Here is a 144,179-nt window from a genome sequence, read left to right on the forward strand (position 1 = left end):
TCTCCAATTACGCCTTCACCTAACAGAACAAATGGACCCACAGACGATGCCCAGTGAGCTTCTGATGATGCTGGTGTAGCTGCTGATGACATCCACTTGCACAGAATGAAAAAAAAACTGATTCATACTATTGATGATTCAGTTTTAAATTATATGTGTAGCTCTAACTTATCTCCAGATCACCTGGGTTTGACTCATCTCTCCAAAGCGGTCACTGAGCCCAATTTTCTGCATCTCAGTCTTAGATTCTTCTGTTCAAACTTATCCTTCTGAAAAAAACACAAAACCCATCTGGTATATGTTCAATATATGTGGTTTATGTGGGGTTTCTATGAGTCCAGCTGAAAGGACAAAGAGTTGGTTTTAAATGTCCTTTCCTAAGAGAAGGTCTCTAACTCAAGATGAGATCAGGTCATCCTGTTAGAACTTCTCATATCATACAGTTCTTTAATGTTTTAGGTTCACTACAGCAGTATTTATATTATTAGTTATGCAATTATTTGTGTACTTATGGTAGATTGAATTACATATGCCAGTTTACACATGTTCTTAATCCAAATCCGCCTTCCCGTGGGTGTGAACCCTTTGTAAACAGGATCGCTTGAAGATGTTATTTTAGTTGTGACCAAACTGAAGGAGGCTCGGTCTTACTCCTGTGAAGGGAGAGAAACAGAAGCCAGAGTGAGAGAGAGCCACAGGGAGGAGCCAGGAGCTGGAAACCAGGAGCCGGAAGTTAACAGAACCTGGAAGAGAAAGGATAGGACATCATGTAATGTAAGGCAGGAATACAAGCCAAGGAACCCCAAGGATTGCCAGCAGCCAGCACCAGAATGTTCAGACTTGGGGAGAAAGCATCACCTTGCTGCTGCCTAGAGTTTAACTTCTGTTAGACACAAACCATGAGCCAGTAGATTTCCATTGTTTAAACTAGCCTGTAATATGGTATTTATCATATAAATCTGGCATACTAAGATAGTATATTTCTCTATAAAGAAGTATGTCTTTTAAAATCATTTCTCTATGCCTAGGGCTGAGCGAAGTGCCTAGAATATAGTAGATGCTTAAACGTGTTTTTAAAATAAATTCTTATTCTCATTATTATAATTACTAGAAGTGGCAGTATTAAATATTTACAGTTTACAAAGCACTATACATCAGCTCATTGTGGAGAGATCTTAAAAGCATAGTGCCACGTGAAAAGAAACAGAAAGGCTCTATACTACAATACCATTTATGTGAATTAAAAACACATCAATTCACAAATCAGCATCAGATAGGCTTTAGGCTTTAAGGATCCATATACACCTAAGCACATGCAATGAACACAGGAGAGCAAGAGTCTGAGGGGAGGAGAATGGCAGTGGAGTAGAGAATAAGTGGGGAAAATACAAAATTAAGCAGAACTAAAGCTCACACAGATTAAGGAATTTGGAAACTGAGAAGTATGATTATCTCAGCTCTGATCCAAAGGCAAGGAGAAAGAGAAGGGAGAGATTTGCCTAGATCAGACTTTTGAAAAATCAAAAAATATTTTGTACCATATTTTGAGTGTGTTCAATTTCTCATACATCTGATTCTTGACTCAACCATCACCCATCTCTTCAAAACCCTTGTCTTGCTCCTATTTCTCGTTTCTCTATTCTTTTCTCTCTCTCATATGCTTTCAAAACACTTAATACAAAAGAAATGATTCTCAATGTATTTAACACCACCTAATGGTATACTTCAAATTATTATTTTTAGGTTGTATATATGTTACCAGAATAGATCTGTACAGCACAAAGAATGAACCCTAAGGTAAACAATGGTCTATAGTTAATAATAATAATAAAATAATAATAATAATAATATTTCATCAGTTGTAATAAAGGTACCTTTAAGGCAAAATGTTAATAATAGGGAAAACTGTGTGTGTGTATGGGGGGTTATATGGGAACACTGTACTTTTTACTTCTTCTTTTCTGTAAATCTACAACCATTCTAATAAAACTTTGTTTAAAAAAACAGTTAAAAATAATGGCATAGATAAATGCCATTAGATAGAATTAAGATATTAGATAGAATAAAGGCCCCTCAAAGATGTTCACATCTGTCCCCAGAACCTGTGACTATGTTAAGGAACTAAGGTAACAAATGGAATTAAGTTTGCTAACCCTTAAAGGGGAGACTATCCTGGATTATTCAGGTGGGTCTAATGTAAGAGGGAGGCAGGAGAGACAGAATCAGAGTGAAGCATGTGAGAAAGACCAGCCCTTGCTGGTTTTGAAGATAGAAGGGGACCAGGAACCAAGAAATGGAGGCAGCCTCTAGAAACCAGGAAAGGCAAGGAACAGATTCTCCCCTATGGCCTCCGCAAAGGACACAGCCCAGCTGACACTTGACTTTAGCTCAGTGAGACCCATTTGGGACTTCTGATTTCCAGGATTAAGATAATAAATGTGTTGTTATAAGCCATTGTCAACAACAAAAAAGAAATGATTTTCCATGCAACAACATGGATAAATCTCAAAGCTTTATGCTAAGTGGAAAAAAATCCAGGTTCAAAAGGCTGCATCCTGTGTGATTTCATTTATATGATATTCTGGAAAGAGTAGAACTATAGGAACAGAAATTAGATCAGTGGTTTCTAGGGCCTGGGGCTGGGAGAAGAGGACTGACTACAAAAGGACAGAAGAACTTTTTGGAATGATGGAAACACTCTATTTTGATTGTTGTGATTGTTAGGTAACTGTATGAGTTTTTTAAATTATAAAACTGTGTACTTTTCAAGGGTGCATTTTACTCCATATAAATTATATATTAAGAAACAAAAAAGGAAATTATTCAATTACTTAAAAGTCATAGTGTGCATTTAAAAACAGAAAACAAATACATTTCTATGTATATCCAGAAAAATATAGTTTGTTTATTTTTATGGTCTTCATTTCTGTATTGAGACAAAAAACAAAAACATCAAAAAACAAAGCCCAAGACCCTTCAGTGACAGTATTGAATGAGTTAAATGTATCCTGAAAGTCATATTGCTTTCCTTTTTTTTCATACTGTTTTTAATTCTGTAATGTGGTCAGTTAATAGAATAATGTGGGGCAGAGAGTTCTTGCAAAGGAAGGCTGAAATGTAGGCTACATTAGGAATCCATTGGGAGATTGGTCTAGAGTAGCAGATGGGACAGGCTGCAGATATGTGTGGTAGCCAAATTGATGTTTTTCTCGGTTGGGACTAGCTTGCTTGAGGACTAGTTGAGATCAAGCTTGGAATAATTTAAGACACTTTTGGAGAAAGTATTCTGGTATTTTGGGAAGGGTATGGACTTGGATTGAACCTTGGATTTAAATGAATAGACTTGAGTTTGGATATTGCCTTCTCCATTTATTCACTTGGAACTGTTAACTTCTCTGGATTATTTCCTCATCCAGAAAAAGAGCTAATAATAGCTAGCATGTGAGGTTGTTCTGGGAATTTGAAATAAGAATGCAAAAACCCTGTATGATGCCTAGCTCTTAGAAGGCACTCCACAATTAGTAGCATTTAATATTTGTTGTGGTTTAGACAGCAGAATTCACAATGGGTTAGATTAAGGATAGAATGTTCACATCTATGGGGTCAGGGACCTCAGATGGGGTCTAGTTCCCTATGGAGCTCCTTTGGAGGGGAATTGCTCTGCCTGTGTTTGAGAAATGATGGAAGCCTCCTCCCCTCATCCCCACGAAAACCTATTTTCTGGAACATCCTGTTAAAGGGGTCTTTGTCTTAGGACAAATTTAGTACCTAAGGAGATTGGGATTTATCTTTATTCACCCAAGAGCATTTGGCTTCTGAGTCAGAAGAAAAAGGTATTTCTTCTGGCTTAACTGGGGTTTCCACAGGATAATCATAAAGTTATGGGAGTAGTTAAATATGATAGGAGAGTATTGATTAGTAAGTCCATTGGAATGTGCTCTGCACTACAAAATAACAGGCCCAGGGCCACTTTTTTTTCTTTCACAAAGTAGGTGACTTGAGATAAGTAGTTTCTTCTGTTTGGGCTTCATATTCTGACTATATGAACAGAAGATGTTGAGTTAACTTACTCTTTAAGGCCCTTTCCAGCTTGGACATTCTCATGTTCTATGTTTGAAACTGGAAAAGGACCTTAATTGATTGATTTACACAAGACCTAATGCATTTTGACTGTATATCGAGTTCTGTGGTATGTGCTAGGGATTCAGTGATGCACAAGTCCGACATAGACCTTTCCCAGCCTGAGCTTCTATCTCTTATCACAGTGCTACCTATCCAGGACCATCCCAGTCAACATTTTTCTCAGTGATGTAAAAGGCGTTGTTACTCCATTCGTGGTAGGTTTAGAAGTGGAAGTCTAGACCAAGACATTGTACGGCTGAATCAGGTTAAAACAAAAAACCAACTTCTCAAGGTAGGTTCTTCTAAATTCACAAGATAAATACATTAGATACAACTGAATACAAATAGAAGGGAAATCCACAACTCAAGTTTAAAATAAATTAAATGTACAGGTACAGGATAAGAAATATAAGGTATAGCTTTAAGCCCCCTGAACTGCTCTTCTGTCGCCTCCAGGTACAAGGATTACATAGACACAAAGTAACATCCACACAAAGTTGGAAAAGGATTGAGCCTCCCCAAGATCTCCGCACCTGACAATTTTATAATGCCAAGGATATGATTGAGAACTAGTTCCATAATCTCTTTCACTCAGAGCTTCCCCTACCCTTTCTTTCCATTGACTTCTTTGAGAAGCTTAACCAACATTGAATCCATTCCCATATCCATGTTCATAGTTCAGTGCTATGCACATGATGGGCAATTAGTAAAATAGAAGCAATACCTGACTTCATAGCAGGCCATGTGAAAATAGGAGTTTTAATGTATAGGAAGTTTACTATCATTTAAGCCATGTGATGGGGTTGCCAGGAAATACCGAGGACATCTTGGGCTACATTTACATAAAATGGGCAGTGGGCAGTAAGAGAACCCTGTATTCTGCTGGGCAGACAACATCACAAGCATTGGATTCTATTCTGGATATCATACTTAAATAGAAGCATTAAAATCGGAGATTTTCCAAAGAAGAATGAACAAATTGCTGGCAGTAGTAGAGTGGAGTCAGAGAATTATATCAGATTCAGGCTGTGCCCCTTACTATGTGACCTTAGGGCAAGTTCCTTAACTTCCCATAGCCTAAGCTTTCTACTCCATATAAAGGAAATAATTTTGTGCCTATCTCGTGGAGTTATAAGGATTATGATGATGATCATTTACATTTGATGAAATTAGAATTGTTTAACCAGAAAATTTGAAAACTTAGGTGTAGGGGTTGTGAATGGGGGATGATATCTAATTTTAGATAGCTGAACAATTGTTGCTGGAAAGAGCTAGGACTATTTTGGGTAGATTCATATGATGGTATTAGGTCAAGTTGTGGGATTTTCAGAAAAGACGATATTGCCTCAACACATGGAAGCAATTTTTGACAACCAGCATTGTTTGAAAATGGAATTGAATTATTCAATCAGGTGTTGGTTTCCAGACCATAATGAGCTTTAAATAGAGGCTGGATTTCCATATCTTTGGATGCTACAGAGGAGAGTCTGGCACTGGGTGAGTGAGTTTGGGCTATAAGAGGTTCCTAAGCTTAGCTGTACATTAGAATCATCTAGATGTAGAGCTCAGGAATCTATAATAAACACCCCAGTTGGTTTTGATACAGCTGGTCCCCTGTACTGTTTGGAACTACTGGGAAAGAGGCCAGATGCCCCTTCATCTGAAGACTATGATGGGATTCTGGTGGAAAGAGAAGTAAGGAGAAACAAAGACAGAAAGTGCCAAACATACTATGGAGTGGAGGTTTCAAATAGAGGAGTAGTGGGGACTCAGGTTGGAAGGGGAGTTTAAGGGCAGCATGTGGAGGAGAAATTATCAAACAGGGGTTCGTGATAGAAGTAGTACAAAAGCAGTCACAAATAATCTCATTCTGGGTGGGTGAGCTAAATGATAAATAAAGGCAATTCACTACACAATGTTCCTTCTCTCTTAGAGATTCCAGTCTTAGAACCCATGGCTTGCATTTGTCACCTTCCATTTTCTTCATTCTAGAACTCCCCTCAGACAATGTGCAGTGATTGACCCATGGCAATAATGCTCCTTTTCATCCACAGCATGTGTGGGAAGAGGGGGCTCTCACTAATATAATTCTACTGGGTGGTAGAGGAAGCACTCATGGGTGTGCTCAGCAGAAACGCAACAGCCTCAAGATCACAACTTTGATGACAACAGAGGGGCCAAGGGCTGAAAGTCAAAGGCTGGAGTTCTCCTCTTCAGGGGTAAGTTTCTCTGCTGAAGTCCAACCCTGGCTTACTCAAAGTAAGTGCTTTTGTTCTTATCTCAAGACAATTCGTAAGTAAATTAGTTGCAATTATTAGCTCTACTGCAGTGGAATGCAGAGTTACAGAAGGGGGAAATGAGGCCATCGGGGAGTTCCAGTGGATGTTCTGAGATAGCACATATAAAACCTGCAATTGGTAACACCAACCAATGAAGTCTTTAAAGATAGTCTTAAACCAAAACCTACTCTCGATCCCTCAGAGAGGCGAGGACAAATAGAAGTGCAAAACATGAGGCAAAAGCTGTACTTACACAATGTTCCTTCTAATAACTGCTCACATCCTGAGATAATGAAATGTCCCCAAAGATGGTTTCCTGTGGGAATAAGTCACCGCAGGCAGCTGTAGGGAGATGCAAAGAACAGTGGGGCTTGTCAGAAGCTGGAGGTTTGAATGCTTGCTTTTCTTTAGGGCTGTGGGACTTTGGGCCATTCATTTCCATCACTAGTGGAATGAGGATCAATATACCAAACCTGCAGGGTGCTGGGAGCCTTAAGTTTTGAGTTTTGAGTTTGAGAAATGCAGATTGAGTATACTTGTCTCTACTGCAACCTGGTTTTCCTGCTGGGCCAACACGCGAATTTTTGAAACAACCTTTGTGCCTTTAAGGATTTACCATTATTTCTTTGGATTCTCTCTGCTACTCCAGTATCTTTTCCAACCAATTTTTATTTCTAAATTCGTGCCTTTTCTGGAAGGCACTATCATAATGTGTTTAAGGGCTCAGGTGTCATAAAAACCTGGGTTCAAATTTGGCACAACCATTTACTAGATATGAATTTGGTCATGCATTTAATCTCTCTAACATTGGGACTACACTATTAATGACCTTATTGGGTTAGCAACTTCATGAGGAATAAAGGGGATAATCTTTGTAAAGTGCCTGGTAAGCAATAAAGGAGAGAGGTATTTTCACAAATAATTCTCTTTTTTTTTTTTTTTTAAGAGAGGAAAGCCTTTCTCAGAAGTTCCCTGGAGGAATAGATCATATTCCCATATCCTAACTACAAGGAAGATAGCTGAGAAAATGAATTCCAATATTTTCAGTATCAACAATGGAAGATGAAGCCCTGCCAGCAAAGAAGAGGGGGGTATGAGTGAAAAGTGTTCAACAGGTAGACATTTAGTTGTATTTTACCCAGGAAGCAATTATCATAATTTCATATTCTTCTTTTGTATTTCCCCAATAGAATTCAGTCTTTCTTTGTATATTTGTATACAATAGGCGCTAGGACAATGATCAGTAGTTGTAGAATTTGCTGGGGTAGCTCACACCTCAGTGTTGTGTAGGGACCCAGGTGGTAGCCTCTCTCCGTCCCTATGTGACCTGAGGTATCAAGCTTAATTGAAGAAGTATCCCTTTTCTCATAGAAGTGCTCAGTTTTTCCATCAAGGGTATCTGATGCATTTGTTCTTTTCCTATCTTAGTGAAGAGCTAAGAAAGAAACCAACCAGTGGGAAAATTAAGGGAGGAGGGTGTATTCCTCAGATTTTCTTCAGCTTCAGAGACGAGGCCTCAGATCCCCCACTATCCAGAAGGATAAAAACCGTCATTTTCAAGCATGCTCCTTGATATCAAATTCCTTCTTCAGATGAATTCTTACAAGGAAGCCCAATATATCAAACACACTGAAGTGGAGCTGCTCTCTTTGAAATGGGGTTGGTTGTGGAAGTCCAAGCCTGTAGCATTTACCCTTTTGCAGTGTCCTGTGAGGTATATCTGTGGAATTCCTTAGCCATTTTGGGAGTTCCTTGGTGAGAATGCTATTTCCAAACCAGATCCAATATGCTGCCACCTAATTTTGCATCTGAGGAAGGGGAATGGAACCTTTTGCACTAGCAGGGAGTCCACAGGTCCTATACTCCTTTGGGCAACCTCCTGCCCTCTGACTTCTTTTGAGTGCCATAGTGTTCCATCTCCCCCGGGGAGCTGGGTCTTTTCTCTCCCCACAGGGATAGCAGGAACCTCAAGTTTCTCCCAGGCATTAAGTTCTTTGCAGATTCTAACACTGACTTCAGAGGGCAGGATTTCTTGCTTTTTTTGGTGCATGAGAGAAGTTGCTTATTAGAGCTCCTACTGGATTCAGCATCCCCATAGTGCCTACAAGATATAGGGTGCTTCTCCGATAGCACTGTTTAAGCCCACAAGGCAGGCATGAGGATCCTCGTAATTCTGAATTTCTTAATTCAGATCTGGTTATATGCCAATGGAGCCAAGTGGCTGGGAATCAGACTTTGCATCTGCTATGCTGGCTTTGAATCCAGCATTGCTTCTTTCTAGCTATCCAAACATGGTCAATTTACTTCTCAGCCTAGTTTCACATATGTATAATATAGGGATAATAACATTTTCATCCTAGGGCATTGCGAGTACTAAAAATGAGAAGATGCATGCAAAGCAATTGGCAGACAAAGCATGTGGTCTACTCTCAGTAAGGACCTCATGGATGACAGCTCTTGCTGCTGTTGAAGAATATGGCAGGTGTGCTTTCAACTACGCAGAGCATTTTTATTTCCTAGCTGGAGCACCATCTTCTTTTTACTATTAACATTATCTTCAGTTATTTGCCCCCATTTTCAGAAAAATCATCATTGCTGAAAAGAGCCTCAACCCTCCCAAGGAGGCAGGGCCAGGTTAGTTAGAATGCCCTGTAGTAACCTGAGACTACTTCCAGTTGAGCACCATGAGCAGAACAGAAATAAACCAGGTAGGGTCGCAGGCGTGCTACATACCCTGTTATTTAGGCACAGACGTGGGTGACAGGCCAAGTACACAGAGAACGGAACGGGAAAGGCAGAGGTGGGAAGGGCAGGCTCTGAGAAAAAGCAATGACATCTGACCCTTCTAAAGCCCCAGGCCTGAACACTAAATGGTTGGGAACACAAAAGCAATTTGGGTTTCTCATAAAATCAAACGTGGGTAGAATAATGGGTATTTTAAGTATAATGGAGGTGAATGCCTAAATAATTAGACTCTCCCAAATTTCTGATCCTAATCCCAAATCCGTTAAAGTAGTTCTTTGGTAAGTGGCCTGAGTTATGCTATCACAAATACCACAAACATGTTTGGCTTAAACAACAAACATTTATTGGCTCATGGTTTTGAGGCTAGAAGAAGTCCTAAATCAAGATTTTGACTGTTTGCTTTCTTCCTGAAAACGTTCAATCCTTGGGGTTCCATTTCTGCCTCACATCATATGGCAATGTTCTCTCCTTTCTGGCTTCTGTGACTTCCAGATTCATTTTATAAAGCCTCCAGTAATCCAGGTTAAGGCCTACCTGCTTCCATCATCCACACCTTAACTGATAACATCTTCAAAAGATCCTATTTGTAATGGGTTCACAACCACAGAAATATGGATTAAGATTAATTACATGTGTTTGCAGAGGTACATAATTCAACCTACTACAGAGTCTAGGCATCTACAGTTTTAACAAGCTCTCCAGGTGATTCTATTTAACACACTCACTGGTAGATTTGGGGGATGCCCTGATTTACTCTAAATCCACATTCCTTTTGATTAAATGCCATTCCAGCGTGGCGCAGAAGTGCAGGTATGCAGGATTTCTTTTGCTTTCTAATAACGATTATTACGTGGGTAGCATTTCTTAGTAGTAGAAAGAACTCTGGTTTGGGGATCAGGAAACCTCAAGTTTAATCATCATTTTCTTCCAATTTCCCCAGAAGAACTTGGTCTAATCATGTAACTGATGTTTCTCCTAGATTATTGGTTCTTCCTTACACTGCATTATAATTATCATAGAATTTATACAGCATCGGGGCAACCATGATTATCTCTTACATGCAATGTTACAAAATTTCTTATCTTAGATTTTTCTATGCTTCTGCATTTCTCTAGGCAAATTATAAATTATCACATTTTACTAACCTTGAATTTAGCTGTCACATATTCCTATGATAAAGAACCAGAAGGGTAGGCACAGTTACATGCACACATGCATACACACATACATTCTCTCTCTGTCACGCATATACGTGTACCCTAACACATAACACATACACGAACATGTACACACAAACATGCACACATACACAAACACCTTTAATTAATTAACAGCCAAATTAAATGGCACTAAGCCTCAAGATACTTTACACCTAGGCAATCCTCCTACACCCTTTACTCAGAGCTCATTTACTCTTAGTTTACATGTAATTCTATTAGAATTTGGCTATCTGACTTCCATGCCTGAAGAAGAATAGAAACAGCAAATGGATAGAGCAAAAATGACATGTGATAGGTAGATACGCTGCTAGCATCAACAACTGAGAGCTGAATGTCCAACAACAAAGCAAAAGAGAAACCACAAAAATAAAAAAATTACTCTATAACAATTAGAATAATCTGGAGCCACCGGTTTAGGGACAGTCTCTGTGTCTCCATGAATCCTAGCAATGCTGTGATACAGCACAATATGAACCCTTCTGCTTTTAAGCATGATTCTGAATCATCAAAAAGGCTAAATTAAGTTCTGTATTTTTTTATTAAGAAGCATGGGCATAGGTCCTGCAGCTAAGAAAAGTTTATAATTAAAATATCAAAAACACTTTCAGACAAAATTTGACTTCTGAGATCATAGAGTTTTAGAGTTGGAGAGCTTCATAATCATAATAAGATTGTAACTTATTAAGTGGGTATTTGACAATAGCCCCCTCTTCTGAGCTAATCCTCTAGCTAAGATCATCTGCTATCCAATCAGTTGAAGCTGGTGAGCTAGCTGAAGGAAGCCTTTCTACCATTCCAGTATTTGACGAGTCTTAACCTCCTTTCTAAAATAGTAGAGAAAGAAGTTAGAGGTAAAAGAGAGAATTCACTGCCACAAAGAACACATGCCCAAACTTCCTCCCTACTTCTTCCCTTCAAGTATTTTATTTTTCGAACCATACCCACATCACTCTCCCCACCCCCCACGAAGTTCCATCCTGCCCCACCCATCCCAACCTCACAGATCCAAATCCACTCCCTTCTTCAATCTAGCTTCAATGCCATGTCTTCCAAGAGGCTGTTTGGAATCTCCCATTGAAACTCATCCCTATTCTGAACCTTCATGGCACGTGATTTCTTTCAATCACTGCACTATACTGTAGGTTTTCTTTTTAAATTATGGCTTTTTCTTCTTAATAGCCTGCAATTTGCATGAGGACATTTTGCTTGATTCACTTTTGTGTCTCTGGTAGCACCTGGCATGGTGTATCACATATAATGGGTATTCTATAAATGTGTGTTAAACAAATGAATGAATTAATTAATGAATTAAGCCAGCCAGTTATTTAGCCTTTGTATCTGTCATTGGTACATTGTTGATGAGGCAAATAAGGACTCTATGGGGAAAAATGAATCTACTGATAGAGGCATTTGTATGGAAAATTAGTATTCTGATTCCTTTTTCCTTTAGAGGAGACATTTGGACATTATAAGGTAGTATCGCTCTTATGGCGATAGCTTCAAAGTGTATTTGCTTGACACTGTGGTTTATTGCTTCTTAACAAAAAGTAGTCTAATATCACCTTATATTTGTATAATAAGTAGAGCTTTCAAAATGTTTTAACATACATAATCTCTTGGTTGTCATATCAAATGTAATGGTAGGCAAGACAAATGCTGTTTTCTTTATTTTTTTAATAGAGTCTGAGGCTCAGTGAATTAACATGAGTTGCTCAAGTTAGCATAGGAAGTGGCAAGGCCAGGGTCATTTTTGCCAACTCTTAGTCTAGTGGCCAAGCCAGCAAAACTCACAGAAATTACTAATTCTAAACTTTCTTGATCAATTCAAGCCTGAGTGATCTCTTCCATCTTTGAATATCTAAACTAAACATTGATTCTCTCATTTTACATTTCCTATTCTATAATACTAGGCTTTTTTTTTAAAACCATAGAGACTATTCCTAATTAATGAAGATTTGTTTTATAAATTTATTTAAATTTTGAACATATTCATGAATCTACAATGATACCACTTTAAAAAAAGAAAGGAAGAAAAATAGAAATGTCCCCCAAGACAAAAAAAAAAAAAAAAAGCAAAAATGAACTAGACACCATGGGAAAGTAACTGGGTTTCAACTCTATACTCTGAAAATTGATAATTACAAGGAAAGAGTTAAATATTTATTTGTCCTTTCTGTATAAACCACACAGGAGAGTACCCAAGCCTTAATTGAAGATAGAAAGTTCTTCTTCACAAAATAATTCCAGTTAATAAATGTGAAAGGAATGATAGAGCTATTTTGGACTATGTATCTATCATATTTAGGACAATATTCAGGTAGCAGTCATTAATGGATGAAACTAAGAAATGAAAGGCTGATTTAAAACTTTATAATAGTGTGATCATGCCGAAAACACCTAAATCCACTCATCAATTTGAGTATCACTAAAATGGACAGTCAGACATTGTGTACCTCCTGACATGATGCAACAAGCAGCAAACAGAGTTATCTATGATGCATCTTGCCCCCCAAAATGAACTGAATCAAGCCTCTAATTAACTCCTAGGTACAGTAAATATGGCATATAGAAGAAAAAATTAAAGCAACAATGGAACCAACAGATACACCCAAAATGGATAGGATTACCAAGAGTGAAAGGGATGCTATTAAAAATTATGCTGCAAATAAAGGCATAAAACAGGACTGTACAGTGTAAAAAATGTACTGTCATCCTAAGAATGTGGTACATTCTTAAAGACAATGGACCTGTTTCCTTCACTAAGTCTATGGAATAAAAAAGGAAAGAGGTACTGTTATAGATTAAAAGAATTTTGTTTGGATTCTGATTTAAACTTTTTGGTTACATGACATTGTCTGGGTCTTAGATGATACCAAGGAACCATTGTTAACTGGTAGACATAGTAAGGACACTGATGTAATGTAAGAAAGTTTCCATAATTTTAGAGATGCATACTGAAATGTAGGGTTAAAAAGACATGATATGGGTGGTGTGATGGTGGCTCAGTGGCAGAATTCTTGTTTGACATGCTAGAGAGCCGGGTTCGTTTCCCAGTGCCTGCCAATGTAAAAAAAAAAAAAAAAAGAAGACATGATATATGGAATTTGTTTTAAAGTATTCCAGCAATGAAACAAATGTAAAAGGATAAATTAGGCAAATATGGCAAAATCCTGATAATTATTCATCTGGGTGATAATATTATGGCAATGTCATCTACTACTGTTTTCTCTACTTTTGAGTATATTTGAGAATGTTCATAATAAAAATTTTAAAAAGGAAAAATAAAAAAATATATTAAAAATCATCTTCCAAAGACATAGCGTATTCCATGATTGGTATATCTAAGGGCACAATTACCTACTATCTATAATTTATAGAATAATGTTAATTTCTAATACATATAGTACTTGTTATACTTTACTATATGTAAAGTATATATACCATTTATACTTGATATATATGTATCATGTACTTTACATATAATAGTTCATTTAATCCCCAAAACCCTAGAGAGTAGGAGAATATTATCCCCATTTTACATATGAGGAAACTGAGGCACAGAGAGGTTAAATAACTGCCCAAGGCCACACATCAAATAGAAAAGCTGGAGTTTGAACCTGTCAATATGGCTCTCAATTCCACAATCTTATCCATTCTCCTATTTTATACATAATGTTAAATCCCCAGAGTAGAATAATACTAATTTCCCATATGGTATAGGGTGAAGAATTAGGATGAAGAAAAGGAAGAGCAAGACCTTTCTTTAGTTGTAGTCTTAGATAAATTTTAGAACAGATGTGGTGTGTCTTGGCAGGTTTCTCTGTCCATCTCTTCATATTCCTACTTTCATCTAAATCTCTTCTCATGACCCAAAATGTCTAATGACTTTAGGCCTTTATAGGCCCTCTGGTCAGAATTGGCTGGGGGACCTTACTAAAATGGAGATCCAAATGCCCATGTTTATAGACTCTGGAGTACCTCTAGGTTAAGATCCTGGAAGCTGCATTTTTTTTTTTTTTTTGTATGCCGTGTAGCAGGGGTCACATTTCATTCTTTTTCCATGTATCACCTTATTGCAGCACCATTCATTGACTTTTTTTGTTTGGTTTGGTTTTTCATTTGTTTGTTTTGGGAAGTGCGTGGGCCAGGTAAGAATTCTACCACTGAACCACCCTCACACCCTCTGGAAGCTGCATTTTTAATGAATACTCCAGTAACTGTGATAAGGTTTGTCCTGGGCCACACTCTCAGAAACATAGGGCTGGGGTTTCAAACCCTCAATCCTGTTATTCTGCCCAGGTGTACTTTTCTCTATCGTTATCTCCAAGTCAAAATTTCAATTCCCTCCCCCTTACTTTAGCATTAAATGGAAAGCAATCCAGTAGAATGAATTCACTAAAGTGAGAAAAATTGATAGCTATTTCAATATTCCCAGAATTGTTCGCATTTTTCAAGATGATAATTTGCAACCAATTTAAACATTGATTGAAGAATGTATTCATTCACTTATTTAATTGAGAGATGTATTGAGTACCTACCTACACTGTCCGGACACTAAGAATTCAAAGCCCACTGTCTTCAAGGAACTACATTAGAGGTAGGGAAGAGACATGAGAACACATAATTATAACATGGTGGAAAAGTGTTCCTAAGGAGTTAAGCACAGGGTGCCTGGATGTCATAGAACAGGGTCCCTAACCCAGAGTGGTGGAGAAGGAGAGAAGTCGGGAAAGATTACATTGAGAGGGTCAACTCAGAGGAGCCTTGGAGTATGTGAAAATTCTCAGAGGCTGAAAAAGAACAATGTTTATATGAGAAACTGCAAATCAAGAAAGGCTGGAATAGAGGGTTCTCCATTGGGGTGGGTTGGAGGTTTGGGTGAATGGGAAGTTCAACTCACTGAGGACTCACCCATAGGAGCCTAGAAAAAGTTTCAGAAAGGAGAGATCCATTTAAGGTAATTGTTCAATACTTTTCTTCCTTGAGAAATTGGGAGATGCAAGGCTGAGGCCTAGAGGAATGCTGAAAGCATTTGCCTTTTTGTGGCAAAATGGCTGGAGGAAACCTAGATTGGTCCTGGATTCTGGACCACTCTTAAACAAGGCAACTGAGATAAGGCTGCTAGAAACCTCTAAAAGTCCCAGTAAGAGGTAAGGTGAGTAGCTCTCCTTGTTTCCTCCATACTCTTATCCTTCCTTTGGGAATTGAAGCTTTTTGGGGTTGGTTGATTGCAATGAAATGGGCCAATTTTGTTCACCTATTTCCTTCTTTTGCTCTTCAACCAACATCCAAAAATGTCTCCTGGGTCAAGCCAGGACATTAGTCCCAAGTCTGCTGAATCTGTGGTAGAGACTGAAAAAGCTTGCCCTATGGATCCCTGGAGGGTGGAAGCACTTGCATCTCCTCTGGCTCCCAGGCAGAGGTATCCTAACACCTGTTCGTTGTCATGGCAGCTGTATTATGAAAGGCTCCCCCAAAGGCCCTTCTCTTTTAAATAAGGACATGAGTAACAGATACTCATTTTAGAAAAACTGGAAACTACACCTAAGTATAAAGAAGAACACTTTCACAATTGCCCAGGGTTGCATATTGTTAATATCTTAGTGCATGTGTTTCTGGACATACATATGTATACTATATATATATATATATATATATTTGTATGCTGTATAGTGGGTTCACATTTCATTATTTTTCCATGCAAGTATCCTGTTGTTGCAGCACCATTTGTTGAATTTTTGTTTGTTTGGTTGTTTTTTTGTGGGGGGAAGTGCATGGACCAGGAATTGAACCCAAGTCTCCCACATATATTTTATTTTATTTATTTATTTTTTGGCACAGGCAGGCTCTAGGAATCGAACTGGGGTCTCCAGCATGGCAGGCAAGAATTCTGCCACTTGAGCCACCATTTGCCCACCCTCCATTATGTATTATATATATATTTTTACCATCATGGGATCATTTTGTATAGTTATTAAGAAATTTTCTTTTTTCACTTAACATTGTACCATTAACATATCACCTTATGGATAAATCCACTTATACAGCCTCAATCTTTTTACAAAGGAATACTTACTATATTAATATATTAAGTAATACTTAATACTTAATATAATACTTAATATTCCATTGTAAAAATGGGTCATAACTTATTAAAGTATTCCTAGTTTTGAACATGTAGCTTGTTGGCAACATTTTATTCTCCGTTCATCTTTGTATATACTTCTTATATACTTACTGAATTTTCCCATAGGATAAATTCTGCAGGTGGGACTGCTGGATCGAAATGTTTTAAAACTTTAAGGGCTTTTAGCATGAATATAAGGTCAAATTGTTTATAAATAACTTTATATGAATATATACTCTCAGCAACAATGTGCAAAATAACCCATCCTCCATCACTGTCATCATAATTATAGTGATAATAATAGCTAATATTTATTGCGCTCTTACTATGTGTCAGGCATAGTTCTCTTCATTACAATTCATTCAATTGTCACAACTTTGTGGGAGATCTTATGATTATGTAGAATGTATGATGGGAGGCAGCATTGTATGATTATATTTTTAAAAAAGAAGTATGTAATTTTTAAAAAAGAAGTATGGGGAAACCGCCAATACTGTGTCAAACATTAGGTACACCAAGATCAATAGGCCAAGCCCTTGATATTGAGGCTTGCTCTTGTGAAGCTTCTGTATGTAACAGAGAAGCTTAGCCTACCTATAGGTATGCCTAAGAATTACTTCTGGAGGACCTCTTTTGTTGCTCTGATGTGGTCTCACTCTCCCTAAGCCCAACTCTGCAGGTGAAATCATTGCCCTCCCCCCAACATGGGACATGACATCCAGGGGTGAATGTCCTCCTGGCAGCATGGGAGATGACCCCCAAGAATGAGTCTGGCCCTGGAACCATGGGATCAACAATGCCATCCTAACCAAAAGGAGGAAAAGAAGTATAACAAATAAGGTATTGGTGGCTAAGAGAGTTCAAATAGAGTTCAGAGGTCACTCTTATGCAAGCTTCAATTAGACATTGCTACCTATCATAACTTGCCAAACCCCAACCAAAACCATTCCAGCCAATCCTAAAGAACACCTAGGGCAACATATAAGATTCTACAAAGGTTCCATGCACTAGGGTAACTTTCCATAAACCTACAACCTCCAGACGGGTCCCTGGACAAGATAAGTCCTGAAACCTAGAGAGGCTAACCTCTCCAGAACATCAGCTAGGTCCATCTCCCTACCCCATATTATTGACAGCCCCTTCCAACATGAAAAAGTTAGGATGGGCATAGCCCAAATACCCCTAAGGAGTGGGAGAAAGATCAAAGGTGATGGTGGAGTTATACAGAGAACATAGGGTTTAACAAACGAGTAGGACTGCTGAATCATTATATTGATATTTCTTTTAGTCTCCAGTATCTTAGACCAGCTAGAAATAAAAACCAAAAATTGTAGAATTGCAACCCATACCAAACTCTGAAATCTATTACTACAACTAATTGTTGCAATGTGCATTGAAATTTGTGGCTTTTTTGTATATATGTTATTTTTCACACACAAAAAAAGTCGATTTTGATGATAAAAAATATTTATTCCTTCTAGCCTCCAATGTTCTGGAGCAGCTAGAAGCAAATATCTGAGAGGATGGTGTGGTAGCCCATGACAAACTCTGGAATCTGTCCTCTAACTACTTATTGAAGAGTGCTTTGAAAAATACTGCTTTTTTCTTCCTTTGCTTTGTATATATGTTATATTACACAATAAAAAAGTTTTAAAAAAGTATATAAGTGAAAAAAGTAAAAAAAGAAAGTTAATTCTTTCCATCTTCAAATCCTATTCTTTACTGAGTAGCCACCGTTAAAAGTTCTGTGCATATTCATTCAGATATTTTCTCTGCATAATGAAACATGTATGAATGTACTTTTTAAAAATGCAGGAGAGATCATACCACACACACCATCACACTCCTCTGCACCTGCATTTTTGTTCAAATGATAGATCATGGCCATCTTTTCATGGCAGTTCCTACAGATTTGCTTCATTCCCTTTCAAAGTTGCATGACATTCCATTATATGGATGCACCATTTTGACCTATGAGTCTTATCTCCCTGTGCTGGTTTGAAAGGATGTATGTCCCCTAGAAAAGCCATGTTTTAATCCTAATCCCATTTGGTAAAGGCAGCTGTTTCTTCTAATCTCTATTCAGCATTGTATGTTTGAAACTGTAATTAGGTCATCTCTCTGGAGATGTGATGTAATCGAGAGTGGTTGTTAAACTGGATTAGGTGATAATATGTCTCCCACCATTTGGGTGGGTCTTGAGTAGTTTCTGAAGTCCTATAAAAGAGGAAACATTTTGAGGAATAGGAGATTCGGAGAGAGCAGAGAACGCTGCAGCACCACAAAGCAGAGAGTCCACGAGCCAGCGACCTTTGGAGATGAAGAAGGAAAATGCCTCCCAGGGAGCTTCATGAAACCAGAAACCAGGAGAGAAAGCTAGCAGATGACACCGTGTTCACCATGTGCCCCTCCAGCTGAGAGAGAAGTCCTGACTGAGCTCGCCATGTGCCTTCTCACTTGAGAGAGAGACCCTGAACTTCATCGGTCTTCTTAAAACAAGGTATCTTTCCCTGGATGCCTTTGATAGGATGTTTCTATAGACTTGTTTTAATTGGGACATTTTCTTGGCCTTAGAGCTGTAAACTAGCATCTGATTAAATTCCCCTTTTAAAAAGCCATTCCATTTCTGGTATATTGCATTCCAGCAGCTAGCAGACAAGAACACTCCCCAATCAGGATGTAAGTTTATGTATTTATAGCAGAACTCTATGGCACTTAGGAAGGTCTGAGTTCATAGAAACTGAACAGTAAATAAAGTTGTATTCTAGGGAGTGTATATTTTCTCTGAAAATCCAGGTGTATATTTTCTCTGAAAATAAATGGAATTGCCAATTTGAGAAATGGGACATTGAACAAGCTATAAATCTGTAGCTCTTTGGAACTGGCTGTAGTTGTGTTGGGGATCATGGGAAGTTTTGTTGATGTGTATTATAGTTTGCTAGCTGCTGGAATGCAGCATACCAGAGACAGATTGGCTTTAATAAGAGGGGATTTATTTTGTTAGTTCTTCAGAGGAAAGGCTGCTAACTTTCCACTGAGGTTCTTTCTTATGTGAGAAGACACAAAGCGATCTCTGCTGGCTTCTCTCCAGGCCTCTGGGTTCCAATGTCTTTCCCCGGGGTGGTTCCTTTCTGCAGCTCCAAAGGCTTGGGCTGAGCTGCGAGTGCTGAGGTGAGGTATGCCAAGCTGCTTGGGCTATGTTACATTGCAGTCTCTCATTTAAGCACCAGCCAGTTAAGTCAAACGTCATTCATTGCAGCAGGCACGCCTCCTAGCCGACTGCAGATGTAATCAGCAACAGATGAGGTTCATGTACCATTGGCTCATGTCCACAGCAACGGAACTAGGTGCCTTCACCTGGCCAAGTTGACAACTGAATCTAACTACCAAAATGTGTAATTTGGAGGAGTTGTAATAATCTGGAATTTACAAATTAGTTACACCATCAAAAGTCTCTCAGGAATAGAGGAAAACAACTAGAAAGACACACCAGAGGCTCAAGTTCTAGCACTGACCATGCTAGGGTGTGACCCTGAGCATCCTCCTTTCTGCTTTCCTTTCCTGTTGCTTGAGGAATTTGGACTGGCAGGCCATGAGACCCCTATTACCTCTGACATCCTATGAATATATAGGCAAGGGCAAAATCTATCTCTGTGAGCCATGCAGTAAGATTGGGTATGATAATTATATTTTCTGAAGAAACATTTAAACTCTTGGCATGTACACTTGACATTTTTTTTGTGATGGAAAAATACAGAAAGGAGAGCCTAGGATACGATTTCTGAATGAGTGTGAGAAGTGAGCCAAATCTGCTATATGTTCTCCTAGAATTAGTACAGGAGAAAACCAGCCTATGCTATTCATCCTTCCATAATTCAAGCACCTTCTAAACAGCGTTGCAACTGCAATTTGAATGTATTGTTATAATGACCCAGGTGTGCACTTAACAGGGTCATATTTATTCAACATATTTTATTTAGAAAGTAAAAAAAAAAAGGTACCAACTTGTACATATACTGACTATAAATACATAAAATACACATAAAGAACAGCAGAAAATGCAAGAAAATATTATACTAATTATCTCTAAGTACTGAGATCATGTGTAATTTCTATTTTCTTCTCTATGTTTTACTGTATTTTCTCCAAGTTTCCCCAATGAAAAGGCATTACTTTTATCATCAGAAAAATGCTTACAAATACTATTTAAAAAATTATACACAAAGCTGTTGGAGTAGATAACTACTCAAAGTAGTTAAGATCATCACTGTGTTTTCATGTTTGCCTTCTTTTTCTTTTTTTTGTATTTGTCCAGTTTATCTTAATAAACAGGTATTGATTTTAGAAGGAAAAATAACTCTGCTAGGGCAGTTGCCAACACCAAACCCATTCTTTCTTATCCTTTCTAATGGAACTCTGATTTTGTTGGGAATGTCAATGTACCCAGCAAAACTTTGCATCTTCCAGTCTTCCTTGCAATGGGCATATACATTTGATTAAGTTCTAACCAACGAAGTGTAAGCAGAAATTACTGGGTGAAACAAGTTAGTGCTAGGCTGTAATTAGAGCCCAGGGTATGGTAGCCCTAGGCTGCTGCTCAAAGGTGTAATCTGCAGAATAAGGAATATGGATGAGAAGTAAGCTGTGGGTGAACCAGCCTGGAGATGTTAGTGGTACCAATTCAAGGGGAGAGTGGCAGCCATTTTCTTAGTGGTTCAGTAAAGGCACTGACACAGAGGAAAAGGCAGAGAAGAAACAGAGCAAGTTAAGGTGATTTAGGTGTTAGTGGGGCTGGAATGGATAGAGGCAGAAGGACTAGTCTGTATTTTTCCAGTTTCTCAGCTCCCCCATCACTGTGCCTGTGGAGGTAGCTAAGTAACAGCCTAGCATTGTTCCAACTGCCTCATATATTACCAGACTATGCTGCATTTCCCCAGCCCTCCAGGCTTAGGGATAGAAAACCAGCTAGCTTCTTACCTACCTGGGGGCAGTTTGTTTCAATGGGCTCATAATTCTTATTCTACAAATGAAGTAAAAAGTCTCCTTTTATTTTCCAACGGAAACAAAGCTCTCACCCAAGGATGGAGAATTCCTGACAGTTCATTCCTTTACTAATTGCTGTGGGGAGTTGAAAGAGATATATAAGAGACTCATTTTCTTCATCTCAGGTACCTAAGATCAAGCAAGGAAAGAGATAAAACACACTCTCAGGAAATAAGTAGGATTTACAAACAAACAAAAGAACTTCCCTCTGCTTATTAAAAAAAGAAAACAAAATTCTTCAAGGGATTTTGCAAAATATCCTTAGCAATACAAAGATCTAGTCCAAACTTGGAAATTACTACTTAAAAAAAAAATCTTGGCTCAAGTTCTTAGACCTGGTTCCCTTGCCACCCATCCAGAGCAAAACCTGGGGTTAAGTGGAGAGCAATTGGTGTATTATTCCCATTATATACAGACAAAATCAGGGTGCAATATAGTAGAGTGGTTTAGGGAGGTAGTCTCCAAAGTGAAGTGTACAAGAAGATCCACATGATGTGAATATGATTTATAAGTGTACACATATGCATGCATATATAATGTATAAGTTTCTTCAAATACACACTTATTTAAGTACACACACACACAGGGATGAGTAGAAAATTTTCTTCATTGATAGGAATGCATGCTTACAAGTATTTGCAGTCATCTGATTTAGAGAATGGACTTTAGAGTCCTACCTGTTTAAAGTGTGTATAATTGGAAAAATGGTAGTACCTCCCAGGGTTGTAGTCAAGATTCAGACAACACATGCAAGGTGCTTGGTGTAGTTTTTCCTGCTACTCGGTAAGCTTCGTGTGCTTCTACACTGAAGTATCACCTTTGCCTGGCATAGGTTCTGCCAAAATAGGTGCTTTATAAATATCTGTCAGACAGATGAACAGCTTATCTGTTATAAATATAAATATTTGTCACACAAATGAGTAGCTTATCTGTTATAATCTGGAGGTCTATGCAGTTACTTCCACATGAGTTGTAAGCACCTGTGCCTGGGCTATACCAACAACACAACTGGAATAATATGAGTAAGAATGATATTATGATTGAAATAACTTTGAATTACCCTCTGTATAAAGAGGGAAATCATTCACAAATGTAGGTGATTTATTAGTAGTAACAAATTATTTGCAAAAGACTTCACAGCTAATGGTGATTCACCAATATGCTATGACCTCCTTTGAACAACTGTCACATTCCTTCACAAGACATGTTTATACAAATCACTACATCAACAATGTCATATATATGCAGTAAGGGTTACATGCATATATATATTTATGCAGTAAAGGATAAGTGAGAGAAAAGGAACATAAAGTTCTAGAACAGAAGGAAAACATCTTGATGGTGTGCGTTGTCCATTTCAGACTCATTTTTCTATTTAAAGAACCAATTGTTTCCTTGTTTGTACCTTCTAATTTGTAGCCCATGAATGTAAGTTTTCTCCAAAATTCTATCATATTAGTTTTTCTCTTTACTCCAATGGCAAACAGCTTGCCACTGATTAACTGCACCTATTAACTGTCCCTAGTATTATCTCCTTTTATCAGTTCAGACAAACACTCCAGACTCCAAATTCCACTGCCACGTTTGCACTGAGCCATTCTTGGGCAATTTTAAACCTTCCTCTGGAGCAGGATGCTTTTTCTCCCTCTGTGACCTTCATCCTTGAAATCAAGACCCTGTGTTTTCTAAAATCTCTGGAGCCTTGTGTGCCAGTCCAATTCAAATAGCAGCTGAGGCACTGGAGATGAGTCAAACAGGGAATTGTCAGATACCAGAATTCAGTTGATGTTTAATTAAATAATGGCTGAGTACAGAGAAGCCTTGAACAAAAAATAAATATGTGCAGACAACTGCCCAGTATCTTGGGAAGATGTGAAATAGCTAAGATTTTTCTTAATCCTGACATCACAAAGCCCTTATCTGGATGGAACACAGCCCAAGAAGCTCAAAGTCAACACAAACTTTTAACAATAGAGGTAGATAATAAATGCTTTCTTATAATCTCTATATCCCAAATACTAGCGTTCCCTGAGAAAATGACATAATGAGAAGGAAGCTGTCCTTGAGACTCTTGGGCAATACTCAACTGTGTCTACCTTCCAGTTTTCAGTGACTTTTGCCCTAATCAAGAGGATTGTGTCATTTGGCACTCCCCAAAGTAAAGGCAGTGAGAGGCAAATCACAAAAGTGTGGCCTTTCTACATCTAGCTTACTAAATTACTCAGTTCGCCACATAGATTCTGGGCAGCTATGGAATTATAGTAAAACTCATGACTACAAATTAGGATCCCTGGTTTCTACAAAACCTGTCTGCCAACCTCAAGATTTAACAAAAACAATAAGAATAGTTCCTCTGCTACAAGTTTTCAGGAAGATTAAATGCAGTGCAAGATGCTACGTTTTGAGGTATGTTCCGGATATCTGGAGAGACCCTGGGTACTTTAGGGCTAGTTCTGAGCTTTTTCGCTTTAATCAAATAATTTCACACTTGAACTCTTTGATGCTTGTCCCTTGTCCACCTTTATAGAACTGAGTTTCTCACTCCTATTCCTCTACAATCCAGCTAGCAAAACCAAAAACACTTTTTCCTCCCATACATATTTTCCTGCATTCCACCTTCCTTAAAAAATACAACGAGGGTTACTCTCTGTGAGTACGGCCTAGTTCCTAGGTAACCCTTATGGAACTTGGCCTTCTGGCTTCTGCCCCAAGCCCCCAACTCAGCAAAGTGCCACATCCAAAAGAATCACTAAACTGACCCTAAAGAGGCTTGAAATGTTAAGCATCCCATCACACTTCCTAATCAGCCTCTATAAACTTCTTCTCCTCTGCTCAAATTTCTACTGCATGTGACAGTAAACCTCAAACTCATTCTTCTTGACACTCCCACAAGTGAGCCTGGGCAGACCTGAGTAATCTCTGGCTTTTGAGTGACCTACTTAATCTCTCCTTATCTTTTGGTATAATTACAGTGGCTTTCATTTTGCTAAAATCCTCTCATACTGTATGCCAGATACTTTACATATTACCTCTAAAAACTCACTTGCATTAACATTATACCCACTTTTAAGTTGAGGAATCAGGCTTGGGGAATTAAGTGATGCACGAAAAGCCAAAGAGCAGATAAGTGACAGAGGCGGGATGGACCTAGGCTTTTATGGTGCAAAACCCAATCTCAGGCCACCATTCTTATGTCTTCTGGAAAAACGGAAGATAGGGTTCTGGCCAAATTATACTAATTTATTTTTCCTCAGATGGAAATCATGGTCATTTTATGCAGAAAGAAAATCTGTAAGTCAGTGAGCTAATTTAATAGATATTTATTGAGCAGCTTCCTAGGTATGTGATGCCTAGGGGAGAGATGGAATGGAATAAACATGGCTTTGCTACTGTTCTCGGACAGCTGTGATAACAATAGAGAGTAGAAGACACGCAACCAGAACTGAGTTCAAATCCTGCCTCCTACAGCTGGGTGGCCTTGCACAAGCTGTAGCACTTCTCTAAGCTTGTTTCCTTATCTCTAGTTTTAATTGTGTCTGTCTCATAGAGGAGTGTGAGGGTTGTATGAGATCAAGAAAGAAAAGTATCTGGCATGTAGCAGACTCCTGGTAAATCTCCATTCTGTCCCTACCTTCCTTTCCCTTGGAAGTGATTTTCTATGCCTTTCCACATCTATTGTCCAAATTAAGCCAAAACATTATATTTGATTTAATAAGAAGTATGAACGTGATGGGAGAGCAATGAATTAAAAGAAGGTGGAATGGGGGAATCCTAATTCCATAAGACAACAAAAACAAGGCAGTATTTCAATGCCAGAGGAAGTTCTTGGTTCTAGCTAGCAATCCATTCCGTTTGGTTTGTTTGTTTCTCATTAAACTTTGTTTTAATGGGTCTCAAAATTCTGTGACAGATTTCTGGTTGTTTTTCCATTTAAAAAGTACAGATTTTAAGGACTAATACCTTAAAGCTGCCACACAAAAATAAATGGTCCACAAGACATTCCTTCCTTCTGAGGGTTTTACAATGCATTGTTATCATTAACTGGTCTCTTACTATTTAACCTAAATGGCGAATTGAGACAAACTGTTCTGAGACTGTTCATCCACCACTGATTAAAGACTGGGTTGGCAGGTGTTATGGGTAGTAGTCATTCAGCTTTCTGAGCTTTCAGAACAGACTTGGTGATCTTGCCAGCTCCAGCAAGCTTCTTGTTCAAATGCCTTGATGACACCTGCAACAACTGCTGTCTCATACCACAAGCAGCAAAACAACCCAGAGGAGGATAGTCAGAGAAACTCACAACACACAGGGGCTTGCCAAGAACCATATCAACAATGACAGCATCACCAGATTTCAGGAACTTGGGATCATCTTTCAGCTTCTTGGCAGAAGAGCTATCAATCATCTTCAGTTCAGCACACTTGCAAGCAATGTGAGCACAGGTGCATAGCCAGCACTGATTTGTCCAGGTGGTTCAGGATAATCACATGAGCAATGAAGTCAGCTGCTTCCATGGGTGGGTCATTTTTGTTGTCACCAGCCACGTTACCATGACGAACATCTTTTACAGATACTTTCTTGACACGGAAGCCCACATTGTCCCTAAGAAGATCTTCACTCAAAGTTTCACGGTGCATTTCAACAGACTTGATGTCAGGTGTAACGTTGACTGTAGCAAATGTTTGAGGAAACCAGTCTCCACTCGGCCCATAGCTACAGCACCAATACCACCAACATTTTTTTCTTTTAATTTTAAACTGAGAAATAGCTACACACATACACACATACGTTGCAACCATCTTATACAATCAACAGCTCACAGTATCATCACATAGCTGTGTATTCTTCACCTTGATCATTTTTAGATCATTTGCATCACTCCAGTAAGAGAAAAAGAACAAAAAAGAGCTCATACATCCCATACCCCTCACCCTTCCCTCCCTTTCATTGACCCACAGTATTTCAATCTACCCAGTTTTTACCCTTTATCTCCCCCTTATTATTTATTTTTTTATCCTCACTCTTATTTTTTTTACTCATCTGTCCATACCCTGGATAAAAGGAGCATCAAACACAAGGTTTTCACAATCACACAGTCACATGTAAAAGCTATATAGTTATACGGTCTTCTTCAAGAATTAAGGCTACCGGAACACTGTTTAACAGTTTCAGGTACTTCCCTCTAGCCACTCCGATATACCATAAACTAAAAAGGGATATCTATATAATGCATAAGAATAACCTCTGGGATAACTTCTCGACTCAGTTTGAAATCTCTCAGCCACTGAGACTCTATTTTGTTTTATTTCTCTCTTCCCCTTTTGGTCCAGAAGGCCTTCTCATTCCCAAGATGCTGGGTCCCGGGAGTCAGGTCCCACGTTGCCAGGGAGATTTACACCTCTGGGAGTCATGTCCCATATAGGTGGGACAGCAGTGAGTTCAGAGTTCACCTGCCAAGTTGGCTTAGAGAGAGAGGCCACATCTGAGCGACAAAAGAGGTTCTCTGGGGTTGACTCTTAGGGATAATTATCAATAGGCTTAGCTTCTCCTTTGCAAGAATAAGCTTCCTAGGGGCAAGCCCCAAGATTGAGGCTCAGCCTATTGCATTGGTTGTCTCCACTGCTTGCAAGAATATCAGGAATTCTTGATATTCCCCATCTGGGGAAGTTGAATATTTCTTCCTTTCTCCCCAGTCCCCAACAGGACCTTGCAAATACTTTTTTGTTTCCTGCCCAAATTACTCTGGGATATATCGGGGCCTCACACTAATGTGTACAAACCAACAACCTCTCATGCACTATTCAAAATTCCATGTAATTATGGTGTTCAAGTAAACTGACCATACAAGTTAAATTAGATAATGTGCTACCTGAAATATCAACTTTGCACCAAATAAATATCAGTCCCTTTGAAAACCACCAATTTTGTAGACATCTTGAAGAGGCTGGTATAAGAGCTTGTCAGTTGGATGAGGAGGTGGCAGGATGCAACCCAGAGCTCCAAGCAGTGTGGCTCCACTGGCATTGCCATCCTTACGGGTGACTTGAACCAAGCATATTAGACTTGGCTCCAGCATGTTGTCACCATTCCTATAGAAATTGGCAAAAATGCTATTGTGCCAGGGTTGTAGACAATTTTCTTAATGTAGGTGCTGACATCCTTAATGATTTCCTCCTATCTCTTCTGGCTGTACGGTGGCTCAGTGGAATCCATTTCGTTAACACCAACTATTAGTTGTTTCACACCCAGTGTGTAAGCCAGAAGGGCATGCTCTTGGTTATGACCATTCTTGGATATATCGGCTTCAAATTCACCATATAATTTTCAAACCTTATATTTAAGAGAAAATAAGGTTTTCTGATAAAATACGAACAAAATTGAAATTAGCAGCAACAATCAGGGCAGCACGGTCAGTCTGAGATGTGCCTGTAATCATGTTTTTAATTAAGTTTCTGTGTCCTGGGGCATCAATGATGGTCACATAATACTTGCTGGTTTATCAATGGTGATACCACACTCATGTTCAGCTTTCAGTTTATCCAAGATCCAGGCATACTTGAAGGATCTCTTTCCCATCTCAGCAGCCTCCTCCTCAAATTTTTCAATCATTCTTTTGTAGATTCCACATTTGTAGATCAGGTGGCCAGTAGTGGTGGAATGTGCCCAAATCTACGTGTCCAAATAATGACAATATTGATATGAGTCTTTTCCTTTCCCAATTTGGCTTAAGATATGGTGATAGTTTTCAAGACAACTTGTTCTGGTGGCAAATCAGTTGCGAAAACAATCTTCACTAGGCTTGAACAGCTAACTTCTAAAAAAAAATTAGTTAGAACTTCACGGCTTAGCAAACAATAATTCTATTGGGAACTAAAACTTTATTAAAATAAGAAATAAATTAGGAGGTGCTTAAATACAAGCAGCTAAGAGAAAGAGCTTTGGAGTGAGCCTTAGAGGGGCAGATAGGAAAACAGGATCTCAGTCCCAGCTCTGAGGCCAAATACTCTTGGAAAAATCACTCTTCCTTCAGGGTTTTCCCCTCATCTGTAGATCCTTTAAGACAGTCGTAGTGCTTATAAGATTCTAAGCATATTTGCTATACAGATTAGATTAAACGCTGAGCCACTTGCCACTTTCCACATTAAAAGTGTAGGCGGTTTCACTGAGGTTCCCACAAATCAAATGAAGCAGAGGCTTGGGACCATCCAACATCTTCTATTTCAACTAGAGTCTTATTAGTTTCCTTCTTTCTTTTCTCTTTCCCTTGATTTTATTTATGTTCCCCTTATATGTTGTTATTATTGCTATTATTTTCATCATTATTATTTGTCTTCTTATACTTCTCCTCCCTTTTCTTTCAGAATTTCTTTTTCTACACTTTTAAACTTTCCTTGTTAATTGGCCCCAATATGGAATTGAAAGGTGATTTAAAACATTTTCATTTTCAAAGATTTTAATGAATGTTTACTTTATATTTGTTACTTTAAAATTAGATGAGTTGTGCATTTTACATTTCTCCCTCTCAAAAAACTAAATAAATTATTATTATCATTACTTTTCTGTGGTCCACTGGTATGTATCTTTTCTCCACTGATAAGTTTGCCTACACTGACATTTTTTTTCCTCTTAGAGATTAGTGGGCTATGACAGGGGAAAGAAATAAGGTTAGTCAAGTCAAGCTCATAATAAAGGGCAGGTTTTTAGAAGCTATCTGAGAATTTACTGCAGTTCCCATTCATTTTATATTTTCATTATAAAAGGGGGAAGCCTTCTTGACCATAAAAAATATCCCTCTGAAAGATTTTCAATATAATTTTCAAACCTTATATTTAAGAGAAAATATGGTTTTCTCATGAAATATGAACAAAATTGAAAATAACAGTCAAAATGTGAAAACAAAGTAACTGGATTATCTTCATAGTTGCTACAGCCATTGAATGATCCAAAGGCAAAACAATACCCATTGCTGACCTGGCAGGGGTCAGCCCTTACTATATTGGCTCTCCTCTACAGTGTTTTACCTCAGAAGAAATCGAAATTGAATTACTCACAGTTCTGGAAGCCATCAGACTATCACAATCAGTGTACTATACAATATCTGCTTCCAGGCTTTGTTTATGCTACTCCTTCTGCCTAAAACGTTATCTTCCATCCTACTGCTCTATCCCCCAACACACTTGTCCTTCTGGAAATAACTATTTTTTTATTTTTTTTAAGAAAAAATTCTTGTTTTGCATGAAGATACCTTTGATAAGAAAACTATTAAAGATCTTATAAAACTATAAAATCTTAGCCAACCTTAACCACAACCAATAAAATTCACTTCCAACATGACTTCTACAACTTTCTATATCCATTCATTTTGTCCCACACGTTCCTGTTTCTCATTCTGCAATGATCAGTTATTTTACTGTAGGGGAAAAAGTACTCCTTTTCCCTTAACAAAAACACTTCCTGCATACTTTACATTTTTAAATTACAAAAAAAGATCTTGAAATCAATCTTCAAGCAACACCCTACAAAACAATTCTTATTTTTTCTTTTTTTGTGAAAAATAACATATATACAAAAAAGCAATAAATTTCAAAGCACATCACAATAATTAGTTGTAGAATAGATTTCAGAGTTTGATAAGGGTTGCACTCCCACAGTTTTAGGTTTTGACTTCTATAACTATTTATCTTTTAAGACAATGAATCATATATCTGATACCTGAGTCTAAGATGGAATTGGCCATTGACTTACTCAACATCATCCAAATGTTTCTTGAGCCCCTTCTGTGTGCTGGCCCTTGCCCCTCTATGCACTCCTGCATCCTGTGCAGATTCTAGCAGAGCTCCTGTGATGCTTTCTTGTCCTTCATTATATACACACCTGACTCTTCCTCCTGCTGGTCAGCAAAGACCCAAGGGCAGTGGTCATGGCACACTCATTTATTTGTATTTCCACCCAGGGCCTGATGGGCAGAAGGGGTTCAGCAAATCTCTGAGTGACTTTATGAGTCATAGCAGTTATTCTGTCGTCTGGAAAGGGGAGATTAATAAACACAAACAATGGAGATAATAATTCAGAAATACAGAGATAGATGAATGAGCAGGGAGACAAATTTATTAGTCAACAACAACAATAAAGAAAGCAAGAAGAGAGTAATCCGTGCTTACACCAAGCTTTGAGATATCAAAATTCTGCAAACAATCAAGTACTTTGCTTTGGATCAGATCAGAATTGAGGACTGAAGGTTAAACTTTCTGATGAGTATTTTGAAAGCGAATAATATTAATGATTTTCATAATAGGTAATCCTTTGTGTTAAGCACAATCTCAAATACGTTCAGTGAATTAATTCAATATCCAAAAATTATCCTGAGGTTCCATCACTCACTCACCTTGAGGCACAAAGGGGTGACCTGACAGCTGCAGTCACAGAGCTAGTAGACGGAAGAGGCTGAGTTTAAAACCAGATTCCAAGATCCATTGTCTAACTACTATGTTCTACATCTACTGCTTTCCTTATATTAGTTCAAAACGGGGAATGGAATGTAAAGAGCTGGTATGTATATAAGTAACAATAATCTGAAGACATTAATGAAGTTACCTTGAAAAGTGAGGATTTGCTAAGTATAGGCGAGATTTGTACTTGTCTCCTTTCTCATCTCACACACACACACATGCACATGCAATCCTACTCTCTTCTTTTAACCTTTACTGAAATATCAGCCTTTCCTAGAAATTGCAATACGAAGATCATCAGAGTTGATATTTTGCATTTGGAGGACATGACCAAAGGCTACCCTTAGGTGTCTTACCTTAAGTAGTTGTTTTAACCACAAAGAGGGTGATGAGAAAGCTGAAAAGCAAGAGAGAACTCTTACTTGGCCAAGCAGGAGCTGTATGCTTAGAAAATCATAGCCATCATAGAGAACTACTGTTGAGAAAATTCAGTGTTCTCGCCCCAGAGTTCCAGAGCCAACCTTACACCACGGTGCTTTTCTTCCCTGGAAGAGCAGGATCCCCACAATGAAGGCCAGGTCTCCTTGCCCAGTGGGCCCCAGGAGCACTTTGCTGCATCACCACCAAGTGGATGGAGGGCTGGGCATCGAGCGTGGCCTCGGGAGCGTACTCCTTACTGGGGTCCTTGCCCCGGCAGTCATACAGTATACAGGAGATGAGGAAAACCAGGAGCAAGATGGCATAGCTTGCAACCAGGATGATCAAGTTCAAGGTGACAGGGTCGAACTCCAAATATAATGCCATCACATCTCTCACGGTTGGGAAGTGGGTCTAGAGAAAGGCGATTCAGACCTGGTTGGAGATTACAGGGATCAAATTGTAGCTCATTGGAATAGCTCCATTGGCTCTGGGGTAAAAATACATTAATCCTCGGTGCTCCAGGAGACCTCACAGATTAAAGCTGCTCGGTGTAATAACTTAAGCTCTTGCGGTTAATACTGATAGCCACAAAAACACAAGAGCTGCCTCTCACCAATTCACCTATGCAGAGAAAAATAGTTTTCAAGTGTTGTTAAAACATGATTTATAAGTAGGGTGATCATATAATTTGTTATCCAAACAGGCAGTTTTGTGAGCAAAAGTAAATGCTGTTAATATGCACACCGAGATGAAAGTCATAAAATCAGATTGTCCTGGACACCGAGTATTAATGTATTATTGTATTATGTAGAAGGGAGATTTAATGCTAAGTATAGAGTGATTCTGGTGAACAGTTGAGTGGACTTTGGAAGTGGATGTGTGTTTTGTTTTATTTTAACAAGAGGGACACAACAGTACCTGCATTTTCCTTCTTTCATGCATTTGCTGGTTTGTTCACTCATTAATTAAATATTTTTCGAGCTTCTATTATGTACCAGGCACAGTGCTAAGTGATCTGGCTAAAGCAATGATAAGACAGAGAAACAATGAGTTTAGTAGGGGAGACAGACGTTAAAGAATTGCACACGTCACCATTTAGGTACATTGGCGATAAGTTTATAAACGACAAAGAGTGATGAGAGAGTGTGTGTCCGTTAAGGGTCAAAAAAAGCTTCCATGAGGAAGAGACATTTAACCTATGACCTGAGGGATGAGCAGATTTGGCTGGGTGAGGACAGGTAGAGAGGAATCCTCTAGTCACAGAGAGAAGCCTATGTGAATGTTCTAAACAGGAAGAAGCCTCCCAAATTGGAGGTGTTGAAATAAGGTCACCATGACTGAAGCATAGCGAGAGAACAGAACATAGAGTGAGAAAGGTAGTGTATACTACCTAGTATATAGGTTTGTTAATGCTGTCAGAATGCAATATACCAGAAATGGGTTGACTTTTAAGTTTACAGTTCTAAGGTTGTAAAAGCATCCAAACTATGGCATCCAAGGCAAGATACCATGACACAAAAAGACCCATCTGGTAAAGCACATGGCTGGTATCTGCTGGTCCTTTGGCTTCTACTTTCAGTTTCAAACACCTTCCCTGGGGGCATTTTCCTTCTGCATTTCCAAACATCTGGGTCTCATGTTGGCTCTGTTGCCTTTTTCCAAAATGATTTCCTTTTAAAGGACCCCAGTAAGCAGCCCCACTTTGAACGGGTGGAGATGCATCTGCATGGAAACCACCTAATCAAAAAGGTCCCACCCAGCAACACTGAATCAGGATTAAAGAACATGGCTTTTCTGGTGTACAGAACAATTTCAAACTAGCACAGGCAGTCAGGAGTCAGATGGCAGAGGGACTTGTGAATTACATGAAGGAGTCTAGGCTTGTCCTAGAACATAGGATGTCACCGGATAGTTCTGTACAGGGGAGTGATATGCTTACATTTGCATTTTTTGAAAGATCATGTTGCCTACTGTGTGGAGAATGGAATGACAGGGATAGGAGTGGACATAGGCAGACAATGAAATTGAAAAAAAAGATCAGATAATAAATCATCATGCCTATCTCAGTTGTAGCCTCATCCCAATAGTTGTGTACAGGGCTAACTCCATGGACATTTAACCTATCCAATCACACAAGACCTCATTCAGAACCATTCTATGCTTCGCTTAATATTCTGCTGCTGCCATTTGAAATTCTCAATCATTTTAAAACAAAGGACACTGCATTTTTGTTTTGCACTGAGCTCTACAAATTATGTATCTAGTTTCGGTCTTATATATGCACGTTTGTCCAGATACAGCATCAGTAGCCGTTTCTCCAAAAGCTAATGGGTCACATCTAATACACTTAGTTAATGCCAAAGCTCGTGAGGGCAACTCATTTCTTAGTGTTTTTAAGCTTTATTGGGCTAGCAGCTTCTTGTCCGTTTCCTTTATGCCCAGCTTCCATAGAAACTGAAAATCCAGGAATGCTGTAGAAAGTAGTTCTTATTGATCTGGAAGTCTTTTTAAAATAAAAAGTATTTTATGATTCTGTGGTCTTGGCCTAACCTATGGAATTACACTCAAGAAGATTAATAGTTCTCAAATGCCGCAGGCTAAGGGCCAGGCTCGTTTGAATCAATTGGGCTTCTTATGAATATTGATTCCTGGATCAACCCCAGATTTACTGAATTAGAGTCTTTGGGGCTGGCGTCTGGGAATCTGTATTAATTGAAGTTTTCATGGATAATTTCGATATGCAGCCATGATGGGGAATCGGTTGTGCAATCGTGAAATAGGAGTGTGCAGTGTGTCACCAAAGCCGTGGCTTGCCGCCAAGAGGTGTCACAGAGGCTCTCCACACAGAGTTCAGTTTTGTGTAGGGTTCCAAGTCCAACAGGCTCAGATAGTCATGTTTGTCAAGAAGTCCTTTTTCACATCTCCCAAGTCATTTGTTCTAGTTTGTTAATGCTGTCAGAATGCAGTATACCAGAAATGGGCTGATTTTTATAAAGGAATTTATTAAGTTAGAAGTTTACTGTTCTCAGGCCATAAAAATGTCCAAACAAAGGCATCTAGAGAAAGATACCTTGACTCAAGTAGTGGCTGATGACATTCAGGGTTTCTCCGTCAGCTGGGAAGACACGTGATGCTGTCTGCTAGTTTTCTTTCCCAGCTTCTCCTTTCAAATGGCTTCCCTGGGGTGTTTTCTTTCTGCATCTCCAAATGTCTCTGTTTGTGTTGGTTCTGAAGGTTTTCCAATAATGCTTCCCTCTTAAAGGACTCCAGTAAACGAATGATACATCTCCATGGAAACCGTCTAGTCAAAAAGGTGTCACCCAACAATATTGATTAGAGAACAATTTTTCCGGGGTACAAAACAGTTTCAACATGGTACATCACTGGAGGCTGATGTTTAAAGCAGAATACCTGTTTATCGAGTTACAGTGAAAGTTATAGCTGTCACAAGATTGTGAGTGCTTGTGCCAGAATGGCCATAGCATTTTCTCCCTGGAGTCAGGTCTTGATAAGAAAGTCCATTTACAATCAGAAGGCTGCTTGGTTGAGCAGGGGGTCATAGCAAATGGAGGTGTCTGGTGCATCTGTAAGATACACGCAACACACCAAGACAGGAACAAGGCTTTAAAAGGAGGCATTATGTACCAGTTGATCCCTTTCTTTCGCCCACTCTGAACTCTAGGTTTTTGACTTCTATAGTAAACTGATGTCCAGCAGAAATATTTAGGATTGTTCTTTGGCAACTTCAATAGATGACAAAAGGATTTGTTCAAATCATTTCTGATATGTGAACTACATACATTTTAGTTCACATTAAATTAAACTGAAAAATATGCAGCAACTGTTCTACTAAGTGGCTTTTCACGTCCGCTCGGGGTTTCTCTGTGCAATGGCGAAACCCTTAATCATGGTGGTTGGTCCGGTCTGGCCTCCTCTCTTCTCGTCTGGCCCCAGTTCTGCTTATCTTCTCCAGGGCTGCTTTATTCACATCGCAGCCAATCCCTTTCCTTCTGCGTTGAAGTTACTTTCCTCTTATGCCATCTAGTGGCCGAAGCAGAGGCTGCTGAATAAATGTAAAACTTGCACATAGGCAAACCGGGAACGCTCTTACTATTCACAGCTCGCAGGAGACGGTGACACAGTCAATAATAATAGCAAGCAGCATTTCAGAACAACTCCTTGAGGCTGTCAGGGCACTGTCATCACATCACTCACTTGCAAACATGCATTATACTCTTACCAAAAGCTGGCAGGGTGCTAGGCACTTTGGAGCTTGACTATTTGATAAATATCAAAACTGCACTATGTGGCTGATGTCAGAAAGCACAGATTAAAACAGGGATAATCAACTGTGTTTTAGGAGTTGGGAAATTGAAGCTCAGAGAGGTACTGGAACTCAAATCAGCTCATTCTCATTCCGCCCCCACACACACTCCCATTTTTCCATCGGTCTTTTCTTTCTTTCTGGAATATAAATTAAATATCTACATGGAATACCTTGTATTATGTGCTGTGGGGCAATCGAAACCCAATCCAAGAGGTATTCCAGGGTCCTCAGTCATATACACACTTATTTGAAGCAGTCTATTTTAATCTGCTGACCTGAAACATGACTTAATAATGACATATATGTGAGTTTCATATTATGTATTTCACGGCAACTAGGGCTTATTTCTCAAAACATCAAATGTTTTCGTATCTGAACTATTCTGCATAGGAATTTCTCTCTGATATTACACAGTGCCTTGCTTTGTCATTAAAACAGGGTATCCCAAAAGTCTCAGTGCAGCTTTAAGGTTTTATAACTTTGGTGGGGGGTATAAATGACATTAAAAGTTTGATTATTTTATAGTTGGGAACAGTGAGGCCCAGGGAAATGACTGCTTTGGACTAAACAGTTGATCAGCAATAGAAGCAAGACCGTAAGTCAAGTCTTCAGAATTCCAGTCTAGTGCTTTTTTCACTGGAGCTGTTGACTAGATAGAGTGCAAAATTAAAGAGGGTTAGGTACCAATGCTGGGAAGGTATACAATGACAATAGAAACAAAAATCAAATGCAAGCCACCCGTATTTTCAAAAGTCTGTCATTTTGAACAAACATGTTCAAAAGAATATAATCCTAGCCATTTGCCTTTCCTAACTTCCCAGGGTGTGTGTGTGTGATTTAATGAGTGAGTAGTTCATCTGGGAGCTTCTAGAGAAATGCATGTTTTATCACAGAACAACTTCAAGCTCGCTCTTTCCCTGCCTGTTCTAGTTTGCTAGCTGCTGGAATGCAACACATCAGAGATGGATTGGCTTTCAATAAAAGGGGATTTATTTAGTTAACGTATAGTTCTTCAGAGGAAAGGCAGCTAACTTTCAACTGAGCTTCTTTCTTACATGGGAAGGCACAGGGTGATCTCTTCTGGCCTTCTCTCCAGGCCTCTAGGTGCCAACATCTTTCCCCAGGGTGATTCTTTTCTGCATCTCCAAAAGCCTTGGCTGAGCTCCGAGTGCTGAGATGAGGTATGGTGAGCTGCTTGGGCTGTGCTACATTAAACTCTCTCATTTAAGCTTCAGCCAGTTAAATCAAACGTCATTCATTGCAGCAGGCACGCCTCCTAGCTGACTGCAGATGTAATCAACAACAGAGGAGGTTCACATGCCATTGGTTCACGTCCACAGCAATAGAACTAACCTTCACCTAGCCAAGTTGACACCTGAATCTAACTACCACACTGCCTATTTAATGCTTAGATAAAACTAGGTATGGCTTGGGGCAAATAATGAGGTGTACAAAGCTCTTTCAGAAGCCCCTCTATTCTCATTTGGCACTTGCTCCTTCTAGCCCTGGGCTTGCTCCCTGGATCCTTCTGCTAAGGTATAGCTCCTGGAAAAGTTGTCTTTGATTAAAAAAAAATTCTTCTATGTGAAATTTACTTCCATAACAGCAGACACAAGACCTTCAATAGAAAATAGCAACTGGCTGTCAGCCCCCTAATGTAGCCTCTTATACCTTCCCTGTAAAATTCCTGTGCGATGCTTTCTTGTCTTTCATTACTTACGTGTCTGAATCTTGGGACAGCAAAGAGCAAGGGCGGGGCTCACAGCACACTCATTTCTTTGTATTTGCACCCCAGGGTCTGATGTGCAGAAGGGGGTCAGCAAATCTCTGAGTGACTTCATGATCATGAAGTTGCTCTAAGTTCTGGGAAGAGCAGATTAATAAAGAAACACACACAACGGAGATAATAATTCAGAAATGTGAACGTAGATAAATGAGCAACGCAATAAGCTTATTAGTAGACAACAACGATAAAGAGAATGAGTAGTAAGTAAGCAGTGCATATACCAAATTGTGGTACCTTGGAGAAAACCCAGGAAGCCATCTTCAGGACCTTGTGTTAGGCAGTGGTTTCTTAGGCTTTACACCAAAAGTGCAATCGATAAAACAAAGTATAGATAAATGGGTCGTCATGAAAATTAAAAATATTTGTGAATCAAAGGACTTCAGCATGAAAGCAAAAAGACAACCTCCAGAATGGGAGAAAATATTTGGAAACCACATGTCCGACAAGGGTTTTATTTCCATAATATATAAAGAAATCATAGAACCCAACAACCCAATTTTAAAGTGGGAATAGACTCCAATAGACATTTCTCCAAAGAAGATGTACAAATGGCCAAAAAGCACACGAAAAGATGGGCAACTTCATTAGCCATTTGGGATATGCAAATCAAAACCACAATGAGATACAACTTCATACCTACTAGAATGGCTACTATTAAAAAAAAAGGAAAGAAAAATAAAGTGTTGGGGAGAATGTAAATTTTCCACAGCCACTATGGAAAACAGTTTTGTGGTCCCTCAAAAAGCTAAGAACAGAATTACCATATGAATGGCCCTACAATCATGCTTCTAGGTATACATCCAAAATAATTGAAAGCAAGGACTTGAACAGATATTTGCACACTGATATTCATAGTAGCATTATTCACAATTGCCAAAAGATAGGGGCAACCCTAGTGTCCATCAAAAGATGAATGGAGGGCGGGCCACAGTGGCTCAGCAGGTAAGAGTGCTTGCCTGCCATGCCTGAGGACCTGGGTTCGATTCCCGGTGCCTGCCCATGTTAAAAAAAAAAAAAAAGATGAATGGATAACAAAATGTGCTATATGTGTAGAATGGAATATTATTTAGCCATGAAAAGGAATGATGTTCTGATGCATGTGACAACATGAATGAACCTTAAAGAAACCACGTTGAGTGAAACAAGCGAGATATTAAAGGGGACACATGTTGTATGATCTCACTGCTGTGAAATAATTAGAATAGCCAAATTCATAGAGTTGGGAACTAGAATACAGGTTTCCAGGGGCTGGGGTGGGGTTGGAGAATGGGACGTTAATGCTTAATTAGTGCAGAGCGTCTATTTGGGGTGATGGAAAAGTCGTGGTAGTAGGTGGCGGTGATGACAGCACAACATTATGAATGTAGTTAATCCCACTGAATTACATATTTTAAGGTGGCTAAAACAGGAAATTTTATGTTCTCTTTTTATGTTACTAGAAATCAGATTTTACTAGAATAACCATTTTAAAAAATCATGAACTTTTACCACACAAACAGTGAACCCTAATGTAAACTAGGGACTACAGCTAATAGTATAATGATAATGCTAATGTTTTATCTTTCATCAATGGTGACAAAGATACCGTACTAATGCCAAATGTTAATAATAGAGAAAATGATTTGTATGTGGGAGGGCATGTGGGAGCTCTTATTTTCGGCATGCTTTTTCTGCAAATCTACAACTTCTCTAGTAAAAATAAATTTAAAGAACACAAGGGAAAAAAAATTCCCTAAGACACAGAAGAACATAAAACCTACGAAAACAATTCAGCAGGGAATAATATTTTAAGATCCTAAGGCATTGCTTTTAGCCTCACCCCCTTCCAATAACTGTGCAAACCCGTTTCTTTTCTCCTTCATCATCCAGGATTTCAAAAGGCAGGGACTCTCGGGGGAGATACATAAAATAAGAAGATATCTTATGATATATAAGATACATGAGATAAGAAGAATCAAATTCATGGTTTTTCAACTCCTAAGTGGACGTCTATAGATTTATACCAAAATCAATAGACTTAGAGCCAGGCTTTGTTGGGTGATCAAAAGGCCATTTTTAGAATTTTAAAATATCAGCTTTGTGTATCAAGATCCCAATCAAAAAGACCAAGAGCACGGAGTCGAAACCACAGCCAGAATGTAGGAAAGAGTAAGTGAAGAATGTAAACAGCTTTCCTGTCCTTAATGCAATGAGAGTTGAAAAGATTCCTAGGAGAGGTGACAAAAGCTCAGATGTTAGTATGCTCCTGAAAATGCGTTTTAGTTTCCTTGGCTGTTCAAGCAAATACCATGCAGTGGATCCATTTCAACAAGGAGGACTTAGCTTGTGGCTCTGAGGTTAGGAAAAAGTCCAAATCAAGACCCTGAGTAGGCAATGCTTTCTCCCCAAAGACCGTAGTGGTCTGGGGCTGGCTGCTGGCCACCTGTTCCTGAGCATCTCTCTCACATGGCAATATACACGGTGGCCTCCCCTGGCCTTTCCCTTCTCTTCCAGGGTCCACTGATGTTTGGCTTCTATCTGCTCCCTCTGTAGCTTTCTCTCTTATCTGTCTGAATTTCAATCTGCTTATAAAGGACTCCGGTAATAGGATTAAGATCCATTCTGACTGAAGTGGGCCACAACTTAACTGAAGTAACCCCATCAAAAATTCCTACTTACAATAGAGCCACAGCCACAGAAACTGATGAAGTTTAAGAACATGTTCTTCTGGGGGTATTTACAGCTCCAAACCAGCACAGAAGGCTTCCCTTCTCCCCAAAGATTCCATTAGCATGTTCCTGGGAGATTGTTCAGTTCTACATGAACATACATACTCTACGTGACACTGACCAGTAATGTGCTGGGAGAGAGAACAATGTCCAAGACAGGAACTAACTGGATAAACTGGGACTACTTCACAAGTGAAGAATACACCAAGAGGGAAAATAGTTGCAAGTTTGTAAGACTTCAAGATAGAACTGAGGTGGAAGATGTCCAATTGTTGGGATGTCCCATTGAAAAGGGGCTCATGATTCTACCAAGGGCATGGAGTAAGCAGATATGATGATGATGGTGGGACTGGAAACCTTGGATACGAGCATTTATGTATCTTGTACAGAGTCTGATGCTCAAGATCATGTTGTGACAAGCCACATCTCAGTAGAGTCATTGAGGACAAAGGATAATATACAGACCACCTATTCTTTCCCCAAAGTTGGGACAATACTTAAGCCCTTGGGAATTTAGATAACTCCCAGAAACAGGAAAGCAGAGAGAAGGGGAAAGGGGAGAATCCAGAACTTAAATAAATATTTACTTTCCAAAAGATAAAGCCTTATACAAGCAGTAGAGTCACTTTGTATTGGAAAGATTGAATTTTCACCATTGGCAGAAATGGGGCCTTTTGAACCATTTTAGTTATAGAGAAAGAAAGAAGAGTAGCATTTGTACATCTAAATGGTGCCTGTAAATTATGCATGCATTAGAAAGACAACATAATGCCAGAATCTGAGAAGATTTTTGACTAATTATAAGGTAGATGGAGTGAGACTGAGAAATACTTAAAGAGGCTTCACCACAGGGCATAATCAAGCCTTGCATTATAAAATAGGGACTGTTTAAGAAGAGTTGGTTATTTCTCCAATTAACCCCACCATCCGCCCCTACACCAGAGACCCAGGTTCCATATAATCTCATTACTGTAAGCAGAGAAGGGGGTGGGGTGGGGGTGACTGGTGGTGTGGTGATTACATAACGGGAAATTATTACTCACAAATAAAAGACAAAGGGAGCACAAAATCAGGAGGAACTATGAAGAAGTATTGATTGATAATTATGAATTAGGATGTATTCTATGTGTTCAGATATCAGAAACCAGGCACAATGGGCAGGAGAAAATTCCATCTTGATAACAAAGCCGTACAAGATGAATGCATAGTAGAAACTTGGAATTTATGGCTACTTTATAACTGTGGTAGAATAGGCCAATAGCCATATACGTGTGTCTACTGACAAAATACGAGTTTGGATAGATGTTGCCTTGTTTTGCGTGTGTGTGTGTGTGCTGCCTTGTGTGACAGGAGAAAAATGAGCCAAAAAAAAAAAAAAAAAGACTACAAAGCAAGAGAAAGGAGTATTATCCTTAGGACTCAGAGGAAAAAGCATATCTCTGAAAATGACCCATTTGTAATATCTTTTAAAAATCCATCTTACATGGAACATGAAATAACATAATTCAAAGAAGAGAAAAATAAGGTCACAAAGAGAGATAGGCCATAGGGTGTGAGATGAAAGAATCAAAGGGAGATGAAAAAGGAAGTGGCTGAGATAAGTAAAAACTGTACGGAAATATATAATACAATTGCATAATTAAAAGACACTTTAGAGGCCATAAATAGGGGGCAAATTTGGTAGGTTTGAAGGGATTAGAACACTGTAACTGAAGGGAGGTGTGGAAGAAATGCTTGGAGAGATAGGCAGGGTCAGATCACATAGGGCTTAGTAAACTACACTAGAGTTTGCATTTTATTCTAATTGCCGTAGAAGGCGATCCGGGAATTTAAATAGAATTTAAATTTAAATGATGACACTCACTATGGCTGCTCTACAGAGAATGAATTACAGACACAAGGGTGGGAGCAGAGAGGTCAGCGAGGAGGCTGCTGCAGTGCTGTAGGTGAGAGCGGGCAGTGGCATGGACCAGGGCGTTGATGGAGATGCTGGGAAGTGGTGTGGACCTGTTGAAGGTTGGATGCAAGAGAAGGAAAGAGGATTTTAGCCCTAGAAACCATGTATTTCGGGATGCTAGTTAGTGACATGTGGATGGCTGGGGGTGAGCAAATTTAGGGGTGGATCAAGAGTTCTCCTTAGAATGAAATAAAGTTAAGGTACTGAGGAGGTAGCTAAAGATCTGAGTATGGATCTTAGTGGGAAGGTCAGGTTGCAGATACAGATTTTGTAGTTATTAGTACATATTAATATATATTTACAGTCATGGAGTCATAAGAGGTGACTGCGGAAGAAAGTACAGAAAGCAAACAATGAGAGATTATTCAGTTGTAAAAAAGAATGAAGTACTGATACATGCCATAACATGGATGAGCCTTGAAAATATTATGCCAAGTGAAAGAAGCCAGTCACAGAAGGTCACCTACTGTATGATTCCAGTTATATAAAGTATCCAGTCTAGGCAAAGGCACAGAGGCAGAAAGTAGATTAGTGCTTGCCAGGGACTGGGGGTGGGGGGAGGATGAGGATGTCAGGGATGGGAAGTAGCTGCTTAATGGATGTGGGTTTCCTTTTGGGGTGATAGAAAAAAATTAGCACTTTGCGGTTGTATAATATTCTGGATATACTTAATGCTCCTGAATGTACACTTTAAAATAGTTAATATGGTAGATATTATGTTATTATACCACAATTAAAACAACTAAAAAGTGTAGGTAGAGAAGAAGAGGGTCAAGGACTGTGCTAAGGTTTCCAATATTTAACGGGGGAGCAGAGATGGAAAAGCCAACAAATGAGAGAGAGCAGGAAGGAGCAATGAGGTAACAGGAAAATGAGGAGAGTGTGGCGTCATGGAAATCAAGCCAAAAAAAAAAAAAAAGGTTTTGAAAAAGGAAGAGTTCACCTGGATTAAAAGTTGCTAAGTAATGGGATAATACCAAACAGAGAATTGACCATGAGGGCAATGGAAACCCCAACAAAATAGAAGGAGGAAAGGATTGAAGCTAAGAAAGTGGAGACAGTTAATATAGCCATTTTTTGAGAAATGGCCTGTGAAAAGTTGCAGAGAAATGGGAGATGGCTATAGAGCAATGCAGGAGTGAAAGTTTTTTTTTTCAAATGAGTGGTAATAAAGAAGGTATGGGGCGGGCCACGGTGGCTCAGCAGGTAAGAATGCTTGCCTGCCATGCCCAAGGACCCGGGTTCGATTCCCGGTGCCTGCCCATGTAGAAAAAAAGAGAAGGTATGTTAGCTGATGGTGAAAGAGCAGTTGATAATACAAAAGAAAGAAAATTATAGGTGCATGGTCCTTGAGCAGGCATGAGATCCAGAGTAAACACGGAAGATGGGGGCAAGGGTAATTCTTCCATTGTGTCCAGGGGGAAAAAAAATGTAAGTGGGCTCAGATGCAGGTATCTTGACAGCTGTAAGGGTAGGAGGATGAAGTGCATCTCCTCTGACACATGAGTTTTTTTTTATTTCCCCTCAGGAATAAGTCCAGGTCATTGACATGGACTGAAGGAGGGAAATGTGCAGTACATTTGAAAAGAGACATTTTGACATAGTTATTTGGGGAAAGGGAAAACAAATATTCTGAAGTAGTAGGATTGCTGGACACTTGAGCTCCCATTTAGGATGTGATATTAGGCCTTTAAGTGAGATGAGAGAGTATGATTTTCTTCAGACATTCTCAATTGTTTGGGTCAAGGTAGGCAGATAGTTTGATTAAGCAGGCTGGAGGTTTAAGCAGCAAAACGGCAAGAAGGGTCTTACGAGAGAAGTGTTTCTAATACAAGGAGAGAGTATCTAAGCTGCGTAAGGAAGGAAATGATGCATGTGTTGGTGGTGGGGTGAGATAGAGATAAATGGTTGTGTCAATGCACTGGGTCCCTGTGTGCTCACTGGAGGTAGGAATAGAAGAGTAAATGCACTAGGAGGATAGGATGATGATTGCAGGGGGGCATGCTTGAAACTGAGATTTTGGAGGTGGTATAGTTATCGGTGATGACAATATTAAAGGAAAAGCATGAGAGTGTATGGCTGAAGTAAAATGAAGGGGGCATCTTTGGAGTCGAAGTAGTCAAAAATTTGCAAGAGCAGAGTATTGCCGAAATTTCCAAGAAGGATGAAAGAGCAAGGAGTGGAGGGAACAAAGTAAGCTGAGGGCTAAAGGCGTTGATGAGAAGGAAGAGTCATGTGTGGGCTAGATCCCAGAAGAAGGAAGTGGTGTCTGGTGGTTAAGTCTGATGACATGCCCTTCCCCAGTGTCGGCACAACAGCTCAGAATTTTGATTGAGAAAGAGGAAAAAATATCTGGAAGTTGCTATGGGACAATATATCATCTACGTAAACTGCCATTTCGGAAGCATAGGGAATATGGAAGAAAGATCAACTTCCATTTGAGAGGGCTGGCGGGGAGCAGTGTCTTTCTTCAGAGATTGCCAGGTTTTGATAAAAAATAATTCCAATAGTAATAATTCAAGGTAATTTGTATTTACCAAGCATTATCTTGCTCTAAAATGTCAGAATATACGAACAAAAATCAGGGAAGGGAAAGATGAGCAGAACTATGCCAAATTCTTTATCTTAAATAAGGAAAACTCAAAAGATACCACTTCCTCTTAACCTTAGCAATTAAAAAGAAGGCAATTTTGTAGTATGCTTTTGAAAACATTGAGGAGAAACATTAAGATAATTATGCCATGCCACTCATCCAATTTCAGGGGTTAAAATTTTATCACTCCTTTGGCTTGCCTTCCTTTCTTCTGTTCTCTTTCCCTTTTCTGTTCAGATATGTCTGACACCCATGGTGGTATTTGTATTTCCTCATTTGAAAATCTTACCATCTGGAGGCATTCCGCATTCCCTTCGGTTTTGGGATTTTTAGAACCTGTGATTGTGGTATAGATGGTCAAAAATGTCTCCTTTAACTTTACCCAGCTTCCTATGTGGGATCTTTGTCGTTTTAACGTCCATTTATTTTGGTGTGTAGGTTGGACTTGGAAGGACATGCACGGATAGGAGATGTGTACATGTTCCCAAGATATAGGGAATTCTCAGATGCAAGTGAAACTCTGGCAGTGTCAAAAGCAACTCAGAGGAGATATGAGCCCATAAGGGATTAAAAACACTCCTGGTGATTCTACATTCAAAATAATCAAGAATCCAAACTTTCTACTACCTCCATTGTTTCTATTTTATGGCAAGTTCATTGTTAACCCTTGACCTGACTGTGACAATGGGTCTTCCTGCTTCAGATTTTATCATTGTCCACTCTTTTTGTTTTGTTTTGTTTTGCTTTTTTTACAAAAATAAAACAATTTACTGATCCCTAATAACATCCATGGCTTAGCACCCAGACAAAGCCTCTGCCCCCCAAAAGAGACTTTCTACATTGGCTTAAGCTTCCTGAAATCAGGTGCGACCTTTCATTTTCAGGACATGTCTTTTCTTGCAAGGTCTTTAGAGTCGGAAGTTCCACTTGGATTCTAATATGCATACCTGTGTGAGCTCAGCTTTCTGAAAACATACACCTGCTGGGTTCTAAGTTATCCTTTCCAGTGACTAGATTCACTAGTTCACAGTCACCAGAATCGCACATGCACTATTAACATGATGAAAAATATGGCTACTGCTGCAAGTTTGGCAAAAGTGAAACGCATGTTCAAGTACTGCACATCCTGGCAGTATTTCTTGGACAGACTGGATGAATTGTCAGCCTTTGAATCCAATGCTGAGAGTGCTTCTCCCCGTTGTAACACTTCTTCAGTATTGGCCACCGTGGTTCTCTGCACATCTTGCAGTTCAGTGTTGATGGAGCCTAGGTTTCTCCCAGTGCGACTATCAATGTAAAGCTTTTTGGTTTTTTGAATGTAGGTATCAAACTCAATAAAAGAATAAGGTCTAGACACAGTGGGCACCTTCTTTCCATGCTTCTCCTCAAACTCCGAGTGCAAATCTTCTAGGTAGGCAAAACCCAACTTCTTAGGGAAGGCAGCTTCACAAAAACCAAGCAATACCCCCCTGCTCAATAATGTAGTGAAAAGTCATGGCTCCTGCTTCCAAGGGACACCTGGTGGGGGGCTGTTCATTCAATTTTCGAAAGAGTGGCTTAGCCTGACTCTGGTACTGTTGACGGTCTCGGCCAGACTGTTGGTCCTCCTACATCCAGGCGGCCAGCGGGAGCCCATCCAACACGTGGGCGATCATCGCTAGTAGCCCCATCCTCACTGGCTGCGCGGAACCTACAAGGGCCGAGACAGCCGCAGGCGTCGTCCCCGCCTTCTCCGCCTGGGGAACAGCTACGCTAGGTCCCCAGGACACGGCTGCTCGCGTCTCCGCTTCCCGCTGAGGTGGCCGGAAACAGTCAGGGTTCTCCCACTCCCGGTCCCCCGCCCCGGTCCCGGCCAGAAACCCACGGCCCACCCTTGACCCGAGTCTATTCTCAACAGAATAACCAGACTGAGCCTTTTAAAACCTAAGGCAGACCATGCCATTCCTTTGCTGAAAACGTTCTAATGGCTTCCCACTGGATTCTAGTAAAAGCCAACATTCTAATAACAAGCAGCAGGCACTGCACGAGCTGGCCTAACTTTCTCCTCTCATTTCCAAGTACCTTCTGCCTCCCCTGTTCAATTCTAGTTACACTGGGCTCTTTGGTGTTCCTTGAACCCTCCAAACCAGCCCCAATTTCAGGATCTTAGCACCTGCTGTTCTGTCTGCCTGGACGATTCTTCCTCCAATTGTCTGCATAGCTTCTCCCTGGCTTCCTTCAGCTCATGGCTCAAGTGTGACCTTAGGAGAAAGACTTTCCACGACTACTCCACATAAAATGCCCAGGGCACTCCCTTTCTCCCTTATTATGCTTTATTATTTCCCACAGCACTTATCTTCACCTGACATACTATATGTGTTCTCATTAATTTTGTTTATTTTATGACATCTCTCACTAGAATGTAAGCTCCATGAGGGCAGGGATTTTATTTTATCACTGCACTTTCCTTGCACACTGCACAGAGCATGGCACATTGTAGAGATTGGATAAATCTTTGAGGAATGGACGAATGAATGAGCCATCTACAAATAACACCTCTTGCCTTTCTTGCTAAAATCTAAATACTTTCTTATGAGATAACTGTGATGCAAAGGGCCTCCTAACAGGATTAGAGATGTTATGAGGAAAAAGGGCCTGATGAAGCTTCAAGGAAAAATTTGAATAGGGTTTCAAAGTGCCTTGATCTATGTATATGAAGCAAAAGAGGCAACATTAGAAGATAAAAGGTTTCTGTGAGTACAGTGGTTCCAGGAGTTCATTATCACTAAGAGCGAAAGCTATTTCATTACTAGCAGCAATTGCATAAATGTAGATGGACTTCATCAGTGAAATAATGCAGGTTCACTACCGTGTAGCCAGGCAGGAACATCTTCCCTTTCATCCTCTACAGCAGCCTAGGTCATCTTTTCATACACTGAGCCCTTAATCCTCACAACAGCCCTTTGAAAGTAAGTGTGATTATCACGACCCCTTTTTACAGATGAGGAAACTGAGGCACAGGGAGGTTAAGTAGCCCAAGGTCATAAGTTTTTAAGAGGCAGAGCCAAAATTTAATCCAGACAGTGACTCTGGAGCCTGCGCTTTTAACTTCTCAAATTTCACACCCTCCTATATAATTTTGTCAGTCCACAGAATATTCTTTTCTGCACAGGTTCGCTAGCCACAGAACTACAAGTACAAGTTCCTAGCTTAGATTTCAATTAGCACAATTTGTTTCCAATTTCACGATCTCCTTATATCTAGAAAAACAGTACTGTCCTGTGCCTGCCAATTCTTCCTTATTTCCCTACTTTCTTAATCTGCCAGGCTGCTATGGCAAATACCATACAATGGGTTGGTTTAAACAATAGGAAATCTATTGGTTTACAGTTTCCAAGGCTAGAAGGCTCACTTCTTCCTGGGGTCGGGAACATTCTGGCTGGCTGGCCATCCTTGGGTTCCTTTGCTTTCCTGCCACGTAGCAATGTCCTCTCTTGTCTCTTCTGGTTTCTCACTGGCTTCTGGCTCTTCCCCATGTCCTTCTCTTTTTAGGGCCTCCAATAATAAGATCAAGACCAATACTGATTAAATTAGCCACATCTTAACTAAAAATAGTGCCTTCAAAAAGTCCTAGTGACAATGGGTTCACACCCACAGAAGTAGGATTAAGATTAGAACAGGGTTTGTTTCCTGGGCTACGTAACTCAATCTACCAGAACTCTCCTTCCACATTCTTGCTTTTTAAGGACATTCTACTTTTCTATAGTTCCTTCTTGCTCATCCTTATTTATCAAACTTACCTAGTTTCCATACTTCAAAATCCTTTCCAAGTCCTACCTTCCCCATAAGGTTTAATCTTAATTCTCTCCTCTGAAAATTTCATTATATGTACAATTACTTTGGAATTTTTCATGCATTCCCTACTAATGCTCTCCTACTGATGCCCCAATATTTTATAAACTTCTTAGGGCTTAATTTTTCACAGATTTAGGTTTTATCTCCAATGAGCAGTTACATTCATTGAGAGTAGGATTAAAATATCTATTACATATGGTACTTTGACTATAATAAAAATGCAGTACACACTTATCGATCTTATTTGATTTGAAAAAAAAAAGCAGTTAAGGTAGAAGAAGGAAATAACAATAGTGACCATTCTAATTAATAGCTAGCACCAGGCTGAATGCATTATATACATTAGCTCACTTAATCTTTGCAACACCACCATAAGATAAGCCCCATTATTATCTTCAGTTAGTAGATAAGAGACGTGAAATTTAGAGGTACTATGTAATTGTCCAAAGTGACACAACTTATAAATGTTAGGGCCAGAAGTATAAGCATTGTGAACAGGGATAAATTATCAGAAGAGATAGCAAATATTTACCTTTAAAGTTGTGATAGTTGTGAACTAGAATTTGTGAGGATCCAGAAAAATTTTTTTTTTAAAAAAAGAGGATTACCCTTATTCTCTTGATTTGAAGATGTTCATACCCAAATACAGATTCCTCTTTCTGGGCACTTAGCCAGACCACATTTCCCAGCATCCTTGCAGATGGTGTGGTCTCATGACTGAATTTCACCAATGGAATGTGAGCAGCAGTGAAGGGTGCCGTTCTGGGATAAAGGTTTTAAGAGATGGATGTGCCCCCTCCATCCTCCATGTTTCCTGCTACACTAGCTGCATGAAGGTGATGATGAGGTTTTATGGGATGGCAGAGTCACAATATGAATGAAACCTGGGCCACTGAATCACTGCCTAGAGAACTGCCTATGGAGCAGAACATCTCCTTAAGTCTGTTACATGAGCAAGGAAAAAAAGAAAAGAAAAGAAAAGAATTGAAGGGGTCTATTTGTTACCGCAGTGTAGCTTTCCTGATTGTTTCACTCTACCAATTGTCATGACATCTGCCAAAGGGGGTCAGAACACTCTCAGCCCTGCCAGTACTCAATCAAGCTTATTTATTGTGGAGTATCAATTTAAAGCATCTCTCACTCACCAATTAACAGCCACTAAGCAGCTACTCTATCATATATGGTAGCATAATGCTATAGTGTTTGTTCCATCAATCTTGACTTACCAACTATTGTGCCACAAAATTTATTTTAAGTAAAATGAAAGAAAATGGAGAACAGTACTTTTTATAGTTTTGGGGAATAGAGATATCCCATCTTCCCTAAACTGAAAACTCCCTGATCCAGGCAGACCACGTTCTAAGGCTTCTGAATTTAGATTGTGCAAACAGCTACGAAAACTTTATCTTTACAGAACAATTTAGAATCCATAAGGCACTGAAAGAGTCAAGATACAGTATTTCTTGTTACTTTACTCAGTGGCTCAAACATCCATCCAAATCTTTGAAAATATCTGGAGGATGACAGTTTCAGACATTCCTTAGGCTGGAGGGAAACACAATTCTGGCCAGTGAAAGGATCTCTTTCTCTTGCCTTCCCCTCTCTTTTCCCTTTTTCATTCATTCTTCAAACATTGTTTGTGCAGCACCTATTTGATACCAATAGCTGCAGCCCATTAGGCATTTCTGTGCATGTCACCCCATTTAATCTTCTACCTTTGCAGTACTCAAAAGTAGCAGTCTTTTCTAAGTCCGGGTCCCTGGTTACAGGCAGGTAAGAAACTTGGGAAGGAGGGCTGGCTTCCTGTCTCCCTCTCGTTCTCCTTCCTTCCTTTCTTCTTTTCACCTGGCAATTAGTTTTCTGGCTGGGAGACAAATTCTGGCTTGACTTATATTCTTTCCTGGCCCAGCCAGCTGCAGTCAGCCTCCCCAGCAGTAGAGGGCATCAGGAGACCACAACCTGTGTAAGGCTAAGGCTTATGGTCCAATTTTCCTTCCCATCAGAAGCAGAAAATGGACCAGTGGTTTTTTGGATGATAATAGAGTTTCTCATTTTCCATTTCTTTATATTATCAGTGACATTCTTTTGACAATAACTGAAAAAATAAACTATTTTTTTCCCATATGACCACTCACAGTTTGTACCTATCTCATTTCTCTCCCCTCTTCACATTCTCAATCTCCTTCTCCATTTCCAGGAACTGTTTTTCCCTATAATGCACTTGCTGGAATTATGTGTGGGAAATGTCAAAATCCACACATAGCAATACACTGTAGGGGCCATCTCTCTACTCACCTCAACTGGCTGGCCCTCAGCACACTTACGTGGATTTTATTGAAAGCCTGAAAAGAAAACATTTAGGAAGAAAATATTTCCTGAATCTCATAGTGAACCCAAAAACTATCTTTTGCATGATTTTTAGTGTAAAGTCAAGAAGTTGACAATCCAGTACCTCCTTGCCCCAGTGACCAAAGCATGTGGCATCTACTAATGCTACTTCCAATGTCATGAAACACTGGGAGGCTAGCATCACATGGGAAAAAATACACAAACATCTCGGTGAGTGAGAGGGTGCCTCTCTGTGAGGAGTACAACACTATTCTTATCTTACTTTGGTCTCATAAATGATGGACTAGAGTTTGACCAGATATTAGTCCCATTTGTAATCACAACTTAATTGTTTTTATTTATTTGTTGGGAGCAATATAAGCTACTGATTTTGGAAAACCTTGGAATTGACAATGGAAATGGTTATTCATTGTGGGGTATATTCAAAAGGGTCAGGCTTAAAGTGAGAAGAAAGCCTCAGGTCTGCCACTTAAACCCTTCTACCTTAGACCACTTGGATAATCTCTCTGTGCCTCGGGTTACTCATTTATAAAATGAGGTGATCATTTGTGCCCTAGAGAAAGAGATATAGTCAGGAATAAATTGGTTTTAGTCGGTTATTCTGGTTTTAATTGGTTATTCAAATGTAGGCTATGTAATCATAATCATAGTTACAACAGCTAGATGTTTTACTTTTGTGGTTGGGGTGTCTTTGAAATGAATGTTTTCATTAGTTGTTCCCCGGATGCTTCAGGCTCCCAGGGAAGAAGATATTTATCTTATCAAGGACATGCCACAGCTATGGAATATTTCACACATTACCCCTCTGTTTCCGGTGAGAAAATCCCATGCACACGTAAATTAGGGGCAGTGGTGGGGTTTTGCAGGAGTGGACTGTGATCCCACTGTATTTACTTACATTATTTAGGCTTTTTTACTGCTAAGAACATGAGAGGAAGAGAAAGGGAAAACTGTGTGTGTTGATTACCTGGGGCTGCTATGGAAAATTCAGAGCTCAAAGCTGCTAGAGCCAGAAATAACATTTTTCTCTTGGTGGAGATTCTGAGGTTTACTCAGAATCATTGACCCCTGTGCACATGGTGTAATTACCAAGTGTTTTATATTTAGTCAAGATACAATGTTTCCTAAAAGTCAGAGAATATTACAGAAACCAAGATCATCTTGTGCAATTCACTAAGTATACAAACAGGCCCAGAGCCCAAGGACAGGCGAGCCCTTTGGATCTTGTTTTTCTCCATTTCTGGCTCTTTCCCCCCACAGCTACTCTATCCTCCACAGCTACTCTATTGTCTACTGGAGTAAGCGGTCAGGAAAGTAGTATTTTCTTTCTAAGTTTAGTGTGAAGAGGAAGGTAGGCAATTCGAATAAAGAATACATGCTTTTTTTCTTCTTGAAGAGAAATGCCTTATATGACATTTTACCAAGAGAGGGCGCCCTCTGAGCAGGAATTTTCCCTTCTAGATCATTCGACACTTAGAAACAAATAGGCCAGCCCTAAGTAAGTCACTGGAAATGGGAGATACCAACATAGGTTTGAAAACCTTGTGGCTAGTCTCAGATAGCATTTGATTAGTAGGAGTAGCAGAGACCATGCTCTACCCGCCTTGTCCCAGAAGAAAAATAACTGTTCCCTCACAATTCTGCATCTCCACATGTGTGTGCTTCATGTGTGTGCCCCTGCTAGCCTCTCTCTGAAATGCCTTTTCCTTTCTTCTTTCTCCAGAAAACTCCTAGCCATTGGCCAGATACCTGAATACTTGAGTACTTGTATACTACTTGAATGCTCCACATACTTCCTGTGTGACCTTGGGCAAGTTGGATAGCCTCTCTGGGTTTTAATCGCCTCATTTGTACTTGGAGGGAATACCTCTGTATGTTTGCTCTGGGTCTTTCTAGCACTATTGAAAATTTAAAATTGTATGAAGAACTCAAAAATGTTGATATTTTTTCTGAGGGGGGAAAAAGGAAGCATTGGACTAAACTATCTTTTTCAGGTTCCATTGACTATGCCACAGAAGAGATGGCCATGCACAAATGTTGAAAAGCAGAATATCATTTTAAAAACAGGAAAAGTTGGCTGGTTTTGAAAATAATCAGCTGAATTTTGCCCAACAACTCATAACTAATTCGTTGTTTGATAAAATATTTAAACCCAACTTTTCTTCTGGAATAAGTTGCCCATGTAGACACAGTCCAGCAATAGCAGATAAGTCTTCCACTGGATATGATGTTGGCAGGGTTGCTGAGCCATCTGAGACTGTTTCAAACGTCACTTGTAAAAGATGCCTAGAGCTGAGCCCTCCCCCAATACCCAAGCAAGGGAAGGGAAACAAAATGAGAAAGTTTGAGCTAAAAACAACAAAGCTTTACAAATCCACCACAAGGATCTCTAAACACCGCTGAGATCTGGCAAAAGGTCATCTGGAAGGACTGCATGTAATGATGATAGGAACATGCAACTTGGCTTTTTCAGAGATTGCTTAAGGCAGTAAAGGGCAGGGCAGGGAGGCAATGAGGATTGCCAAATTGATTCATCTCAGGACTTTGAAAACAGAGCTGTTCTACAAACTCAGAAGGAGTCCCTGGAGTCAGCTTTACCCCTCTCTTTGTCATTTACAGACCAGGCCCTAGGATCCTCTTTTGGCAACCACACTCTCCGAGGAGGCAGAAGGTTTTCTGTTTAGCAATTGGGATGGGCATCTCAGAGGTTGTAGAGCTAATTAATGCAGATGGCTCCAGGAGGCAGTTAAAAATGCAGGAAAGCAGAAAGAATTGCTTAGACTAAAACTCCCCAATTAGGAATTGTCCAAGAATTCTTTTTAAAGTGAAATCCCTTCACCCCACACCTTAGGAAAATTTAACATCAGATTCTGGCTGTCAGGCAGAGGGAATAAAACAAAGGTATCCTAATTGCGCCTGGCCAGTAATAATGATAGAATTTCCCTGCTCCTTCCCTGGTCATAACCACAGATTAGACTTTCTGATTTTCAGATTCCATGCTCATTTCCTTCTAACCCACCCTTCTAAAGCAATGTGTCCTTTAAATCACTCCTGTCTTTCAAAAACCTTATTGGATCTCTGTAGCTTATAAAGTCGGAAATCTCAATTTTACAAGGACCTTCACATTCCCACACTGCCTGCCCCTTCCTTTTCTCCTGCTGATTTCCCTCCATGTCCAAGCTTCTTATTGTACCCAGTTCATGTGATGTTTGATCACAGGTTTGAGCCCTTGCCTTCCAGTTCCTTCTGCTTTGGAATGCCCTTTCTGTCCTGTTGCTTTGGGGAATTCCCACAAATTACCTCCACAAAGTCTTCAAACCTCTGTTGAAATGATCACCTTCTTTTGAAGTCCTTGCACTTCTCCACCCCAGGGTTCTTTGATAACCCCTTATATTGTCTTAGCTTTGTGTATACATAAACCTCTCATTTCTCTTTGCCTAGCTTTAAAGTGTGACCATTTATTATTCATCTCTGTATCAGTCATAGGACTGATGAACAATAAATGTTTGTGGAATACATAAATTCCTCGGTTCTTAAGTTTTGGCCTTAATGTTATTATATATTGACTGGCATACTGAGACAAATGCCAAAGCACACAAAAAAATTAAATTACTTGTTTTTCCTTTGAAATTCAACTCTTACCTTCTTTACTTTGAATGGACTACTTTTTCCTGACTGCACACTATCAGTCACCCTTTTAAGTAAACATGGAGTTGTAATAGACACAATTGTTTAAGAAATGGAATGTAACCATAATAATAAACTCCGAGGACACAATAGTCTGGAAGGGATCAAGCAGTAGCTAAACAAACTAGACAATGGCTAGATAAAGTTAGAGAGGATGAGATAACATTCATAGGGATATTTACCATCATTTGGAAGAGGTATTTCTCCATTATGTAGGAATAGATCATTCATACGTAAAGCAAGCATCAATCAGCTGCATTGGTTCTCCAAGTTCCCTTATTTACTGGGGTCAACCTCGATTTAAAACCTAACTGCTGTGGGAAATCTCCTCACAAGGGTTTTGGTGAAGTTGCACGTCTTTGTCAGTCCATGCTGCAGCATGCTTATAAATGCACTTAGTGTCAGCTCTTATTTTCTATTTCTTCTTTAATGAAGCTTTGCAGTAACTGAAGGGAACACAGCATAGCACTAGACAGGCAGCAACTGGGAAATGAATGCTAGACATCATTGCCCTAAAATTTCCTGCCACGGGGAGTATCTTACTGGTTACCTGCAGGGTTGGACTTCTTTCTTGTAGCCCATTTCTTCTGCTTATATCTTATCTTCTTGCATGGGTTGCCCACCAAAACTCAAAGTTCTTTGCACTTAAATGTGCAGAGCATTCACTTCTCTTTTACTTTTCCATATCCTTCCAGGCTATGCCCTAGGAGGGGATGAAGTGTGTTTTCACAATGAGTTTTGTCAAAGGGTGTTTTTTGTAAATGAAAAGCATTTCCTCAGATCTGATGTTACTCTGCAAATGTGCAGAATAGACCACCGTCTGCTCTTGACCTGAATAGCCATTTTCTTCAAGTTAGCCATGGAAACAAGGGAAAAATCTCAAAGCCCAGAGTGTCTCACCTGGAAGTGATTTTAGAACTCAAATATACAGGATGCACCTATATGTTTTCCTTTTTCTTTTCCTTCCGTCTATGCATTTTCAACAGTGTACCCTCCAGATATATACTTCAGATGCGTAAACACTCTCTGGTAAGCTATGTTTTAAGTATAAACGTTGGCCATGATCCCAAAAGGAGACAGGCACAACCCATAGGCTTAATTTTAGCCTTATTCTTCCTTACTCAAAATTGTTTTAAATCATCCCAGTTTGAGAATTTACTTTTAGTGGAATTGAACTTGACTTTCTCGAAGTGCTGAGGCAGGCTAGACCAGGGACCTGAGAGGGGAGAGAAGATACCATGAAGAAGCCCTTGAGCTAGGTCAGGAGAGCCTGTCTTGCACAGACAACCTGCCTGGGGCCACCCATTTCTGCAAAACACGGGGCAGCAGCCAACCTGCCCAAGTATACCATGTACCACCAGGCTCCACCCTGGAGAGAAGGGAGGGCGGGAGAAGGAGCCCTAAACAAGGAGGGGGCAGGGGGAATAAGGAAAGCTAAACACTAAAGGCAGATTGCCCCACGGTGCCGGGGCTCCTCACCCCTCTTTTTTTTGAGAAAGTGCCCCATGTCCTTCTCAAATGCATACTAAGTAAACTTTCTACCTGTTTACTCGATCTCTTGCTGTGCCCTTGAATTCTTTCTTGCAGCATGGCCAAGACCCTAGGAACCCAGTCTGGCAAGAGTACCCTTACTAATTATATTCAGCTGTGATTACAATTTCAAATTTGGCCAACAAACCTCTGGGAATTTATATTTGGCAGCAGTCAGATGTAATAGCAACTAGCTAGCCTATTTTAAAAAAATCTCAGGAATAATAAAAACAACAAAAGTAGTTGTCATCTATTGCATATTCCTGTGTGCCAGGCACTCTTCTAAGCACTTTAGGGATGATAACTGCCCTACAACAACCCTATGAGGTAAGAATAATTAGCATTCCCATTGTACAGATGAAGAAACAGAGGCACTAATGATTTGTCCAGGGAAGGGAGGCCTTAGCACATGGTCTATTAGGCTACATTCAGCCTACAGGACTCATGACGAATTTTCTTTATTACTCATTGTCAAATGAAATGGAGAAACTAGGATCCACAGAAGCAAAGAGAGTTGGAGAGTCATGACTGGGACTCACTTCAGCTGACCCCCATTCTGGTGTTCTTGGTATTCTAGTACCTGCTTCTCATCTTAAGGGCTCTGGAGTTGTTTTTACTCTTTTGCAGAAGGACATGTGTGTTTTGTGGCAATCTGGAGTGAGTCAGTCAATGAATGGCAGCCACAGTAGTCTAGTGAATTTTGATTTGTCTGTTATTAGGAATATTTTGTCATCATTTTCAGAAAATAATTAATATATTTTAACCTGTGCATGATTCAGGAATGCAGCTGGACATTATAATAAAAACTTCTGTTGCTGTAACCATGTGTTTAGTCTTTCAAGTAAAATATTTAATTCTAATTATAAAATCAAGTTTAAGCTGAATAGAATAGAGACTGGCACAGAAAATAAGATAAAAATTTACCATCTTTTAGTTGTCTGCGGCTCTCTGATGCCAAGCCATTTCACTGTCTGGTCAAACTACAATTAATTCAGAAAAAAAAAGGAGAAAAAAACCTAAAAAAATTGTCTCATTATGGTTTTAAATTCAGTTAAAAAAAGGTCAATTTAACAGCAGCAAACTTTTTTTTGTTGTCAAGAACAGAAATCAGTTTGAGTTCATCTAAGCAAGAACAGATAATTTAAATTAATTAATAATAAATTAATATAAATTAAATTATAATTTAATATAACATAGGAGGGTGACCAGGGAGTCAATGGCAGGAATGCAGCTGAAACATAAAAGGGACTAGAAATGGAAAGTCATCAGAAGCCCAGAAGACAACCTTTCTCTATATTTTGTCTTCACTTCTCTCTGCAAATCCTTTTCATTTTGCTCTCTTTGCAAATCAGCTATCTCTGCTGCTAATCTGTTTGGAAGACAATGGATATATAAGGGTTCCCAAGTTTATATGGCTTCCATATATGTGAACCCAAATGGGGATTTCAATCTCTCAGTCCCAAATGTAAATTCCCACAGAGGGACTCTCATTGGCCCAATATGGGTTCGATGCTCGACCACCGTTTAATCAGCTGAGTGTGAGGTAGCAATGTCATGTAAGTAAAACATGGCTTCCAGAGTTCTGTCCCTGGGACCCAGGAGATCAGAATAGCAAGTTATTTTCGGAGGGAATTGTCAGCTAGGCAGACACCACAAAGGCCTCTTCTATTACCATGTAAAGTAGTTCTCTGTGTGAATTAGGCCTTAGAAATTCAAAGGCTTTGTCGACTCCAAGGACAGTGTCTCTTCTATCCTGTAAGGCACATTTTTAGACTAGGTTGTTTGAGTATGTAATTAGGGCAACCAATTTAAAAATAAAAATGCTAATTTGAGCCTGCTGTAAGCCAAATAATATAATGGATCCCAAAGCAAAATGGAAGTGTTTTGGGTCATTCTTGACATCACACCCTTAATTTGTCCGGGTAATTGAGATCCATCCAAGCTTTTCATCTTGCTGAATATGTTTAAGAGTCAGTTTAAATTAGACTACCACATTTCCTGCTGTTAATGGATTATCAGATCCTTAAAGACTGTATGGTTTTCAAATGTCGGCATATAATTATGTATATCAATCTGCGGGAGCCAAGTGTAGAGAAAGAGGCAATTCTTGTAGTGTTCCCAATGTATCTTTGGCATTCTCTCAAGACCTGAAAGGTACTGAGAAACCAGTCACTCCCGTGCCCTTGTTTCACAAATGGGGAATGAAGCACGGATGGGGCAATGACTACTCCATAGTTAAATGAACGACAGACCCAGGACTAAAATCCTCAATTCTAATTTTCTTTTTATTATGTTATTATGTACCACCATTAGTAGTAGGATTCAGAAAACAGGACAGCACTGCTAGATAGATATATTTTCAATCACAATTATTTCTAGATTACCTTTCCCCCCAAATCTTGATTTTACTTATTCAGTATAATTTTTTTTTGGGGGGGGCGCACGTGCGGGGGGACTTGAATATAAATGTTTTGGTTAATTTTCTGGCTAATTCAACTCACCTGGAGCAATAACTCATCAGTACAGATGCTAAAATAGTAGAGAGAAATGTTTTTTGCTGTTTTTATTATTTTAGTAGAGAACTAGGTTTAAAATTTCTTAATTGCAAAAGAAAATTAAATTTTCTTAATTACAAACCACATGCTTTGTAATTTGGAGTACATTTGCTCTCCACCGTAAATTGTTAACAAATCTGTAAGAACAAACTTCCATAATTCTAACTTTTTTGTTAGAACTATGAACATACATGCTCTGCAATGCCTTTTATCTTTGTTTTCTTGACTCTAGGAAGGAGAACTCCAGGAAGATCTGGACTTACAAGTTAAAATCTGGTAATAGATTTATAGATTCATGGTATTCTTTAAATCTCTCTTCTTTTATTGTTCACAATAAACAAAGAAGAAAAATGACTAAAAAGATTTTACTGACCCTAAGATGGCTGTGCTAAAATCCAATATACCTTCTCGGTTCCAAATAATTTGGGAAATGAAGCATGATGATAAACAGGAAATTGGAAAATAAAAGTCAGTGAAATGTACCAACCCTTTGGTCAGTTAGTTTGGAATTAAAGTTCTGAATTTCTGGATTGCAATTTGCCAGAGTTTTTAATATATATTGTATTAATTTGCTTTTTCAATTTGACAAGATAACTTATTTTATTCTCTTATGGACCTTTATTTTAAATTTTGAGATCAACTTCCAAAAAAATAAAAGGAAGGGCTTGTTGGGCACAGTAAACTCTTAGGTGACTATAATTATTTAAAATTTTAATTAAAACTATTGTTTCAGTTTGCTAAAGCTGCCAAATGTAATATGCCATAATGGATTGGCTTTTAAAAAAGGGATTTATTTAAGTTACAAGTTACAATTCAAAGGCTGCGAAAATGTCCAAATTAAGGCACCAAAAAAGAGGATAGGAATGCAGTGGCATATAGGTTCTTCTGTCATATGGGAAGGCACATGGCAAGATCTGCTGTCCTCTCCCAGCTTCTGATTTCAAATGGCTCTCTCAGCTTCTGGCATCTCCTGGGGGTGGGGCGGGGGGGGGCATGGATGAGTGGGATCTTTCTGCATCTCCAAACATCTGTGTCCTGGTTCCATCTCTCTGCTCTCTGTGTAGGCTCTTCAACCATCAATGCTTTCTCCAAAATGTCTCCCTCTTAAAGAACTCCAGTAAGCCGGTTAAGACCCACCTTGAATGGGCGGGGTCATATCCATGGAAACAACCTAATTAAAAGTTCCCACCCAACAACAGCTCTGCCCCCACAAGATTGGATTAGAAGAATAGGGCTTTTCTGGGGTTCATAACAGTATCAAATCAGCACAACTACTGTTTTCAATATTATCAAAGAAAAAGAGACATAATTGTAAAAAATCAAAATGACTACAGGACTTTTGCTCCCCAACATTGAATTCTGATTCCTAGAAGCAGAAACTTACAACTCTTGGATAATTCTCCTTTCTCTCCATATTTCTAAATATGCTAAAACTATTGATTTTTTCAGTTTTTGACATTATTTTGTCTATTTTGACTTTCTGCAAAAGCTTTTTCCAGCCCCATCCTTTTGAGCTGCAGACATGGCAATATTTGCATGGATATAATATTAACACTGAAAATTGGTTTATCAAAAAATCGTGATGTTGGGAAAGTGAGAATAGCAGAAATGTGTGTTTGTATGTAAGTGAGGAATATTAGCATACATAGATCTAGATCCTTTTCTTGCATGGTCAATGGATAAGATAATATCCAAAATTTAAAAAATTGGTAAAGATCCAGTGTCTAAAAAAAAGAAAAGAATAGGGCTGGTGGGCAGACTGTTCCTTGGTGAATATTTTTTAATTACTTTTTTTTATTAAAGAAATACATAGTCTTATGCTTCTTTTTTGAAAAACCTTTTGTTTATCCCACGATTAATATTGCCTAAATGTTTTATGTGCCTATTTTTCTACTAATTCCTCCCAATACTCTCTGCTGGATTTGTGTATCTCCTCTCAGTACAGTCAAGCATTTTAGATAATCTGCGTGTTCTATTTTTTTCTTGGAGTCACCCATTTTGGAACTTTCTATCTTCTTGTTCCAGTCTTGATAAGTCTTTGGGCTTGATAATGAGCTAGCATCCTGGAATGCCCCTTTACCATCATCCTGGCAATTTCCTTCTTCATCTTGTATAGAATTCTGTTTTCCTGGGTCATCTTTCTTGGGCTACATTCTCATTTTGTAGGGTACATGTACTCTAGTCACTTAAGAAAGTACGCTTGACAAATTTTTTTTTTTTAACCTGGGCAGACACCGGGAATCGAACCCCGGTCCTCTGGCATGGCAGGCGAGCATTCTTGCCTGCTGAGCCACCGTGGCCCGCCTGACAAAATTCTTGAAACAATATTTTGGATTTCTGAAAACTTTTTTCCTTTTTCCTACTCTCCTACATGATTAACAGGGTTTGTGTGTGTGTGTTTAGAATTCTATGTAGCAACTGGTTATTCCTCTGAAGTTTGAAGATATGGCTTCCTTGTCTTAGGGTTTCAGGTATCCCTACAGAGAAGCCTAAATTTACTATAATTTACAATCTTTTACATACAATCTATTTTCCTTCTAAATTTGAATTTTACAATTATATGTGTTAATGGGGGTCTTTTTAAATTCACTGTCCTAGATACTCAGTGCAATATTTTCCCCTGGAGACTTATATCCTGAGCGGCAGAACATTTTTCTTGAGTTATTTTTCCGATCAACTTTTATCCTCCAAGATAATTTGAACTTCTTCAGGTGGAGAAGGGTTGTTGACTTCATTTTGGGAGATAGGGATGGACCTGGCTGATTTTCTGGGAGAATTCCCAAAGTCCTGGGCTCTCGGTTTCTCCAAGAAGAATCTTCTGATCTCCTGCCTGGGCATTATGAGTCTAGCTGCAGATGTTAGGGAGTCAAGTGAAAGAAGAGTGCCCAAAACAGAAACTCACTTAAATTTCTCCAGACAATGAACTTCCTGCTTTTGCTGAAGTGAAGGTCAGTTAGTGAATTGGTTCATCCTGTCCTTTTAAGAAATCTGGTATCACAATTTTCTGAACCTCTCTAGGGTTCTGTAGAATGAGTTGCTGACATCTGGTTGGCTTTCCTTTCTGCAGCCTAGATTTTATCAGATCTGTTAAATCAATCACAATGTATCCTCTTTTCAAGTTCCAATATTTTGTCAACATTTTTTATATATATCTTCTCTTTATTCTTGCGTGTTTATATAATTTTAATATATATCGATTCAATTTAATTCCCTTCCTTTTTGGAATTTTTTTGTTTGGAGGGAACAGAGATAAATGTATATATGTTCCTGCACCATGTTTACTTGGAGGTTGGCAAATATCCTTTGGGAGAATCAGGATTTGACCCTCATACACTCACTACTTAACTCAACTCTTTTGCTTTTGACTTAAAAAATTATTTCACACGCAGGGGACCCGAATTCAATTGCCGGCCCATGCACTTCCCCTAAGCCCCGCCCCCCCCAAATCAACATATCGTGCTGCAATAATGGGACAGTCACATGGAAAAACAATGAAATGTGATGCACACACACACACCCATACACCACACACACACAAAATTATTTCATCAGGCTAGTCTCTGATGTTAAACTCCCAACGTAATATCAAAATTGATAAAAGCACTGTACTAATCCTATTTCTGATTAGAATTATGATTTCTTTTTCTTTTCCTTAAATAGGTCATAATCACAAAAGATGCAAAATCAGAAGAAAGAGATAATGCATTGGAAGAGAGAATCAAGAATTAAAATAAAAATAATAAAATTAAGTAAAAATTAAATTAAAGGTCTGCACATTTAAGAAAACAATCTTATTAAATACAAAATTCTAAATTGGTGTTCAAGAAGTCTATATGAGCATAGGATGGTGTTGACTTACCTTTGATAGCTGTATGTATTAGTCCTATCTTGCTAGCTGTTAATGTAGAAACAAATTAAGAGCTTAAAAGCTAAATATGAGACACATTTTGTCAGTGATGCTAAGAAAGCAAATATGTTTATAGGTTACATCCTATAAATATTTAACTTAAATTAAAAGAGATAAGGCTATACCTAAAAGTTCTGTATTTATTTCTGAACACTCTATTTTTAAAGGGAGATTGATAAACTGAAATGTGTCCAAGTAAGAGTGGTCCGGATGGCGAGACTTTCCGGAAGCATGTTCCATGAGGCATGGATTAATGTCCTACAGACAATTAGCCTAGAGAAGAGATAATATGATAGTCCTAAAATATTTGAAGGGCTGTCAAGTCAAAGGGAGAGCAGATTAGTTCTCTCTCATTCTGAAGGTCAAAACTATGACTCACCTAACAATTAGTTTTAACAGGAGAGCTCCCTGTTAGTGAGAGGAACTAGAAGACCAAAAATTCTTGGGAATACTCTTGAAGAGATTGCTATTTGAGGTGGGACTTTGAATTAGACACTTAAGTCAACTGTCAGCAACCTTTCAATGACTAGCTTGTTGGCAAAGTGCCTTTGAAATTACTTTTGGCTTCATGTGACTTGGCTCAAACTGTAAAACATATAATTGCTCTATCCCCAACAGACTCCTTGCAATCACCTTGAATACATGAATGATATGGATGACTTTAGATCTGTCGACCTACCTGGATTTCTAAAATGAGTCCTGCCATACAGACCTCCCTCATCACATTCTTGATTCTCAGCCTCTTCCTCCTTTTACTTTATGCCATTCTACCGAATTTTTTGCTTTTCCACCTTTATTAAGTTAAAATTAACATACAATAAACCACATATATAATGCATAATGTGACAAATTTTGATATATATGTATACATGTAGTGGGTTATTTTTTTTATCAAATTTAACAATCTCTGATTTTTAATTGGGATGTTTAGACCATTTATATTTAATGGGATTATTGTTTATGTTGGGTTCAAATCTACCATCTTGCTAATTGTTTTGTATCTGTACCATCCATACTTTGTTACTTTTTCACATTTTTCCTCTTTCTTTTGGATTAATTATGTATTTTTAAAATTCCATTTTGCTTGTTAGCTATGTCCTTTTCTTTGTGATTGTTTTAGTGCTTATAGTATACATCTTTAAGTTATCACAGTCTACTTTCAAGTAATATTATGTTACCTCATTTATAGTATAAGAACATAATGATAATATAATTCTATTCTCCCTCTCCTGAATTTTATGATATTTTTGCCATATATTTTATTCTATCTATGTTAAAAATCCCACACTGCATTTTTATGATTTTTGTTTAAAATTGTCTTTTGGTAATTAATATGATATTTTTCTAAGAATGAAAAAATCTTTATTTCATATTTGTTTCTGAAAAGCATTTTCTCTGAGTAAAAAATTCTAAGTTGACTGCTTTTTTTCTTTCAGTATTTTAAAAGTGTTGCTTCAGTGTATTCTAGTTTACAATGTTCCTGAAGAAAAGTCTGCTGTTATTTTTATTTATTCCATTGTATATAATTGTCCTTTTTTCTTCTGGTTGCTTTTAAGATTTTCTCATTGTCACTGGATGTAATTATTTTTATTCTGATGTACTATGGTGTACTTTTGAATCTTTTATTATTATTTTTTTAATGGTTCACTATATTATCGTATAGCTGTGATTTATCATCACAATTGACTTTGTTTTCTTTTTTGTGAAAAACAAATATATACAAAATATGGTGTACTTTTTCATTGGTTGAAGTTTGTTGAGATTCTTGGATCTGTGGGTTTGCATCTTTGATCATATTTGGAAATTTCTCCAATTATTTTTCCATTTATTCTTCTCTTTCCTCTATCCTGTCTTTCAGAAACTCCTAATGCTCTGTTTTTAATCTGTCTTGTGTGCGTGTGCACTTTATTTTGGATAGTTTCTATTGCAAAGCCTTCAAGTTCACTAATATTTTATTTTGGAGAGTCTAATCTGTTATTAATCCCATCCAATATATTTTTTAATCTCAGACATTATAGCTTTCATCCTTACAAGATCAATTTGGATCTTTTGAAAAATACCTCCCACATATCACTTTAATGTGGTTAGTCTTTCCTCTACTTTCTTGGACATATGGTATATAGTAATAACAATAACTTCTAATGTCCTTGTCTACTAATTTTATCATCTTTGCCTTTTCTGGCTCTATTTATACTGATTACTTTTTCTTCTTAGTATGAGTTGTATTTTCCTGTTTCTTTGCATGTCTGTTAATTTTGATTCAATGCCAGACATTGCAAAATTATTAGATGGAGGATATTTTTATATTCCAATAAATATTCCATTAGTTCTGAGATGCAGTTATATTACTTGCAAATAATTTGATTTTTTTGAGGCTTGTTTTAAGCTTTTTTAAAAAGCAGGACTGGAGCAGCCTTTGATCTAGGGCTAAATTTTCCCCACTACTGAGGTAATACATTTCTAAATACCTAATGGACCATGAATTACAAGATTTTCCACTCTGACTGGTGGAAACAAAAACTATTCTTGAATATGTGAGGGCCAGCAATTGCTGCCTCTGCTCGTTTTGGGTAGTCTTTCCACATCCCTTTGTAGTTTTCTCATATGCATGTGCTGGTCAATTTTCAGGTGAAAAATTGAGAGGGAATCCAAACATTTCTGGAGTTCTCTCTTGGCAGATATCTTCTCTCCAGTGATCTGTTCTGCAAATTCTACCCAACTTCCCCTGTCCAGATACCCAGGCCTGTCTCCTTGTGTTGTTGGCTGGAAATTCTGAGTAATCTGGGGAAATTTTTGGATTCACCTTGTCTGTTTTTCAGTGATCTCAGTCCTGAATTGCCCATTGTCCAGTGACTAAAAAACATTATTTTTTCACATATATATAAAAATATATATATTTGACTCATTTCTGTTGTTTAGTGTGGGAGAGTAAATCCAGCCTTGCTATTCCATCTTGGTCAGAAGTAAAATTCTGCTACTTCAGCTTTATGATAAAGCTTAAGTTTCTTGGCTTTAAAGCACTCAGTTCTGCTTTGGAATGTTCTCATAGGTTGCTCTACATGGCAGCATTATGCACCACTTCATCATTCCTAGTCTTATAAAAATCCTAATAGGGTTCTTATATTGAGCAATTGTAAAGTAGCCCTATTCCTTAAAAACAAATGTTTCTATTGGCTTCCTTCCTTCTACCCTTCCTTCTCTCCCACCTCCATTACCACACTGAATAAATATCTTAACAGTCAAACCTACTCAGCCAGACTGAGAACTTATTTGGGAATTGTACTACTCAGCGAGAACACAGTCCTCAACTACTGAAACAACAAATCAAGTCCATATTTATAACTCGTGAATGGAGAAACCCCACTTACATATGTCATGACTATCTATGTATATCAATATTAAGCCATTATCTACTGTAGACATTAAACACATCTTTTTCATTTTGGTGCACACATATTAACTTTATGGTGTCTTACGTCATTCTAACATTTTCTTTTGTGATATGGTCAAATATATCAAACTTTCACTTTATGCGTTTTGATTTTTATGCCTTCCCCTCCTGATGTCACAAAGATATTTTCCTTATTTTAGAATATTTTCTAAAAGTTTGAAAATGTTGCTTTTCAGCTTAAGCATTTTAATCCACATGGAATTCCTTTTGGTGTATGGACTGATGTAGGGATCTAGCCACTTTTATTTCTGAATGGGTAGCCAAGTGTACCGATACGTGGATCTATCCTTTTCCCACTGATTTATAATGCTGCCAACTCTCCATCTAAGTGTAAGCTGTAGATGTTGATTCATTGGTCTGTTTCTCTGACTCTATACAGCAGTGGTCTAATTGCCATGATTTAAAATGTCTCCGTACTTAGTAAGGCAAAATCCCCCTCCTTGCTCGTCTCCTTCACAACGTCCGTAGCTATTCTTGGCCCTTTATTTTTCTACATGAATTTCAGGACTATCCAGTCAAGCTCCATGAAAAGATCTTTGGATTAACATTTATGTGATATGTGTAATTTTCAATCCCTTCGTTGCAAACTTTCTGCGTCCTGTGTCTAGGTATGTCTCTCGTAAACAGCATCTGTTGGGACTTTTTAAAAACAGCACGAAGAGTTTCTATTTTCATTGGAAATTTGAATCTATTTACATTTATTTGATATAGTTGAACTTAAAAAATCATTTTACTTTGCACTTTCTATTTCTTTTCCTTTCCCTCCTTTTTTTCTTCTTTCCTTTTACTTTCCATTGAATCATGTGTGCTTTACTTCTTTCTTCTCCCCTCCGTAGAAGTTCTACGTTCCATTTCTATTCTTTTAGTAGTTACAGTTACACTTTTAACATGTAGACCTCAAAAAGTCAAAAACGTATCAATATCTTTAACATCTTCCTAAACAATACAAGAGTCTCAGTTTTCCTCCAATTTCTATTCTCTTTTTCATATTTTTGTTCATTATTTGAATTTATTTTTAATCTCTCCTCTCAAAATTGGTCAATATTCTTTTTATTTTTTTTATAACTAATGCTTTAGCCTTACTAACATGTTTGCCAATTCTTTTCTAATGTTTGTATCCTTATCTCCCTCTGAGTTTAAAATTCTTTTTTGCTAAACTAGATTCCTTAGAGGTAGTTTGAGTGAAGGTCTGTGAATAAGAAGTACTCAGTCTTCTGAATCTGAATCTGAAGATAAATGTCTATTTACTTGGCCATCATCCTTGAATGAGGGCATTAGCCATGTTTAGAAACCCTAGGTTGGCAAATATTTTTCCTTAGCTCCTTGAAGATATTGTTCTATTGCTTTCTGGCTATACTGTGGCTATCGTGAGTCTTCTCTAAATAATGGTCATTCCTTTGTGAGTAATCTGTCTTTTCTTTCTGGGAACTTTTGATGTTTTCTCTTTACCTTTAATCTTTTGCTACTTCATTACAATGTATCTAGGAGAAAGTTTATTTTTATTCATTCTTTTCAGTACTAAGAATGTTCCTTTAATTTGAAGATTTATATCATTCTTAAATACCGGCAAAACTATGATTCACCTTCTGTTTGAATATTGTGTTTCCTCTCATTTGCTCTGTTCTCTTAGAATTCCTGTTAGGTGGTTCTGTCTCAGTCTACTCTCTATTCTCTTAACTTTACCTTCATATTTTCAGTGCTGATGTCTTGGGATGTATTTCAGGTGTCTTCATTAACTTAATTTCTAATTCTTCAGGTCCGTTTCCAAATTCATCATTTAGTTCCTCAGCTGTGGATACTGTACTTTTGACCCACCCATTATTTATTTACTTATAAGCTTGTTTATTTCAATGGCTATGTTTTCATTTTGAGGTTTTTAAGTTTGGTTCAATAAGAAATCTAACTTTACTTTTAAAAAGTTTTAATAATGCCTCGTATTTTTTGTTTCATTCTCTCTTTGAATATTGAAAACATACTTATTTAAACATATTTTTTCATATTGCTCTGTTATCTTTGTTGCAAATTCCTTTCATTTGTCACATCTTCTGACTTTCCCTCATGTGGCTTGCTAATATTTCTTGAGCATCTACTGCATAATATGCTAAGCACTTCAGGGAAGAATAATCTTAACCAGACACAATACCTGCTCTTGAAGACTTTATAGTTTACTAAGAAAAAACAAATCTCTTATGATGTGGAAAGGTAGAAAATGAGAAGAAAACAGTGATATGTGTTTAGAAATGGAGAACTCACTTTTCATAAGATGCCTTGAAAAATACAGCAGTTGAAAAAGGGTAAGATGTGGCCATGTTGACTCAAGAGACTAGCAATACAGAAGAAAGAAGCAAGAATTTTAGGTGGCAGCCAGGGCAGGAGCAAAACAAGTGGAGGTTGGAAAGGCAAGGAACTTTTTGGAAAAGTTAAGTAGTCACTTTGGGCAGAGTATATGTGTGGAAGTACAGAGAGATAACAATGAGAAAATACAGTGGAAATTAAACTAGTATGAGTAATAATTATATCTAATCTTTGCTAGGCACTTATGTGTTCATTAGATCCCTGAAAATTTATCATCAACCTGTTATGACTGATATCATCACTTTCATGTTGCAAATGGAGAAACTAAAGTTAGAGAAATACCTTGTCTAAGGTCACCCGGAGAGTAAGTCTCAAACTGGTGAACTTGAGACTCTAGCACAAGTTTATCTAATAATACTAAAGCCAGTGTTCATATTAATGGAACTATCTTGTTACCCAGCAAAGACAACTATTGGTGCCAAATGGGCTCTGCTTCAGAGCTACAGTTTTGAACTGCTGGTGACATTTTCTTTCTCCACTGATTTATACTGGACTGATTTATGCTATTTCCCTGCAAACTTTCAGAGGACTATAGGGAAAGAGCCCTGATCTCAACTCAATAGAGAAAGAAAAGAGAAATGGAAGGTAAATCATGTAACTCTACTGAAAAGTTGTCTCATCTCCTCAAACTTAACTGTGTGAAGGTTGGGACTTCATATACTGCTACTAAAAGAATGGACTCATCCACTACTAGACTCCCATTGGGAGAGGGACAGGTGGGTCATTCCCTGAGACTCTGGACAATATATCAATTGGGCGCCTTCCAAGGGGTAACACTGTGCTGGGTTTTATACTGGGTTACTGATTTAGGGTAACTATGGAACCTGGTTTTCCTGGGAAGTTTTTTATTTATGCTTATTGACCTGGCATCGTTTTTGCTAGTATCTTTTTCACTCTGAAGTTGTAAGAGTCTGGATGATAAATTATATGGTTTTTCTCCTGAAGGTCAGAGCAACAAAAGGTGCAATTTTCAGTACCGTCACCTGGGATAAGATTTCCGCCTTAGAGGGAGCTGCAGTCAGGAGTCCAGAAAATTGGACATTTCCATCTCTGCTCCTTGAAAGCCTGAAAGAATAAATGATGCCTTAGGGAAGTGGCCTCTATCCATTAAATCAAAAGGCTGTAGGTGGCTCCAGAGACAATGACATCAGATGCTCTTCTTGGCATTGGAGGGGGTAGAAACTTAGGGTGGTAGAAGAGGAGAGGATGTCCTCATCTATGAAGTTAGCAATTTGGGGAATGGGAGGATATTGACTCAGAAGTTCAGTCTCAAGAGATCCTGTTGAAATAGAAGAGTGATGTCATGAGTCATGTGAAGAGAGACCCTCATTGTGCCCAGTAGATGGAAGGTTCTTTTCAGGAAATTTTTATGAAGTTCCCCTTCTTCTAGGAAAGAATGGACTCATGTTGAAAGAGTTATTTTTAACCAGTGAGGTTTCTTAGACCCCCCAAAATGTATATAAAACATCACTAGTGTCAACTTACCTTTTAACTTGGCATACTTCAATTGTAGATTATTTGGAGGACTTTATTTTCTCATGCAATTCATTCAGAAGGTATTTGTGGAGTACCCACAATATGCTGAGCCACTCTGCTCAGGGAGGAGGTGGTGAGATCCTAGACACTAGTGTAAGATAAAATGTTCTTTTTGTTCACAAAGTTTATTCTTACCATTCTTGAGGGCAAAACACAACAGACAACAACTTCAAATATAATGCGATGTGTTATTTAACAGAGTAATTCCCTAGGTATCAAGGTCCCGGGTATGTGATATTGGACTTTCCCTGTGAGATGGTGAGTGTTCTTGTGCCTTCACAATTCAGATTTCCAGCTGTCATGCATGTGGCCATTTCCTCTTCTCTCACCTCTGCCTTTGCTGCGTGGCTCCTTTGGCCCCGCGGCTCCTCTGAAATCCTGAGCTGTTTCTGAGTCACTGCCCAGAGCAGGACCATCTTGGTCATAGTTCTGTTTCCAGCATGCTTCATGCTCAAAGTTGTACACTGTGTGCTCAGCCTGGGCATTGTACATGGTCAACCAATAATTGCTGAAAGAGTAAATGAACATTTGTTTCCTAATTATGTCTTTTGTTATTGCTTCTCTGTTTGTTTTCCAGAAGCCACCATCCTGACCAGAGATGATGCTCTTCGACCCCGAACTGGGTAATAAATTGTCTGACCAGAGCTCCCTCTTGTTTTGTGAGCATCCAGCCAGGCAGCTCTTTATTTTACTCCCCCTTGTCAATAATAGTACATATGAGCTGTACCCCTAATCGCTTCTACCTTCAACCAACTCACTGTCCTCGGCTCAAGCTTATGTACCTTAACTCTCCTCCCTTAGGGGAATACCTTCTCATCTAAGAAAGAGAGAGACAATTCAGTAGAAGAGAGGGCAAAGGATGCTTTCCAGAAATTCATAAAAGAAAGACGAATACCATATTTGTAGAGGAATGTAAATTAAATAATATTGAGGCAAAAGCTAACATCATTAGTGACAGCACTATGATTGATGAAGAGATGGAGAAATAGTGCTTTTATACGTCACTTGCAGCATCTAATCTTGTACAACCATGTTGGAAAGCAGTTTAACAATATTTAGTAGAAATGAAGATGTGTATGTCCTGCAATCCCTTCACCCTTCACCCTAGAGAAGCCTCCAGGATGTGAGAAGGAGGCTCATTGCAGCTGTGTTCATAATGGTGAAAGACTAGAAACATCCCAATTGGCCATCAGCAAGGAAAGGACAGATAAACTGCTTATTCATATAATGGACAATTACTATACAGGAGTGAAAATGAATAAACCACATCTATATGAAGAGATATAAAAAGCATAATGTTAAGTGAAAGAAAAAAAAGAAACGCCAAGTGCCAAAAGCTGTTCAGTACAATACACTATTTGAGCAAATATTTTTAAACACCCCAAAAAATACCATACATTGTTTGTGGGAACATTTATATGTAATAAAAGTGCAAAACCATGCATGATATACAGTAGCTCTTGGATACTGGTTAATACTAGGGAGAGAGGGAGAGAGGGCAGAAAAGGGATGGATCTGGGCTTTAGCTGTCCTGAAAGCATTTTATTTCTCTGAGGGGGGGGGGGGGGGCGGGCAGCATGAAAGACCTGAGGCAAAAATGGCAACATGTTGACACCATTTATATCTTATTTAATTCTGTTAAATCTTGAAATGAGATCAGTGATATTGGTTTCTGTAGTTTTCTTAGTGCTTGCATTACATCATAACAAACATAAAACAAAATTCCTACCACTGCCTTCTAAGGAAGGTGGGTCTGTTAAAATGAGTGATCCATTGGGTGGTGTAACGGTGGCTTAGTGGCAGAGTTCTCACCTGCCATGCCAGCCCCGGGTTCGATTCCCAGTGCCTGCCCATGCAAAAAAAAAAAAGAGTGATCCATTTGGAGTTACAAAGACTGACCCAAAAAAGGGCAGGGTGAAGAAGAGAGATGGAAGGGAAAAGAGGAGTCACTGGGAAGACACGAGGCTGGGCTCTCCTTGGCTCATGAAGTCCATGAAAAATCTCTAACTATGGCTTGCCTATTTCAACAAAAAGGGATATTTATATATAATTTGAAGTTACGTTTGTTACTGTAATATGGACTCCTCCATCTAATCACACATGCATGCCTGGTAATGGCTATTTTGTTTAAAATAGAGGGAGATGCTAGCTTCTTATTCTACATGAATCCGGCATAGAAAGAAATAGTATGGCATGCACAGGATCCACAAACCACACCACTGGCTAGCGAGTAGAAGCAGGAGTTGAACGCCAGAGTTGCTTAAAAGGATCTATCGCTAGAAATTCACAGACAATTTGAGGAGGACTTTGGATTTCCACATTGCAGAGCGTAAGAACAAATAGAGTTAAGGCAATCTATAAATCTTGAGGGCAGGCAGACTTCAGCTGACAGTGGATGAATTTCTTTCTTTTTTTTTTTATCAGTGGTAGGCTCTGGGAATCAAACCTGGGTCTCTGGCATGGCAGGCAAGAATTCTGCTGCTAAGCCACTGTTGCACTGCCCTGAATATCCTTTTTAAGTTAATTTTTTATTAGAGAAGGTATAGACTTATAGAAAAATCATGTAGAAAATGCAGAGTTCTGTACAACCCCCTCCCACTGTTTTCCCTATTATTGACATTTATGAATGAGACTACAGGAAAATATTTGGAAAATAGGAAGAGGGGAGGGGAGAGGAGTGAAAATGTGAAGAAGACAGAAAAAAGGAGAAACTAAAAAATTGAATGATCGGAACTTGTAGCATGGCACTTGAGGTTACCTGAGTTTTCACTGAAGGGCACTGTTCTAGTTTGTAAGCTGCCAGAGTGCAGTATACCAGAAATGGAGTGGCTTTTAAAAAGGGGAATTTATTAAGTTGCTAGTCTACTGTTCTAAGACAATGAAAATGTCCAAATGAAAGTAAGACTATAGAAATGTCCAATCTAAGGCATCAGGGAAAGATACCTTGCTTCAAGAAGGCTGATGACGTTCAGGGTGTCTGTCTCAGCAGGAAAGGTACATGGAGAACATGGTGACGTCTGCTAGCTTTCTCTCCAGGCTGCTTTCATGAAGCTCCCCTGGAGGCATATTCTTTCCTCATCTCCCAAGGTCTCTGGCTGCCTGGGCTCTTGTGGTTCTTGTAGCTCTCTTGCTTTCTCCAAAATATTTCCTCTTTGAAAGGATTCCAGTAAGCCCTTAGGTTAGGGTGAGATGGTGAGGTGGGGGAAGAAGAGGTAAGGGCCCGAAAGACTGCAAGGGGGAGGAGAAGCCAAACATCTTTCTTGAAAATGAAGCGGCTTCCACAAAAGAACAACGTCATGTGATAAAAGCAAAATAATTTAAAAAAACAACTCACATTTTCCCAGAAGTGGAAAGCCAAACAGCAACTGGATTTTGGCTGTTCCTAGGTCATTGTATCAGCCAAGCCTTTCCCCAGGCCGTGCGGGCGTGGGAAAAGGGTGCGAGAATCTTCCTTCCAAAGCTCCCCAGTGAGGCAATGGCAATGACCTTTGAGTGTTGGAAACGGCAAGCCCTCCTTCCTCCACCTCCCCACGAATATTGCTCCTACCAGAACTACAAACGCAGACGTGGGGAGTTTTTGCTCTCTCAGTCCACTGGCTCCTTCTTCCAAATCCATCTCCCCACGCCCGGCACTTCCACAGCTGCCTCATGAAATCATCTTGCTCAGAAAGAACTGTCCACATACTTGCCACACATCTTCCTGCTAAATGGAGGGTTTGTTTAATTTTAAGAGGCAGAAACCTCCAATTTCACACAGCTGCCTGTGAAAAGGCTTCATTTGATAGCCCTTTTTCAAAGGAATCGGTGGTGGGATTTGCTGTTGGATCAAACAGCGTCCCACTCCCATTCCCTTCTTACACTATGTTTGGGCCAATTTCCTCATAGGCAGGATCCCCAGAGCTTTCTGCAGCTTGTGTCAAAACACAGTCTGACTTCTTGCACCATCAAAAGACTGCAGTTTCTAAAACCTGGCAGGAGCAGTCTATTTCACTGCCAGCTGGAAGCGGGAAAAGGCAGGCCTATAAGAAGAGGTGAGACCTTAACTCCACGCTGGGAGATCGATGGACCTGGAAGTGGAGACCCTGTTAACCCAGGGTCCTCATTTACTCCTGAGAACAGCAGTAGGGGCAATGCCAAAGCAGAGACGGCTATGCAAAGACATGGATGAAGGTATGACACTTCAGCTGAAAGCCTAGTTAGAGAGATCAAAAGAATCAGACATGACAGTTACCTAATGTTCCCACATACTAGCTGGAGAGTGAGTCGTGGCACCGGTCCCTCCAGAGTTTTCTCTTTTTTGCTTCAAATGGGCTCTGGGTTGCCTGGTCCTGGATCTAATGTGGTGGTGACACCCAATCTCTCTTTTTCTTTTAATTGTCGTGGAGTCTAGCACATTAACATTGAATGAGTTCAGGTTGTGTGTGGGGTCCTAAGATGAGCTAAGTGCTGTGGCAGCTGCCAAAAGAATTGATGACGTGCCTTGGGGTGTAACGGGAGACGGAGAGCATGCAGAATGATACGTAAAGGATTTGCCTTAATAGCAAAAGCCCAGTATAATACTTTTAATCTGACACTTCTGAGAAATTTTATAGAAGATTCTAATCCATGAAAGGTTGACCTCTACTAGGCCAGGGGTTTTGATCTGCTTTATTTCCTGCTGCATCCCCAAACCTTGTATATATTTGATACTCAACACAATTCTGTGAAAGAATACATCCATTCTAGTATCAAATCTTCTTTTATCTTAAGTATTTGTTAGCAATCTCTCCTAAATTTCTTCTGGAAAGAAGAGACTGAACTTAATTGAAATTTGTGCTTGATGACTCAGGGCCTCATTCCAACCTAATGACGTTACATGAGGCTAGATCGCACGAGACATTATTGAGATATGGGTCTGTGTGCTCCTCTAATAAATGGCCCCAGACCATTTGAGTTCTTTTGTATTTGCATTATTTTCCTGAATCCTCTTTCAAGGTTAATTTATAGTTTTAAAATCTTGTTATTTTTTGAGTGTCTACCTATAGCTTCCTGGTTTCTAATTTGCTTCTTTGAATCTGTGACCTGGCATGGCCTAGCCTAGTGGGCGAGAGCCAGGCCTGGTAGATCTGGTTGGATTTTACTTGGCCACTTTTTCTAGGTGTGACTGGATCAGCTAATGAATCTCTCTAGACCTCAGTGGCCTCGTCTTTAAAACAGGAATAAAAATACCTCACTGGTTGTCATGAGGACTCCTCAAGGTAACTGATGTGCAAATCTTATCCTAACACACCTACAAACCAGTGAGGAAAAAATGTAACTTTAATGACCAAATGTCTCCCATGTCCTGCCCCAGGACTCAGTACCTCTTAACTCATTTCCCAGGTTGTCTTGGAGTTCCCAAAGGGGTATAACACACACACTGGGTTTTCTTTGGCTCTGCCTCTCACTTGCCATGAGTGCTGCTTTCAAATGACACCTCCACACTAGTTAGAGGAGGCGAACCGTGGAGCCGTCCCAGGTGACCCTGTGCTCTGGGTGGGTGGGAGCACTGCTAGGTCCTGGTGGGAGCACCTCTGGGTCCTGGCTGTCCCAGGTGACCCTGCACTCTGGGTGGGTGAGAGCACCACTGGGTCCTGGCTGTCCCAGCTGACCCCGCGCTCTGGGTGGGTGAGAGCACCACTGGGTCCTGGCTGTCCCAGGTGACCCTGCACTCTGGGTGGGTGAGAGCACCACTGGGTCCTGGCTGTCCCAGCTGACCCCGCTCTCTGGGTGGGTGGGAGCACAGCTGGGTCCTGGGCAGAGGGAGGAAGGAGGCTCCTCCTCTTTAAACAGCAGCCTAGCACCTGGCACCACAGAGGTCCTGCCTGGGCTCTGTCTCACAAAGCCTGAATAATTCTGTCAGCTTCTGTGCCCAGAATCTCACTGTCATGAAATAACAGCTCTATCACTTTCTGGACTTTTCTCTTCCAACCCTGGCAGCACACTCCCAGACAATGGCCTCTGTGGGAACAGGCACCTTCCTATCTGCTGTATACATATCCCCTCTCTCCTTGGCCCTTCCTGTCCGAAATAAACATTCTCTTTTTATCTGTGGTACAAACACTCAGGGTGGAAGGAGAGTACTGTGAACGAGACAAGAACAGTCAGTTCCAATAGAAAATATTTCCAAACTGAAAAGTATTCCAAAGAGGTACAAAGATAACAACAGTGGAAAACTGCACATAAAGTAAAGATAGGGATCAGACAGGAGGCCAGGAACCGTTGCGCTAAGTTTCATTCTAAGTCATCACTGCATCATGCACCATGTAAGACCAGACTGTTGCCAGGTGCATCCAAGTAAGGGAGTATTATAGGACAAAAGATCCGGCACACAAGAATAGGCTGAATAAATCCCTGCATTCAACTAACATTAGTTGAGCTGTAAATGGGAGCCAGGCACTCTGCTCTGTTGGAAACACACAGGTGAACCAAACCCTCATTGTTGGCTGTTTTCAAATGGAAATTTCAGTCTGGTGGAAGTTCGTGGCATTAATTAATTAAATAGATTAATGTATAAATAATGTTTAAAAGTTAAGATGATGGTGGTGGTAGTTAACATTTACTGAGCACATAACTGCACACTTGGGATTGCACTAAGCATTTTACATTTTATTCTTAAAACTCTATTGAAGTATGGACCATCATTACTCCCATGCTACATACAATAAAACTGACGTTCAATGAGGTTTGTAATTTGCCTGAGGTCACGCAGCTACTAAGGAGAAAATCTGGGACTTCAATTAGGCAGCCAGACTTTACAGCCTCCACTTTTAACTGCCTGCTGTACTGTGGTGATTGCCATGTAAGAAGATTTCAGGGAGCCGTAACACTTTATAATAGTGGGCCCCGACCTAGTAGGAAATGGGGGTGGGGTGGAGGATGTGCCAAAGAACACGTCCCTGATGAAATGATGGTTAAGCTGAGATGCAAAGAGACAGAAGGAGTTAACTGGGTAAATGGCTTGGGAACTGGGAAGGGTTTTCATGCAGAGGGACAGTGTGTGGGTTGGGCCCGAGTTGGAAATGAGCATGATGTACTTGAACAAGGGAAGGATGGTTCATAGCACGGGCTGTTTATTTTATGGTTATGAGGTTGGACCAGATGGGACCTGTGAGTATCAGGGGAAGCAGGGTCTTGGAGAGAGCCATTTAAACTGCTCTGGCTCAGTGGATTTCTGTTCTGACTGCACCAGGGTGGGCCATCATGGCAGCAGAGGCATTATTTTTCTACTAAATTTCTTTCAACCTGAGCTCAAGGTCATTAGAAAATTGTCTTCTCTCATCCCCTCCACTTAAAAAATCTGTGAATGTCTTCTTATTCTTTGGATGAAGACAAAATTCCTTCATAGCCCTCCAAGCCCTGTATGGTTTGGCTCCTTCTTGCTTTCCAACTGTACTTTTCACCCTGCTTCCTGCCACTGTTTGTGCTCCAATCTTCCCACGATGCTGAATATTTTTTTTTCTGGCTCCAACCATCCCATGGTGGTGAATTTTTTTTTTCCAGCACTTCATACTCCTTCTATCACCGTCTGTCTGAACATCATCCCTGCCCTCTTTGCCTTGTTCAGATATTCAACATTTTTCTAGTGTTTACCGCAAGTTGGGCACTATTTTAAGCACTGCAGCTACAATTAAAATCCAAGATATGTATGTAGAGTTTACACAGGAAAAGCAGACAATAAATAAAGAAGTAAACATAAAACAATACCAGCTCATCATAAGAGCCACGCAGTGAACTAAAAGTCAAGGGATCTCATAGAGTTTAGATTAGAAGTTGAACGTACTTTACGTCAGGGTGGTTAGGGAAGACCTTTCTAAAGGCATGATATATTTAAACTGAAATCTGAATGATGAGAAGAAGCCAGGCACATAACAACAATGGGGAAGAATATCATAGGCAGAGCGAACGACCAGTGCAAAGGCCCTAAGTTGGGAATGAACAAGGAATGTCTGCAGAACTAAAAGAAGGTCCACATAGCTGTGGCTTAGTTTACCAGAGCTGCTGCAACAAATGCCACAGACTGGTTGGCATAAAAAACAGAAATGTATTGTCTTGCAGTTTAGGAGTCTAGGAATCCAAAATCAGGGTGTCAGCAGGTTCCCACTTTCTCCAAATTCTGTGGTGTTGTGGGGGTGGCTGGCTGACAGTTCGTAACGCAATGTGTGGGTTGGTGATCTGTCTCCTTCTGCTTCTATTGCTCCCATCTCCAAATTAACTCTGCCTAAAAGGACCCCAGTGATATTGGATTAGGCCCACCCGGATTGAGTTTGGCCTCATCCTAATAGGATCTTCAAAGATCCTACTTACAAATAAGTTCACATCCACAGGACTTGAACATGACTCTGTGGGGGACACGATTCAACCCCAAACAGGCTGGAGACGAGTTGAGATGGGGCTGGAGGTAGACGTGGAAATAGTAACAGATGAGGTAGGAAAGTAGCCCATGTCAGGTCTTGCAGGGATATGTAAGTCAGTGGTAGGAGATTGGATTTTATTCTAATTGCCACTGGAGGGTTTTGTATAAGATGTCTGACATTTATGAAAGAGCATTATGGCTGTTGTGTGGAGGATGGACTGTGAGGGGAAAGAGTGAAAAACACATGAAAGAGAGAGAGGACGGTGTCCAAACCTGAGTCATAGTTCTAAAATGGTAAAATGTGGTGGGTTTGGCACAGTATGAGGGCAGAGCTGGAAATATTAACTGATGCACTGTTTGGGTTCAGGGATGAGAGAAAGATAGGAATCAAGAATAATTCCTAAACCTTTGGCTTAATCAATTGGACAGATAGTGGCCCCACTTACTGATCTGGGGAAGCAGGGGAGGAGTAGATGGCTGGGCTTTGTTACAGGTTGAATTGCGTCCCCCTGAAAGATCTGTTCAAGCCCTAACCTCCAGTCCTGTGAATGTGACCCAATCTGAAAATGTGATCTTTGAAAGTGTCATTAGTTAAGATAAGGTCAAACTGAGTTAGGGTGGGCTCTAATCCAGTATGCCTGGTGTCCTCATAATATGGGGCAATAGAAGAGAAATTGTCAGACACAGAGGAGAGGTCCTTGTGAAAACAGAGGCAGATGCATTTACAAACCAAGAAATGCCATGGATTACCAGCAAACCCCAGAGGCTGAAAGAAACAAGGAAGGGTTCTCTCCCCAGGTTTTAGAGGGAGAACTTGGACCTGCTGACACCTTGATTTTAGACATTTAGCTTCCAGAACAGGGAGACAATAATTTTGTGTTGTATTAAGTTATCTGATTTGTAGTACTTTGTAATGGCAGCCCTAGCAAACTAGGATGGGGAGATTAAGAATTCTCCTTTGGATGTATAAATGTGAGAGCCTACATGACATGCAAGTAAGGTCTAGATTTTTGAAGATAAGAAGGGCTGGATATCACATTTGGGAGAAATGGGCACATATGTGGTGTTCAAAGCCATAGAGAGGGGTGTGGAGAGGAAAGAGAAAGTGGTCCAATGGTTAGCCGCTGTTCATCATTCATATTTCCCCCCAGCATCTCTCCTTCCTCATGGATGCCTTCCCTGACCTCCGGATTAGATAAACCCCTGTTGGAAACTCACATAGCTGTCATTTACCTTTCCATAGCAATCATCACAGTTGAAATCTACATTTATTTGTCCTATTAGTTGATAATGTGATGACCGTGTAACTAGGTACTAGCTCCCTGAGGGTAGAGACTATGTCTGCTTTTGTTCACTATAATAAAAAGATCATCCCAAACTTGGAAATAAGGCAGAAAAAGATGACTGTGTATCTTTCAATGTCATAGTGCAATTTGTAATGAGCCTGTCCATGGGACAGCTGATTATCATTTGGTGTTTCTATTTACTGTTGGCTAGAAGCCAGACTTTAAAGTTAGGGGTGAAGTTGTAGAGAAAATACAAATGAGCTGTATGCAGTAGATAGGATTCTTATCACAAAAGTTATGATTTGATTATACTGTTTTTTTAATCTGATATAGCAGTCTTATTATAGCGCTTTATCTTTATCTTCTATTCCTATCTTTATTTTGTTTCTTAGATCTTTCCTTGAACTTGCTTTGTCCTCTTGATGGATTTCTCATTAATGAATCAAATAAAACTTTCCAATGTGCTTACTATGTATTTTTATGAGAATTATGTTTTTAACCTTTTGAAAATTATACATATCAACCACCATTCACATAGTCTCCCAATACTGCAGACAGTTCCTGGGTTTTCAGTGAAGATGGTGGGAGGAGGTCTGCTGGTGAAAAAATAAAGAGACATTTAAAAGAATCACAGACTAGCAAAGACACAAAGAAAACATGCCTTCATTTTTTTTGTTTATGTGTTCAACAAATATTTATTGACCACTTATTTACTACATGCTTGGTATCTGATCAAGGTAATGGGGAAAAAGATCAATAAAGCACTATTCTTTTTTATAAGAGGTCACTGTCTAATGGAGAGAATCGCTCTATAAAGACATTTTACAAAAGGACAAAGGTATGATAACTTGATGGTTGAGAGAATATTTCAGGAATCATATTGCTTCGGTTGAATCCCTGCTACATGTCATCAGCCCAGCAATCTTAATTAATTTGCTTAACATCTCTGAGCTCCAGTTTACTTATCAATAAACCAGGTCCAATATTATTACACACTTCATTAAACTGTTGTTAGAATTCAGTGATATAATCTGTGTATATCTATGAAAACACGGTAAGAGTGCGGTACATTTTAGATTAAACTATTATAGTGCAATTATAGTGAATATGCATGTTCTAGTTTGCTAGCTGCCGGAATGCAACACACCAGAGACAGACTAGCTTTTAATAAAAGGGGATTTATTTTGTTGGTTCTTCAGAGGAAAGGCAGCTAACTTTCCACTGAGGTTCTTTCTTATGTGGAAGGCACAGGATGGTCTCTGCTGGTCTTCTCTCCAGGCCCCTGGGTTCCAACAGCTTTCCCCGGGGTGACTTCTTTCTGCATCTCCAAAGGCCTGGGCTGAGCTGCGAGTGCTGAGATGAGGAATGCCGAGCTGCTGAGGCTGTGCTACATTGCTTCTCTCATTTAAGCACCAGCCAGTTAAGTCAAACGTCACTCATTGCAGCAGACACGCCTCCTAGCCGACTGCAGATGTAATTAGCAACAGACGAGGTTCACGTACCATTTGCTTGTGTCCGCAGCAACAGAACTAGGTATGCTCACCTGGCCAAGTTGACAACTGAATCCAACTAACACAATACATAAAGTAAATAATCACTTTACATATGGAGGTGGGAGTTCCAAGGTAATAGCAGTCCAAATGACAGTCACTGGCACACAAAACCAACCATAACGTCATCAATTAATAATCCTGATATATCTGAGAAAATTAAAATGGTACATTCATTATTCTCAAAATTAAATTATGAATAATCTACTATAAAAAGAGGAAAGAAATCTCTTCAACACAAGTACGAGCTAAAGTATTTTGATTATAAAGTCACTTAAATATCTACAAATATAAACCAAGTATTTTAATTTTGATGAGTTCCCATTTATCTCCTTTTTCTTCTGTGGTTTTTTTTGGGGGGGTATAAATTCTATGAAACTACTGCCTAACACAAGGCCCTGAAGATGCTTCTCTACATTTTCTTCTAGGAGTTTGATAGTTCTGATTCTTATTGTTAGGTCTATCCATTTTGAGTTGACTATGTTGTCAGGTCTGGGCCCACCTTCCTTCTTTTGCATATGGATATCCAGTTTTCTCAGGACCACTTGTTGAAGAGACTATTCATTCCCAATTGAGAGGACTTGGCACCCAAGTCAAAAAGTTGGATGCAAAAGTAGGGGGTGATTTCGGAATTCACAATTTGATTTCCTTGGCTCATATGTCTGTTGTTGTGCCAATACCATGCTGTTTTGATTACTGGGGCTTTGTAATGCATTTTAAGATCAGGAAGTATGAATCCTTCACCTTCATTTTTCTTTTTCAGGATGGCTTTGGTTATTTGGGCTCCTTACATTCCATATAAATTTGATGATTGGCTTTTCCATTTCCACAAAGAGGGCTGTTGGGTTTTTGATCAGGATTGCATTAAATCTGTAAATTGCTGTGAAAAGAACTGACATCTTGATAATATTTAGTTTTCCAATCCATGAACACAAAATGTCCTTCCATTTATTTGATTTCTTTTAGCAGTGTTTAAATTTTAGTTTTCGGTTTACAAATCCTTTGCATTTTTTGGTTAAATTTATTCCGAGATATTTGTTTCTTTTAGTTGCTGTTGAAACTGGATTTTTTTCTTGATTTCTTCTTCTGATCGTTCATTACTAGTGTATAGAAACACCACTGATTTTTGTGTGTTCATCTTGTATCCTACCACTTTGCTGAATTCATTTATTAATTCCAGTAGTTTTGTTGCAGATTTTTAAGGATTTTTGTATTTTTATATCCATAAGGGATATTAGGCTGTAATTTTCTTCTCTTGTAATGTCTTTATCTGGCTTTGCTATGAGAGTAAAATTAGTTTCATAGAATGAGTCAAGGAGTGTTCCCTCCTCTTCAAAGTTTTAGAGCAGGATAGGTGTAAATTCTTCTTGGAATGTTTGGTGAAATTCACCAGTGAATCCATGTGGTCCTAGGCTTTTCTTTTGTTGGGAGGTTTTTTTAATTACTTCGATCTCTTTACTAGTTATTGGTTTATTGAGATTTATTTCATTCTGAGTCAGTTTAGGCAGTGCGTATTTCTAAGATTTTGTACATTTCATATCTAATTTGTATCCTCTTATAGTCCTTTTTTATTCCTGGGGAGTTGGTGGTAGGGTCCATCTTTTCATTTCTGATTTAAGTTATTTGCGTCCTCTTTCTTTTCTTCCTTATAGTCAAGCCAAAGATTCATTAATTATTTTCATCTTTTCAAAGAACCAACTTTTGGCTTATTGATTCCACTGTTTTTAATTCTTGATTCCATCCTAACTTCATTTTTAACTTTTGTTATTTCCTTCCTTCTGCTCACTTTGGTTTTAGAGAGGCAGCTAAAGTTTTTGTGCATTAGAAATGCAAGTAATTTGGGGATGGAAGAAGAGTAAAGAGAAGAGAGGAAAGAAGAAAAATGAGTAACATGCTGTGTTTTAGTTACTTGCATTGTTACCGTGTGACCTACATTTGTTACAGTCTGTTTCACATAAAAAGACCTTGTGTTCTAGCTTGCTAGCTGCCAGAATCCAACACACCAGAGACAGATTGGCTTTCAATAAAAGGGTATTTATTTAGTTAATGTATAGTTCATCAGAAGAAAGGCAGCTAACTTTCAACTGGGGTTCTTTCTTACGTGGGAAGGCACAGGGCGATCTCTGCTGGCTTCTCTCCAGGCCTCCGGATTCTAACAACTTTCCTCAGGGTGATTCCTTTCTGCATCTCCAAAGGCCTGGGCTGAGCTGCAGTGCTGAGATGAAGTATGCTGAGCTGTTTGGGCTGTGCTACATTGACTCTCTCATTGAAGCACCAGCCAATTAAGTCAAACATCATTCATTGCAGCAGGCACACCTCCTAGCCAACTGTAGATGTAATCAGCAACAGATGAGGTTCACATGCCATTGGTTCATGTCCACAGCACTATAACTAGGCACCTTCACCTAGTCAAGTTGACACCTGAATCTAACTACCACATGTCCACCCCTTGTCAACTTGGCAACTACATGCACCACCTTAAACAATATTAAAGTGCAAAAATTCTCTCTAACTGTGGACCTATGAATCTCAAAACAAGTTATCTGATGCCAATATACAAAGGAGGATATTCACAGGATAGAGGTTTCCATTTCCATAGAGAGAAATTGGAAGGAACACAGGAGTCATAAGGACAATGCAGTTCTGAAAACCTGCAGGCAAACAACATGGGATTTCAAAGTCTGAAAGTCATTTATCCTTCAGCTTTAGAAAGTGGCAGCCCCACCTTTTCCAAGGGCCTCTGCCTGGAAGGTGTGGCCTGCCTCTTTCTGAATCAACCTCGGGGGATGCTGAGGAGACCACCCTTTTCTCAGCTCAACCCTCTCAAGGCATTGTGGCCACACCTGGGCTCTCTGCCATTTCTGGGGCACATGCTCAATCCCTCCATGTGGTGGCAGCCAGGCTCTCCCCAGTCCCCAAGGAGTGTGTTGTACCTTTTCTAAGACCTGAGGCAGCATAACTCTTCCACTGCAATGAGATGGGAGACTTGTCCTCTCCATGTATATGGGTGGGTCCACTCTCCTGGCTGAGGTTTCTTGCCTTCAGACCCAAGGTTCCAAGGTTCTTACTCTGCAAATTCCAATTTGAACCTTTTGTGATCCCCTTTGTCCAGACTGGCAGTGGTTTCATTTACACCAACATTCTCTTCAAGCACTCAAGGACTTCTCCATCATTCTCTTTACAGTTCCTCCAAAATCTTCCCCTTATCCAACCAAAAAACTGGTCCAACATGCCTGGTGTTTGCAAAATTTGGTACCCACTCCTGGTACCAAATCTGTTCCAGTTTGCTAGCTGCCAGAATGCAACACACCAGAGACAGATTGGTTTTCAATAAAAGGGATTTATTTAATTAACATATAGTTCTTCAGAGGAAAGGCAACTAACTTTCAACTGAGGTTCTTTCTTATGTGGGAAGGCACAAGGTGATCTCTGCTGGCCTTCTCTCCAGGCCTCTGGATTCCAACAACTTTCTTTGGGGTGATTCCTTTCTGCATTTCCAAAGGCCTGGGCTGAGCTGTGAGTGCTAAGATGAAGTATGCTGAGCTGCTTGGGCTATGCTATGTTGAGCTCTCTCATTTAAGCACCAGCCAATTAAATCAAACATCATTCATTGCAGCAGGCATGCCTCCTAGCCAACTATAGATGTAATCAGCAACAGATGAGGTTCACATGCCCTTGGCTTATGTCCACAGCAATAGAACTAGGCACCTTCACCTAGCCAAGTTGACACCTGGTTCTAAATACCACACCTTGTGTGAGAGCAACATTACTGGTTGTTCCATTTAGATCAATACCAGGTGGGAGTTAGAGGTATAGCTGTAAGACACAGAAGAGAACCAAAATTCTGGGGAGGTAGAAAGTCTAAGCCAATGAGGATTATGTATGTGTGGGCACTATGGTATTTCATAGGACTCATGGGAAAGGAATGGGTTCTCCCACAAGACAAAGTGAAGGGTTCATAGCAATCTTTTTACAATCTTAAAAAGTGGAGAAGATCCCAGCTGATTTCTGGTTTGTGTATATGTGTGATTTTTTTCCTCATAGACAGGTGACTTAAAATTTACTAAAATGTCTACAATTGTCATTTCTGGGTGATGGACTCTGAAATGGCCTTTACTTTCTTCATTATACTTTTCTGTATTTAAATTTTCTTCATTAAACATTTGTTATTTTTATAATCTTATGAATTAAAAATTCATTTTTATTTCTAAAAATTATTCCCCAATATTGGTCCACTCAGGCATGCTTTTGGTAGGTATTTGGCCACAATGTGCTCCCCAAGATTGTTTAACCCAAATTATAGACCCAAGAAGTGCCTGGAATGCAGTTATTTCAGGTTGCCTATTAGAAATCTACATGGCCTAATGGCAGTCTAGCTGGGATAGGGAGAACATTCTTAGGAAGTTGATAAGTGGTCTGGAGAAGGCCATTCCACCTCTATGTGGGGACCCATGGGAGTTCTCTTGGTCAGGATCTCATAGTAGTTGATGCATTGAGTTAGTTTTAGAACATTCTTCAGTTTATTATGCCCTTCTCCTATTTGGGAGAACTAAGTAGCTGATTATTCCTTTTATTCCAATTTTTAAGCTCATTATCCTTTCTTGAAAATTTATTCACACACTTTCAGTTCCATTTTCAACTACTGTGATCCCTGGAAAAGTGGGCTTTTCCTGCTTGGTCTTTATCACTTAGTTTTAAGTCGTGACCCCAGGCACACAGATTTAACCTCTATGTCACAGAAATTGGAACAGCTGCTTAGGATTACTCAGAAAGAAACGAAGGAGATCCTGAAGACACTGGTGAAGCATAAAGAAGAGGCAGATATGGCTCAACCAAATGACCAAATTAAATTATCTGAGGGGTCTCAGAATTCAGGGCAACTAATTATGGTTGTTCATACTGAGATGAAAGATATCAAGAGGTTATTAGAGGAGCATTAAAATAATTGGAAAAGATAAATAGAAAATATCAGACATCATAGAGACAAAAGATACTGTCGATGAAATTAAAAACATATTAGGGACTCACAATAGTAGATTTCAAGAGACAGAAAAAGGAGTAAGCAAGTTTGGAGATAAGATAAATGAACTTGAATGTTTAAAAGAATAAATAGCAAGAAAGAAATAATGCAATTTTATTTCAGGGAAATGAGAGACAATATGAAGCATACAATTATAAGAATTATTGGAGTCTCAGAGAGAGAAGAGAAGAGTAAAGGGATAGAAAGGCTAATTGAAGATATAATCAGGGAAAACATCTCAACCCTTATAAAAGACATAAACATCCAAACCAAACAGACCCAATGGATCCCAAATAGAATAAATCCAAATAGGCTTACTCCAAGACATATACTTATCAGAATGTCAAATCTTAAAGAGAAGAAAAAAATCATGAAAGCAGCAAGAGAAAAGAGATTTATTACATACAAGGGAAACTATATAAGACTGAGCTCAGACTACTCAATAGGCACAATGGAGGTGAGAAGGCAGTGATATGATATATTTAAGATTCTGAATGAGGAAGGCTTCCAGCCAAGAATTTCTTATCCTGCCAAGTTGTCCTGCAAGATTGAGGGAGAGATTAAAATCTTCACCGATAAAACAATTGCTGCAAGGATTTGCCAACAAGAGAACTGCTCTACAAGAAATATTAAAGGACGCTCTGTTGACTGAAAAAAGACTACAGAAGGAGGTCTGGAGAAGGGTATAGAATTGTAAAGTATTAGTAAGGATAACTTAAAGGATAAAAAGTGAGAATAGGAAAAGACTATATAGATTTGGTAAATAAGAACTATAGGATAAGACGCTAGACCCAAGAATTGCTTTTACAGTAGTAAATTTGAATGTTAATGGACTAAATTCACTAATTAAAAGATACAGATTGACAGAATGGGTTGAATAATTTGACCTGTCTACATGCTGCTCGTGAGAGATTTGTCTTAGATCCAAGGACACAAACAGATTGAAAGTGTAAGGATGGAAATAGATGGTCCGTGTAAGTTGTAACCAAAAGAAAGCACAAGTAGCTATAGTAATATCAGATAAAATAGTTTTTAAATTTTATGATGAGACAATATTTTCATATGCTAATTGTAAAAAACCATTGTATCTTTGTATTTTCCTGAAATCAAAAACTTGCAAATGTTCAAAAACACAGGTCATTACTATAGCAAAAGTAATGTTTCTAATAACTTTCTACTTGATTTTTTGAGAATTTATACAGGTTTGGTAGATAATCTAATGGTATTTAAGTTAATGTTTGGTATTTAGAATTTAAGAAATGCTAATATCTGTATCTGTGGATTTTTTCCTTGCTTTTAAATTGGTGTGTGTAACTTATTGTACAAACACAAGCTTTACAATGATTATGTGTTGTTAGGAATGCCAAAAAAGAAAGTGTACAAGAATGAAAAAAATAAGTGATTCAGAAGAGTAGACCAGACAAATTGTAGTATATTCGTAAAATGGAATATTATACATTAATTAAAAGAACAAACTACAGTTTGTCAAATCTAACAAAGTAGAAAATCTCACAAGCTTATATTAGACAAGAAGTCGGACACAGAAGTGTATATGTGTTTTATATTCAATTTTATATGACGAGGAAGACAGTCAAAATTATGGCGATAGAAGCAAGAATATCACTTATATCTGGGGAGCAAGTACTGACAGGGAGGGACGGGAAAAGACCTTCTAGGTGAGGGAAATGGCCTATATCTTGATCTAGGTGATGACTATATACAAATATCTATATCTATGTGTAAAAAAAGTGTATATTAAAAATACTTTTAGGGCGGGCCACGGTGGCTTAGCAGGCAGAGTTCTCACCTGCCATGCCAAAGACCTGGGTTCAATTCCTGGTGCCTGCTCATGCAAAAAAACACAAAAAAAACAAAAAAACTTTTCAATAATAATTGATTTTTCAAACAAGTTTTTAAATTTAAATAAATTTTTAATGAAAACTTTATTTTAAATATTATTGTTTAAAAAAATCTTGACTTTTTGGCCCTTCTTTTCCTCCCTCAAAGTGTCAAGCTTCCTAGTATTACTTATGGGGACAGGAGGTGGATCAGTAGGAGTAAGGGAAGGGGGCTAAGCAATGCCGGGAGGTTTGGACATAGAATGTTTTGTCAGTAAGTCAGTAACTCTTAAAGCAGAGAATTTGGCTGTGGATAATTGCCCATTCTCGGCAGCTGTGGTCATTTTTCTCTGGAGTTGGCAGTGGAGTGTTGGGGTGTGTCTCACTGGCTCAGAATTAAATGGAAGAGCTGTAGTAATAAACAGGTCTCTGGTACTTCAAGTTATTATTTTGGGTGGAAGATAATGGCCTTGGAAGTGTTGGGGAGAGGGCGGGGGGGTAAGAAGAAAGGGCTTTTCTACATGCAGCTGATGGTACCTGCCAACCCTTTTCTTCAGATCTGATCAACCCCTGGGGGGAAGGGACAGTGGTGGCTCAGCTTCCTGCCTCCCTGGGATTTGGCATTGGGTGCCTATGCAGAGCGCAAGGTGCTCTGTGAAGTTTGAGAGACAGGACAGTTGATAGTCAAAACACTCACTGTGTTGTATGTGACTAATGAACTCTGAAAGTTCACTTCCCGGCTGGGCCTGCAGCTATGGAGGGGAAAGGGAAAGAGAGAGAGAGAGAGAGAGAGAGAGAGAGAGAGAGCAACAGAGAGATCTGTAATGTAGACAGAGAGAGTTAGACTCAGAAAAGGCATAGAAGTAAATATATTTCTTATTTTTAAAGAGAAGATGAGAGAGAGAAGTTGGATTGGTACAAAAGAGAAAAAGTGGGAAATGAATGGGCCGGGGGAGGGAAAGACAGAAACCAACTACTGAAGACCAGTTACTCGACAACCTCCAAATCATAATTAGGAGAAACTTCCTTGCCTCACATTTTCCACATAAACACTCAGGCGCTGGGCAGAGTTAATGGGTCTCCGACTGCTGTGCAAAAGAGCAGCCTCTGTCCAAGGCCAGCAGCGATTGACGTCAAACATGAAGTGTCTCAGGGCCATGTGCTCCGTTCCCCTCATTTATATGTTCGACCCTAACCTTTCCCAGATGTGCAACTGTTCTTCCTTCCAAAAAGGGAGTTTCAACATTGGGCATTATGTGCTCTCTGAATCCCGTCCTGCAGCAAAAACAGAAGTCCAACTTACTGAGTTTTAGAACTGGACGCCTGCACTGAGTTTCCGTAGGCTGGTGGCCCCGCTGGAGCCTTAGTCAATGGGGTTTCTGTCTTTACACGCTTGTTATCTCACACCTCAAGCTGCTCCTTAGCATCTGGCTGGCCACCTCTCTGGCTGCAGAGAGGAGGGAGTAGACACGGCAAACAAGTCCCCCTGTGACCCTGCTGCAGCCTCATCCTCCACTCATGCCTTCATTCCCGACTTTCCCTGGCTCCAGGCACACACACAGTTTGCAGTTGTACTGACAATTATTGGTGACTCATGGCCCTGTGCCTTTGTCTACTCTCTAGGCTGCTGAGATGTCCGCTCACCTTTTTCACTTTTTGATTTGGTGGATGCTGGCTGCCATCCAATTCTCAAGGCAGTGCAAGCTTTCCCTCCTCAGGAAGCCTTTCCTGACTCCCTCCCCCACTACCTCCCAGCTCAAATCGACCTCTCCCTCTGTAGACCCCTACTCAGCCTTTCTTGGGCTCCTTATTTACTTTGTGCTTCATCACACTGGTGTTTTACTTTTCTCTCTCTGTTTTTTGTTTGAATTCCTTATTCATGTGTTTATTTCTCTAATTAGTGTTTGTAAGCCCTTTAAGAACAGGGGCAATATCTGACCCAGCTCTGAACCTCCAGCATTTAGTTCTTGGCCCAATGCAAAGTGGTTATTCAATGAGTGTCTCTTGAGTGAATTAATAAATATGGCCAAAAAATGAGAAGGATGATGTAATGCATCCTGTCATATATCTTGATGACTTTGGTAGAATTAGGATTGACAAAAGAGCAAGGCCTTGTTACTCCTAATGAAGAATGCATAAGAAAGTAAACATGAAATTTACACAATAGGCACAATTATTGTTGCTGTTACAAGTCCTTAATGTAACCCTGTTACTTCCTAAGTGCTTCACTGATATTATCTCATTTTCTTCTTACCACATCCCTTTTCCAAGTGGCATGGGGAGTCTATAATCATTGTTGATATTATTTCAAGTTTCTATACAACTTGGTTCTGTAGCCTGCAATGGAGACATGTTCCAAGACCTCTTAACCCTTTGGAAAGCTCTAAATCTCTTTGCTGCAAAATAAGTGTACTACCCATTACAAAGTGCTAAACAAAGGACCGTGGCTTTAAAATTCCCTCTGTGCTTATTACATGAAAACCAAATTTCCCCTTCACCTCTGCTCTCAGAGTCACCAGTCCTCTCTTCTCCAAACCTAAGACCTCTGATCTAAGGCCAGATTCATGAAAGGGTAACAGGGGTCACAGGCTAGCCTTCACTGGTATGCTTCTTCCTCGGAAGATAAGAATGTGTACTTGAAAAGAGCTACTCATATCTTGAGAAATCTGCACTCCATGCTAGGCTTCCATTTAAATGAAAGGGAATCAGAGTTGTAGCAAAATTTGCAAATAAGGAAGAAATGAAAGGAGGGCTGAGAAAGCATTTGTAATAATTTGCTGTTTTCATTTCCTAGCTGCTTAAACAAATGCCATACAATGGGTGGACTTAACAACAGGAATTTATTGGCTCAGTTTTAGAGGCCAGAAGGCTTTCTCCCTAGGGGCCCAGGGGAGGGGTAGGGAGGTGGGGAGGGGTGAAAGTATCTTCTCTCTGACTGGTGATCTTTGGGGTTTCTTGGCTTTTTCCATCACGTGGCAAGGCACAGGGTGACATCTTCTCCTTTCTCTTCCCGGTTCCTTTGACATCCAGCTTCTGGTTGCTCCCAGAGTGAGATTTTCATTCTGCTTTAGAAAGGACTTCAGTAATGTGGATTAAAGCCCAACCAGATTCAGCCGGGCCACATCTTAACTCAAGTAACGTCTTGAAGAACTCTTACTTACAATGGATCCACACCTGCCACAATGCTGATCAAGACCAAAAACATGTCCAAACTGGATTCACTCCACTCGCCTTCCTACTGTTTGGGCTTGGGTCCATCAACTCATCACATATCCTTCTCTTGATCAAGGAACCTGACCAATTGTACAGAGCTCAAAGGAAGCAAAGGAAAATGCGGCCACCGTGCTTTTGCTTCGAACAGCATTTTCTCTAAGTCAGGAGGCAAATATCACTTTCTCTGGGGTATATAATAATACAGATGGTTTCAAGATTTATAGTAGGCAGAGGAGTAGAGAGCACAAGGTATCTGCTTATTCACATTTTGATAAGTGGAATTGGGATGGCAAAAGGAGGAATGCTGGGAGGGAGGAAAAGAGAAAGCTTTTCTTATCTGACAGTTCTCTAGGAAGGGAACCAGACGTGGTGATATCTTCCTATGGTGAAACAAAATCCTTCTGGCTTCCCACTTGGAACAGATTCCCAAAGGGACATACAGGGAGTTTTCAATTTGATACCTCTGTCTAAGGGTAGGTAGACCTCCATTTTGGCGGAGATAAAGGCTAAATGGATTAGGTCCCTCAGAATTGCTCAAGATTCATTAGCTATGTAGGATATTACTTCGAATCTGTGTGTGTGACTGTGTTTGTCTCTTTCAAGACCAGAATCTCTTCAGCTGCCCCTGCAGAATCACAGAATTATAAAAATCTAGGAAAAAACCTCATCGAAAACATATGCCTAATAGGTTAAAAAAAAAAAAAAGAAGCTCAGAGAGGTCTAAGGGATGTTTGAAGGTCACACAGTTAAGAGGCAGCAGAGCTGGGGCTCAAAACCAGACCTTAAATATTCTGTTGTTTCCATTATTCTATGTAGCGTCCTTAAGAACTACTTTCACTGAAAGAGGATAAAGTGGCTTCTCAGAATTATGGGGACTTTCCCAAGGAAGTTGTAATTTTATGAAGCTGGGAGCACTGTAGGAAATTATTATTTTGGATCCAATACAAAAGAAGTGTATTTTTCCAGTTACGGTGGATGGGGATGTTAGGATTACTTTCTCTCTTTTAATTTCAAATCTTTATTATTTTTCTTTAATTCGAACATCAATTTTGACACAGAATTTTAGCCTACAAACATTTTCAAATCATGGAATAAGCCTTGTATTCATTTAAACTTTCATTAATGATATTTCCAAGGAGATAAATTCAAGAGAATGATAGGAAAACATAAAAATACCACCCAGCCAAATCAGATACTGGACAAGAGGAGGAGGAGAAAGAAAAGAAAAAAACACACAAAACTAACACACCAAAAAAGGAGGGAGGAAACCTGGGAAAGTAAAGCTATCCGATTACTTCCCCAGTCAGGAAATTATCGCTAAGTTAATTTAACGGGTACAGGGAAGAGTAAAGTCAACACAGCATGGTTCTGATGAGAGATTTAGTTCTCACTTGCAAAAAAACATTCCACTGCAATGAAAAGGGAGTGCGGAAGAATAATAAAGTTTATTAGTGCTGGTTTAGGGATTGTGGTCCCCTGAATTACTGTCTCTAGCAGACATTTATAGTGTGGCTTACTATTTACAAAGTGTGGGTAAGGCATTTGTAGATAGCAAGATGAATAGGTGACTTGACGCTCCGTAAAAGTGCTCCAGAGTTCTTCGATGAATGGTATGAACCAGAGAGAAGAAACAGTAAGCAAGAAAAACTGAGTGCTGTCTGAGGATGGGGCAACACGTTTCAAGATTCACAACTGAAAACCCGGCATTCTGAACCGTGCTTCTGTCCTGTCCTTCTGTGCAGCAGGCTAAATGATAGTCACCCAAAGATGTTCTGCTCTTAATCCTTCACCTGTGAATGCATTACCTTACCTGTCAGAAGGGACTTTGACAATGTGATTCATTTCAAGATCTTGAGATAGGGAGCTTCTCATGAATTATTTGAGTGGGCCCAACATAATCACAAGCATCCTCATAAGAGAGGCAGGGGAGTCCGGGTCAGAGAGAATGATTTGAAGATGTAGTGCTGTAGTACTGGCTTTTAAAGTGGAGGATGGAGCTGCAAAACAGGAATGCAGGTGGCTTCCAGAAGCTGGAAATGGCAATGAAATGGAGTCTTCTCCAGAGCCTCTGGAAGGAATACAGTCCTGCCTGACCTGTTTTAGGACTTCCGACCTCCAAAACTGTAAGAGAATAAGTTTGTGTTGCTTCAAACCACCAAATATGTGGTAATTTGTTACAGCAGATATTGGAAGTGATTATATCCTCGAATGGATGGAAATAAATCTTAAACAGAGCTGGAGAAGTCCCATGGAAGTCATAGCTTAGATTAAGAATGCCTATTCGAATTTTTGCACTTTTTTTTTTAATTCCTTAATGGGTTATTTGCCTTTTATTTTTAAAGGAATCTTTAAATATTCTGGATATGAGTCCTTTTGGTTATATAGGTTGCAAGTATCTTCTGCTCTGTATCTTGCTTTTTCAGTCTCTTAATGGTATCTTTTAATGAACAGAAATTCTTAGTTTAGTCTCAATATATGAATCTTACCTTTATGGTTAGTGCTTTTTTGTGGCCTGTTTAATAATATTTTCATTGAACCAAGACCAACAAGATATTCTCCTATGTTCACTTCTAGAACAGGAATTGGCAAACTTTCTGTAAAGGAATAGCAAATATATATTTTTAAAATTTATTTATTAATTAAAAAAATTAACAAACCAAATAAAACATCAACACATATAATCAGTAATTCACAATATCACCACTTAGTTGCATATTCATCATTTCTTAGAACATTTGCATTAATTCAGAAAAAGAAATAAAGGGCGGGCCACGGTGGCTCAGCAGGTAAGAGTGCTTGCCTGCCATGCTTGAGGACTTGGGTTCAATTCCCAGTGCCTGCCCATGTAAAAAAAAAAAAGAAAGAAAGAAAACGAACACAGAAAAGAAAAAAAGGATTATACCTACCATAGCCCTTACCCCTAGCTTTCATTGATCACTAGCATTTCAAACTAAATTTATTTTAGCATTTGTTTCCCCTATTATTTATTTTTATTCCATATGTTCTACTCGTCAGTTGACAAGGTAGATAAAAGGAGCATCAGACACAAGGTTTTCACAATCACACAGTCACATTGTGAAAGTTATATCATTATTCAATCATTCTCAAGAAACATGACTACTGGAACACAGCTCTACATTTTCAGGCAGTTCCCTCCAGCCTCTCCATTACATCTTGAATAACAAGATGATATCTAGGTAATGCATAAGAATAACCTCCAGGATAACCTCTGGACTCTGTTTGGAATCTCTCAGCCATTGACACTTTGTCTCATTTCACTCTTCCCACTTTTGGTCGAGAAGGTTTTCGCTAGCAAATATTTTAAACTTGTAGGCCATACAGTCTCTGTTGCAATTACTCACCTCTGAGGCTGTAGCACGAAAGCAAACACAGACAATATTTAAAGGATGGGTGTGGTTGTGTTTCAATAAAACTTTATCTACAAAAACAGTGTTCTGGATTGGCTTGAAGATTGTAGTTTGCTGACCTCTATTCTAGAATCTTTGTTTTATCTTTCATACAGCCTGGAATTGATTTTGTATATGATGTGTATTAGGGTCAATTTTCATTTTTTCCCCAAATGGATATACAGTTGATATAAAATCATTTACTGTTAAGATCATCCTTCCCCAATGCTTTGTGGGGCCATTTTTGTCATCAAGTGTGTGTGTGCACGTCCTAGTTATTGTGGCTTTAGGGTATATCTTGATAACTGGTAAAAAAAAAAAATCCTCCCACTTTCATGTTCTTTAAGATTGTCTTGTCTCTTGTTGGCTTTTGCAAATTTCTGTTTATTTCTTAAATTAGCAAGTCAATTTCTACAAAAACAGACCTTGTAAAATTCTTGGGATTGTTTCTTCTCTTTCTCTCTCTCTCTGTATAGACTTGGGAGTTAGATAGAGAGGGAGAAAGAGAGAGAGAGAAATAGAGAGACATCTGATTTGACTTTAAATTGATCTACAGATCAATTTGTACAGAATTAATAACTTTACACTCTCAAGTGTTTCAATTTGTGAACATATGACCCTCCATTTACTTAGGTCTTTTTTATTTTCTCTCAATAAAATTGTGTGGCTTTTCTATCAAGAGGGCTTGAGCATTTTTGCTAGATTTTTTTCTAGGCATATGAAATTTTTAGATACTATTGTAAATTGTATTTTAAAAATATTTCTCTATTTCCATAGAAATGCTATTAGTTTATATATGCAGGCTTTCTATACTGCAGCCTTTCCAAACTTTTTTCTTAATTTTAATACTTTGCCTATGGCTTCTTTTGTTTTGTTTTTTTCTAAGAACACAAACATGTTGATATTTTTATTTCTTCAGCTTTATTTCTTATCACTTTAATTTATTTTTCTTATCTTATTGCGCTGGTTAGGAGCTCTAACACAATTTTGCTGCTCATCAAGTTCAGAGAAAAAACAAACTTTCAATATTTTTCCATTAAGTATTATGCTGGCTGTAGGACAATGTTAATACAGACACACCAGCTTTCTTTTGGTTAACCTTTGGTGTGTCTTTTCCCATTCTTGTACTTTCATCATTAGCATGTTCTTACTGAGCCTCTTGTAAAAAGTGTGTATTTGGACTACTTTGTGTATTCAGTCTGTCAGTCTTTATCTTTTACTTGGAATACTAAGTCCATTTGATGTAATTATTAATACACTTGGTCCTGATTTTACCATTAAATCTTTTATTTCAGTTTATTCCACTCTGTAAAAGTTTCTTTTAAATTCTTTTTTATCTTTTTGTTTGAATTGCTATCATTATCTAGCTCTATCTAAAGCTGTGATCTTAGGAAACTTACTTATATCTCCCAAGCCTCAGTGTTCTTATGCATAAAATAAAACTAATATCTAACATCATGAACTGCATAAGGATTAGAAATAATATTATGACTGGCATAAAGCAGACACCATAATAAACTATAGCCGCTATTATAATTAATGCTGTTTCTACTGTTACACCTGCCTTTCGAGTCTGCAGTGGGTCGCTCTGGATAGTGAGGTGCAATATGGCAGTGCCCAATAATATAAAAGGTTATCTTTATTGTTTGGAGAATCACATCACTGAGATTATGTTTCCTTTCCCTTTGGGGTCATGTGTATGGTTATTCAGAGGATTTGGGAGCCTGGGTTCCAAGAAAGGGAGCTGAGGTACATGGCAGTCCCATTAAGGGGAAATATGCAGGCCCTGCAACATAAGAAAGAGCCAAAAGGGAAGAGACAGATGATCATATGGACACTGGGAATGGCTCTACCCATGTTCTAATATCTACTTTCCTTCTTGCTTGTTGCAATTTCCTTCTGTTAGAGTCTGAAGCCTTTAATAAAGAGACATTATGTATTACACATGTTCTTGTTTGTGCTTGGGTAACTAAGGGATGAACTGTGTCACCTCTTGCCGTGATGAGTCTTCTGAAGCTGACCATGAGGTGTTCAGAAGAGTCTTTTACAAAAAGCAAGGCCAGTGTCAGATGGTTGATTGACGTGACGAGGGATAACAAGATAGCCCAATGGGACATAGCAACATGCCTACCTGGGGTAAGGAACCTCATAAAAGACCAGGCTTCATAGAGCAGTGGGATAGGAAGCAGAAAAAGTATGATTTGACATTACAGGGAGACGTAACTCACCATGGAGTGGAGAAAAAGGAAAATTGCATTACATTATCAGTTCTGAACAACATATTTTAATATTGCCACATGCCCAGCTCTCTGCATATCCACTAGTCTGTAACAAATGTCTGTTGCTACCTCTCCTACTTGGAGGGTAATTGAGGGCAGGTTTCTTGAGCTTGAGAGACATCATTTGTTAGAACCCCTCCCTGGGCATTTGGCCACCACATCAGTCAGCAATATTGACTTCTAAGTGGGCCCAGCCACTCAGCTGCACCCCAGCAACATATATCCTCTATTTACCTATTCTCAGAGTGGGTGTGGGGTGGAAAGCAGAAAAACATATGCTTGCTGATTTCTTAAACTCACACAGATTTACTCTTGCAATCTATTCTGTGTTTTATTCTCTCTCTCAGGGCTAAGGAAAGCTGTTTCAACTTCAGTTTTCACATCTACATGCTGTGGCTAAGGTCTCATCCTCCTCCAAAGAATGGCCAATGGCTGGTGGGTTGGAGAATTCCCAGAGGAATAAAATAGCAGCTGATGTTACTGTGAAAAGTCAGTAAGTCTTCCACCGTCTAAATATGGCCACGGGAGACTTGGGTTCTTTTAATTACCTTCTCCTAATTTCAATTGTTATTTAGAGAATCTTTGGGGAGTGAAGGATAGCAGAGCAATTCACAGGGGCTTTTAGTGCTCTGTGAGTCACCTCCATAAACTCTATTCTGCAGACTTCATAGATTCCATCAGGGCTGAACAAGGCAGGCATCCCTTCTTTGGAACTGGCCGTTTTCATCCACCCTACGCAGTGAGTCTCATAGTCTTTTAATGTCTCCTCGGATCTCTGTACTTAGAAACCAGGGAATGAAGTGGATGGGCCATTCCCACTAAATATGATGCCACCAAGCTGTTACTGTCAGTTACTGCCATTAAAATTACAGCTGTTAGTCAACCCTCAATGGAAAGAAGCAACTTCCTCTGTCTTCTTGCTTCTCAAAAATAACAAGCAGGGTGGGCCACGGTGGCTCAACAGGCAAGAATGCTCGTTTGCCATGCCAGAGGACCCCGGGTTCGATTCCCGGTGCCTGCCTGTGCTGGTTTGAAAGGAAGCATGCCCCCTAAGAAAAGCCATGTTTTAATATAAATCCCATTTCATAAAGGTAGAATAATATCTGTTCAATACTTTATGTTTGAAAACTGTAATGAGATCATCTCCCTGGTTGATGTGATTTAGTCAAGAATGGTTGTTAAACTGGATTAGGGGATGACATGTCTCCATCCATTTGAGTGGGTCTTGATTAGTTTCTGAAGTCCTATAAAAGAGGAAACATTTTGGAGAGAGAGATTCAAAGAGAGCAGAGATTCAAAGAGAGCAGTACCATGAAGCAGAGAGTCTACGAACCAGTGACCTTTGGAGATGAAGAAGGAAAATGCCTCCTGGGGAGCTTCATGAAACCGGAAGCCAGGAGAGAAAGCTAGCAGATGATGCTTTGTTCATCATGTGCCCTTCCAGCTGAGAGAGAAACCCCAAACTTCATCAGCTTTCTTGAACCAAGGTATCTTTCCCTGGATGCCTTTGATTGGACATTTCTATAGACTTGTTTTAATTGGGGCATTTTCTCGGCCTTAGAACTGTAAACTAGCAACTCATTAAATTCCCCTTATTAAAGCCATTCCATTTCTGGTATATTGCATTCCAGCAGCTAGCAAACTAGAACACTGCCCATGTGAAAAAAAACAAAACAAAACAAGATTTTCACTCTATTGTGACTAAAAACTGCACATACCGACCCAGAGAGGTTTAAGCTTAGACTTTTCCCAGGCAGGATGCACCCAACAGGCTCAGAGTTCTGAACCTGAGGACATAAACTTGCCAGGCTCCTAGGGCCTTGACTTGAGCCTCCACCCTCCCACCTTCCCACCTTCCCTTTGCAGCTATCCCAACTTTCAGTAGCTGAGAGGATTGGTTTGGCTCTGAGACAAGAACTGTTTCTTCCTTCAAAAAGCAAACTTCATCAGCGAAAAGACAAAAACAAAAAAACGCAAGCCAGGGGATTGCCATGGAAAGAGACAGCTGTATGTGTGTGTGCACATGTGTGCGTGCATGGGGTTCTTATATGTACATGTAATTGGCATATGTGAGTTTTTGGTGCATGCGTGTCTTGTGTATACTTTGTGCTGACCACTAGAAAGCCTCAATCTCTTCTCTCTTTTCCCTATCCACAGCTCTGTTTTTCCTTATCCCAAAGTAACCTCTACATGATTTATTTTATTTTATCTATCTCTCTGTGTGTATAGCAAAAAACTGATCAGGCTTTTGGCAAAGAACGTTATTTGCAGGTGTGAACTGTTCCTCTTGACTTGGTGGCTATCTTTTTCTTGGAACAAAGTTCCCAGGACTCATGTTGGGGAGGATCCTGTCCCCTGCTGATGTCATAAGCACTGACCCCTCCCTACCTGCCCACCCTTGTTTATAAGGCTGTGTCCTCTGAGTCAGGTAGAATGACTTGAGGCAAGCTGTTAATACTACTTGGTAAACATAGAACAGTGAGTGTGAAATGATAGTGGCTGATGGCTGCCTTTTTTTTTTTTTTTTTAAATAAAACCCAAGTGCCTGAATTTGCTCCTAATCTTCATTTATTAACTTGTCTTGAAAACATCTCGCAGTCTTAACATGTGATGGTTATTCTTCATAGACTCATTGATACAGCCATATTAACCCAGTTACTACCTGTTCCAGGGATTTTAGGGTATAGCATGAGATTTGCAGTCAGACTCCAGTCTCGGATTGGTTTACTAGACAGTTAACCTTGGACAAGTTAATCAATTGTCAATTACCTCATTTAGTCAAAGGGGATAATAATGACACCCATCTAATAGGGTTATTGTATAGATTAAATGAAACAAACCCTGTAAAGTTTTTAATGCAACATATCACAAACAGTAAGTGTTCTCCTTGCTCTTTTTATTTTCCTCTTCCTGCTCCCTATCTATTGCCTTTATCAATGCTTCACTCCTATTCTTCCCTCTTGCTTCCCTACCAGACCCAGATCCTTTCTTCATTCAAATAATCTCAAAAATTTGTATATTCTGGAGAATTCACTTCTATTCCATTTGGACTTTGCTTACTTTTCTCGTCCTCACTGCCATGGCCTTACTTCAGCTCCATAGGGACTATTACCTGGGCTACTCAAACTACCTATGGAGTGATCTTTTATTTTTTTAATTTGAAATTTAAAAATATATATATATAACATCATACAAACATGAACATTTTATCATATGATCATTCCATTCTTGGTACACAATAAAAAACTCATAATATCATCACCATGATCATTTCTTAGAACATTTGCATCAATTCAGAAAAAGGAATGCAAAGAAAAAAGAAAAAAACTGATACATACCATACCCCTCATCCCTCCCTCTAATTGACTGCTAGTACTTCCATCTATCCAATATATTTTAGCTTTTGTTTCCCCTATTTTTTCTATACCCCTTACCACTCCCTTTCATTGATCACTAGCATTTCAATCTACTAAATTTATTTTAACATTTGTCCCCCCTGTAATGTATTTATTCTAAATCCATATGTTTTACTCATCTGTCCATACCATAGATAAAAGGAGCATCAGACACAAGGTTTTCACAATCACACAGTCACATTGTGAAAGCTATATCATTATACAATTATCTTCAAGAAACACGGCTACTGGAATACAGCTCTACATCTTCAGGCACCTCCCTCCAGCCTCTCCATTATACCCTAACTAAAAAGGTGATATCTGTATAATGCGTAAGAATAGCCTCCAGGACAACCTCCTGACTCTATTTGAAATCTCTCAGCCACTGACACTCTGTCTCATGTCTCTCTTTCCCCTTTTGGTCTAGAAGGTTTCCTCATCCCTAGATGCTGAGTCCCAGCTCATTCTAAGATTTCTGTCCCGTGTTGCCAGGAAGGTTCACACCACTGGGAGTCATGTCCCATGCAGAGAAAGGGGGACAGTGAGTCCACTTGTCATGTTTGCTGAGAGAGAGAGAGGCCACATCTGAGCAAAAAAGAGGTTCTTTGGGGGTGACCCTTAGGCCTAATTTTAAGTAGGATTAGCCTATCCCTTGCGGGGATATGTTTCATATGAACAAACCCCAAGATTGAGGGCTCGGTCTATTGATTTGGTTGTTCAATAGAGAGAATATTGTTTGTGAGAATATCAGAAATTCCTATTACGCGATCTTGCTTTTCTTCTGATCTCACTCATATTCATTACCCACAAGCCTCCCACAAAGGCTTTTATAAGTTTAGACAAATCTGACCAATATTTCTTTATTCTCAAAGACCTCTAATAGCTCCTAGTTATCTTTAGGATAATATTTCAAAATCTTAGCATTCAGAGCCCTTCAAAAGTTGGTCCCAGATTGCTTTTCTAGCTTTATAACCCAACACACTCTGCACTATTTGGCCTTAGCTGCCCTAGTCCACTCTTGAAGAGGTCCCTTACTAGTGCTGCAGCTGTGGCAGACTTGTTCCAGGGTAGCATCTTGGAGACCAGGCTCAATCAAGTAGAAGCTTTATGCAAAGTGTCTTCCAACAGGCATTAATTCAGGTGCAGGTGTGAGGAGGTAGGTTGGAGGCCAGTTCTAGAGAACCTGGGCCAAGAGACTAGCCTGAGGAATAAGTCTCATGTCTGTGATATATTAAACGGTGGCTCCCAAAAGAGTTATGTCCATGTCCTAGCCCCCAGATCCTGTAAATATGACCTTTTTCAGAAACAGTTCTTTGCAGATGTAACTAAGCTAAGGATCTTGAGTTGAGATCATCCTGGATTATCTGGATGGACTCTAAAGCTAATCAAAAGTCTCCTTTTAAGAAACAGAATACACAGACATAGAGAAAGGAGGAGAAGACCATGTGAAAATAGAGGCAGAGAGTGGAGTTATGTAGCCACAAGCCAATGAAAACTTGGAGCCACCAGAAGCTGGAAGACACAAGGAACAATTCTCCTCTGGAGGTTTTGGAAGGAGTGTGATACCTTGATTTTGAACTTTTGACCTCCAGAACTATGAAACAATAAATTTCTGTTGTTTTAAGCCACTACCTTTGGGCTAATTTGCTATAGCAGCTCAAGAAAAGTAATACTGCACCATAAATAGAGATGAGAACTTTGGCACCAAGGAGATTAGGAACAAGATTGGAAGGAGACGACAGTTGGTGAAATGGTTCAGACTCTAGTCCTTGAACCCAGTGAGTGTGATGAATCCATTCACATATTAGGGTCTAGCCTACTTGTTGGGGTTAGGCTGGCCGACTCAACGGTATTGGGCAGGATGGAAAGTGCACTCTACAGCCAGTCTCCACAATTCTCCCTGGTCAGCAGGAAGGGATGCATCGACCAGAGAACCCAGTGACCCAATTCTTGTGATTCTTTCCTCTTTTTTTCTGTGTTTATTGTATGGTACCTAAGGAAGTAACAATTCCAGGTCATAATTGTGTTTGTAGCTGTTTGCTGTTGTAGTTTCCTGAATAGCTGGGCTGATAGAAGAACTGATCATTCCCTGTTTTTGAAAATGTCAAACGCTGCTGTTTTCAACTCTTACTCTATTGCAAGGATTGAACAGTTCTGGTTTCTGAGTCAGTTTGGACCCAGTTTGAGCATAAATCACAAGACCCATCTCTACTGGATATGGGTCTAAGGAGTTCCAGCTCTGTAGCTCGACCTCTCTGGTCTGAGCAAATTAGCTGAATGAAGTTGCATTTTCTCTTCATCCCAGTCTTGGTCAATATTCTCATTAGATGATTCTTGCTGAAGAGCCGACACCCTGTGATCCTTTGGCATGGCTGCAGTGTAAGGAAGCAGTGGGTGATGTAAGCTGCTTCAGAAGAGATTTACAAGGCTCACAGGATATAACCACCTCTCAACTCCATGTCATAGGTTACTTCAAGAGCTTCTTTCTTTATTATTTTTTGAAATAGCAATACTTTCCTTGAACCTAGGTCATTTCACTAGTAGACTCAGAGGCTTTTAGTGTTGAATTGGGCCTTGGGATTGACTGGGTCTAACATCTTCATTTGACAGAAGGGAAAATTGAGGTACAGCACCATGAAGTCCCCTGCAAGGGTCCCTGAGCCAGTGAGCAGCAGAATCCCTGGTCTCTGATGTAAGGCCTTTTCCTCCTGCATCATGATCATGATTCTTCCTGGTTATTTAAAGGCTTTAATTTCATTCTCTCAGCTTCTCCCTTGATTATTTTTTCCTTCCTTTCACTTAAAAATAGGAATAAGGCCATTTTTAAGAACACAGATGTACATGGATTCTGGATCATGGCCACTTAACTACAGCTTTCCTCTCCTTGATTCCCAACTCCTCCTTCTCCTGAGCTGCATGGTAAAGAGATGAGGCTGAGTACAGAAGGATATAACCAGCCCAGGGCTTTCTTCTCAAGAGCAGAGTCAGAAGCTGAAAAGGAAATTTGCCCCAAGGTAAGGAAAAGGTATGTTGAAGAAGGATGAGAGGGTTCTGGTTCTGAGATCTACGGACCTAAGGGAAAAGGTGAAATCAGCTTTGAGTGTGTCTGGTTTCTCTGACCCCTAAAAACCCAAGCAGGAGCTCAGTTTGGGGACTGACTCCTCCTTGACTCTGAGCTGGCAGAGGATGAGGATCATGGTGGTACCTCCTGGTGGCTGAGCAGGCCATGCTGGTTTCTAATCTGCCACTCCTCTGAAGGTAGAAAACATTTTCCCACACTATTTGTGTAACTGACACCAGTTAGGAGACTCTGACAACCAGGCCTAAGCATAAATGAGTGGACAGAATGAAACTGGGACAAAAATCTAAGTGGTCTTGAGAACCAGAGAAAAGGGAGAATGAATAGAACTCACTCCATGAATAAGAGCTGCTAGAAGATAACAGGTGACAATCTGAACAAAAATGACAAGTGTACTGAAGGAGATTCAAGTGCACCACAAACATGGAGCTAAAGACATGATTTACCAATGAAATAAATTAGCAGATTAACTAGAGGAGAGGAGAGTTATAGTGGAGGCAAGTGGATGATACATCTCAAAGCCCAAAGCAAAAATATAAAGAAGGAAGCTATAAAGGGAAAGAAGAGATTTGAGAGAGGCACCCAAAGGCCTAACAAGTGAAAAGCAGAAGTTCCAGTCATTAAAAGTGGGATGGAAAAAAGAGAGTTAATTCTCTAACAAATAATAGGAGTATGGGTTGTGGGATGCGGTGGTGGTTTTTCTTTGGCCGAAGGCAAACTTGAACTTGCAGAGTTTGTCAAGTTCGAGGAAGGATTGATAACAAGTAAAATTCCTAAGTGCCTAAGGTGATGTGAATATGTTACAATTTTATCTACAATGTAAAAAAATAAATAAATAAATAAGAAAGATTCTTTTTAGATTTTTATAAAGTCTTCATAGATTTCTTATCTGTAGTACTAGAAGCTACACAACAAACAAACATCTATGAGTCATAGACTGCCAAGTGAAATCCTATATAAATCACTATAAACCATATTACTTGCCAAGGCACAATAAAAATATTTCCTGAAATTCAAGAATTCAGAGTCTCTCACATTCCCAATTTGAAGAAGATTTTCAGAGAATGAAATCTAACCAAACAGCAATGAACCAGAGGAAGAGACTTCAAGTCAGGGACAGTGAAGAGAAGAGGGAGAGTAAGCAATGAAATCTGATAGACACATAAAGATAAAGACAAATTGCAGATCACTGGAAAATGTAATAAGCAAAGTAAGGAACATACACAATACATTAAAGGAAATGCTAATGAAAATTTGGGTCTAAGATCTCTAAACAAATGCAGCAAGATGTAGAAGTTGGGAGCAGAGCAGAACAAAAAGGGAGAGAAAGTGTGTTGTAAAGCATCCATCTTTGAATGAGGTAGGGTGGGATGGAGAGAAAGGTAAGAGGAAATAAGGTTATTCTAAAGGTCTCATTTCATTTGAGTATGCATAATAGTGTTACTGGACAATGGCTGCAGTTTCTTTTGCATGATGTGCTTCAATGACCAAGCCCTGAGACACCAGGGTTTCAAAGAAAGAAATATTTATTGCTAGACGTGAAGCAGTAATCAGATGGCCTACTGGCCTAAAGTCTGTCTCACGAAGCTGCAGTAATTCTGACAGTTTTATAGTATGAAAAGATGGGCAGACCTTAGGATAATGAGCATGATGTTTCCAGATGTGAGCTCATTATTGAGCATGTACAGATTGGTTACATGCTTAGTCATAGAATGTATGTCAGAAAATGGTGGCCTTGATATGATTGTCATGGTCAGGCTCAATGTGTCAACTTGGCCAGGTGGTGGTGCCTGTTTGTCTGGTTGGACAAGTGTTAGCCTGTCTGTTGCTATGAGGACATCTCATAGAATTAAATCATGATCACATCAGCTGCATCCACAGCTGATTGCATTTGTAATCAGTCAAGTGAAGTGTCTTCTGCAATGAGTGACATTTAATCTAATCACTGGAAGACTTTTAAAGAGGATTCATAAGAGACACATTCTCTCTCTGCTTTGGCTGGCAAGCCTCTCCTGTGGAGTTCATCCAGACCTTTCATCGGAGCGGTCAGCTTCACAGGCTGCCCTAAAGATTTTGGACTCTTATGTTCCCATGGTTATGGAGACACTTCTATAAATTTTATATCTACAGATATTTTCTGTTGATTCTGTTTCTCTAGAGAACCCTAATCTAAAACAATGATGATGGGCATGATATTTAGTATTATAATGAGGTAAACATGACTTATAGGTTAAAGTCTAAGCTACTGCACATGCCAGGTAGGCCCATTTTGGTTAGATCCAGTTTCGGTTATCAAGATAATTTTGGACTTGGGGTGGTAAATCTGGACTGACCCAAGACCTTTCATTAATAAATATTAGGGGCTGTCTTTAGTGATCACACAACTCTAAAATTGAAAAAACTGATGTTCTAGTTTGCTAGCTGCTGGAATACAACACCCCAGAGATGGATTGGCTTTCAATAAAAGGGGATTTATTTAGTTAAAAGTATATAGTTATTCAGAGGAAAGGCAGCTAACTTTGAACTGAGGTTCTTTCTTACATGGGAAGGGACAGGGCAATCTCTGCTGGCCTTCTTTCCAGGCCCCTGGGTTCCAGCGACTTTCCCTGGGGTGATTCCCTTCTGCATCTGGGATGAGCTGTGAGTGCTGAGATAAGGTATGCTGAGCTGCTTGGGCTGTGCTACATTGCGCTCTCTCATTCATGCTTTCAACCAATTAAATCAAACATCATTCATTGCAGCAGGCACGCTTCCTAGCGAACTGCAGATGTGATCAGCAACAGATGAGGTTCACATGCCATTGACTCCTGTCCACAGCAATAGAATTAGGCACCTTCACCTGGCTAAGTTGACAGCTGAACCTAACTACCACACTGGATAAACGGGAACAAGTGAAGGTGAATCACAAGATTTTTATAATCACAAGGGCAAAAGATAAAGGTTATACAATCATCAAAGATCAAGGCAACTAGAGTACAGTTTGACAATTTTAGGTATTTCCTTCTGGCTATTTTAATACACTTAGAAAGTAAAAGGAAATATTCATATGATGATTTAATAATTATAATTATCTGTTAATTCCTAACTCTAGGTTACAATAGGAGAAAAGGGGAAACTACAGCTTCATGGTGGGGGAAATGTTTTGAATTTTATTTGCAAACAAAGACAGAAAAGTCAATTTGATTGATTATAAGTGCAGAGAAGGACCATAATCATTAATGGAATGGCCAAGTGCATTAACACTCCCAAATTAATATGGGAAGTATGGAATTTCTAGCAATCTATTTAAATCAGAAAGAACAAAGGAAAAAGAGGGAATGATAATTTAAAATAAACATAATGAGCAGTAATATGGCAGATACAAAGTGAATTAAAAATGAATAGACATAATTATCCATTAAAATATAGTCTAACAAGTTGACATTTAGAAAATGAGTCATGCTGTTTACAAGAAGCACATTTAACTGATGAAGGTTGAAAATAAAAGAGATGGTCAATTACAAGGCAAAGACAAACAAAAGTTAATCAGAAGCATCAACAGTACTATCAGAAAAGGTAGACTGCATACTTAAAAGCAGAGAAAAGAATCATAAGCTAACACGATAAACAGCATAATACATGACTGAGATTTACATTCTCGCATACCCTTATGGATCTTGAAGCTGCAGCACCATCTGAAATTTTTCATTTTGAAATGGGTCCTAGAGGTCCAAATGTTTCGAATATGCTTGAATCCAGTTTGGGCAGCGGCAGAACAAAAACACAAAAATCCTCTGACTCTGGCATTTTTAGAGGGCCCAGCTGACTGAAGGAGCAAAGTCTATGACCACGTGAAGGGTCCTGACCCTGGTCATATATCAGGAGGAGGCTATTCTAGCTGCCCCTCAGTGCCATTTTCCTCTTCTGAAAGTATAATTTTTTTACTAGGTTTGAAATGTGGAATAGCTCTATATTTCATTGATATGGTGGTTTGAAGCTGTACATACTTCAGGGAAAGGACGTGGGATTGCACAGGACATTTCCATCAACCAGGCAGGGAAGCAGTTCTCGTCACTTCCTCCAATGTTCCATTGGCTAAAGTTCAGTCATGTGACTCCATCTGTACAAGGGAAACATGGCTCCAGGCTTGGCAGCTGCTTCCCGGCCACAACACTGATCTGGTGGGCAGACGGCTGACTTTGGCTATAAAACAAGGGAGTGCTAAAGAGAGAACAGAGGTAAAGGCTTTTCTGTTTGTTTTTTTTCACCCAGTTCTTATGATGAAATAAGTCAGATTCATGATTCGGCCGATTAAATCTATGTGCCTTTCACTCATTTAATAGTTCTTGTGATTCTACTTTTTGCCAGTGCCTGATATGCAGTACAGTCTAAGACAGAGAAAGATGCTTGTCTTCATGGGCCTGGTATACTGAGGCACATTGCAATACTGAAGAAATTGAGGCAGGCGCCTGGTAATGTTTATAGGCTTGAAGACCTTGGAGACAGACCTCAAATGAAATTCAGATCTTGGCCATTGTGAAGCCAATCTGTGAGCTTAGAGAAGTTATTTATATTATGAAAGCAATCAAAAAAATATGTGATTTGTATCACATTGCATTTATAGATTAATTTAAGGAAAAAGATTTATTTTCAATACAAGGTCATCCAGTTGAGGAATATTCAAGTCTTCTGTACCCATGTAATAAACTTTAATATTTATTACATGTATATTTCTTATAAAGTATATTCCTGAATATTATAATCTTTCATTTTCCCAGGGTAAATTAGATTTGACATTTTTTCCATTATATGTTTCTATTGATTTTGTTGTTGTTAAATTGTTATTCATCACTTATTCAATTCTTTTACTTTTAAAAATGTTTTTCAATTGAGTCTCTTAGGTAAAAAATCACATCACCTGTAAATAATGATTATTTCTCTGTCTTCATTTAAAATTATTTTACTTCCAAATTACCTTTCTTATCAAGCTGTATTGGCAAATATTTCTAGAAAAATGTTTTAAAAAATGGCGATGGTAATGGTCTTCCCAGCTTATTTGTTCCTTTAATGGGAATATTTAAAATGGTTTATTATTAAGCATGTAACATAATTTGAGACATTTATATTCCTCATGTTAAAGAATTATTTCTTTGCGGCATCTATTGAAAATGAATTTAGCCTTTTTGGTTCTTTCACATATCAATGCAGTGATTTGTAAGAACTTATTTCTTAACATTGAACAATCCTTGCATTTCTGAACAAGCTCCAGCTGATCCTGAGATTTTATTACATAATGTACTGCTAAATTCGTTTTCTAATATTTATAATTTCTGCCTTGAGACTTAAGTTAGTTAAATTGGGCCTTAAGTGCTATCTTTGTCAGATATTTATGTTAATATTTTGCTAGCTCTCTAGTAATTTGGAAACTTTACTTTAAAAAAAAAAAACTTTTTACTTTGAAATACTTTCAAACTTTACAAAACCCCAAAGATAGACCTCCAACATATCCCTACCCCTACCCTGTTAAAACAGATTCACCAGTTTTAACGTTTTGCACATTTGCCATATCGTTCTGTCTATATCTTTATCTATATCTATTTATCAATATATCTATATCTATTTATTTATCTACCTATCAAGCCATTCTTTGAACACTTGAGTGTAAGTTATATACATCATGCTCCTTGAACACAATATTGCCATGTACATTTCCTAAGAACAAAGCTATTCACTTATGTAAACACAAAGTGAAGTTAAGTTCAAAAAATGCAACATTGATGTAAAACTTGCAGTCTATATTCTATATTTTTTTCATATTCCTAATAACGTCCCTTAGAGCCTTTTCTCCTCCTTGCTAGAGCCCATCCAGGATACTGGTGTGCATTTAATTGTCACTGTCTCTTCAGTTGCTCTTTTTTTTTTAAGTTGTGGGAACATATATACAACATAAATTCTCCCATCTCAACCACTTCCAAACATACCATTGAATGGGATTAACCACATTCACAGTATTGCTGTTCTCTCACCACCTTCTGTTACTAAGACTTTTCCATCTTCCCAAACTGAAACCGTACACCCATTATGCACTGACTTTCCATTCTCTGTAACCCCCGACTCCTTGGCTACATGTGCTCTTATGTCTGTCTCTATAAGCTTGCATATTTTCCAATATTTTCTTTGTACTTAACATGTGGCTTAAATTTAACATCACTAATCTGCAATAATCATGCTTGTTTTGATATCAACTTAAGTTCAACTGTATGCACGAACTACATTCCCGAGTCCCTCTGTACCCTACCTTTATGTAGTTCTTGTCGCCAACTATATATTTATACATTATGAGTCCAAAACAACTTATTTATCATAACATTTTATACATTTGCCATTTAGACCCTGCGGGAAGCAAAAAGTGGAGTTTCAAACCAAAAATATAATAACACTGGCATTTTATATTTACCCATGTTTTTACCCTCAGCAAATATCTTTATTTCTTCATGTGGCTTCATCCTATTGTCTCTCAACCTACAAAACTCTCCTTAGCATCTTTGATAGGGCCAGTCTACTGGTGACAAATTCTCTCAGCTCCTGTTTATCTGGCAATAGCTTTATCTTTTCCTACTTTTTGAAAAACAGTTTTGCCAAATATAGAATTCTTGGGTGGCAATTTTTTGCCTTCAGCACTTTATATATGCTTTCTTGCCTCCATGGCTTCTGATGAAAAACCAGCACCTGATTTTATTGAGGCTCTATTGTATGAGGCACACTGCTTCTTTCTTAAAGCTTTCGGAATTCTGTCTTTATCTTTGGCACTCAAGAGTTTGATAAAAATACAACACAGTGTGGGTCTATTTGGGTTTATCCTGTTTGGAGTTTATTGAACATCTTGGATGTATGTGTTCATGTCTTTTATTAAATTGGGAGGATTTCAGCCATTATCTACTTGAGTATTCTCTCTGCCCTTTTCTCTCTTCTTGCTCTGTGACTCCCACAATGTGTCTGTTTGTATATGCATGATGGTGTCCCACAGGTTCCTTGGGCTCTGTTCACTTTTCTTCATTCTTTCCTCTTTTTGTTTCTCACACTGGGCGATTTCAATTGTCTTATATTCAAGTTCACTGTTTTTTCTTCTGCCACCTCCAATCTGCCGTTGACTCCCCTCTCAGAACCAAACTCTGTTTGGTTCCGTTTCATAAGTTCCATCTCTCTATTGATATTCTCTTTGTGCTCATTTATCCTTTTCCTGATTTCTTTTGCTTCTTTGTGCATGTTTTCCTTTAGCTCTTTGGGCGTATTTAAGGCCATTTTTAAAAAGTCTTTGGTATATCCCAGGTCTGTTCCTCCTCGTTGATGGTTTCTAGTGCTTTAATGTTCTCCTTTACCGGAGCCATTACTTCCTGTTTCTTTGTATGTTTTGTAACCTTTTGTTGAAACTTGAGCATTTTGATATTTTACTGTGTTATCAGTGAAATTTAATCTGTGAGGTATTTGGTCCTTAAGCTTGCATCCAGCCAGTGTTATGACAGAGCTTTCCTCGACTATCAGGAATTAATAAAAAAATTTAAAAGGCAGAAGAATGAAAAAACAAAAAACAAAAAACACCTTTCCCAGTCTTTGCAGATTAACCTGTGTAAATCCTCTCCTTCAAGGTTTATCCACACAATGAGTTTAGATAATAGTTCCAGGCCAAAGCATAGGGGCCTCCCTGTTCCTTTCTGTACATACATTTTGTCTTGGACATGTACATGTGATCTGATAAATTCCCCTGTTTACACAGTTCCCAGTATTCTCTCTTCCACAGAAAACAGTTTTCCCATGGTCCTTGGCACTGCAGTGTATGCCATACAACCAGCAATCCCTTGTCCCGGGCAGCACAACTTGATTGCTCTCCCACAGTTTTCTGTAGGAGAGCTCTATGAGTTGCTTTCTATATGCAGGGCAAGTTCTGAGTCAACAAGTCCCTCAGGCCACCTCTAGATAGATGTGCCGGACATACATGCTCCTAGTATGTGCACAAGAGTTACTCTGTTCCTTCTGGAACCAGGACCAGGGCCCCATAGTGCTAACCACTCCCTGCTCAGCCAAAGAGGGGAGGATGTGGGGCAGCCAGAGCACCACAAGGTCCTACCACTTTTAAATAACCTCTTCTTGATTTGATGCTCACCCTGTTACTACAGTCCTTTGTTTCCTACTGGTTGTTCTTATGGGGAGTCAGGGTGGGAGTGGGTATGGAATCCTGGAATGCATCTCTCTGTCATCTTGAATGGGGCAGGACCCTCAAAAGTCTACTTCTTTTTCTAAACTCTGGAATGGTTTAAAAAGCATTCATGTTCTTTGACAACTTTCACCACTGGTCTTTTCACATTTTCCTCTCTGGAGTCAATTTTGGCAGTTTCTATTTTCCTTGAAAAGCGTTCACTTCTTCCAGATTTTAAGATATGTTGATATAGACTTTTGCAAATATTTCTTATTATTTTCATTTCTCCTTTCTCTATGGCTATTCTCCTGTTTTTCTCTTCATTTTTTCTTTTGATTAGTCTAGGTTGTAACTCACCTATTTAATTGTTTATTTTAGTTACTATTTATGGTAGTTAGATTCAGTTGTCAACTTGGCCAGGTGAAGGCACCTACTTCTGTTGCTGTGGACATGAGCCAATGGCACATGAACCTCATCTGTTGCTCATTTACATCTGCAGTCGGCTAGGAGGCGTGCCTGCTGCAATGAGTGACGTTTGTCTTAATTGGCTGGTGCTTAAATGAGAGACTGCAACATAGCAGCCCAAGCAGCTCGGCATTCCTCATCTCAGCACTCACAGCTCAGCCCAGGCCTTTGGAGATGCAGAAAGAAGTTACCTGGGAAAAGTTGTTGGAACCCAGGGGCTTGGAGAGAAGTCTGGCAGAGACCATCCTGTGCCTTCCCATGTAAGGAAGAACCTCAGTGGGAAGTTAACTGCCTTTCCTCTGAAGAACTAACAAAATAAATCCCCTTTTATTAAAGCCAATCCGCTTCTGGTGTGTTGCATTCCGGCAGTTAGCAAACTAGCACACTATTCTTTTTCAAAGAAAATAGATCATACATGTATCCATCCTACTATTTTTTGTTTTATAATTAATTTCTTCCTTTACTTCTATTTTTCTTTGTTTCCTATATTTTGTTTTCTTTATGCCTTTTTCAGCTGTTTTTTCTACTTCTTTGTATCAAATGCTGAATTAACGTATTTATTATTATTTCTATAGTCATTAATTTTGCTCTAAACACAGCTTCAACTATATCATAGAATTTTTTGTTTCATGTTTGATTTGTAAAATTGTATCAAAATTATGCAGTCATATGGCTTATAGGGTCATGTAATTATTTACGGCCTTAATAATGAAACAGAAACTCCCTCTTCTGCCATGCAGCTGGAGATCTATCTATACCTTGAACCACTCATTGTCTACTTGATCTCCCACTGCCTCAGGGGATGCTCAGTGGGTCTTTGTCTATTGGTGGGGGGATGGGGGAAGGGAGATAGTCCCTTCATTTCTACCTCAACCACCACAGTGTGCTTTATTTCTTTTGTATGTACTCCTTCATCTAATCATTTCATAAGAAGACACATTTCAACAACTTATAATATTTTAAACTCGTACACATATAGTGTTTACATGGAAAACCTGTGGTAAAAGCTCAATACATTATTTTGACTCCAAGAAGCCATTGATAATAAGACATATTATTATTTTATATAATGCCAAGAAAGGTAAACAAATAAACCAGCATGACCCATTAAACTATGTCTTACTGTCGATTATAAGAGGCATACTCAGTGTGCTTTGAAATTTATTGCTTTTTTGTATATGTTATTTTTCGCAATAAAAGAAGAGGTGTACTGACTTCAGAGATGTTAAAATGTGAGAAAAGAGTATCTTCAAGAATAAATTTGGTATAAGCTTGTTAAATGTGAATTGGAATTAGAGTCCTAGATTTTTTTGAAATTTTTGCAACTTTGTTCATAGGTTAAGCCACAAGTGAAATATAAATTGAGGTAAAACTCTGGCAGGGAATGTCCTAAGAAATGATCGTGATGAGATAAGTGATGATATTGTGTCATTGATTACATTCCAAGAATGGAATGTTCATATGTTAAGAGTGTTCATGTTTGTATGTTATGTTTTGCCAATAAAAATATATATATTAAAAAAAAAAACCCTGGCAGAAGATCATTTTCTAACTAGCCAGCTTGGAAGGTGACATTTCAAACGGTTCTTAATGTTCTCATTCGGGATGATTCAGATGCCACTGGCTTTGCTCAGTGTCCTTTGTAAGACGGCACATCCTGGAGCTGGAGTCTGCTGCTCAGTTGGGAAGGGGAGATGCCCTGGGCTCAGGGGGTAGGAATGTCTTCTTGGGGAAGTTTAAGCTGCTAAGCTCCCAGTTGAGTGCCTGCTGTTTTGTTTCTCTTCTTGCACCACGTGCTTCACAGCTGGAGCCTCTTCTGCAGTGATCCCACAGCCTGGAGATTGAGGGTGTCATCAGCTTCCTTCTCACCCTTGGCATGCCTATGATCATTTCTTGACAGTAATCCAGTGCTTCTCAAAATTTCCATAAAGTGGCTGTGATATGAGTGTGTGGTATGTAGAACCAGGAAGCCTGAGGGGCCAGCCCAAAGCAGCCAGTCCTAAATCTGAAAATTTTTTTTTCTCTCTTATCCTAAATATTTCTACAAATTATGTATTTAAATGAGTGGGTATTGATATGAATAGAATATCGCCCCCCACAAATTAAGTAAAATGGTCCCGGGGAGATGTGCCATATATACACTCTGTTGCTTTGTGCAATCCATGTACCACTTAACCCGGGGATTTCTCATGCCCCACTTGGAAGAATATGGGTGAAAGACCCAGGGGAATCTGAGTTCAAATCCTGTTTTTGTCACTTAGCTATAATGTGATCTTGGAAAGTTAATTAAGTTCTCCAATCTTTAGTCTCTCCATATGTGAAAGGTGATTAAAAACAAAAAGCTAACATGATTATTGTGAAGAAGACTAGTATTTTTAGATTGGCTGTCACAGTTCCAGGGATATGGTTAGTGCTTAACAAAGTTACATTCCTTTAACTCTGTTTCCTTGCTTTCTAAAGAAATTGTTCCCTCTTGTAGCTCCAGGCCTAGAGAAAGAGGACCAGATAGGATGTCTCTAGTCAGCTCACAGAACTTGTTCTCATATCCATTTGTCTATTCACAATAAGCATTTATTGGACCTCTGTTATGCCAGGCACTGTGCTAGGTCTCAGAAACATAAATATATTTGACATAATTGCTTTTCTTAAAATGCTCACAATATCATAGGAAAAAATCTGCAAATAAAGAATTGCAATGCCACGTAATTGGTATTATGGTAAAAATATCTACAGGCCCCTATAGATCACATAGGATGGGCATCTTCTAGGATGTTGGTGAGATGGATGGACAGAAGGAAGACTGGAGATACTTCTCAAAGGAGGGGATTACTTACCAGAGATCTGACAAGCAGAGGTAAGCAGAGGATTTGAGGGTTCATTTTAGGTAAAATCTCAGAGGTAGAGAGCATGATTCAGGAAAGTGAAAGTTGTTAAACAGGACTCAGCACAGATGCGATGAGCAGCGGCGAAGAGAATGAGAAGGTAGACAATAGACATATGAAACTGTGCCCAACTCGACTCTTGCAAACATGAAATAATTAAATCCAAAGGCAGAGGAAACAGAAAGGCTGCTGTAGTAATCCAAGGAAGTCTTGCTGAAATTCCAGTTAATGGCGGGGGTATAATGAGAAAAAGAAAGGTGAAAGGGACATCAAAGAGTAGAACTGTCAAAGCAGAGGTGTATAATTTACTGGTCACCTAGAATCTGTCACCCTCATTCTTTTTTATTTTATTTTTTTGTCACCCTCATTCTTAAATTTCACTTTCCATACAATGTTCAGAGCAGTTGCTATTACATCATTTTAGAGTTAAGAAAAGAAAAGGCAATAAAAAATTGGTTGGAAGATTTGATATTTTAAATCTGAGAATGATATGAATAATAGCAATTATATTTATCATTGTTTTTTAGCATATAAGGCATATACTGTGTGGGCAATGATGGTGCAGTGGCAGAGTTCTCGCCTGCCATGCCAGAGACTCAGGTTCAATTTCTGGTGCCTGCCCATGCCAAAAAAGAAACATATACTATCTATTGCTGAGTTAAATGACTGAAAATTGAAATTCCCATCACCTATTTGTTCAATTGTTCATGCATACATTCATTCATTCTATGACATTGTGCTGGTTTGAAAGGATGTATGTCCCCTAGAAAAGCCATGTTTTAATCCTAATCCCGTTTTGTAAAGGCAGCTGTTTCTTCTAATCCCTATTCAGCATTGTATGTTTGAAACTGTAATTAGATCATCTCCCTGGAGATGTGATGTAATCGAGAATGGTTGTTAAACTGGATTAGGTGACGACTTGTCTCCACCCATGTTGGCGGATCTTGATAAGTTTCTGGAGTCCTATAAAACAAGAAACATTTTGGAGAATAGGAGATTCAGAGAGAGAAGAGAATGCTGCAGCACCACGAAGCAGAGAGTCCATCAGCCAGCGCTTTGGAGATGAAGAAGGAAAACGCCTCCCGGCGAGCTTCATGAAACAGGAAGCCAGGAGAAGAAGCTAGCAGATGACGCAGTGTTTGCCATGTGCCCTTCCAGATGAGAGAGAAGCCCTGACTGTGTTCGCCATGTGCCTTCTCACTTGAGAGAGAAACCCTGAACTTCATCAGCCTTCTTGAACCAAGGTATCTTTTCCTGGATACCTCTGATTGGACATTTCTATACACTTATTTTAATTGGACATTTTCTTGGCCTTAGAACTATAAACTTGCAACTTATTAAAATCCCCTTTTTAAAAGCTATTCTATTTCTGGTATATTGCATTCTGGCAGCTAGCAAACTAGAACAGAAGTCAATATGATATCTTCAGGTTGACTGGGATAAATATGCATAACAATATGTTAAAGTGCATTATAAACCATAGGGTACTTTAATATGCATTTTCTTATTTGATTCTCTCAATGTCCTGTGAGGTAAACATTTACCCTCATTTCACAAGCAAGAAAACTGAGGCACAGATTTGCTTGAGGTCACCCAAAAGTTAAACCAGGAATTGGTCCCAGGTTGGCTGATTCCAAAGCCACATTACTTCTTGATATGATGCCTATAGTAAAGTCAAGATTCCTTCTCTTTTTGGGAAGCTGTCAGGGACTCTGGATTATAGCTGGAACCTGCGAGAAGGGCCAGACTACATCTTGGTTCTTGTAACTCTCCCCCTGACCACTTTTAGACTAATCACTTGTCATACTATTGCAGAGGTGGGGGCTTATGTAGTTTTCCTGGATGTTTCTTTAAGGATGCTAAGAGGAACCAGCCAATACTAATGTCAAACAGGATATCCTTTAGGGAAAACACTCCACACTAAATACAAACAAGATATTTCAAACTGAAGGATCACAGATACTGAAGAATCCCTTTAATTTAGTGTGTGTGTGTGTGGGTGTGGGTGCGTGCGTACGTGTGCACGTGCGTGGTTTCAGAGCACCCCTTGGAGTTTTGGTGGACCACCCACTCAGGATGTATGTGAATATTTATGCTGCTCTGGTGCATCTTGGGGGATGTTTCTCCAGGATTCTCCCTCCTTCCACATATGCTTATTTGTGCACATATGCATTTCTTTATGAGCTGATGTCTCTGTGTCTTTTTTATTAATTTCTAATTTTTTTGCCAAGGACCTTGCTCCTGGAGTTGTCAAGTCCAAGTCATTTAAAAACAAGAAGGATCAATGGGTGAATTTCCGCTAAATTCAGCTGAGACCACCCACAGTGAATCGTGTGGCTCTAGAATGAATTTTCACCTGGGGACAAACCTTCAGCAAATTGATTTCCTGCTGGCTTCAGTGTTTGCTCTCCACCATCTCTTGATACACAGAAAACAGGAACCTATATCTGTATTCTTCTTACTGAGGTTCAACAAGTGTAACTGCAAGAAGAGGGAATGACACTTCAGTCCCTAAGCAATGGCCCCTGTTGTATTTGTGTTTGAAAATCCCTTTCCTGCCCACCAAGTGTTCTTCTGAATACGCCATTGTTATACTAAGACTCACCACCCTTTTGAGGGATTTAATGGCTAAATCAGACCTTTTTTTTCATGGCACGTCTCAAGGGGGACCCCAACCCTTATCTCAGCAACTGATCTTTCCCACTGAAAACCTGGTGCCAGTGTGTCCCAGAATCCTCTCAGCTTCTGAGAGCACACTTCAGAGTAAACAAATTGAAATACCAAGAGGATATTTACAGCCACTGACCAAGCTTCCAGTTTCCTTGACTGGCCCTGTGGACAATGCACTTCTGCATCAGCCTTCAATTGTACTGTCAGAAATTGATACAGAACCAAGATTGAGAAAATATTATGCTAAGCCAGTCAATAGGCAAACAAAGCAATGTCTACCGTTTCTTTAGAGGATCTTAGGTTAAATGATGGTTTGTTTTCACAATGATATCCTCAGTCATCACAAATCTGGGCCTCTCCTCCTTAAACTTCCTGATCCATTTCCCAGGGACTCATGGGAACCTGGATTTGGAATGAGGAGAGGTCCCTGGCACCTAAAAGCTTACATTCCTTATGACAGGGGACAAAGTTCTTCTCTGCAGGCTCCTGGCCCCAGGGCTCCACTGTGCAAATTCATACAACTCATATTAAAGATTCTGATACAGCAATTCTGAGCACAAGCATCTTCTCTGCTAGCATTTCATCCTTAATGCCAAGTCCCTCAAACCCACCCCCCCTCCATGGGCCAATATTACCAACCAGTGGATGGTGACAAACTGAAACCTCTAGAGCTTGTTTTGAGGCCCTGGAGGAAAAGGCAAGCAGTTGTAGCATGTTCTTAAATTATTATTTTTCTGCTTTAAAAGCAAATTCTTTGTCAAGAATCTAACCACGTCTTAAGAATATAACCTAGCATTTTAGCATCTACGATCATGAATAAGACCCCATTAAATTCTGCTTGTCTCCTCTCCTTCACCCAATCATGTTCATTGTCCCCACCCCACACAGGTGTTCACTCTTTTATGCCTTTACTTTTCTCTTGTCTGCAGTGCAAAAGCTTACTCATCGGTTCAGACTCGATTGAAATGTCATCTGTTCAATCCATCTCTTGGGATGTCATGCAAAGCCCTGAGCCTTCCCTCTTTATGCTTTTTCATCATCTTTTCTACAGTTTCTCCCCTCTACCACCATCCTTATGATAACCAGTATTCTCCCCCAGAATGAGACAAGTCGAGTGAGGTGCCTAGGGACTGGACTGGAAGGTGGCACTCTCTCTCAGGGCTGTGTACTTGAGTCTTGAGCCCCAGACACCTCACTTGCCTCACCCTGGTCCTGACTCTGCTCTCCCTGAACCAATTCTCCCTCAAGAAAGAGTTAGCAGTCACTTATACCCAAGTGTAAATTTAAAGTTTCATCCCCAAATAATATGCTTAGACTGCTTTCTCTTAATTTTTAAATTTGAGATATTAGCTAATGATTTATTACTATGGAGGAAGACAATTCGGCTCTCAAAGTGACATTGTCCCCCTTCCCCAACTCTGCAAACCAGCACATAACGATTTCACAGTTTTTGGTTAAATAGTCTAAATTTCCATTATGACCATGTAGACATGAACATAGTTGAGCCTGTAGAAGATAGTGTTTATAATTCTTTTCTCTATAATTTTTTGCCTTTTGTGGAAGTAATGGTTTCTTTAATAATTTGTTTGCTTAATTATCCATGTACCTATCACTAATTGAAGAAGAGGTCACTGCCAGAACTGCAAAACTTTTAATGCGGTCAAAACTCCAAAACCTGCTAACCTACTGGTTCCGTATGGGTTTCCCTACCCCAGACTCCTTCATTCTCCAAACTGGATTGCTTGCTTTCTGTGCCTACCGGCAAGCTGTCACAGTGGGATTTCTCCTTATCGTCTTCCTAGAAATTCCTTCACCTCTCTCCAATGCTAGATCCCTGTGTTGGTGCCAGAACTTCTTTATTCTTGGCTTACTCTGTCTTTTGGCAGAAAAAATCTTTGAGCCCTTGCATGTAAAAAAAAAAAAAATGTCTTTTAATCTCTCTTCACATTTGATTAATAGTTTGACTGGGAATAGAATTCTGGGTTCAAAATACTTTTTTGCCCATAACACTGAAGCATTATTTTATTGTCTCCTAGCTTCTGGCACTACTATTAAGAACACTGATGCTAGTTTGATTCCTGATACTTGCATGTGGTTTTTCCCCCCAATTTTTCTCCCTGTTAGAGCTTTTAGGAGCCTCTCTTTATCCCCAATATTCTGAAATTTTATGCCAACATATAATGGGATAGGTCATCATTTTTAAATGCATTACATTGAACACTCAATATTTTGTTTTTCCTTTTGTAAAATCTGGAGATACAGTTCTGGGAAATTTTCTCGTAATTGTTATTTTGAAAGTTTCCATCCTTCTATTGTTTTCTTTTTTTTCCTCATGTCTCTTTCTAAAATTCTTATCGGTCTAATATTGGCCCTTGTTCCAGTTATCTAATGCTATATAACAAAGTATCTCAAAGCTAAGTCACATAAAACCACAGCAGTTATTTATTTTGCACACATCTCTGCATTTTTGACAGGGTTCAGTGGGATGGATTCATCTTTGCTTTACGTGGCATCACTGAGTCATGTCCAATGGGACTAGAGGATTCACTTCCACAATGGCTTAGTCACAGGGCTGTCAAGTTGGTGTTGGTTGTTGATTGCAGGTCTTGGTAGCTTCTACGTGGACCTCTCCATGGGGCTACTTGAGCTTCCTCATAGTATGGTGACTGCATTCTAGAGTAGTATTCCAAGGAAGTTGCAAGGCTCCTTATGACCTAGCCTTGGTATCCTAGAACATCATGTCTACCAAATTCTATTGGTCAGGAAAGTCACTAAGACCAGCTCAGGTTCAAGGAAAGAGGATTTTGATTCTACTTCTAGTAAAAAATGTGTGGTCATCTTTAATCTATGGCTACACCCCTCTAATTTTTATATCTTTATCTCTTATTTTTTCATTTCTGAATTTTTTCCTAGATTTTGTATTTCCTCACCTTTATTACCAGCCCACCAAAACAGATTTTATTTCCACTGTTTAACCAGGTGTGCACACAGACATGACACAGGTTTGGCTTCATTCCCTCATGCAGAATTATATTCTTCGCAGTAAAGAAACCAGTTCCATTCAGGTCATCAATCGACCTTTGGCAATTTCAAAAAGTAACCATACTGGTTTATTTCCATGGGCTCTTTCCTTGGAATTCTTCAGTTCTTGTTCTATAGATACAATAATTCTTCTTGTTCTTTTAAGGATAGAAATTATGGTTTGCTAGTTTTAGTTTTCTTCTCTCCATGCAAGTCCCCCTTTTTAACCCATTCTTTTTCAATTTCTTTGTTTTGAGACTTTCCTCAAGCATTTAGTATCCTTTGGCTAACCATTTGTACCGCAGAGTGAATCACCTACACACTGATTGGGAACTCTGCGTACACGGAGGCAGTGTGCCAAGTGATAGGCATCATTTTAGAGTGAGCATGCCTGAGCTAAACTTCTCCTCAGATGAAATGTTAGTGTTTATAGATGTTTTCTGTCAAGCCAGCATGCTTCAGTGGAGGCTACACAGATTTTACATAGAGATAATAATGTGTCTGTCAGAAATCTGGGAGTGAAGCAGTAAAAGGGAACTGAGAGTCTTATCATTCAGAATGCAGACATTCATCTAATAGCCCTCTTTTTTATCTGATGCTTCACCTAGCTCCTGGCTACCTCTGGTATCCCCATATTCAGAGCCCCCAAGGTTCGCTTCTCAGAGACTAAGTCTCCAATTTTCAGCCTGTGTTGTGGAGGAAAAATGGTTACTCAGAAAGGGGGGCTGTGCTGCTCTGAATCTGTGGTCGACCCCAGAAAAGCCATGCCCTTTGATCCTCGTTCAATATTTCTGGGTGGGAGCATTTGATTGTTCCCATGAAGATGTGACCCACCCAATTGTGGGTGGTAACTTTTGATTAGATGATTTCCATGGAGGTGTGTCTCTACCTACTGAAGGTGGAGTTGCTTGCTGGAACCCTTTAAAAGAGGAAACATTTGGGAGAGAGCCCTTTTTGGTAGAGCCACGAGAAAGCCAGCAGACACTGCCATGTTTACCATGTGCCCTTCCAGCTGAGAGAGAAACGTTAAACGTCATCGGCCTTCTTGAACCAAGGTATCTTTCCCCAAATGCCTTAAATTGGACATTTCTATAGACTTGTTTTAATTGGGACATTTTCTTGGCCTTAGAACTATAAACTAGCAAACTTATTAAATTCCCCTTGTTAAAAGCCATTCCGTTTCTGGTATGTTGCATTCCTGCAGCTAGCAAACTAGAACAGGGGCTAAGAAACCAAAATTTGCATACATACATCATCAAACCATCCTGTTTTCAGTCTTACCCCTCAACTCTGCCCTTGAAAGGTGTCTTAAAATCCTGAACTTTGTAGAACTTCGTGAACTCAAATCAGGTGCTTCACTTTGGTTTCCCCTTTTGGTTTCTATAGTTTCAGGTTTTTCTTCTCTAGTAAGTCAACAACCACGTAGTTATCCTTTTACACCTTCAAAAATGTTGTTGACATTTTTATCTATTATTGATTTTTTTTCTGTCCTCTTTGTCTCGTAGGTTTCCACTTTTCTCCTTTATCATTTTATTGGGATTTTGAAAGGGAGTAGAGGTAAACATGTGTTGAGTCTGACATATTCAACCAGAAATCTGCTTGTATTTCCCTCCCTCCATCACGGGGGGTTATTCGAGGGTTTCTTTTGAGATAAGAACCCCTTCTTTCAGATGCTGCAAAAAGACCAAGGGGTAAACTGAAGACTCTGCCTTTTGACCTACAGGACAACAGCATCCATGATAGGGCTAATCCAGAAAGTCAGGAAGCAACTAGCAGCCATGGTTACTGCAGAGTCCCTGCCTCCCTCACATTTCACATGGAGACAGGCAGAGCCAACTATTGCCCAAGTCCTCTGCCTGCTTCCAAATCAGAAACCAAAGACAAACCACACACCCAGAATTTATTGGATGCTTCCTCTGTGTCAGTCACAAGCCTAAGAACTTACATGAAGTGTGTCTCGTTTAGTTCTTAAAACAACCTTATGAGGTGCATATTGCTATTATCTTCATTTTAGAAGCAAAGCATCTGAGCCACATAGAGTTTAAGGTCCATTCCAATACCACACAGATGGTAGATGGCAGAGCTAACCCAGGATGTCTGCTCCAGGAGACTTTGCTCTTGCTTTACATTGCCTTCCAATTCCCCATCATCTGCGTAATGTGGGGGATCAGATTTCACCTATTTCTGGAGACCGTCACATTTGGACCATGGATTTTCATCCTTGACCTAAGTAATGAAGGAAGGGGGGACTTACTAACTTGTTGAATAAAAAGCCAAGATATCAGGGAAGATGTTATGTTGGGCCTTTGCAAGTTGGGTGAGGAGGCTGGAGGATAGGAGCAGATAAGAAATGTAACTCAATAAATGTATAAACTATATGTTAGTATTTCATGAATAACCGCCTTTACATACCATTATTCCTATCCATTATGATAGGAATATGCAGAGTTTTTTTTTTTTGTATAATCTTTAAAACTATCTTAAGAGGTGAGTGATGCTTTTCCTACTTTTTGGATGATGTAGCTCATGATTAGAATGGTTAAGGGACTTGGCCAAGGTTACATAGAAAAAGTCAGAGCTAGGGCCCAAACCCAGATGTTCTAAAACTAGTGAAGCCTAGTTCCAGTATAAGAGAAGATTTTATTGTTTTCCAGGAAAGATATCTACTGTGACAACCCTTTGTCATTTCGTTTTGTGTGTTCCAGGCTATAGAATGGTCTAAGAGGAAAATTAATATGACCAGGCTTCTAGTAAATGTCAGCATTAGCTATATCTATCTGAAGGAAGTGACTTCACCTCAGGCTTCTCACCTGTTAAATGTAAATAATAACAAATATAAAAAATCCCCATGATGGCAAATGCCTTATGATTTTCAATAAATGATAAATACTATTATAACAGCCCTGTGGTCAGGCTGTATCTTTGGGCTAATAAATGCATCTACCTTTAAACAAGTACCTGGAGATGGGTCTGGGCTTCTACCTTATATATATAACCTAGTAGTCTGCTGTTTTGACCAGAGGTCTTTGGGGAAAAGAAAGAAGATAAATGAGAAGAACCATTTTGCAAAATTGTTTTAGCTCATCTGGACATCATGACCTAGCCAGCTCTAGGGAGATGTGTCCTCTCTTCTAATCCAATTTCATATACCTGTAGGGATGATACCACACAGTGATTTGCAGAATCTGGCTAGGGTCTAACTACTGATGAGTCCGGGGAGAGGTGCTTTGGGCTCTGAGATATCACTGGGTTCCTGGAGCTGGGACTGGGTACAGATGGAAGCTAGATGCTTCACCCTACAAGAAAATGAACAAAGCTTTGGTGTCTTGGATTGTAATCAGACTGAAGCATCATAGCTTAAAACAGCTTCTCAATCTTTCATGTGCACACACATCTCTTAGGGATCACATTAAAATGTAGTTTTTGGTTCATTAGGTCTGGAGTAGAACCTAAGATCCTTCCTTTCTAATAAGGTACTGGTCTATGGACCATAGACTGAGTAGTCAGTGTTCAGGAACAGCCAGAAGGTGAGTCCCAGCTACCTGTTGTGGCATACTGGGCAGTCCGCTTATCTCTCTGATCATCAGATTCCTTATCTCTAAAAGGGGGAAACATAGCTCTGAAGCAGAGATGCAAAGCTACACAACGCTTTAAATGCTTTTTAAAGGTGTTTGAGTAATTTCGTAGTAATGTTAACGTACTACTAAAAGTTAAGGGGCCATTCTTATTGTGTTTGTTTAATAAGCAATTTATTCTGAAGCCAACTCAACATATGGCTTCTAACAAAAATTCAGGTATGTAAGACTTTAAAGGAACATGTTAATACATGATAGGTAAATTTTGTTTTGTTTAAAGCAAAAGCACTCCCTATCTCTTTCTTTTTAAGAGTTTATTGTTACAGTTATCTGTGATACATTACTTCTTCTTAATTTCAAATCCTTCTGATTTTACATAAAATGGAAGTCAATTGATTAAAATCCCTTGGAGTCAGCAGTGGCAAAACCCATAGAGTCCTCTAATAGGCCCAAATAATTCCAATTTAAGGTTGCTTGAAGATGGAGATGAGGAAAAATGCTGTGAGAAGAATTTAAGAAAAAACTACAATTACCAAACATTCTCAGGGAGAAAATGAGCAAACCCTCAATAAATGATATAATTTACTGTATTATTAAAGAATGCTGAATATCAACAAAACCAATTAGAAAAGAGAAATTGAAAATAATAGACTCAAAGCCTTATTTTTTAGAGGAGAAAACAGTCAAGATAGGCATGTCGTGTGTCCTCCAACGTTTGAAGGAATTACCTTTATTTTGTTTGGCCACTAAGGATAATCATAGGTAGACTCCAGGGAGGCAGTCTTGGGCCCAAGCCCAGCATTGCCAGTCACCTGGGCTCACTGGTTCTTTGGTCAGACCTTCTCCAAATTTAATGTGCTTGTCAATCACCTGGGGATCTTGTTATACTGCAGATTATAATTCAGCAGGTCTGCAATGGGGTCTGAGATTCTGCATTTCTCTCATGCGATGCTACTGCTGCTGCTGGATCATGGACCACAGTTAGAGTGCAAGACCTCAGGCATGCATTCTCAGAGCATGACAGCCTCCCTAAGAGGGTGAAAGTTGGTGGGGGTGAGGGCACAAAAACCTTACTTTTTTATATGTAAAACACAGGTATTTATACAGTATATAATGGGTATATGGCATATCTGAGGTATTACAATTTCAGAAGGGGAAGCAATTGGAGAAAATTGTCAAAAAAAAGCCCCTGCAGGCTTTTTTTGGGTGGAATTTGTGGAATTTGTGGCACCTGGGATTTACTGAGTGGTCCCCATCCTAAGCAGAAGAAACTTGACACTTAAATTCTGCTTCCCTCAGTTGTGATACTCATGACCTGGGTAAACTTTCTGAATCTCAATTTCCTAATCTATAAAACAATAGGTTCTAATTGTAGAGTTGTAGTAAATGTTGAATGAGATAAGTCAGCACCAGACACATGTTTGCCCCACGTTAGTTGCTGCTGTTCTTATGGACCTATAATAGAAAACGAAGGTTGAAAATCACTGCTTTCCAAGGTAGTGTGGGCAGAGGAATCGGGGACTCAGCGTGGCCCCTGTCGGTGGTCAACACCAAGCCATACTCTTCCCACTCCGGAGATTACACAGAGCTCCCAGATGAGGGCATCCCGAGGTTCCTTTAAAACCCCTGTCCAATGGGGAGAGTGTTTTAGAGCCTCCACAAGCAGCCCCTCTCTGTCTTATAAAGAGCCCCACTCAATACTTGGGAGAGAAGTAGACAATTCCTCAAGGGCCAGAGGTGGTGTAATTTACCACTAGACCTCAGAGTCCCAGGTGCCTTCTGTGGTTTTTTAGGTCAAAAGAAGCACCGATGCACAAATAAGGACTGAAACTCTCAGGTGTCTTCCTCAGCAAGTAGTGAACGTCGGACTGTTTTCACTGGGACTTGCTGAGAGGTCAATAAACCCAGCTATGGTGCAGTTGATCTGTTTAGGAACTCCTTGACTCTCCTCTATCCTGTTGGCCCTGCTGGGATTCACTGAATGGTCCCCATCCTAAGCAGAAGAAATTTGACACTTCTTCTTCCCTCAGTTGTGATATTCATGACCTGGGTAAACTTTCTAAATCTCAATTTCCTAATCTATAAAACAATAGCTTCTAATTGCAGAATTGTAGTAAGGGTTAAATGAGATAAATCAGTACCAGACACATGTTTGCCCCAAGTTAGTTGCTGCTGTTCTTACTGCTGCCCCTGCTGTTATTGCCAAAAAGATGGTTGGGTGTGGGCCATAAACATTGGTTTGATTATGGAATGGCTGGGTACAGCCTGTTTACCTCTGTCTCTCTGTATAATTTACATTGTACTTTTCTGAAGTTTGCATGTGTTTCCTTAGGAAGGTACTGCAGACCACATGGTCATGAAGGGCTAGGGAGCCACCTTGAGTGCTTCCTGCACCCTCCCCACCCCTCTGCATTCCCAGCATTGCTGGAGCTGGAGTTGGACATCCCAATACTGTCTGGCCAGCACTTGCTTGTCTGATCTTACACAGACCATCATGGCTTTTTTGAGTAAAGGTCTTTTCTGATCCCAGCATGATGCATTTCCTTGCTTTCTTCCTTTAGCACACCCTTGATTTCCTATAAAGATTGAGAAGTCACCTCGTCTGTCATCCGTTGACACATTCTTGCTTAATGCACGATGTGGCCTGCACTTCAAACCAGACACAGCAGCAGGATTCCTGTAAACTGTCTTTAATAAGCATACCCAGGGGCTAACAAACTTTTCTTAAAGGGCCAGAGAGTAAATATTTTAGACTTGCATGCTACATGATTTTTGTTGGAACTACTTAGCTCTAGGGCCTGGTTTTCAAGTCTCTCACCACTGAGGGGAGGAAACAAGTTCTAGGGAATTCCAGGCAAAGGATTGGTGGAGGATTGGTGGAGGCCTGTTTCTACCAAGCTGGAAGCAAGTGAAAACTTTCAAATGATGCTCCTTCTCTGCGGCTGTTGGTTCTGCCTCCCTGTCCCCCTTTCCCTTCCAAAGCTTGGGTCTCAGGCCTGCGTCCCTGAGGAGACTGGGAATGAGGGTCTATAGCTCATAAAGGCATTTGGACTTATCCAGAGCCCAAGGGCAAGAGAGGACTCCCAGTTGTCCCCCCAACCTACCCAAGTTCTGCACTAGATTTCTATAATTGAAAAGACCTAAATTACCCTTGTCAAGGTCTCTGTAGGTTATTACATATGTCCTTAGGCCCAGAAGTGGAAACATGTTCTATTTTGCCAAATCCCCCATGTTATGGATACAAATGTCATCCATCTTTCAAAGCTTGCATACTCTCAGTACCCTGAAGGTCCATGCTCAAGCCTCCAAGCCTAATGATTTGCAAATCCCTGCAGGTATGACTCAAATCAATGTTTTCTTTTTCTGTTCTCAATTGAATGGAGATCAGCTCTTCAATCCACATTTAATTTTCAATTCAAGGAACCAAGTTCCATTTTGTTAAGAATAAATAACCAGTCATTGAATTTTGAAAAGCATTCTGAAAACTTTTCATGGACAGAAAATCATTATGATGTGAATCGTCAATGCCATAACTCTTTAAATGGCTTTGATTCTGGTACTGGGCATCCTAATGGAGGTACTTTTGAAGGAAAGAAAAAAATGCATGGCATATGCATGGAAGAAATGGTACTGAGAACATAAATCAATGAGGGAGATATTATGGTGGAAGTTTCCATTCTTGTGGCAATATTTTCCATTTTGGAAAGAGCAGAGGACTGCATGAAAATAGCATATCTGACTATGAAGCTGGAAGGAAAGAAGAAAAAAAGGGAATGCAAAGATTTTGAGGCTGAGGATTGTCCATCTTTAAATCCTGAATATGAAAGAGAATCAAAACATAGTAAATCTTTAGTTGCAGATTTACGGGACCTACACACCCAGTAACACACATACCTAACCATAACAAATCTCTCAACCTCCTCTCTTAGGCTATCCTCTGAATCCTAAATCTAGAGCTCCAAGAATGCTGGCCATTAAAGTAAGGTAACACAAAAGATTTATGGCTATCTGGATTCCCAGTAGTAGAAATCTTCAGTCATAACTTGTTAAGAATGGGACTGATCCAAATGTTTATAAAGGCTTAGTCCCTAAACCTGCTCCACCTACAAAACCTATACAATGGAAAAGCCAAACGAAAGAAAATAAAATTGAGACTTCTTTTCCTCATGAGCCTACATATGGTGTTGGCAACTTTAGGCTTTCAAATCAACTGCCAAGAATTTTAGTTCTTCAACAAATTCAGTGAAAGAGTGTAAGGCTCAAATTCGTCTTCACCTGTTGGCAAACTTAATCAGCAGCCTCTTCTAACCAAAGCTACATGAATGTAGACTGATAAGAAGAATGGAGTTTTGAAAGCTTTGAAAAGGAACAGAGTAGAAGAAGAACAAGAAAACAAAAAGCCATGCTGGCTCAGAGAAGGATGATGACTCATGTAATTTGTGTAACAGCAATAGAACTCGTCAAAAGAGGGATATAAACCGAAACTTTGATGAAAGTGAAGTTCCACAAGAGAATGGTAATGCTTTGGTGATTTCCCAACAGATCACTGGGTCTTCAACCTTTTCACAAACTGATGTTCTTTTCACATTCACTTGAGGCAGAATACAGGTTGTTAAAGGCGATGGGTTGTCAGGAAGACAGTGAAAATGATAAAACATGTGCTCCCTTAACTAAGGATGAAATGAGAATTCCCAGTTAATAGTAAACAGTTAGAGAAGAATGGTCTGAGAAAATAATGGTGGTTGAATAATGACGTGATCTGTGACTTTGCGTTTGGACCCTGGAACAATAGCACTTTCCAATGCCCTATTGAGAATAATGACACAGAGACAACCAGCAGTGACATCAGATGATGACAATGTGTGACAGATTTCTTAACAGCTTAAAAAATTTTAGTGTGATCCATCTCTCATACGTTTGGGACTGAATTGTAAAAATGAATAACTATATGTAGTAATCCCCATTAGGAGATGATTTTCTTGGTGGGGGGGACTTCAGTATGAAGAAAACGAAGAATATTTGGTTGGACTGTGCTGAACATCATTTATTTGTAAGTGAATGTTGTAGAAATGAGGACTTTGATTGATCCAATGTTGACTTTCTTCATCACTGCAGCATTTCTCTGACTAGCAGCAATGTGGCGATGTAACAGGTGACATTTTCTCATTTAATAATAAAAAATTGTGTAATGTTATGCAAAGCTTTGTCTTAAAATGTCCAGGTCTTAAGAAAAAAAGCAGCTTATACTGTTTTGCTTGCAGAGTCATATCTTTTTCATATAGTGGAAACCCTCAAGTCCATTTGTGTCCCCCCCCCCCCCCAAAACAAAGGACAACGTAGCATGTTGGCTAAAACTGGAGCCCAGTGCACTAAAACATTAACTTCCTGATCTCAACTGTGGTGCTGGTGACCTTCAAAACATAAATTGCTCTTTAGCCATTTGTAGTGCAGTAATGTTATAAGAAAGACTTGCACACTTTCTTCTAAATTTAAGAGTTGATTTTCGAGAGGTTTATTTGGGTATGTTGTCAGAGCAGGATTTTCAGAATTGATGAAAAAGAGTCTTATAGGAAAACTTATTTTGATAAATTACACATGCAGAAAAACTGATCACACTGACTGGATCTGTCCACAACATGGAAATAAACTGGATTTTCAGAAAAAGAATCAATAGCCAATGGCAACAATACCAGTGCCATTCATTGCTTTGTTCCCTGGAGAGAGAAAGCGGAATGGCAGTCGTTTCTGCAGGCCTCTCTAGTGTGGTAGAAGGAGTGGCAGGCTTGGGGTTGAAAGATTAAAATCCTCACTTTGAGTGACCCCTGAATTCAGACCTCTGAATCACTCACTTTGACTTTGGGATCATGTTAAGAAATTAGATAAGATTGAATTATAAAGGTATTTTGTACCCTACAATTGTCTATGCCTAAGGAAGGGAATGTTTTTACTTCATTTTCAAAGATAGGGTAATAATTCAAATCTTCGTCCACTGATAATGAACAGTTAGAGTTTCTGTTACCATAACTCATGTCTCAGATTACCTATAGTTAGGGGGAAATGGAGAGAGTTCCTAAATTTAGGTTACAATGTTTCCTCAAGAGAATCCAATTACAGCCAGTTAATAAAGTCTTTTCATAAACAGATGCTTCTGTGGAACTGATGATAGATAAATGGGGGTGGGGTGATGAGCTTGCTATGGTGTTCCTACTTAAAACGAAGGGCAGCTTTATGAGTTTTGGCTAAGCAAGAGGTGAGTCATCTCTAAAGAATAGTGTTCAGGGTCTTCCAATTTGTTGCTCTTCCTCTAAATTTGGATTGCCCTTTGTTGTTTTTATTTTTGAAGGATCAGTCCCTCAGGAAGACACCTCAATAAATTCAGTCCCTGTCAATGGAAGCAATTTCAACTGCCCTGCATTAAATGCAAAGGAAAAGTGAGTTTGGTCTTGCTCATGAAATAAACATATTTATTCATTCATTTTATCATTCCCCTTGAGAATGATAAAGTCACATTGAAGAACTTTTCAATTAACAGGTCCCAATGCCCAGTGAATTTCTCTCATGGGTTCATGGGCATGGGAGGTCATCTCTGGTCTTAGCTGGGATTTTAGGAGTTCAGAGAGGGATTCTGAGAGGCAGAAAGATTTGAGAGGGCTCCACACCTTCTCTTAGGGGTCTCTCCCAATTTTAACTGCAAACCTGAACTTCCTGTTTTGCTTCATCTTGTTTCAACTGGTGTCTAGAGTTCAGGAGATCTAGTTGTTTCTGACCTGACTGTCTTTGGATGGTGCATCTGCAAACTGCCCTTTAGAGTCTTCATTTCATAACCAGGGGCAAGAGGTGCAGTGGCCCTTTCTGGGTCCATGTTTGGGGCACCCCTGAAACCAATTTATCTGGGTGAGTCTCAAGTACTTAAGAATTGTCTCCTGAGAGGTAATTTAGAGTAAGCTCTAAAGCATCTAGTACAGGTACACTAATTAAGCGACACTTTCCTCTTACTTCCTCTCCTTTAAATATAGTATAAAGCCCACAGCACTGTCTACCTTCCTTTCATCCCTCCCCAGGCTTTAGGCCCATCTTTCAGTGTGCTGAAAAATGGGACTTTCAGGGCTGCCTCCCTAAATTAAAGTTCTTAGATTAGAATCCAGACCCCTGTGCAACCAGCTCAGTGGCATGAGGCTTAGACAATGAATTGAGCATAAAGGAGTTGCCTTGGAACCATTTGCAGCAGCTACCTTTCCTTTGCAGCCCTACTATTGTTTGCAGTCCTAATGGCTAAAGGTTATTTCTGATCCCTTGAGGACCCTATCAGAATTTACATCAGTAATTAAAAGCACTCTGGGTAAGGCAGCTGAATGCATCCAACAGTACAATTTTAGGCAGGAAACAGTGAGTTACTCCCATTCACTTCCAAACCACTACGACACTTATTTGAACACTTTATCTTGGTCCAGCTGCCAGAAAACTCCTCATTCTCTTCCCTTGCATGCAGGGAGCCGCCTTTCCTTGGATAACTGAACTCGGAAACATTTAACATTCTCCCAGGAAATAGCTCCATTCAAAGCTATTGTTTTTAAGTGCTAGAGTGATCAACTTGAAAGTAACTTGCGTAAATCAGTGATGTTGATTACTAAACACAATGGTAATTACTAGGGAGGTTAATGAAAACACAATTTAGTCATATGAGTAATATGTGACAATTGAAAGTAGAACCTATAATTGACTTTTAATATCATAGTCCTGCAGTTAAAGGAACAGGCCTAGCGGGTGTGTGGCTTTCACACTGATGTACTTTCCCTGCCGCTCAACCCACTGCAAATATTGTTAAATGATTATAAGTTGTTTCCTCTCAGCCCCTGGAGAAGACTTCATAATATTCCTCAACCAGTGCCTCAGGGGGCCGTTATCAGCCACATGGAGTTGCAAAAGGATGAAAATGATTTTGTATCCTAATCATGGAGTACAAATTTTCACACTAGACTGTGGGTTACTACTGGCAGTGTTTCATTCAACTCCATGTTCCTAGTACCTAGGTTCATTCAGTGCCTAACACATAATAAGCTCTCAGAAAAGAGTCATTAAATTGAACCCCTGACTATACTCAGTTACTGATTAAACACTGTCCACTGAGCCAAGGAGAGCTATCCAAGAGGTGTGCCAGTGAGTAAAATGGGCTCTAGGTACGTGGGCAGACTGTGCCCTCAATTCTCAGGGCACACCACCGGGCTGAAAGTGGCCAGAGCCCCAAGGCAGTGGCCTCCTGCAGCCTCATCTAATTATCCCAGAGTGTCTTACACATGTCACCATTTTCTACATATGCCATGATGTGCAGAAAAGGTTGGGAAGCACTAAGTTAAATGCCCTCTCTGGATAACATTACGATTAACTAACTCATGCTGTTCATCTAGAAGGATAGTTCTATATATCTTTATGAAGTATTTCACTTCCTGAAGATTTCAGATAATCACAAGCAGAAAAATGTTAACCAAATGAGAAAGGAATGATCACAACTAAATTCTATTGCATTGGTGATGGTAGCATGACACTGTGAATGTAACTTGTACCACTGGGTTGTGTGTTTGAAAGTGTTAAAATGGGAAATTTCATGTTGTATATGTGTTACCACAATAAAAAGAGTACCAAACCAACAAACAAACCCAAGTCCTATCGTGTGTGTGTGTGTGTGTGTGTGTGTGTGTGAGTGTGTGTGTACACAGCAGCAGATACCATAGGGACCTTAAACAGCTCATGCAACTTGTAAAAGTTTCTCAAAAGGAGTAACTAAGGAATTCAACACATACTTTTACAATATTCATGATCCTTTCATATGCAGTGATATAAATACTTTGCTGCAGGGTAAATAATATAAATCTCCAAAGAGAAACAAGGCTTTTCTTCTTCTTCTTCTTCTTTTTATTATCTTCTCTGAATTCTAAATGTGATAAATAAATTTCAAAACCAACATCAAAGATGTGAGCTGGCATTGAGCCCATCTCTTTGAAATTGGGACCATTTCTGCACTCTAGGGCTTGGGGTTTCCATTCTTCTAAGTGGATATGTGTGCTCACTCTGGCAGTGTTCTGGGAATGATGTATTTCAGAATGTGCACAGCACCTGGGAAGACACTGTGGGCAGTGTTAGAGGATGAGTGAGTGGGCAGCCAGGTGTCATGTGATGCCCAGGTGTAATATGCCTTGTTTTAGCCATGGCAGGAAGGCTGGAGTTGAGCAAGAAAAAGGCACCAGTAGGATTTAAATTAAACACATGGTCAGATCAGTGGAGATGAAGACCAGGAAAACTCAGGTAGCATTTAGGTGGTCATGAGCATTCAATGTGGTGCAGTGGGAAGAGAATGGGCATGAGGACAAACAGAGCTGTGTTTCAGGTGCCCCTAAGGCTTTGGGATGCTTTCATGAGTAGCTGGGGGTATGCGGAAGACAGAATTCTAAGATGGCCCCCAAGATTCCTGTCCCTTGGTATACACATCTTATATAATCCTCTTCTTTGTGTGTGTGTGGGTGGGACTTGCAGATATGACGGGACAGTCACTCCCTAGATAGGTTACATTACATGGCATAATTGACTTTAAGAAAGGGAGGTTATCCTGGTGGAGATGACCTAATCAGGTGGGTCCTAAAAATAGACAAAACTCTTCCTGAATAAGGGAATCAGACTTAAGGGAGATTTTCCATTCTTGGTTTTGAAGATGGACAGGGTCACACGATAAAGGACCCAGAGTTAGTGGTGAGTGGCTTCTAGGAGCTGAGAGCAACCCCTCACCAACAGCAAGCAAGGAGCAAGGAACTGAATTTTGCCAACAAACACATGATTGGGAGACCACAAGCCCCACATGAGAACGTAGCCCAGCTGACACCTTGATTTCAGCCTTGGGAAGTCCTGAGCAGAGAATCCAGCTATGCTGTGTCCATACTTCTGACCTACAGAAATTTGAGATAACCGATAGGTATTGGTTTAAGTCTACGGGTTTGTGGCAATTTGTTATGCCGCAGTAGAAAACCAATAGAAAATGTTTTTAACCTGATCCATTTAGATCTTTTCTCTTATCAATCTCACCCAAGACTTTAAAGGGCCTTTCAGAATTATGGGATTTATCAAACTCCACCAGCTATTACAGTTATGTGTTTTCATGCCTGTCTTCCCAAATAGCTTGTAAGCTCACTGAGGAAGGGGTCTAGTTCTTGTCATTGTTCTCAAAGAATGCAATGTACTGCTCAAGAAATATTTGTGGGATCAAGTTGCATTTGTGTAGCATCTGGTCTTCTACAAAGCATTCACAACCTTGATCTCATTTGATCCTCACAGCAACTATGGTATTGAGGCATGGCAGTAAAGGGAGCTGAAGCTCAAACAGAAAAAAGGACTTGTCTAGGATTGAGAGGAAAAAAAATCCATACCATTGATTGCTAACCCAGTGTAATCCCCACTACATTAGAGCTTTTCTCCATGGCAAGTATCCTGGTGTGAAGTATTTTATATTGTGAGCAGAGCTGTGTTGCAAATAACACTGATGGTTCTCATGCATTCAAGCAGGGGGGATATTGCCCAGGACTTTGAGTCCCACTTCATATTTTCCAGTGCTTTGAGGACTTAAGTGCTTGCTTCTCATGCTCCATTTTAAAGGACAAGACAAATCAAGGAAAATACTTTTTTGCTAAATGATAACATCAAAATGACAAACATACTGCCGTAGGGAATTATTTCTAATGCATTAACTCATACGAACATCTCAGCAGTTCAGTACTCTGATCTTATTGGAAAAATGAAGGATCCTGTCAGTTTTTGAAGGTGTCCCTGCCAGTACGCATACCCATGACCACTAGAAGAGTCAGAAGGACTCGAGGGTTGGGAATTCTGTGTTTCTTGGTGTTATATGGAGTTGTATTGAGACTCCAAATGTCAACATAAAGATCACTACCTCACTAATTACTCAATTAATTTGTTTAACAAATACATGAGAGGCATGGCACTAAGTAGCAGGCATACATTGGTGCACAAAAACAGACCTGGTCTTAGCCTTGAGGAGACCATCAGGCTCTAGGAAGCTGTCCCTGATTCCCAGGGCAAGTTTAGGAGATTCTACTCTATGTTTGTCATTTATTGTCTATATGACATAGCTCCATTGTAATCATTACCTCATTGTGTAGCTTTTTTTTATTTTTTTATTTTTTGCCAAAGATCACATAGGAGTAAGTGCTGGAGCCAGGATTCAAAGATTCAAAGAGACATAAGATTTTTAAGAGCACAGGGAATGGTGTGTCTCTGTGTGTGTGTGTGTGTGTGTGTGTGTGTGTGTGTGTGTGTGTGTGTGTGTGTGTATAATTAAATGATAATGGTATATATCATAAAATAATTTACTAAGTAAATGAAGGAATTGTTGCCTTTGGGCACTATATTTGCAGGCGATTATCTTTGTAAATTTTAGCAGGATGATGTATAGTGCGGTCTCTTCATTGCTTGCACCGTAATAGTCATTCAATACATGTTTGTTCTGTACATACATTCTTCACATCAAGAGACATTTCATTTCTCCCAAATGTGATAGAAATTCTGAGCCTACTTCCCATGGGGTCTCATTCCCAAAGGAGAAAACTCAACTAGGGAAATCCTGGGCAGGCCGAAGGCAGATCTCCTAGATTGCCCCCTTTTTTGCCTAGGAATCTGGGGATGTTGCAACAGCTGTTTATAATTGCAGCCCCAATCCCAAATTAGCAAGGCTAAGTGGAAGAATCAGCCAGCTATTACCCCTGGCCCCTGAAAGCATCTTTTAAAAAAACATGCCAAAGCGATACTGACACTACTGCTGGAGCCTTTAAATAACCACCAGTTCTGACCGCCAGCTCCTAAGCTGGGCAGCCCCTACGCACGCACGCTGTGTCCCTGGCTCCCTGGGTAGCAGATAACTAATCAACACGCCCTGGAAACCCCTTTTAGACCTCAGGCTCCGTTAGCAACAACACAACAAACAGTTGAAAGGGCTTCTGGGTGTAAGCTTCTGGCTGCTTCAAGAATTCTTTCTAAAATAAGGGGGGCAGAGCTGCAGGTGTTCTCAGCCTTCAGAAGACCAAGCTACTAGCGCCCAGTCGCCCAGTCGCAGCCAGGCAGGTTTGGCTGGGCCTAAGAAGAACCCCTAAGGGTAAAAGTCAGGGACTATTGTGAAGACCAAAGCAAGAAGGAAACTGGGGGAGATGTATCAGTTTTCTTACCAGACAAGTCAACCTTCTAAAACCTTCAGGTTTGAAACTTAAGATTACACTGTGCCATTTCTGCTTAAAATCCCCATCTGAATTGCCAGGGTACAGACTACAATGTCAAATCCCAGGCAAGCATCTAGACCCCTTCCATGAACTGGCCATAGCTTACTTGCCAGGTTTATCTTTTTTTTTTTTTTTTTTTGCTTGGGTAGGCACGGGGAATAGAACCCAGGTCTCCAGCATGGCATGTGAGAACTCTGCCTCCGAGCCACTGTTGCCCACCCTCCAGCCTTATCTTTGACCACTGATATCTATGAACACCGGTCTAGCCACATGGAACTTCATTGCCCAAATACGCCACGAACCTCTTGCCTCAGTGCCAGTGGTTCTTAATCAGAGGTGATTTTGGCCCCTACCCTATTTGGCAATGTCTGGAGACATTTTTTGGTTCTCACAACTGTGAGTGAGCACCACTAGCATTTCAGGGGTAGAGGTCAGATATGCTGCTTAACATTGCCCATGCACACAAAAGCCTTCCGCAACAAAGAATGATCTGGCCCCCAAATGCCAATCATACTAGGTTGAGAAATCCTGGCATCAGCTATTCCCTCTACTTAGAATTTCCTCCCTCCCTGCTGGCCTCCCTCCTCTTTCCTTCCTTTCCCATCTGGTGAAATGTTATTCACCTTTCAAGGCATCGCTTACATTTTCCCTCCTCTGTGATGCCCCTTTCACCATGATCCCTCCTCTCTAGTGGCCTTAGTTTCTTTGACCAACCTGGTGACATTGTTTCCAAACCATGATTAAAATACTTTTAACATTTTTCTTGCATTTTTTAAAGCGGTATAGATGACCAAGAGTCACTTTTCCCTTATGAACTAAAAAAATCCGGAATCTCCGATTCTATGCTTGGTGGAAGTCCAGACCACAAACATTGCCCCCCCCAGGCTCCTTCACCCCCCGGGTCACACTGAGAGTGGGAGACTACACGCTTGGCTTGTGGGTGGTCGCCACCCACTGTGTGCCAGCTCTGTATTGCACCACTCCAGAGGAAATGCAGGCCTTCCCCCCGTATTTACAAACCCTCACTAGCACAAGGCAATTTATGCAGAGTGGATATACTGGACGGAGGTGCTGAGGGAGTTCACGTCACAGCAGCGCAAGTAATTTCAAAGTGAACGTTAGTTGTCTCCGTTCTCAAAGCCTCCGGCCGGCCGCTTCACTGTTGAAGATTCAATAGCCACTTCCCATGTTGTGCTCCAGGCACAATGCCAGCTTCACTAGATCCTCACTCCTCCCCTGCCGCTTTTATTTCCTCCTCCTCTCTCTCTTTTGGGATTAGCCCTAAGAATTGTAACTTATTTTTATCTTTTTTATGCTAGATCCTGCCTGTCTCAATTTCCCCGACTCAAATCCATGCCCACTTTTGCTCAAACAAATCAAACAAGGTATTCAGAGGGGGAGAGAGAAAAATAGGAGATAACTGGCTTCCAGGTAGCAACCTTGGAAGGCAGGTCTGGTTAAAAACAGCAATTCCTTTTTTTTTTTTTTTTCCCTTAATTATATTTTGTTGTCTGATGAGCCATCTTGAAGGTACCATCTTCAAGGACAGAGGTTGAGTCTCATTTATCTGTACTTCAGGACCTAAGACAGAACTAGGTATTTCTTTGATGTTCAGAGACTATTGAAGAGCTGTTCTCCCATTTTTGTGCTGATGTGAAGAGAGGATTAGTTGGAGCTCTTCCCATGTCTTTGGACTCCAAGTAGATTTTGGAGGTTGGGGGCTATGTGGAGCCTTGACTGGGACTTCACCTACCTAAAAGCCAATGGCCCTGAAAATGCAAATGGAAAGGATGCTAAATGGAAACACCTTCATCCTCTCCTCCTGACAGTTCATACACTATCCTTTACAGTCACTGAGTATCTGTAAAGGAGGTACCAGTCCCCTTAGCATTTCCTCCCCCTTCGCTCCACTATAGAAGGAAAATACAACCAATGACAACTAGCTATCTTAATGCCTTGGTCGTTTAGTGTCAGGACACATGATATGCACAGCTTTGGGTTTCAGAGGAAGAAGCTTGGACTTGACTTTTGTAGGCTAGTTAACCCACTTAACAATACTTGCTGCAGCAGAAACTAGTCTTCCTCTTAAAGGCTGCTCTTGGGTGTCTCTCCTGGATTGTGTCATAGAGGCTCTTAATCTTCAGCAAACCTACAGTTCCCTCTGGGAAGCTCCAAGATCAAAAGTGCTATAGACTTGCAGAGACTCATGCTCAAAGGTAGGGATGTATATTGTACTAGAATTCAGGAACCAGAGCTACTGCAAGCACTATTTCCTCTACTATGGTGGGCTTTTGCTGGAACTCTGACCACAATTTTTTTTCACATTTCCAATGGCAAAATGCCTTTTAAATAAATGTACTAACTTAGGGAATACAAATCTTTGAATATTTCATTGATATGTGATTGCCAATAATAGCAGAAAGAACAACACTGTTAAAATACTGTTAGGGTCATTTCCAAATGCAAACATCATGCAATAAAATACATGCAAACATCATGGGATAAAAGGTGATGTGGTATGTAATAAGAGAACATAAGACCCGATTTCCAATTCCAATTCTGCCAACAGCCAGCTCTGAGAATTTAAATCATGATCTCGGTTTCCTCATCTCTCTGTGAAAACAGGATAACAATTGTTGTCTTGCCAACCATATAGATTTGCACGGAGGCTCTAAGGAAATAGATGACTTGGAAAAGGTTTGAAAAGTTAAAATAGCTTGCAAGAACATAACAATAACATTGGAGTTATCTAGGCCAGAATGGCTAAACCAGGTAATTGCCTTGTAGCAGAGGTTTTTCAAACAGTGGATCCCGAATATGACATTGTCCAGGCCTTGTGCTTTGATACGTTCTAAATTACTCAAGGACTCATTTGATGACAGAGTTTCCTAGTGGAAAACATATTTCACAAGATGTGAAATCACAGCAAGCATATTTCACAAGATGAGAAATCTGCCCACTAGCAAATCTGAGGAGAGCAAGAGCCCAGGAGAAAGGGACCGCATGGCTGTAGAAAAGAAACAGACATTCCTCCACAAGTTTCTGCATCAGTCTTGTTCCTAGCAGGAAAGAGAGGACATCCTCAAATGGGCAATTAATGAAGCGACTATTTACAAAAGGCCAGGGACATTAAGGGAAATCAGCAAGGAATAGTGAAACACGCAAGGGCTAGCAACAGCTGGAAGCCATTGCCACCCCTAGGTCTGATGGGACAAGAGAAAGGAGTGGCTAACTGAGATCAAGGAGAACTCTAGGAGAGAGTAACTGAGCTGGAACTGATATCTTGGGTGGAGGAACACAATGACTAAAACCCCAATCCAGCAACCAGGGAGAAGGGATATAACTACTCTGATCTCATTATCTTCTTACCCTTCATCTCCTACCAGGGATTCTCATTGGCCAAACCCAACTGGAAGCCAAAGGACAAGGACGAGTGTAGAGGCTGCTCATAGTCTACCAGGGAGTAGGGAATCTTTTCAGACAGGAAAATGGAAGATATTCAGCACATTTTTCTTGGCTAAAATATCTTATTTTAAAAGAAAACAAACAAAAGCAAAGATAACTTAGTGAAAAGAGGATAGAGCCATGAGTAAGTAGATCAGAATTCTAATCTAGTTTCAGCTCTGCTATTCACTTGGCGAAAAGTCTTGGATAGCTCACATCACCTTTCAGTGTTTAGTACCAGCCTTTTTCCTTCTCCAGACTAGTGTGTGGATAAAGTGAGTTTTTCAGTACAGGTGAGTAATGAATGTGGGAAGACAATTTGAACACTAGTGGGGGGAGTGTGAACAGTCACAGATGTTGTAACTTAGGGGGAGGGGAAGAAAGTGATAGGAGAACTTAGATCCCTTGGAACCTTGTGGAGGGGTCAGAGAAAGAGGAGCAGAATCCTATGAATAAGCATAACCCTGAGAGTCAGCAAGGCTTTGGGGCATGTTCACTGACAGCTGCAGATGTGAACTTTAAAGCAAGAAGACAGGGAGGCTCTGTTTATTCTTGAGTAAAAGAACATTTCATTTAGTGGTTATTTGCTGTTCTTGACTAGTTGCCAGAAAGCACATCAGCAATTATGCATCTCAATGATTATGTGTCTCAAATTGATTCTGTCCCTGTTTCCGGCTCACATTTTAGAATGCATAGTCCAGAAAGCAGAGAGTCTAGTTGCAGCTGATGGTAATAGAAGAGACAATATCTGACAGGTAATAGTAAAGTACAGACCCAACATAAATTTCAAAGTAGAAATACAGGAAAGGAGCAAGAGAAAAGCGGAAAAGATACAAGAAAGGGGTCAAAGGTAAAATGTGAAAAAATAAGGACCAAGCCAGGAACAGAGACTCTATGGATAGAAAGATCACTGCTGGGGTTGGGATTGAGATGCTTGATGCTGGGTACCTTTCCTGGCAATTAAGGCCACCAAGATTTGAAAGGGCCACAGTCAGGACAAGTCCTGACCTGTTTAGCCAGTGAAGTAGAAGTCCAAGGGGCAAATCATGGTAGATAAAGCCAAGAGAGTTAAGTTGAGAAGGTCCCAGTTTCTTGGTGCCCTGAACACCTCCAGTCACAATTTCTGGCAGATTTTCAACCAGGTCTTGTAAAAAGCACCCAAGACTTAGGACGTTTCTCCAGGTACCACCTAACAAGCTCTCCATTTCGACCCTGGTCAATGCTCAGTGCTCTTTTCCTCAGGGAACTCTTTCTAGACCTTCCTGACCAGGTCAAGTCCTCCTTTTACAGGCTCTTAAAGCCTTGAGAATATCACTGCTGTAGCACTTCCACAGGTGCAAACTTACAAATGATTTCATTGCTGCTTATCTTCCCCATAGAGTCTAAGTTCCACATAGGGTTGGGCCATGCTTATTTGCAAATCATTGCATTCCCAGAGTCTAGTTCTGTTCCTTTGTAGGTTCTTAGTTACTATGATAGTTTAAAGCTGTTATGTACCCCCACGAAAGATCATGTTGTTTTAATCCATTCTTATGGGTGAAAACCTGTTGTGGGTGGGACTTTTTAAAAAAATTTTTATTAATAAAACCAATCAACGTACAATATGAACATTTTTTTCTTTTTTTATCACATAGTTGAATATTCATCATCATGATAATTTCTTAGAACATTTATATCAATTCAGAAAAAGAAATAAAAAGAAAACAGAGAAAAATTCATACATACCCTACCCCTTACCCCTCCCTTTCATTGATCACTAGCATTTCAATCTACTAAATTTATTTTAACATTTGTTCCCCCTATTATTTATTTATTTTTAATCCATATGTTTTACTCATCTATCCATAAGGTAGATAAAAGAAGCATCAGACACAAAGTTTTCACAATCACACAGTCACATTGTGAAAGCTTTATCATTATACAATCATCTTCAAGAAACATGGCTACTGGAATACAGCTCTACATTTTCAGGTGGTTCCCTCCAGCCTCTCTCTTATGACTTAACTAAAAAGGTGATATCTATTTAATGTGTAAGAATAACCTCCAGGATAACCTCTCAACTCTGTTTGGACTCTCTCAGTCATTGACACTTTATTTTGTCTCATTTCACTCTTCCCCCTTTTGGTTGAGAAGGGATCCTTGATGCTGAGTCCCAGCTCATTCTAGGATTTCTGACCCACATTGCCAAGAAGGTCCACATCCCTGGGAGTCATGTCCCATGTAGAGAGTGGTAGGCAGTGAGTTTCCTGTCATGTTGGCTGAGAGACAGAGGCCACATCTGAGCAACAAAAGAGGTTCTCTTGGGGATGACTGTTAGGCCTAATTTTCAGTAGGCTTAGTTTATCCCTTGCGGGGTTAATTTTCATATGAACAAACTCAAGATTGGGGACTCAGCCTATTGCTTTGGTTGCCCCCACTGCTTATGAGAATATCAAGAATTATCCACTTGGGGAAGTTGAATTTTCCCCTTTTCTCACCATTCCCCCAAGGGGACTTTGCAAATACTTTTTTATTCATTGTTCAAATCCTTCTGGGATTTATCGAGGCATCACTCTGGACAAATCTACAAAATTTCATGCCCTACTCAAGGTTCCATGTACTTTTGGTATTCAAGTAAGCTGTTCACATAAGTTATATTAGGAAATATACTAGTCAAAATATAAATTTTGTATCAAATAAACATTTTTTGCTTTAGTCTCACACATAAGTTAAAGTTTTTAAATATTAATTACCATCTATTTTCAGCACCCTGCAGTATTGACATTCCTTTGTTCTTCCTCATGCAAAAAACATTTTTAATTTGTGCATTTAGTTATTATCATTATACACTCTAGGCATTCTTAGATACATCATCTCAGTCTTTATTCTCTATCTTTCCTTCTGATTTCCTTTGTGTCCCCATGCCTCCTCCCTCTGTCATTCTTACATTCAGCTTCATTCAGGGTTTTAACATTATTGTATTACATTAGGTAGTGTTGTGCTATCCATTTCTGAATTTTTGCAATCAGTCCCATTGCACAATTACCCAATATCTACCCTAATTCTATCTCCTGATGACCTCTGTCCTTAACTGAAATTATCCAAGTTCATTCATTAATGTTAGTTCATATCAGTGAGACCATACAGTATTTATCCTTTTTTTTCTGGCTAATCTCACTCAGCATAATGTCTTCAAGGTCTATCCATGTTGTTACATGCTTCATAAATTTATTCTGTCTTCCAGCTGCATAATATTCCATTGTATGTATGTATCACAGCTTGTTTAGCCACTGGTCTGTTGATGAACATTTGGGTTGTTTCCATCTCTTGGCAATTGTAAATAATGCTGCTATGAACATTGGTGTGCGAATGTCTGTTTGTGTCTTTGCCCTCATGTCCTCTGAGTAGATGTGGCTGGGACTTTTTAATTAGGTTGTTTTGAATGAGATGTGACCCACCCAATTCAAGGTGGGTCTACATCCTTTACTGGAATCCCTTATGAGAGGATAAAAGGCAGAAAAAGCCGAGACAGCAGAAAGAGGAAAACCCAGAGAGAGCTAAGAGAGAAAAACCCTGGATGCTAACAGCCTTCCTTCAGAGAAGACACTGTCTTATTGATTTTGTGGCCTTAAAACTGTAAATTTGTAGACTAATGATCCCCATTATAAAAGCCAGCCCATTTCTGGTATATTACATTCAGAAGCTTTAGCAAATGGAAACAAACACATCAGTTAGAAGGATAATTGAGCAATGAATAAATGTTATGGTTTTTCAGATTCTTATCCAGTTTGCTGGTACCTGGAATCTTTTGCCCCACTTGGCCTCTTGACATCAATGATTTGATTGCATCTTTGTCTGGCTTTGGTTTCAGTTCATACCCCAGAGACTGTCTTGATTCCAAAGTCTGAGTCTAACGGATTGGATAATGGTTGACACAAGAACCAAGTATATAGGAATGGAACAAAGCACTTGAGTAAACAACTGAGAAGGGCCAGTACAATTGAATAAAAGAAAGTTAGAGAAGTTAAAATTCATTTTTATTGACTCTGGCTGGCTATCCTGGTAAGGCATGGAATCAAGGTCATTACAAGAGAAGAAATTCAAAGAATGCCCTGAAGAACTAAATAAAATCAAACAAATCTCAGTAAAGGGTATTGAGTCCATCAATTCAGACTCTTATAACTTTAGATCTCTATGATGTCAATGGCTTTCTCACTGATCACTTGCCTCTTACACTTGTTTGTACTGAACAATGCCTCCAAATTAATCTTTCCAAA

General features: G+C 39.5%; 1 protein-coding gene, 1 long non-coding RNA gene and 2 pseudogenes across 3 annotated transcripts; 2 read left to right on the forward strand and 2 right to left on the reverse strand.

The window, feature by feature from the left end:
• The first annotated feature begins 6,109 nt into the window (after positions 1-6,109).
• On the forward strand, positions 6,110-71,406 carry LOC143685956 (uncharacterized). Of its 2 annotated transcripts, XR_013176821.1 has the most exons (4): positions 6,110-6,341; positions 7,348-7,516; positions 58,964-59,007; positions 70,558-71,406. It is a non-coding gene; the product is annotated as an uncharacterized LOC143685956 (long non-coding RNA). The 2 variants fall into 2 exon arrangements; XR_013176822.1 differs by lacking the exon at positions 58,964-59,007.
• Positions 31,508-31,789, reverse strand: SMIM36 (small integral membrane protein 36). Its single transcript, XM_077163072.1, has one exon. It carries the CDS (start codon positions 31,787-31,789, stop codon positions 31,508-31,510), a length of 282 nt encoding a protein of 93 aa, XP_077019187.1.
• LOC143685955 (vesicle-trafficking protein SEC22b pseudogene) lies at positions 45,733-46,446 on the reverse strand (annotated as a pseudogene).
• Positions 71,407-127,500: 56,094 nt separating the features above from the next.
• On the forward strand, positions 127,501-129,073 carry LOC143686625 (vasculin pseudogene; annotated as a pseudogene).
• The last annotated feature ends 15,106 nt before the right edge of the window (positions 129,074-144,179 follow it).

Source organism: Tamandua tetradactyla, chromosome 6 (genome assembly GCF_023851605.1).
Source record: "Tamandua tetradactyla isolate mTamTet1 chromosome 6, mTamTet1.pri, whole genome shotgun sequence".
NCBI classification, from domain to species: domain Eukaryota; kingdom Metazoa; phylum Chordata; class Mammalia; order Pilosa; family Myrmecophagidae; genus Tamandua; species Tamandua tetradactyla.

What these genes read in the sequence shown, in the direction of transcription:
- SMIM36 (XM_077163072.1), bottom strand. Translation starts at nt 31,789, where the DNA reads ATGGCATTATATTTGGAGTTCGACCCTGTCACCTTGAACTTGATCATC.